The 129,547-nt window shown below is 46.4% G+C and overlaps 4 protein-coding genes across 6 annotated transcripts; 3 read left to right on the top strand and 1 right to left on the bottom strand.

The window, feature by feature from the left end:
• Positions 1 to 10,053: 10,053 nt before the first annotated feature.
• Positions 10,054 to 36,462, bottom strand: LOC132567222 (zinc finger protein 721-like; the record flags this gene model as incomplete). The annotated part of the gene is given in 6 exon segments (XM_060232910.1): positions 10,054 to 10,232; positions 10,315 to 10,445; positions 10,447 to 11,728; positions 11,731 to 12,570; positions 12,703 to 12,897; positions 34,254 to 36,462. Coding segments are annotated over 6 exon segments (4,836 nt in total), but the record flags the coding sequence as incomplete, so codon positions are not given.
• Positions 36,463 to 77,199: 40,737 nt separating this feature from the next.
• On the top strand, positions 77,200 to 90,497 carry LOC132567221 (gastrula zinc finger protein XlCGF57.1-like). The gene is made up of 9 exons (XM_060232909.1): positions 77,200 to 77,340; positions 80,157 to 80,271; positions 81,713 to 81,783; positions 82,363 to 82,489; positions 83,037 to 83,159; positions 84,910 to 85,035; positions 88,771 to 89,142; positions 89,311 to 89,784; positions 90,037 to 90,497. Exons 1-9 carry the CDS (start codon positions 77,200 to 77,202, stop codon positions 90,495 to 90,497), a joined length of 2,010 nt encoding a protein of 669 aa, XP_060088892.1.
• Positions 90,498 to 98,896: 8,399 nt separating this feature from the next.
• LOC132565999 (zinc finger protein 436-like) lies at positions 98,897 to 110,149 on the top strand. Of its 3 annotated transcripts, none has more exons than XM_060230627.1 (7): positions 98,897 to 98,963; positions 101,966 to 102,450; positions 104,432 to 104,546; positions 105,798 to 105,868; positions 106,087 to 106,213; positions 108,182 to 108,301; positions 108,795 to 110,149. In XM_060230627.1, exons 2-7 carry the CDS (start codon positions 101,974 to 101,976, stop codon positions 110,015 to 110,017), a joined length of 2,133 nt encoding a protein of 710 aa, XP_060086610.1. In that variant the 5' UTR covers positions 98,897 to 98,963; positions 101,966 to 101,973; the 3' UTR covers positions 110,018 to 110,149. The 3 variants fall into 3 exon arrangements, with proteins under 3 accessions (XP_060086610.1, XP_060086612.1, XP_060086613.1); XM_060230629.1 differs by having other exon boundaries at positions 98,903 to 98,963; positions 101,992 to 102,450; XM_060230630.1 differs by having other exon boundaries at positions 98,955 to 99,055.
• Positions 110,150 to 116,018: 5,869 nt separating this feature from the next.
• Positions 116,019 to 129,149, top strand: LOC132565995 (zinc finger protein 420-like). The gene is made up of 7 exons (XM_060230623.1): positions 116,019 to 116,056; positions 117,466 to 117,950; positions 120,041 to 120,155; positions 124,812 to 124,882; positions 125,496 to 125,622; positions 126,223 to 126,339; positions 126,830 to 129,149. The coding sequence occupies exons 2-7, from the start codon at positions 117,528 to 117,530 to the stop codon at positions 128,932 to 128,934; spliced, it is 2,958 nt and encodes a 985-aa protein (XP_060086606.1). The 5' UTR covers positions 116,019 to 116,056; positions 117,466 to 117,527; the 3' UTR covers positions 128,935 to 129,149.
• The last annotated feature ends 398 nt before the right edge of the window (positions 129,150 to 129,547 follow it).

Below are 129,547 nucleotides of genomic sequence, written 5' to 3'. Positions count from 1 at the left end.
GGACAGTGACAGCTCTCTTTCAAAAGTACTGAGAGTAAACCTTTTCTTGCACACAGACAGCTCCCTAATCTCAAACAACTCCTCACATACAATACAACATCTCACTTGAGCATGCACATCGGTACCAGAGCTTGCAGTAAATCCAAATGCCAACTTTGCTGCCACATACACCCAGACAACACAATCACAGGGCCTAATAGCATCAGCTACACCATCTCAGGCTCATTCACTTGTTCAACTTCCAATATTATTAACGGGTTTGCGAAGGATCGGGTAATCCCCCCGGATCCCGGCAGACAGTTCTTTAGGACTGATGCTAAAAAACTGGGAAGAGGGTAATTTGGCTAAAGATCTAAATAAGGAGAAGATGGTAAACTTCTCTGCTTTCGTGTGGCCAAAGTATAAGTTGCGGGGACTTATCTGGCCTCCATTTGGAAGTTTTGATGAAACAGTGAGACAGCTGTTAAACATTTATATTAATGAAAGGAGGCCTTGAAATGAGGAATCCAGTTATGTGGGGGCATAGATGCCTCAACCAGGATCACTGGTCTGCATGATGAAATTTAAAAGGGAAAAACAAAAAAGAAATGGTTGCTTTTTGTGTGGCCACACCAAAGCGAACTCTCTTGGCTGAAGTCTGGATACCAGTCTCCAGGTGTAGCCAGGAGACATCCTGCAATTTCTCTAGATTGCAGCTGCATTCTTAAAGTATTCCAGGAACTTCAACCTGGACATGGTTATTGGGTGATCTTTGTCAGATAATCCTCTTGTAGTAAAGAAAGTATTTATAGTAATGAGTGTTGGGAAACAGAGAGGGGAGAGAACTGGTCAACCCCCCCACTGTGTTGGAATATTTTTTCCTTTTCCTTTCTTTTCCCTTCTTTTGTTCTTGTTAGTATTTGGTATTTGTAAAGAAGTGACATATCTTTACACTTAGTGAAAAGTGTAAGTTCTGCATTGCATAAGTAAACTAATTTGGAAATGTTGTTGGAACATTATAAAGAAATACATTATAAAGAGAGTGTTGTCTATATAGTCAGAGATTAAAAGTGTTTGGAAGGTAGTAAAGTGTTAAAATAAAGTTTGCTTTTATGGTTGGAGTTTAGCGGGATAACTGTGGCATAGAAGGTTAAAATAGCTGAAAGTGTTGGGAAGGATTTCTTTCTTTTAAAGTGGTGATAAGAGTTAAGAGTTTATTTTGGTGTACATATTTTGAGTAGCTAAAACAGATTCAGTTGCTTTCCTTCTAAATTGTTTGGCAAAACCTTTTATAGACCAAACTTTGAGCCTTTCTCCTGCCAGGAGACTGGCATCCTCCAAGTCCTAGCCCCTCCTTTTGGAATGTTAGGAAACAATACAATATGTAGCTAAGATGGAGAAAGCAGGTTCTTTCTCCAAGGATTTTTTTTTTCTTGCTGGACAGAGGTCTGCCTTAAAACAAAGCAGAGTTAAGTATTCAGAATGAATGTAATGCTATTCAGAATGAATGTAAGATGAGAGGTTTTTTAAAAAGTTTTTATAAAGTAAAAGGACAGTCGTAGATAAATTAATTTTAAGCATTTACGGCTTTTAAACCTGGTTTTTATCAATGTAAATAAACAAGGAAGTTGTTGAAGCACAATTAGTGGGAGAAGAAAGTGCAATGTTTATGTCATTGGTTATAAAGAACATAATGCTTTAACCCTAAAAGGGTGAGGGCCAATGTTCCCTTTAAGATGAGTTGGCATGGGCAGGCTCATGGATTTCTAGCCTTCAGCTCACACTTTTTGTAAAAGTAGTCCCAGAGCACAACTGCCAGTAGTTCACACTTTTCATACAAGACACGGCAGCTTAAAGGGAACATTGGTAGGGTTAAAATTATGCACTATTAAAAAAATGCACTATTATATCAGAAGTTGTGGAATAAAAAGTGAGATATCTGAATTGGACCCCCAGAGCAAATAATATTCTCTTAAGCAGACTCAAAGTTTTAATGATGTGAATTTAGAGATTTTTAATCCAAAGGTGGGCAGGACAGATCTCTCCAGTCTTCTAGATGCAATGGGGTGAGAATGGCAACCTTGTGTGCTGCCTAGAGAAATAACTTTGTTGAGAAATACTTTTAATAGTAGTTTATTTTATTTATTTATTTATTACTTTACATTTATATCCCGCCCTCTCCGCAAGCGGACTCAGGGCGGCTTACAGTATCATAAAAACAATCAATTCCATAAAACATATAAAACCATAATACATTTATCAGGTTAAAAACTATTACGCTATCTCAATCCAGTCTGGCGGTATTGGGTTCTGACTATGACCGCCAGCTTCTGTAGGATGTCCGGTGGCAGCCCATTTTCAGTCAACCAGAAAAGCCTGTCTAAACAGTTCGGTCTTACAGGCCCTGCGGAACGCTGACAAATCCCGCAGGGCCCTTATAGCTTCTGGGAGGGTGTTCCAGAGTTCTGGTGCTGCCACCGAGAAGGCCCTAGATATTGTTGCGGATAGCCTGGCTTCTTTTGGGCCAGGGGCAGACAACAGATTTTTTGTCCCTGATCGCAGTGCTCTCTGGGGGATATATGGAGAAAGGCGGTCCCGTAGATAGGCAGGTCCCTGACCATAAAGGGCTTTAAAGGTTAATACCAACACCTTGAAGCGAACTCGGAACACAACAGGCAACCAGTGCAGCTCTCTCAGCACTGGCCGAATGTGCTCCCGTCGTGGTAGCCCCATTAACAGCCGTGCCGCAGCGTTCTGCACTAGTTGTAGTCTCCGGGTTAGCGTCAGGGGTAGCCCCATGTAGAGAGCATTACAGTGATCTATTCTTGAGGTGACCGTAGCATGGATTACCGTCGCTAGGTCGCTGCGGTCCAGGTAAGGGGCCAGCTGCCGTGCTTGCCGAAGATGGAAAAAGGCAGATCTAACAGTGGCTACCACCTGAGCCTCCATTGTAAGGGAGGACTCGAGGAGCACGCCTAAGCTCTTGACCTTGGGGACCAGTATTAGTGGCATTATTGTTTATTAGTGGTATTATTGTTTATAAACAATAAAACAGAATAATGCTAGTTATGACAAATTCCAGATTGCTACAATGTAAAACTATATTGTTAAAACTATAGGCTAAACATTGAGTTTAACTTTATATTTGGAATCTGGAGACTTGGAAAGGAGGAACATGATAATGTAAAATTTACAAAACCTCCAGATCAAAAAACTAACCAAATCTAAAAGATGTTCCTCTACTCCAGGGAAGTGCTGGTTCTTTCCAAGCGGTAGAGGAGAAAAGGTGCAACGATATAAAGGGAACAAGGGGGAACAAAAGGCAAGAATAATTAATTTGGGATGGTCTGGCCAAACCTGTACTTTATGTTTTCAAATGTAAACTCTATTAAAGAGAAAGGGTAGTTTATTTAGGTTAATAAAACTGTTAAACATTTTGAAGGGAAGAAGAAAAAGAAAATGCTAACCAGTAAAGGTGGGTGGGTGGGTGGGGAATTCAGTTCCTGAATTTAGCAGGAGGTCACAGGAGAGCAGCTCCTGAACTTTTCTGATGGCACCACCTCTTCCTCCCCATCTACCTACCTTGTCTATTGAAAAATAGGTGCAACTGCATAACAATCCCTGGATGAAATCCACCAACTTTTTTTTTTTTACAATACCCCTGATAAAATTAATATCAGAAGAATTAAGGACTGGTGAAGCAAAGGGAACAGAACACTTAATTATGTGTGTGCAGGTATCAGATTTAATTTTTGGATAAGGTTATAAAGAATAAGCTAACTAATGTGGCAGTTAAAAAAAAAGCTAAAGAAGAAACAATAACAGGGTTTTGGAAAAAGTGGCATTATAAAGTTTAGTTGAACTTAAGGTATAATTTGTGTAGGAGTCCGTAAAAGGAAAAACAGTGGCTCTCCAAGCCATTAATTAAATAAGTGTTAAAGTGGTTGTATGAAGGGAAGTATCAGGGAGCTCAAGCCAAGATGGATATGTTCTTATAGGAAATGTGTGTGTTTAGGAAATTTTGAAATAAAACCTATATTGTGTGTGTGTGGTGTATAAAAGTGGATTGTGCTGAAATACCTTGAGGAGGAAGGCTATCAGTTACTCTACCTTGATATACCTACTTCTATTTATCAAAATGCTGCTAGAAAGTTTGCCTCAGTCAGGAATAACTGGCTGAGTTACTATGTGTTATTTGGATCAGCTACTGTCCGTGCTGTTTTCTTTCTTCAACAGAAAAGCCTTGCTGATGCGAATGCTGTCCCTACACCAACATGGACTGGGTGACTGGGTTTTAGTCAAGACTGGAAAGGAAAGGCCGTTGTCTCAGCAGTGGTTAGAACCTTGCCAGGTGACACTAACAACGTAAACAGCAGTTGGCACAGCAGAGAGTGGCTGGATGTATTACACGTGGTGAAAGAGGCTCCAGCAGCAGTGAATTACATGGCTGATAAATAAAATTGTTGAACGGTAGCATAAAATCACAAATAACTTTTTATTTAAGTTTTCTAAGTGTTAAATGGACTCTAAAAAGATTGCTTTATATAATTCATATCATTTGATACATTATTAGAACTTTGGAGTAGGTTGCAAAAGAGAGATTGTGTAAACACATATAAGGTTAAGATTTACCAGAATGACAGGGGGCTCGACCCTATCATGTCGAAGATTGTATCTCGTTTTACAAAAACCTCTGTTAATAATACTGATCTCTAAGGTCCAATGTCCTGGAATTGGAGGAAACACCTGGATCCGCCACGCTCATTATATGTTTCAGCAACATGGGAAAAGCTCTAGATTAATTTATGAGCATCCCACATCAGTAGCAACGCTGAGTCTGCTACCTGGATTAATAAGTGAGCCCCCATTAGTAGTAGGGTCCTTACAAGCATTATCTCAACGGTCAGAATGTGAAATATTGTTTGTCTCCCCCTCAAATATAGGAAAAACCGGATTAAGGTGGTTTAGATATAGCAAGTTGACCCCAGGCTTATGTTTCTGTTGCATTCATAGTGGGGCATGGAACTCTATAGTGCCAGGCTTCAACCAGGCACGAGAAAGAATGAGCAAGCTGAGTAACTACAATGCTTACAATGTGTAAGAACCGCCATCCATAAGACTACCTAAACTGGCAGAACCAGCGCCATAACAGCTCTATCGCTGCCAGATATACTCATATATATTTAGTCTAATGAAAATCATGTATTTTAACTTAACTGACTGGTTTTTATGTTTAATTTTAATTGTTAAATTTAAAGTTTTATTATTTATGTTAATGCGTAAGTTGTTGTTAGCTGCCCTGAGCCGCCTAGGCGGGGAGGGCGGGATAGAAATAAAAGTTATTATTATTATATTATAATGCTTGCACACACTACTTCTGGTTGTCAAAACCAGGAAATCATACATGGGGGAACAAAACTCTCCTGTGGGGTAAGACAACTTTGGGAGATATTTTTCCTGACATACAAATGTTCCAGGCTGATGATTTAGGTAAGGGTAGTATATGTTCAGGGATGAAAATAAAAGATCCCAACCTGTGGTTATTCTTCGATAAGTGGGCCACTAGTTATCATCCTGGATACAAGAGAGGGGCATGTGTTGGGATAGGATTCTTAACATTCCCGGTGCAGGTTTTGCCCAAGCATTCCCGGGTAAAAAGGGAAGATAACCTTGGTCCCCGAGGGGGACAGTTAGGAATAAATTGTAAAGATGAAGTAATTGTGGGCCATCAGCTCTCAGATGATGCAGGCAGCCGCATAGGGGGAGGATTAATAACAGGTCTTTTAACATTAGGAGCCTACCCAGGAATAGTGGCACAAGAAAATCGTAGAAGCGTAATAGGCCTGACCTGTAGACTAGAGAAAACGGTGAATGCAACAGGGAAGGTCATCAGAGAATTGCAAACTGAGATAGAAGAATTGTCAAATCCAGCTACAACATCGGATGGCCCTAGACTATTTGTTAGCACAGCAAGGAAGATTTTGTAAGGTGATAGGAGCACAATGTCATGTGCAGTTTCATGATTTAAACAAAAGCATAGAAATGCACTTACAAGAAATGCAAACTATTTCAAAGGAAAACTATGAAGGAATACAAAGTCCCTGGAACTTGCTTACCTCCTGGTTACCAGGCTGGGGATGGCTCAAGAGCATATTACAAATCGGTATAATCATAGTAGTAATCAGCATCACCTGTTGTTGTTGTCTCCACTGCTTGCCTGTGTGCAGCAGTGCTTGCAAGTCAGCAATAAAGGAGCATACCAAGAGGGGACAAGCTCAGCTGATGGTTGCAAAGTTTGAAGATGTTTCAGCTCAGGTAAAAATAAAAGAGTAGGGATTGAGAGGAGTGAAATAATGAAATGAGCTGAAACAGAAGGAACCAAATGTAATGTCTTAGTGATTGTGAAGATGCAAGAAGCGGAACCAGGTACAAACAGTTAGTAACCATAGCACAGGTGTATTAGCCATTGTTAAAACGCAGAAGCAGAAAAGAAATGACACGGTTGAACAGACCATGGCAATAGTAAAGATTGATAACAATAGAGACTAATAAGTAGCAAGTACGCAGGCGTAATCAAGTAATAAATATTAACTGACCCACCCCACCTCGGGGAAAGGTAAATTTAAATGCACATGCAATGTATATAACGGGAGGGCTACATGTCAAGGAGGGGGTGAAGTAGGCGTGCCGGGTAGCCTGTACCCTCTAAGTACCTCAGCCTATGGGGAAAGGAGGAGGGACTCATCGGCCGGGAGTAGAGGATAAAAGCGCATGTATGGAACTGATCGGGGAGCTCGTTGAAAAGCGACTCCCCTCTTTCTTGATATCAATAAAGTTGTATACTTTAAAGGAGACTCCCGACTGACAGCTCTTTTTCTTTGCATCTCCTGGAGGGGCCAGGAGAGGCAGACAAATTGTCTCTAACACTTACCATAGTTTGTTTTTTCCAGAGTGCCATAGAGTCAAGAGAATCTAATTGTCTCTTAAATTCTTTAATTAATTTTTGCCTATCTGGGCAAATTTTTTTTACTTGGTGTCTCTGTGACATTTCCAGTTCTTGTATTTTTCCTGTCTTATTAAAAAACCATTCTTTTTTAATTTCCTTTTCCTTCATTAGCATTGTCCCCTGATGACTGCCTTAGCTGCATCCCAAAGAATATCTGTGGCCACTGTCCCTCTATCTTCCTTAAAATATAATTTTCCATAATTTTTTTTTCTTTAGTCATAATGATATTGTTATATCTCCACATTCTTTTAACCTGTTCACCTTTTATTTCTATTTCTATACTCAATGGGGCATGATCAGAGATCCATATTGGGTGCGTTGTTACTCTTGTCAATTCCTAATTATTTGATCTTTGAAAGATTATATGATCTAAGCATGAAGCTATTTATGCCTGCTGGAAAAGTGAGTTGGTTGGAGGTTCAAACTTAAAGCTTCATATACTTCTATCAGATTCCACTTTTCCACCTAATTTAGCGACATCCATGTTAAAATCTCCTGCTATTATCACTGCTCCTTCAAAGAACCTCTGTAACTTTTGTAATACTTTTACTAGAAATTTTTTCCATCCTTTGTTTGGGGCATAAATATTTATCAGTGTTATCAATCTATTTTGAAAGGAGCATTTAGCTCCTTCCCCATCACTTAATACATCTATCAATTTAATGTCATTCCTTTTGTGTGCCAGAATTGCCACGCCCCTTGCTTTTGCAGTACTTCTTGCTTCAGCTAACACCTTCCACTGTGGGTCATTAAATAATGGTTTAGTATCCTTTTTGACTTTGTGTGTTTCCTGTAAGCACGTAATATCTATATTTTGTTGCTTTATAAATCTATAAATATTTTGTTGCTTTATAAATCTAAACCTTTTGAGATTAGAACTTAGACCATTAACGTTCAGTGAAAGCATCTTCAACATTCTAATCATTTTTTTACACTAAAATTCCCCCGTCCCTCTGGCCGAACATTTACTTAATTATCCTTCCCTTCCTGCTTCCCAACACTAGAAGCCTTAACGACTAACAAAATTTCTGGCAGGCTGTGAGATTTTATGAGTCACTGCTCACCTCCTCGGATGCCAGTCATTAGTAGGAGGAAAATTTTTTAAAAGGGGGGAACTCAAGACAGAAGAAAAAGTTTCCTATTATGGAAAACCCATTCATCAAATGACATAAAAGACCCTGGAAGCTTCTACATGCCAAGCAATTTCTGTAGGCCAGTGTTTCCCATTTGCAGGGTCATGACCCAGTACCGGGCCACGGAAGCCTCACTACTGGGTCACAAAAAAAGCCAAAGCTAGCCCCGCCCCCAGCAAAGCCTGACCTGTACTCTGTTTCCTTTCTTCCCCTGTCTCTCTGTTGTGCAGAGAAAAGCTAGCCTTGGAGACTGACACAGGCTGCAAAGCCTGATCTCCATTTGGCTTCCTTCCTTCCCCCGTCTCTCTGTTCTGCAGAGAGGAGCTAGCCTTGAAGACTGACACAGGCTGCAAAGTCTGAGCTCCATTTGGCTTCCTTCCTTCCCCCGTCTCTCTGTTATGCAGAGAGGAGCTTGTCTTGAAGACTAACACAGACTGCAAAGCCTGACGTCTATTTGGCTTCCTTCCTTCCCCCTTCCTTCCTTTTTTTTTGCTCCCCCTTCTTTCTTTCTTTCCCTGTAAGTGGTGCTCTGTCTGTATTCTTGGAGCTGTGGGGGGTGCAGGAAACACAGACATGGGAAACACAGCCAGTAAAAAGCTGCAAACCCCTCATAAATATTTTGGGATAACTGCAGTCAAAAATGTATTGTGTATACCTATTGGCCATTACAAAACAGAACACAAACGCCAAAGTTCACAGAAAACATCTTAAAAGTTCCCCAGAAGGGCCGCCCTCAAGAAGTTGTTGTTGATGGATGATATTGGATTTATACCCCACCCTTCACTCTGAATCTCAGAGCAGCTTACAATCTCCTTTTACTTCCCCTCCCAACAACAGACACACTGTGAAGTAGGTGGGGCTGAGAGAGCTCTGACAGCAGCTGCCTTTTCAAGGAGAGCTCCTAAGAGAGCTATGGCTGACCCAAGGCCATTCTAGTAGCTGCAAGTGGAGGAGTGGGGAATCAAACCGGTTCTCCCAGATAAGAGTCTGAGCACTTAACCACTACACCAAACTGTCAATCAGTTACATTTGAAATCACTCTTGCTCTTATCAGCTGCAAAGGCAAGCAAAGAGTCTCTATAAGATACATGAGCATCATTGTCAGATATCAGAGACAGAAAGTTTCAAACTCTCAGACCCAGGTAACCAGGAGGGTAAAAGGCTAATCCCTCTAAAGGAAGGCCTCCAGCAGTATTAAAGAGCCTGCCAGCCAATCAAGGCCGAATGATTAAGTATCAATTGCAGGTGTAGGATGCTTAGGGAGAACACACCAAAGCCAAAGATGGAATACTTCACAGAGGGTTAGAACACCACTCCTTTGGTACCTGGAGCCAAAGCAACTTACAATTTGTGTTGCAGGTCAAACATCTGAGAGGGAACGAACTCCAATACAACTGATACTTCTGTTCACCCCAGCCCCCATAATTAGATGGAAAAAATACAGTTTAAAATAATACAGTAATTTACAATAATCTCATAGCAATATTCATCGACTTATTAAAATTAATTTCAAAGGAACAGATAGCTATGTATAAGGAGTATAAGTCTGATGTACCTGATACACATAATAATCTCTTAAACAACCTATGAACATTCCTTAGTTCAGCTTCGTTTTCTCAGATTAATAAACAATCTAGGGTTGCCAACTGGCTGGAAGAAAAGAGTCTGGTGTCCTTTTGACACCATATGGGGTAGTGAGATGTATCAGAAGGCTTCGAACACGGCTAAAGCTTCTTCCATATTGAGACCATTTTTAATATTTCATCCTGGTTACAATAACATTTCTGCGTAGATTCAAGCTTTCTACAATACTTTATATAGTGCCAGTTCTTTATAAGGAATGTGGCTCTTCTTTAGTTATAAAATAAGATAAAAGCTGCTTTAACAGGCTAAACAATTACAAGATTTCTCCCCTCTGTGGGTTCTCTGATGACTTTGAAGATTGCCACTGTCAGTGAATCTCTATCCACACTCTGAGCATTCAAAAGGTCTCTCCCCTGTGTGGGTTCTCTGATGACTTTGAAGATGGCAACTCTGACTGAATCTCTTTCCACACTCTGAGCATTCAAAAGGTCTCTCCCCTGTGTGGGTTCTCTGATGACTTTGAAGATTCTGTCTTTCACTGAACATCTTTCCACTCTGAGCATTCAAAAGGTCTCTCCCCGGTGCGGGTTCTCTGATGGCATTGAAGAGTGCCACTGTGACTGAATCTCTTTCCACACTCTGAGCATTCAAAAGGTTTCTCCCCTGTGTGGGTTCTCTGATGCCTGTGAAGATGGCTACTTTCAGTGAATCTCTTTCCACACTCTGAGCATTCAACATGTCTCTCCCATATGGTTTCTCTGATGTCTTTGAAGATGGCCACTCTGACTGAATCTCTTCCCACACTCTGAGCATTCAAAAGGTCTCTCCCCAGTGTGCATTCTCTGATGCCATTGAATATGGTCACGCTGACTGAATCTCTTTCCACACTCTGAGCATTCAAAAGGTCTCTCCCCTGTGTGGGTTCTCTGATGAGTTTGAAGATTGCCACTCCGACTGAATCTCTGTCCACACTCTGAGCATTCAAAAGGTCTCTCCCCTGTGTGGGTTCTCTGATGACTTCGAAGACTGCCACTCCGACTGAATCTCTGTCCACACTCTGAGCATTCAAAAGGTCTCTCCCCTGTGTGGGTTCTCTGATGACTTTGAAGACTGCCACTCCGACTGAATCTCTGTCCACACTCTGAGCATTCAAAAGGTCTCTCCCCTGTGTGGGTTCTCTGATGACTTTGAAGACTGCCACTGTGAGTGAATCTCTTTCCACACTCTGAGCATTCAAAAGGTCTCTCCCCTGTGTGGGTTCTCTGATGACTTTGAAGATGGCCACTCTGACTGAATCTCTTTCCACACTCTGAGCATTCAAAAGGTCTCTCCCCTGTGTGGGTTCTCTGATGACTTTGAAAATGGCTGCTCTGACTGAATCTCTTTCCACACTCTGAGCATTCAAAAGGTCTGTCCCCTGTGTGGGTTCTCTGATGACTTTGAAGACTGCTACTGTCAGTGAATCTCTTTCCACACTCTGAGCATTCAAAAGGTCTCTCCCCTGTGTGGGTTCTCTGATGACTTTGAAGATGGCCACTCTGACTGAATCTCTTTCCACACTCTGAGCATTCAAAAGGTTTCTCCCCTATGTGGGTTCTCTGATGCATGTGAAGATGGCTACTGACAGTGAATCTCTTTCCACACTCTGAGCATTCAAATGGTTTCTCCCCTGTGTGGGTTCTCTGATGACTTTGAAGACTGCTACTGTCAGTGAATCTCTTTCCACACTCTGAGCATTCAAAAGGTCTCTCCCCTGTGTGGGTTCTCTGATGCCTGTGAAGACTGCTACTGACAGTGAATCTCTTTCCACACTCTGAGCATTCAAAAGGTCTCTCTCCTGTGTGGGTTGTCTGATGACTTTGAAGATGGCCACTCTGACTGAATCTCTTTCCACACTCTGAGCATTCAAAAGGTCTCTCCCCTGTGTGGGTTCTCTGATGACTTTGAAAATGGCTGCTCTGACTGAATCTCTTTCCACACTCTGAGCATTCAAAAGGTCTCTCCCCTGTGTGGGTTCTCTGATGAATTGAAAATGGATGCTCTGACTGAATCTCTTTCCACACTCTGAGCATTCAAAAGGTCTGTCCCCTGTGTGGGTTCTCTGATGACTTTGAAGACTGCTACTGTCAGTGAATCTCTTTCCACACTCTGAGCATTCAAAAGGTTTCTCCCCTATGTGGGTTCTCTGATGCATGTGAAGATGGCTACTGACAGTGAATCTCTTTCCACACTCTGAGCATTCAAATGGTTTCTCCCCTGTGTGGGTTCTCTGATGACTTTGAAGACTGCTACTGTCAGTGAATCTCTTTCCACACTCTGAGCATTCAAAAGGTCTCTCCCCTGTGTGGGTTCTCTGATGCCTGTGAAGACTGCTACTGACAGTGAATCTCTTTCCACACACTGAGCATTCAAAAGGTCTCTCTCCTGTGTGGGTTGTCTGATGACTTTGAAGATGGCCACTGTGACTGAATCTCTTTCCACACTCTGAGCATTCAAAAGGTCTCTCTCCTGTGTGGGTTGTCTGATGACTTTGAAGATGGCCACTCTGATTGAATCTCTTTCCACACTCTGAGCATACAAAAGGTTTCTCTCCTGTGTGGGTTCTCTGATGACTTTGAAGACTGCTACTGTCAGTGAATCTCTTTCCACACTCTGAGCATTCAAAAGGTCTCTCCCCTGTGTGGGTTCTCTGATGCATCTGAAGTTTCCGTCTCTCACTGAACCTCTTTCCACATTCTGAGCATTCAAAAGGTCTCTCCCCTGTGTAGGTTCTCTGATGACTTTGAAGATGGCCACTCTGACTGAATCTCTTTTCACTCTCTAAACAGTCCAAAGGTCTGTCTCCTTTGTGGATTCTCTGATGCTTGTGAAGATTCCCTGTCTCACTGAATCTCCTTCCACTCTCTGTGCATTCAAATGATTTCTGCCCTCTTTGTTGTCTTTGGTGCAGAGGGAGCTGTGATCTGATTTTGAAGTGCTTTACACACTGAACGGATGTACTTGCCCTCATTATCCTCTGCTTTGGAAAACGTGCATTATGTCGTCTTCTATCTCTCTTCTCAGCTGTATGGCTGCCTTTCTTTCTCTTAGGTCTTCCTGGATTCCTGATGTTTTTTTTCAAGTCCACATTTTTAACTCGATCTGGCAACTGCTGATCCAGTTCCTCACCCTCCTCATTGCTCTGATTGTCCTGGGCTGGAATAAGAAGAGAGATCCCATTAACACCTGGAGGGCAGGTAAGTTCTAAAGGCATCGATGTGATTGCAGGAGGAAAGGACTGAGGGCGCTTCGGCCTCCTTTGGCTTGCCTGATCTTAACCTCTCTTCCACCCTCCCCGAGATATCTAGTCTTTCAGGATACCTCATCCCTACGAGAGACACACCTGAGCTCTTGCTCAGAGGAAGCTCCTGACCCTACAAGTCCCAGTCCCCAGAAGGCCTTCTGTCCCTGCAGTGGGCTGTCTGATTCTACCAACCAAATGTTGCTCTGAACTCAATCCAAAATCCCCCATGGCTATTCCTTGCCTCTTCCAGAGCCAGTTTGGTGTAGTGGTGAAGTGTGCTGACTCTCATCTGGGAGAACGGGGTTTGATTCCCCACTCTTCCACTTGTAGCTGCTGGAATGGTATTGGATTAGCCATAGCTCTCGCAGAGCTGTCCTTGAAAAGGCAGCTTCTGAGGAGAGCTCTCTCAGCCCCACCCACTTCACAGGGTGTCTGTTGTTGTGCGGGGGGGAAGGTAAAGGAGATTGTGACCGCTCTGAGACTCTTTAGATTCAGAGTATAGGGCAAGATATAAATCCAATATCTTCTTCTTCTTGACATCCCCAGAAGGACTCCTCCCCCCGCAGCGGGCTGTATTATTGTCCCAACCTGCACTGGAGACGCTGCACAACTTGTCTGTAGTGTTCTGAGCCCGGTTCAAAGTGCTGGCTTTGACCTTTAAAGCCCTATATGGCTTGGGACGAGTTATTGTTATAATGTGAATCTGTCATCAAATTGTGACCGTTGTTAGCCGCCCTGAGCCCATTTGGGGAGGGCGGGATACAAGTGCAAGAAATAAAAATAAAATAAATAACTAAATCTTGCTCCGAAGTCAATCCAAACTCCCCGATGGCTATGCCTTGCCTCTTTATTGGGCTAACTGAATGATACTTACTGTCAGACAGCTCATTTGGGGAGGAAATTTGCTCTTGAGATCCTCTTGAGAAACTCCCCAGCTTTTCTTTGGATGCAAGGCGATTGTCTTTCTCCACCAAAGTCTCTCTTATACTTCTGGCTCCATTTGCAGAGAGAGAGAAAGAAAAAGTAATCATTCTTCTATCAGGAAGGAAATAAATTCAAGAGTAAAAATTCTTGTGGAATCATGGTCAGGATCTTAGCCCGCAATCCCAACCAGTGTAAGAGGGACAGATCTGTGAGACAAAGCACCCTAGTTCGCCTCAAAGGTTAATGTGAGCATTAAATGGTCCGTCTGACTTGCAGGTGTTGCTAATTTGACACCCCCCCCCTCCAGCTTATCTTTCTCGAGGCTGGCTTTGGTGAATCCTGAGAACCTGTATCCAGTTGTGTAACCAGGAGTTAGGGGGGACTGGGTGGGTGCTGACAGCTTCTGGAAGATTCCATCAGGGAGGACCCTCGATTGGGTCATTCGGACCACCTGACGCTTCAGAGGTAGAAGTATAATACCAGGGGGACCCAGGCTTGGGTTCTTGACAGCATCTTTTCCAGGTCACAGTCAAAGGGGATGTTTGTAATCCCATCCAGGGGAGAGGGGGTGTTGTAAACGTAAGCAGTAGAGAAATGAGGATCTGGCCCCTTCCAGATTCTTTCTCAGGTTCTCTTTCATCTCCACCTTTGCCTCCGGCCGGGACACCTTCTCAGTAACACCAACAAAACGGGATCACACAACAAGAGAAACAGACCCTCTGATGTCCTGGCTAACAATGTTTAGTAAAACTTTTTTAGAAAACCATATTTTTTTTTGTACATTACAAAAGCACAATTAAGGTCCATTCTCACATTACAATATCACAAGAAAGGTCCAGTGTGCACCCAGAAACTTACCATTCAGTCCTTTTGGAGCTTGTTTTCTGCCATCAAAAGGAATGGCTTGCTCCTAATAAAAATATTATAGAGAGCAATTTGCCAGCAAACTCCAGAAGGCTTTTGCATCGGGTTGAAGAAGTGGTTCAGGACTGGTTTAAGCTCCTAATAAATATATATATACACTAAAGTGGGACTGAGTGGTAAGTTTTTAACAACAATTAACAATATCTTAAAATTTAAAAATTATCTATTTCCATTCAGCTTTGTGGCATGTCCTGTTGTTATTGCCCTGGTTTATCCTATGATGAGAGAACTTGCAAAAAACAGATGTTGCAGAAGAGCATTTCCATTCAATTGTTACAAGAGGCTGACAACCCTGAAAGAAATAAGGACTACTCTTGAGGAAGAACTTCATTGACAAAATGAGCCTATATCTCATCTAAATCTGAGAGGCTCACTGGACCTCTCTCCAGGCCCGTAGCCAGAAAAGTTCTGGGGGAGGGGCGTCAGAGGAATAAAAAATTGGTGGAGGGGCTGCAAAGCAGCAGTGGGGAATTCTGGCGAAGACCGCAAGAGTGCTTATGAGAGTGGGGGCCACCAGAAAAGCGGCGGGGAGTTTGGGAGGGGGCCGCAAGAGCAGCGGTGGGGAGATCGGGCGGGGGCAGCCAGAACAGCATTGTGGAGATCAGGCGAGGGCTGCAAGAGCAGCAGCGCAGAGATCGGGGGCCGCAAGAGCGGCGGGGAAAGGAGGGACAATACTTGTTGAAGGGGGTTGGGTAGAGGGGCCATTCCCCCCCGGGGCCTCCCTTAGCTACAGGCCTGCCTCTCTTGTAATATTTTAATTTGAGAATGGACCTTTCTTGTGCTGTTGTAATGTACAAAAAGATTATATGGTTTCTCCAAAAAGGTTTTACCAAACATTGTTATCTGGGACACCTTCTCAAGCTTCGGTGACGGCCACAACACTGGTCTCAGTCGCCCCTCACCAAAGCTGGAAAGACCTCAAAATGATGGATTGCTGTTCAACAGTTTGATTCCAGCATCCTCCCAGAGGTACCAACTCATACCTTTGGCCCTTTTGAAAGCTCCTTACCCAGAGAGATGACACTCCCGTAGTTCTCCCGCATGACTTCCCTGTAGAGAGTCCTCTGGCCTGGATCCAGCAGGGCCCACTCTCCTGGGGTGAAGCAGACAAAAACCTCCTCAAAGGAAATGGGGCACTGAAAGAAAAAGGAGATTCCCTCATCAGCGATCACAAAATCCTAGAGCTGGAAGGGACCTCCAGGGTCCTCTAGTCCAACCCCCTGCACAATGCAGGAAACTCACAAATAGGTCCCCCTAAATTCACAGGGTCTTCAAAAAGGTGGCAGAGCAGTTTTTAAACTAAATCTTGGGGGAAAGCTGACAGGAGATGAAATGTCTCTGGTTCGGGAGGACTCGACTCAAAGAGATGAAAGGTTAGCTGCTATTTTTCTACCGGGTAACGGACCAGAGTTGTCCACTGTGAAGGTGACAAACAATATGGACTGTCTGCCAGAGTCTCGAGGCGGCAGGAGGAAGGTGGCGGGCCTAGCTCGCCTGGGAAATTATAGATGTTTGTATGCAAATGCTAGAAGTGTTCGAAGTAAAATTGGTGAATTGGAATGTTTAGTGTTGGGAGAAAACATAGACATTGTGGGAATTTCAGAAACTTGGTGGAATGAGGAGAATCAGTGGGACACGGTGATTCCTGGATATAAGCTATATCGGAAGGATAGGGAGGGAAGGGTTGGAGGTGGGGTGGCTCTGTATGTCAGAGAGGATATACGGTCCAGTAAGACTGAGATCAGAGAATTAGATTCACTTTTAGAAATGCTTTGGGTTGAAATAGAGGGCCCAAAAGGAAATTTAACTATGGGAGTTTGTTATCGCCCACCAAATCAAAAGAGAGAGGACGATTATAATATGATGGAAGGCTTAAAGATAGCAGCTAAACGTAAAAACTGTGTCGTAATAGGTGATTTTAACTACCCGCAGATCAATTGGGTCAATATGTGTTCTGGTCAAGAGAAAGAGATTGAGTTTCTTGATGCTCTCAATGACTGTGCTATGGAGCAGATGGTCTCAGAACCTACCAGGGGTGGGGCGATCCTGGATTTGGTCCTAAGTAATGCCCAAGACTTGGTGAGAGATGTAAAAGTGATTGCGCCGCTTGGGAGCAGTGACCATAACGTTATTGATTTCACCGTTTGTATAAATAGGGAGTTGTCCAAAAAGACCGCCACAACCATGTTTAACTTTAAAAGGGGTAAATACACTGAGATGAGGAGGCATGTGAGGAGGAAACTGAAAGGAAAGGTACATAGGGTCAAAACCCTTGGGGAAGCTTGGATGCTATTTAAAACTATAATCCTAGAAGCTCAGATAAAATACATACCACAAGTTAGGAAAGGCACAAACAGGCATAAGAAAAGGCCTGCGTGGTTAACAAACAAAGTAATGGAAACTGTAAAAGGTAAGAAGGACTCCTTTAAGCAGTGGAAAACCAGTCCAAGTGAGATTAGTAAAAGGGAACACAGGCTGTGGCAAATCAAATGCAAGACTGTGATCAGGCAGGCAAAAAGGGACTATGAGGAGCATATTGCAAAAAACATAAAGACCAAGAATAAAAACTTCTTCAAATATATTAGAAGTAGGAAACCAGCCAGGGAGGAAGTGGGGCCCTTGGTTGACCATGGGGTAAAAGGATTACTGAAGGAGGATAGGGAAATGGCTGAGAAGCTAAATGAATTTTTTGCCTCCGTCTTCACTGTGGAAGATGAGAACTTTTTGCCCGCCCCAGAACCACTAATTTTGGAAGGGGTGTTGAAAGACCTGAGTCAGATTGAGGTGACAAAAGAGGAGGTCCTACAACTGATAGACAAATTAAAAACTAATAAGTCACCGGGTCCGGATGGCATACATCCGAGAGTTCTGAAAGAACTCAAAGTTGAACTTGTGGATCTTCTAACAAAAATCTGTAATCTTTCATTGAAATCTGCCTCCGTTCCTGAGGACTGGAAGGTAGCAAATGTCACCCCCATCTTTAAAAAAGGTTCCAGGGGAGATCCGGGAAATTACAGGCCAGTCAGCCTGACTTCAATACCGGGAAAGTTGGTAGAAACCATTATCAAGGACAGAATGAGTAGGCACATTGATGAACACGGGTTATTGAGGAAGACTCAGCATGGGTTCTGCAAGGGAAGATCTTGCCTCACTAACCTGTTACATTTCTTTGAGGGGGTGAACAAACATGTGGACAAAGGAGACCCGATAGATGTTGTTTACCTTGACTTCCAGAAAGCTTTTGATAAAGTTCCTCATCAAAGGCTCCTTAGAAAGCTTGAGAGTCATGGAGTAAAAGGACAGGTCCTCTTGTGGATCAAAAACTGGCTGAGTAATAGGAAGCAGAGAGTGAGTATAAATGGGCAGTCTTCGCAGTGGAGGACGGTAAGCAGTGGGGTGCCGCAGGGCTCGGTACTGGGTCCCATGCTCTTTTACTTGTTCATAAATGATTTAGATTTGGGAGTGAGCAGTGAAGTGGCCAAGTTTGCGGATGACACTAAATTGTTCAGGGTGGTGAGAACCAGAGAGGATTGTGAGGAACTCCAAAGGGATCTGTTGAGGCTGGGTGAGTGGGCGTCAACGTGGCAGATGCGGTTCAATGTGGCCAAGTGCAAAGTAATGCACATTGGGGCCAAGAATCCCAGCTACAAATACAAGTTGATGGGGCGTGAACTGGCAGAGACTGACCAAGAGAGAGATCTTGGGGTCGTGGTAGATAACTCACTGAAAATGTCAAGACAGTGTGCGTTTGCAATAAAAAAGGCCAACGCCATGCTGGGAATTATTAGGAAGGGAATTGAAAACAAATCAGCCAGTATCATAATGCCCCTGTATAAATCGATGGTGCGGTCTCATTTGGAGTACTGTGGGCAGTTCTGGTCGCCGCACCTCAAAAAGGATATTATAGCATTGGAGAAAGTCCAGAGAAGGGCAACTAGAATGATTAAAGGGCTGGAGCACTTTCCCTATGAAGAAAGGTTGAAACGCTTGGGACTCTTTAGCTTGGAGAAACGTCGACTGTGGGGTGACATGATAGAGGTTTACAAGATAATGCATGGGATGGAGAAAGTAGAGAAAGAAGTACTTTTCTCCCTTTCTCACAATACAAGAACTCGTGGGCATTCGATGAAATTGCTGAGCAGACAGGTTAAAACGGATAAAAGGAAGTACTTCTTCACCCAAAAGGTGATTAACATGTGGAATTCACTGCCACAGGAGGTGGTGGCGGCCACAAGTACAGCCACCTTGAAGAAGGGTTTAGATCAAAATATGGAGCACAGGTCCATCAGTGGCTATTAGCTACAGTGTATGTGTGTATATAAAATTTTTTGCCACTGTGTGACACAGAGTGTTGGACTTGATGGACCGTTGGCCTGATCCAACATGGCTTCTCTTATGTTCTTATGCTGTCACATGGCCATCTAGCCATCTGCCTTATTTTCTTTCTTTTTAATGGTTTTAACTGTTTAATTTTAACTGTTTTATTGTGTGATTTAATTATTTTATTATGTCGTAATCCACCCTGAATCCGACTTGGGAAAGAGCACACTAGAAATCCCCAAAATAACAAAATAAAATAAATAAACCTCCAAGGAAGGAGAGCTCACCACCTTCTGAGGAAGCCTGTTTCATGCCGGACAGAGATTGCACACTGGAAGGGAGGAGTCTGGGGCAGAACAGGACATACGGCTTGGCGTGGATAAAGGGAGCTGCATTTAGATCCTCTCTCATCCGGATCCTTGTAGGAACTGGGAGCAAAAGCCCCCCCTCCCCGAGAAAGAAGGGGGACCCAGGCTGTCTCCCGCTCATCTCCCCTACCTGGACTAGAGGTAAAGCAGCCATTTCCACACCTCCAGCAAGACAGCGGCTAAACAGCATCTCTCCACTGCCTGTTCATAACAGAAAGGAAGAAGGGAGGGTGTTTGACTTCTTATTCCATTTGCTTTGTCGCTCCTTGCTTCACACATCCCCTTCCCGGGAGTCTGAGACAAGCCCTGTGTACACTCAACACATTCTTTCACACTTTTTACTAAATCCTGGGAGAAGCAGAAGAGAAGTACCCATGAGCCTCGGGGTGAAAATCTCTGCCAACATATTTCAGACTTCAAACGTGCCCTGTGAACTCTGGAGTTCCTAAAGTTACAGCATTCTGCTGGATCAGAGCACAAACTCAGGAATCCCATTCTTCTGCCGGCTGGGCCCTTGAGTCTGGGCTGGGGGTGGATATAGACAGGGATGGAAATGATGTTGCATGAAATGTCACCATCACATTCAGCCCAAATCCCATATGTCACTGGAGCATTTTTGGAGAATCCAGGGCAGGGCTGTCAAACACTCGGCCACGTGCCAGAAGCGGCCCGCCCAGGGCTTTGATCAGGCCCACGGAGCTCTTTTCTGCCCCCTCTTGTCCTTACCCTTTGAACCTCAAAGACTACCTCCCTTTCAGTTCTCAGACTCTTTGAAGCTCTGAGGCAGAGTCTCCTTCAGTTGGGAGCTTCAAAAGCTCTTTGAAGCTCCCCTTGAAGCTCCCACGCTGATTCTCAGTTCCCGGCTCTTCCTGCCTTTCTTTGCTGGCTGCTGCAAAGAAAACGTGGGGTGGATATTAAGGTCTGTTCCATGTTTTCCTTGCAGCTTTGTCTTTGCTCTGCAACAGTTTCAAATGGAGTGGAGAAGGTTACATTTTCAGAGTTCCTATAAGCAGCTCAAACTCCCGCTTCCTGGAGTTGTGTCCTTGCAAACAAAAGGTTGATGCCTTCAGCCAGCTTATCTGTTGAATGGCCCCAATCTAGTGAGTACTCTAATATGGGAACCCACAGCCAAAGGGGGATATTATACTGGAAAGCCATTGCACACCTGAGTAGACTTCGGGGTGGGGGAGAAGCTTACAATGCCATTTCATTGTTTCCACAGAGTCAGACCCTTTGTGCTTTTTCTTGATGTTTTATTTTAAAAATTGCACTGCCAAATTCCACTGATCTTCCACCTTTCCAACTTAAAAGAAAAATTGGAAAAGTTTTAAGCATGTTCGTATTTTAAGTTTAAAACTATCTTTTAACTGTGTTTGTCTGTGTCCGTTATAAAGTTTATATCTCCACCAATGTTCTCCCTAAGCTGAGTTAGTGTGAGCTATCTCACAGCTTTTTAGCCTCCAGCTCACACATTTTTGCTTAGCTCAGGAAAAATGGCCCCAGAGCAAGCTAATTTATGCAGTACTTCATAGGTTTATTGCCAATAGCTCACAAAGTAGAATTTTTGCTCACAAGACCCCACACCATCAAGGGAACATTGATCTCCACTACCTGGAAATATATGTTATGACAGACACGGCCTGGCCTCACAAAGTCCCACTTGTGTCAGCTCCAGCCCTCCTAACGAAGGAGTTTGACACCCCTGATCTAGGGTACTCTCCGTGCCAAGCTTCACACCAAGGCCTCCCCAAATCTCCTGGGGTTCTGGCCACACCCTGTCATCCCAATTGCACAATTACCCCATCACCTGTGGAGACAGCAAAGCCAACCTGATATGGTGGAAGTTTGTCTGTCCCACAGTGGCCCCTCAGATGCCCCTATAAGCACAGGCACAGAAGCCACATTTCCCCCTTGATTATTGGCCTCTAGGAACTGGTTTCCAGTGCTGTGACCTTAATGCTCTCCCCATCACATTCACGGGGTGCCCCAATCGCCTCCAGGCACAAAGAGTCCTTACCAGAGGAGAGGGAATCTTGGGCACCCTCCTGGGCCTGCGCCCTCTGCCCTTGCTCCAAGGAAGCTCCGTCTGCCCCAGAGAATGCAGCTTCTGCCTTCACCGATGGGCCCCACATCTGAAACGGCAGGGAGGGAAAGGGGTCAGAGATGGGATGGAAAAGAGACCAGGCACTGGATCCTGCCCCACTCCCAGACTCTGCACCCTTCCATCAGCAGACCTGGTCAGTTATCTGGAGGGAGCAGAAATTCTCTAGAAGAAGCTGCTGAAGGAGGCTGAGAAATCTCCCATTTGGAGGATGAACACTTGGACAAATATCTCTCAGGGTAACCTTAGATAAGGTCAGATATGGAATTGAATGTAGCTGGAGGAAACCCCCTCACCTGCTGCTCTGGCTGCCTCTTCTCCTCCGCCTGACTCAGGAGGAAACCTTCGGCCAAGGCCACCGCCTGGGAACTGCTCTCCGGCCCACATCCTCTGACCCAGCACTGCATTTCCTGGGGCAGGAGGGCCAAGAACCGCTCCAGAACCACCACGTCCAGAACCTGCTTCTTGGTGCGCCTCTCCGGCTCCAGCCAGTGGTTGCAAAGGCGATGGAGCTGGCTGCAAACCTCTCGGGGTCCATCAGCCTCAAGGTAGCAGAACTGTGTGAAGGTTTGGAAATGTGTGTCTGAGGTCACGGTGTCCTTAGGCAGAACCTCCGGCACAGGGCTTTCCCAGAATTCAACATTGCTCCCAGCTAGGGTGGGACAGAAGCCTTTGCTTGCCATCTTCGAAGCTCCAGGTCCTTCTGGGTCCTGCTCTTCCATCCCCTTCCCCTTCTTTTGGGCCACCTCCAACTGTGTCAATGTCCCTTTAGTGACTTGACTATGAAGAGAGGCTTCGTTCTGGGGAGGGGGAAGGAGAGACAGAGAGAATTACATGTCACAAGGAAAGCAAATGAGAATTGCCCCGGTGGATCAGAAGAAAAGTGCTTCTTGTGGTTTGTAGATCAGGTTTTGTTTCATTTTGCTATGTAATTAGATCCAAGTAGTCAGCCATGTTGGACTGAAGTAGTAGAATAAAACAGGAGTCAAGGGGCACCTTTAAGACCAACTTAGTTGTATTCAGAATGTAAGCTTTCATGTGCTCTCTAAGCACACTTCATCAGACGAGGAATCCGGTACAGTGAGCAAAGCCACACATAGCTGGTAGTCAGTGGCTCAGAATGCAAACTGGTACAAATTTAAGATCCAATCACAGCACAGTAAAATCATCTGGTAGGGAGTGGTTTAGAATGCAAATTTAAGATTCAATGGCAGAATAGTGAGATTAACAGATGGAGCAAACCTTTGATCTGAGTAGCATGAGCATGGAAAAGCGATAAAACAGTAATATGTCAAAATGTGAGAATCTCTGTAAATGACTATATTGTATTAATCTGAGATATAAATACCTCACATTTTGACATATTACTGTTTTATTGCTTTTGCATGTTCATGCTACTCAGATCAAAGGTTTTCTCCATTTGTTAATTTTACTATCAATCAAAAGCCTTTATTGGCATATATCAGATTATAAACAAACAGATAAACAGCTACAGAAATAATATAACAGTTTTATGCAGCTATACATTGGATTAATTTTACTATTCTGTCACTGAATCTTAAATTTGCATTCTAAACCACTCCCTACCAGACAATTTTACTATACTGAGATTGGATCTTAAATTTGTACCAGTTTGCATTCTGAGCCACTGACTACCAGTTATCTGTGCCTTTGTTCCCTGTATCGGATTCCTCGTCTGATGAAGTGTGCTTAGAGACCACATGAAAGCTTAATGTTCTGAATAAAACTAAGTTGGTCTTAAAGGTACCACTTGACTCCTATTTTGTTTTGCTATGTAATGTAATGTAGCAGACTATTTTAGATATGCCTCCTTGGTTCTTTGGGAAAGTTCACTGTCTCTGCTTGGCTCTTGAAGGATGTTACAAGCTTAGCCTCTCATTACACTGGTCCAGTCTGTCTGATGGGGCTGATTCTTAAGGCAATCTGGGGCCCCAAAAGGGCCCGGGGGACTGGTGACCCCTTCATCCTTTTTTCTATCCTTTCAATAGATGTGAAGTACTAGGAAGAGCACCTCTTCCAAGCACCAAGGAGGGGCCCCTCTTTGATCTGTGGGGCTCACTTGGTCAGATCCTGCTCAGGTCTCCAGCAAAGAGGAGATCTTTGCAGAAGACTGAAAACCAGCTCCTCAGGGCTCTGCTGTCAACTAGAAGGAAACTCTCAGTGCACTTACAGGGCTAAAGACCATGACAGCAGTTAATGACTCTCAGCATTCCACAATGAAAAAGGGTAGATTTGCACATTAGTCTCCAATTTCCATATATTTATTTGCTTCCCCATGTTTTCCTCCAGAATAAGATCCAAACAAATGCAGTCTCTACAATGGCCCGGGTGAGAAAGGCTCTGAACTCCACTCCCTTTACCCGTGCCAAGCCAGACATCCTGTAACATATGGGGACCATATAAACTCAGCTTGTTATCCCTGTTGGGTCCTCACATCTCTTACACATTTTCACTGAGTTGTGTGCTAATCCGCTGCTCACCCTCTTCCTATAGATATGGACTGCTAGCCTCCATTTCAGTGAATCTGAAGAAGTGTGCTCAGTTCGAACGTGACCCTCGATAACCAGCATCTCCCAACACCAAAATACACAAAATTGTGTTCGATGCCTACAAGGAGCCCCTAAAACCAGTCCTTCTTCTTGTTTAAAGTGCCTGTATTCAAATAGAAAGCTTCACTACTTTCCACCAATTCCCCTCTCAGGGCTTGGCAGAACTCCCACCAACAGGTGCTGTTTCTCAGTACCCACAACTACTGCCACGAAAAAAGGGGGAGGGGGCAGAGCCCTAAAACTGCTTGCAAGTACAAACAATGAGGTAAGGAGGATAATAATAATAATAATAAAATTTTATTTATACCCCGCCCTCCCCGCCAAGGCAGGCTCAGGGCGGCTTACATACATGGCAAAGCCATTGAACAATAAAACAGTTATACAATTCAATAAAATTACAGTTTACTATTAAATTTTTACATAATCTAAAACAATCTAAAAATAGTCTAAAATATCTCTATTCGGTGTTATCTCAGTTATTAATATTTGTGATGGCGCGATGTTTATTTCAAGCTCCGTCTTGAAAGGCTAGCCGGAAGAGGGCGGTTTTGCACGCCCTACGGAATTGACTAAGGTCCCGTAGGGCCCGCACCTCTTCCGGAAGCTGGTTCCACCATTAGGGTGCTTTAATAGAGAAGGCCTGTTCTCTAGTTATTTTTAGTTTGGCCTCCTTTGGCGCAGGTACTTCTAGAAGATTTTGTGAGCTAGATCGTAGTGCTCTCTGGGGAACATATGGGGAGAGGCAGTCCCTAAGGTAGACAGGTCCTCGGCCATATAGGGCTTTAAAGGTAATAACCAGCACCTTGTAACGAACTCGGTAAACAATTGGCAGCCAATGCAGCTCCCGCAGCCTAGCCTGCACATGTTCCCACCGGGGTAGGCCCAATAGCAGTCTGGCTGCCGCGTTCTGCAGCACACATGTGAAAATAGTAATTGTAATATCACCCAAGCCCCTGAAAGCAAAGAATCCTAGAGTTGGAAGGGACCTCCAGGGTCATGTAGTCCAACCCCCTGCACAATGCAGGGAACTTGCAAACACTTCCCCCAAAATTCACAGGACCCTCAATGCTGTCAGAGGGCCCTGCAGCGTTTGTTGAAACACATCCCAGGAAGGAGAGCCCAGTTAAAGCATAGAACTCTAGAGTTGGAAACGACCTCCAGGGTTATCCAGCCCAACCCCTGCCCAATGCAGGGAACTCACAAGACCGTCCCCCTCAATCCACAGGACCTTCATTGCTATCAGATGGCCATGCAGCCTCTGTTGAAAAATCTCCCAAGAAGTAGAACCCAGTTAAAGCATAGGATACTAGAGCTGGAAGGGACCTCCAGGGTCATCTAGCCCAACCCCCTGCACAATGCAGGGAACTCACAAGCCTCTCCCCCTCAATCCACAGGACCCTCATTGCTGTCAGGGGGCCATCCAGGCTCTGTTGAAACCCCTCCCAGGAAGGAGAGCCCAGTTAAAGCATAGGATACTAGAGCTGGAAGGGACCTCCAGGGTCATCTAGTCCAATCCCTTGCACAATGCAGGATACTCACAAGCCCCTCCCCCTCCATCCACAGGACCCTCATTGCTGTCAGGGGGCCATCCAGCCTCTGTTGAAAAACCTCCCAGGAAGGAGAGCCCAGTTAAAGCCTAGAATCATAGAACTGGAAGGGACCTCCAGGGTCATCTAGTCCATCCCCTGCACAATGCAGGGAACTCACAAGCCTCTCCCCCTCAATCCACAGGACCCTCATTGCTGTCAGGGGGCCATCCAGGCTCTGTTGAAACCCCTCCCAGGAAGGAGAGCCCAGTTAAAGCATTGAATCCTAGAGTTGGAAGGGACCTCCTGGGTCATCTAGCCAACCCCCATACAATGCAGGGAACTCACAAGCCCCTCCCCTCAATCCTGCTGTCAGGGGGCCCCGCAGCCTCTCTTGAAACCCCTCCCAGGAAGAAGAGTCCAGTTAAAGCATAGGATACTAGAGCTGGAAGGGACCTCCAGGGTCATCTAGTCCAACCCCTGCACATTGCAGGGAAATCACATGCCCCTCCCCCTCAATCCACAGGACCCTCATTGCTGTCAGGGGGCGCCGCAGTCTCTCTTGAAACCCCTCCCAGGAAAGAGAGGCGGGTCCTTCCCTGCAGGCTTCCGGAGCCCTCTCTGCTTGCCAAGCCCTCCCGCCTCCTTTCGCTGGGCTCCGTGCATTGAGCGAGCGGGGCTGCCTTCGGGGAGCCAGAGCCTGCGTGCAACAGCAGCAGGAGGGGGCTGCAAGACTCACCAGTCCGCCGGCTCCGTTCCCCCAGGTGCAGCCGCCACAGCACGCCGCCCTCGCCGGGAAACCCTCCCCGGCCCCTGGGTTCCGCGCCCCAACAGTTCCGGCCTCCTCCAAGAGTCCTGGCCCAGCGGCACTGGCCTCCCTCCCTCCCACCGTCTCGGGGACTCCCTTCCTTCCTCCCTGCTTCCTGCCTTTCCTCCCTTCCTTCCGGGGGCTTTGTTCCTGCCTCCTTCCTTTCCTCCTGCCTGCCAGTCCGCCGGCTCCGTTCCCCCAGGGCCTCCGGGTGCATCAGCTAAAGCACGCCGGCCTCGCCGGGAAACCCTCCCCGGCCCCTGGGTTCCGTGCCCCAACAGTTCCGGCCTCCTCCAAGAGTTCTGCCCAGCGGCACCGCCCTCCCTCCCTCCCCTCCCTCCTTCCTTCCCTCTTTCCTTCTTCCCCCCTCTCTCCGTCCTTTCTTCCCTCCTGCCTGCTAGTCCGCCGGTTCCGTTCCCCCAGGGCCTCCGGGTGCATCAGCTACAGCACGCCGGCCTCGCCGGGAAACCGCTCCCTGGCCCCTGGGTTCCGCTCCAAGAGTTCCGGCCTCCCCGCCCCCTGGCTGGCACAGCGGCACCGGCCTCCCTCCCGGGGACTCCTTCCTTCCTCCCTCCCTCTTTCCCTCCCTGCTTCCTTCCTTCCAGGTGGGCGGGTGGGGGGGTCCTTTCCATGCTCCGTCTTTTAGCCCCTGCCGGGAAACGCAACGGGACCTTCTCCTTCTCCTGCTCCCGTTCCCTTGCAGAGCTCCCGCGCTTGGCTGCCTTGCAGCAGGGCTGGCAGAAACTCAGCGGGTGAAGTTCGGCGCCTGGCATTAGGGGTGCCAAGCCCCATGCAAGAAATCTGGGGACTTTGTGGGTGGAGCCAGGAGCAAGGTTGTGACAAGCACCATTGAACTGCGAAGGGAGCACATTGAAAGGGACCACTGCACACCTTTTAAATGCGTCCCCTCCATTGGAACAATGAACGATACGGGCACTTTCTTTGGGGGCTCAGAGATTGGACCCCCTGGTCCAATCTTTTTGAAACTTGGAAGGTGTTTTGAAGAGAGGCACTGGATACTGTGCTGCAAATGTGGTACCTCTACCTCAAAATCAGTCCCTCCCCGAGCCCCTTCCTTCCTTCCTTGTGGCTCTCAAACATCTCACATTCATGACTTGCCGCTCTCAAACATCTGACATTTATTCTTTGTGTTTCTTAAATTAAGCAAGTTTGGCCACCCCTGCTGTATAGCATCTCAATCCAAATGCCAAGAAGAATTGCAGATTTATACCCCACCCTTCTCTCTGAAGCAGAGACTCAGAGCAGCTTACAATCTCCTTTCTGGATGACGCTTCCGTCCTAGACCCTTGCCAGTCCGGCTTTCGCCCAGGCCATGGGACAGAGACAGTGCTGGTCGCCTTAGTGGATGACCTCCAGCGGTATCTGGATCGAGGCGGTGTGGCGGTGCTGATGCTGTTAGATCTGTCGGCCGCGTTCGACACGGTCGACCACCGGCTACTGACCCTCTGCCTTGCCGATGTCGGGGGGGTTGGCCTTACAGTGGCTTTCCTCATTCCTCGAGGGACAAAGGGTGGCAATCGGGGGAGAGCTCTCCCAGAGACGCACACTACACTGTGGGGTGCCTCAGGGAGCAGTTCTATCGCCGATGCTATTTAATATCTATATGTGCCCCCTTGCCCAGATTGCCAGGAGGTATGGGCTTGGGTGTCACCAATATGCAGATGACACTCAGCTTTATCTGCTAATGGACGGCTGGCCTGGATGCGTCCCAGAGAATTTGGACCTGGTACTGCAGGCTGTGGCAACTTGGTTAAGACTGAGTGGGTTGAAACTGAATCCAGCGAAGACAGAGGTCCTTTGCTTGGGTCGGGGCGCTCTGGGAGGAGAAATATCTCTCCCGGTTTTTGACGGGTCAAGAGCCTGGGAGTCCTACTGAAGCCTTCATTATCAATGGAGGCCCAGATAGCAGCCACTGCCAAGTCAGCCTTTTTTCACCTGAGGCGGGCGAGGCAGCTGGCTCCCTTCCTAGAGCGTCGGGACCTGGCAAGAGTGATCCACGCAACGGTCACCTTGAGATTAGATTACTGTAATGCCCCCTACATGGGGCTGCCTCTGAACCGGGAAGCTGCAGCTAGTGCAGAACGCGGCTGCTAGATTACTGCTGGGGCTCCCAAAGTGGGAGCACATACAGCCGGGGCTGCGTGAACTGCACTGGCTACCAGTTACTTACCGGATTCGTTACAAAGTGCTGGTCATTACCTTTAAAGCCCTATATGACCGAGGACCTGCCTACCTTAGGGACCGTCTCCCCCCACATGACTCAGAGAGCACTGAGGTCAGCAGGGAAGAACCTGCTGACTATCCCCAGGCCAAAAGAGGTAAAACTTCAAGTACCCGTACCCGGGCTTTTTCTGTCATGGCCCCACAGTTATGGAACCAACTTCCAGAAGAAATGCGGGCCCTGTGGGACTTTGAGCAATTCCACAGGGCCTGCAAGACCATCTTGTTTCGAATGGCCTTCACTGACTAGAACTGCTAAGTAAGTTCGCAATCTAGGTAATAGCACAAAATATTAATTTTATTGTTTTAGAATTTTAATAGATTTTAATTAATTGTGGTTTAAAATGTTGTTTTGTATTATGTATATTGAATTTTGTTGTTAGCCACCCTGAGCCTGCTTTGGTGGGGAGGGCGGGATATAAATAAAATGTGATTGATTGATTTATCTTCAACCCCCACAACAGACACCCTGTGAGGTGGGTGGGGCTGAGAGAGCTCTTCCAGCAGCGTCCCTTTCAAGGACAACTCCTGTGAAAGCTCTGGCTGACCCAAGGCCATTCCAGCAAGTGAAAGTGGAGGAGTGGGGAATCAAACCTGGATCTCCCAAATTAGAGTCCGCATACTTAACCACTACACCAAATTGGCTCTCATCTTGCTGGCTCATCCTGTTGTACTGTCAACTAAATATTGCAACTGGTTTTTATTGTGATGTTATTGTGATTTTATTATTACTTATGTTGATGTACTCCGCCCTGAGCCCCCACGGGGGAATGGGCGCAATAATAATAATAATAATTCAAAGTGCTTACAATAACAGTTGAAACCGTTTTCATTTTAAAATATTTTTAAAACCCCCTCATCCTCCCTCCCTTTAAAGAGACGCCTGCCAATTCTAACCGATCTCCAAAATACAGAGTTCAGTTTCCCCTAAAGAAAATGGCTGCCTTGGAAGGGGACTCTGTGTAGGGTTATCAAGTCCAACTCTAGAAATATCTGGGGACTTTGGGGGTGGAGCCAGGAGCTTGGATATCTGTTTCTCAAATGCTTCCTCAGGCGCAAGTGAGTTGTAGGGACTCAGACACCGAATCACATCACTCTACAATTCAAACAATGTCAGTCATCAATGGTTGGTGCTCCTTGCCACTCAGCAAGGCAAGGAATTGTAGAGTGATGTGATTTGAAGCATTTGAGAAACAGATATCCAAGCGGTGTGCTGGACCTGGGGACTGCCTGTGGATTTTTTGAAAGAGATGTAGAATCCACCCTGATTTCAAGACGAACTGTGTATGCGCCTTTAATGAGCTGTTTTGGAATGCTGGAAGCTGAAGGCTCCATGTACCGTGCTCCATTGAATGTTTCAGTGAGTCATCATATGTGAAACAAATTTCATGATATCAAGTGTTTACAAATAGATACAGCATTTTGTAATATTTGCAGTGTTTTGTGGTTGTTTTGCCGACAGGTTTTTGGTTTAGTCCCACCTGGAGCCAGCAAGCCTCCATCTCCCATCCCCCACTGATGGCCATGGGCGACCTGTCCCCCCTAGCCTGGGATGGTTACAATTCATCTAATTAAGCTTCACCTTTCCTTAAAGTTAAGTGCCGGCCCAACAGGTGAAGAGTTTGGGAGTGATTCTGGATGCCTCTCTTTCTATGGAGGCCCAGGTCACGATGGCTGCTGGGTCTGTCTTTTACCATCTAGGGCAGATCAGGCAAGTAGCACCATCTCTGTCCCCCCAAGACCTGGCTGCAGTGACCCCTGCAATGGTCACCTCCAGGCTGGACTGCTGTAACTTGCTCTACGCTGGCTTGCCCTTGACGCTGATCCGGAAACGGCAGCGGGTGCAGAATGCGGCAGCTCACCTGCTGACTGCATGTGGCCGGCACTCCACGGCCTGCACTGGCTGCCTATAGAGTACCGGGTCTGTTTCAAGCTGCTACTTTTGACTCTTAAAGCCTTGCGTAGCCTGGGACCAACATACCTGTGGAACCGTCTATTCCCATTTATGCCCTGGAGGTCGCTTTGTTCAGCTTCCCAAGATCTTTTGACCATCCCTGGCTTAAGAGATGCCCATCTTGCCTCTACCTAGTGGAATCAGCTCCCTATGCAGATCCGGGCCCTACCTGGCTTATTAGCCTTTCGTAGGGCCTGTAAAACAGAGCTGTTCCACAAGGCTTTGGGATGAGGCGGTGGGTATCTATCTATTAGATTGGTTGGCCTCCCCTACTGTATCGTTTTGCTGTACTATCTTGCTATATCATCCTGCTATATGAAGATATCGGATTTATATCCCACCCTATACTCTGAATCTCAGAGCGGCATACAATCTCCTTGACCTTTCTCCCCCACAAGAGACACCCTGTGAGGCTAAGAGAGCTCTTACAACAGATGCCTTTTCAAGGGCAATTCTTACGAAAGCTATGGCAGACCCAAGGCCATTCCAGCAAGTGAAAGCGGAGGAGTGGGGAATCAAACCCAGATCTCCCAAATTAGAGTCCGCACACTTAACCACTACACCAAATTGGCTCTCATCTTGCTGGACCATCCTGTTGTACTATCAACTAAATATTGTAACTGGTTTTTATTGTGATGTTATTGTGATTTTATTATTACTTATGTTGATGTACTCCGCCCTGAGTCCCCATGGGGGAATGGGAGCAATAATGATGATGATAGTTCAACATGCTTACAATGACAGTTGAAACCGTTTTCATTTAAAAATACTTTTAAAAAACCCTCGTCCTCCCTCCCTTAAAAGAGACGCCTGCCAATTCTAACTCCCTGAAAAGCCCTGGCAAACAGACGGGCAGGGCAGCCCCTCCTGAAACAGAGGAATGACAGCCAGGGTCTCCCAGCCTACGGTTGCCAGCTCTGGGGTGAGGAGACGTAGATCGTGGATGCAGCCTGGCCCTCCGTCACTTCTCCGTGCAGCTAGTGGGGCCTGGAGGTCTCCCACAGTTACAACCGATCTCCAAAATACAGAGTTCGGTTCCCCCTAAAGAAAATGGCTGCCTTGGAAGGTGGACTCTGTGTAGGGTTGCCAAGTCCGACTCTAGAAATATCTGGGGACTTTGGGGATGGAGCCAGGAGCAAGGGTGTGGCAAGCACGATTGAACTCCAAAGGGAGTTCTGGCCATCACATTTAAAGGGATTGCACACCTTTTAAATGCCTTCCTTCCACTAGAAATAATGAAGCATAGGGGCTAAGCATTCCACAATTAAGAAGGGTACATTTCATCATCATTATCATCAATTTTATTTATATCCCGCCCTCCCCTCCAAAGCAGGCTCAGGGCGGCTATCAACACGAGTCAATACATACATTGTACAGTATTTAACAATACTAATTTAAGAGTTTAATTAAAATTCTATTAAAATTCTAAAATAATAAAATTAATTAATATGTTAGTGCTATTATACAGATGGTGAGTTTGCTTAGCAGTCTCTCTCTTTAGTCGGTGAAGGCCATGCGGAAAAGGCCCTGCAGAACTGTTCAAAGTTCTGCTTTCTTCTGGAAGCTGGTTCCATAGCTGTGGAGCCATAACAGAGAAGGTCCGAGTACGGGTACTCTGTAGTTTTACCTCTTTTGGCCCGGGAAATCTCCAATCAATCTCCAATTCCCATATATTTATTTGCTCCCCTATGTTTCTCCCCAAAATTACCGTAAATCCAAACAAATGGGGACCATGTAAAGGAAGCTTGTTATCTCTGTTGGGTCCTGGCATCTCTTAAACATATTCATTATGTTGTATGCTAATCTACTGCTCTCCCTCTACCTAGAGGTATGGACTGGTAGCTTCCATTTCAGCATATCTGAAGAAGTGTGCATGCTTACACCTCGGATGAAACTTTGCTGGTCTTAAAGGTGCCACTGGACTCAAACGCTATTCAAAATTTCCTGGAAAACTCTATTGAAGAATTAAAAGCTTTTTGAGCATGAAATTGATTGGAACAAGCTCTGCGAAGTGTGGGATTTAATACAAATAACAAGGAATTTATTTATTTATTTAGTTTTCTATCTTGCGCTCTCCCCAAGTGGACTCAGGGCGGCTAGCAGTCAATTGGAAAACAATTTAAGGTTACAATCTAAAAACAGTAAGATAACAATTGAAATATATTTCATGGTGCTACTCAAAATCTCAGTATAGGCGGGATCATAACTTTCTTTCTTCACACAGCGATCCTAATTCCTCATGAGTGACGTCGCTCAGCGGCGTAGGGTGGCAGTCCCCTCCCAGTTAGGTATTAAAGGCCTGTCTAAAGAATTCAGGATCCAGAGGGAGCAAGTGGATTCCTGCACTTTTGTTATCCTGCTAATTCCACAGAGGGGAGTTCAGCTTCATCATAACCCTCTATAACCAGCATCTCCTCCCTCCAAACTACACAAAATTATGCTCGATGCATAAAAGGAACCCCTGAAACCAGTGCTTGCTGTTGGTTCCAGCGCCTGCATTCAAACAGAAAACTTTGCTGCTTTCCACCAATTTCCCTCTCAGGGCTTGGCAAAAGGCCCACCAAGAGGTGCTGGTTCTCAGTACCCACCAATTCTGCCACACACACACAAAGGAAGAAGGGGGGGGGGGGAGGGAAGAGCCATAAAACTGTTGGAAAGTGCAAACAATGAGGCAATGGGATGACCCCCCCCCCACACACACACACATGAAAACAGCCGTTTCAATATCCCCCAAGCCTCCCAAAGCAGAGAAGGTGGTCAAACCTCCAGGAATTTCCCAAAGAGGAGGTGGCAGCCCTCTCTAGCAGGGCAAATCACGCTGGTACCAAGGAAGGGCGAGCGAGCAGCTTCACTGCCCTTTGTTTTGGGGGAAGGGGGGCATTAGAGAAGCACTGTTTTCCATGCAATCCTGAAACCCCTTCCACAGAGCCACCCACTGGCTGAAGTCCAGTCTGCCTGGTCCTTATGGGAAGGGCAGGGCGCCTTCTTGCCTTCGCCTGCAGCACGGGAGGGGTTAAAGGGACAGAGGTGTTCCTAGAGAGGCCAAGCAAGGTGGGGGGCATAGAGGGAAAGGCTCTTTTCCTTTGGGGGGGAGAGAAGGGTTTGCTTCTGCAGGGGGAAAGAGGCCAGCAAGGGAGTCCGAGATGCAACAGGGGGAGGAAGCCTTGCAGAAGATTTAATCAGAATGAAGTGAGGAGGAGGGCCCAGAGAACTTTCTAAATGGGAGGGGAGGAAGGCTGCCCTCGTCAGTTTTGGGGAATGGGGGGGGGATTGCATTGCTTAGCGCTGGCATTTTCTCCCTCGGGTTTTAGTTCATTCGCTCCGGGGTGGCTCAGGAAAGCGAGGCCTGAGTTTTGCAAACGGGGCTGCCCAGAACCACCTTCTCCATCCCCACCCTGGCGGCCATAGGGAGGTCCACGTGCGCCTCCTTTGGGCCAGCCTCTGCCCCCCTCCAGGGGACCCCCCCCCCACAGCCCCTCCGCTTGGACAGCTCGGGAGGACCCAGCAGAGAACCCAGAGGAGGGGTTTTCACATTCTGAGCATTCAAATGGTCACTCCCCGGTGTGGGTTCTCTGATGACTTTGAAGAGTGTCACTGTCAGTGAATCTCTTTCCACACTCTGAGCATTCAAAAGGATTCTCCCCTGTGTGGGTTCTCTGATGTTTGTGAAGACTGCCACTGTAAGTAAATCTCTTTCCACACTCTGAGCATTCAAAAGGTCTCTCCCCTGTGTGGGTTCTCTGATGACTTTGAAGATGGCCACTCCGACTGAATCTCTTTCCACACTCTGAGCATTCATAAGGTTTCTCCCCGGTGTGGGTTCTCTGATGACTTTGAAGATGGCCACTCCAACTGAATCTCTTTCCACACTCTGAGCATTCAAAAGGTCTCTCCCCTGTGTGGGTTCTCTGATGCCCTTGAAGAGGGCCACTCTGACTGAATCTCTTTCCACACTCTGAGCATTCAAATGGTCTCTCCCCGGTGTGGGTTCTCTGATGACTTTGAAGAGTACCACTCTGACTGAATCTCTTTCCACACTCTGAGCATTCAAAAGGTTTCTCCCCGGTGTGGGTTCTCTGATGATTTTGAAGTTTGCTACTCTGACTGAATCTCTTTCCACACTCTGAGCATTCAAAAGGTTTCTCCCCGGTGTGGGTTCTCTGATGACTTTGAAGACTGCAACTGTGACTGAATCTCTTTCCACACTCTGAGCATTCAAAAGGTCTCTCCCCGGTGTGGGTTCTCTGATGACTTTGAAGAGTGCCACTCCGACTGAATCTCTTTCCACACTCTGAGCATTCAAATGGTCTCTCCCCAGTGTGGGTTCTCTGATGACTTTGAAGAGTACCACTCCGACTGAATCTCTTTCCACACTCTGAGCATTCAAAAGGTTTCTCCCCGGTGTGGGTTCTCTGATGATTTTGAAGTTTGCTACTCTGACTGAATCTCTTTCCACACTCTGAGCATTCAAAAGGTTTCTCCCCGGTGTGGGTTCTCTGATGACTTTGAAGACTGCAACTGTGACTGAATCTCTTTCCACACTCTGAGCATTCAAAAGGTCTCTCCCCGGTGTGGGTTCTCTGATGACTTTGAAGAGTGCCACTCCGACTGAATCTCTTTCCACACTCTGAGCATTCAAATGGTCTCTCCCCGGTGTGGGTTCTCTGATGCATGTGAAGATGGCTACTGACAGTGAATCTCTTTCCACACTCTGAGCATTCAAATGGTTTCTCCCCTGTGTGGGTTCTCTGATGATTTTGAAGTTTGCTACTCTGACTGAATCTCTTTCCACACTCTGAGCATTCAAAAGGTTTCTCCCTGGTGTGGGTTCTCTGATGACTTTGAAGACTGCCACTCTGACTGAATCTCTTTCCACACTCTGAGCATTCAAAAGGTCTCTCCCCTGTGTGGGTTCTCTGATGGCATTGAAGATGGGCACTCTGACTGAATCTCTTTCCACACTCTGAGCATTCAAATGGTCTCTCCCCGGTGTGGGTTCTCTGATGCATGTGAAGATGGCTACTGACAGTGAATCTCTTTCCACACTCTGAGCATTCAAAAGGTCTCTCCCCTGTGTGGGTTCTCTGATGGCATTGAAGATGGGCACTCTGACTGAATCTCTTTCCACACTCTGAGCATTCAAAATGTTTCTCCCCGGAGTGGGTTCTCTGATGACTTTGAAGAGTGCCACTTTCAGTGAATCTCTTTTCACACTCTGAGCATTCAAAATGTTTCTCCCCTGTGTGGGTTCTCTGATGACTTTGAAGATGGCCACTCCGACTGAATCTCTTTCCACACTCTGAGCATTCAAATGGTCTCTCCCCGGTGTGGGTTCTCTGATGACTTTGAAGAGTGCCACTCCGACTGAATCTCTTTCCACACTCTGAGCATTCAAAAGGTTTCTCCCCGGTGTGGGTTCTCTGATGATTTTGAAGTTTGCTACTCTGACTGAATCTCTTTCCACACTCTGAGCATTCAAAAGGTTTCTCCCCGGTGTGGGTTCTCTGATGACTTTGAAGACTGCAACTGTGACTGAATCTCTTACCACACTCTGAGCATTCAAAAGGTCTCTCCCCTGTGTGGATTCTCTGATGCCTCTTAAGAGTCCCTCTCTCACTGAATCTCCTTCCACACTCTGTGCATTCAAACGGTTTCTCCCCTCTTTGTTGTCTTTCGTGCATAGGGAGCTGTGATCTGGTTTTGAAGTACTTTACACTCCGAACAGATGTACTTGCCCTCATTATCCTCTGCTTTGGAAAACGTGCATTATGTCTTCTTCCATTTCTCTTCTCAGCTGTATGGCTGCCTTTCTTTCTCTTAGGTCTGCCTGGATTCCTGATGTTTTCTTTCAAGTCCACCTTTTCAACTCGATCTGGCAACTGCTGATCCAGTTCCTCACCCTCCTCATTGCTCTGATCATCTTGGGCTGGAATAAGAAGAGAGATCCCATTAACACCTGGAGGGCAGGTAAGTTCTAAAGGCATCGATGTGACTGCAGGAGGAAAGGACTGAGGGCCCTTCGGCTTCCTTCGGCTTGCCTGATCTTAACCTCTCTCCCACCCTCCCCAGATATCTAGTCTTTCAGGATACCTCATCCCTACGAGAGCCACACCTGAGCTCTTGCTCAGAGGGAGCTCCTGACCCTACAAGTCCCAGTCCCCAGAAGGCCTCCTGTCCCTGCAGTGGGCTGTCTGATTGTACCAACTAAATGTTGCTCCGAAATCAGTCCAAAATCCCCCATGGCTATTCCTTGCCTCTTCCAGAGCCAGTCTGGTGTAGTGCTGAAGTGTGTAGAGTCCTATCTGGGAGAACGGGGTTTGATTCCCCACTCTTCCACTGTAGCTGCTAGAATGGCCTTGGATCAGCCATAGCTCTCGCAGAGCTGTCCTTTAAAAGGCAGCTTCTGAGGACAGCTCTCTCAGCCCCACCCATCTCACAGGGTGTCTGTTGCGGTGCTGGGGGGGGGGGAAGGTAAAGGAGATTGTGACCTCTCTGAAACTCTTGAGATTCAGAGCATAGGGCCAAATATAAATCCAATATCTTTTCTTCTTGACATCCCCAGAAGGACTCCTCCCCCTGCAGCGGGCTGTGTGATTGTACCAACCTGCAGTGGAGACGCTGCACAGGTTGTCGGTAGTTTTCTGAGCCCGGTTAAAAGTGCTGGTTATGACCTTTAAAGCCCTATATGGCTTGGGACTTGTCTACTTTCTGGACCGCCTTTCCCCACACAAGCCCCAGAGAGCACTACGATCAAGCTCGTTAAATCTGTTAAAGATCCCCGGGCTAAAGGATGCCCTTTTGACCACTACAAGGGCAAGAGCCTTTTCCGTGGCTGCGCCTTCCCTCTGGAAGGCCCTTCCTGAGGAGACCAGGGCCCTGCGGGATTTATCATAATTCTGCAGGGCCTGTAAGACATATCTGTTCTGGCAGGTTTTTAATAACTAAACGGAGGCACTTTTAACATCTATGGGGGTGTGTACTATCTACCCCACAAGCGCATCAGAAATTAATTCAAAACAGACAGAGCGTGACATCTGAACTGCATTTAAACTGTTTTAATATTTGAATGTTTTAATAATGTTTTAATGTTATAAGTTGAATCTTTCATCAAATTGTGTCCGTTGTTAGCCGCCCTGAGCCCGTTTGGGGAGGGCAGGATACAAGTGCAAGAAATAAAACTAAATAAATAACTAAATGTTGGTCTGAAGTCAATCCAAACTCCCCCATGGCTATGCCTTGCCTCTTTCTTGGCCTAACTGAATGATACTTACTGTCAGACAGCTCATTTGGGGAGGAAATATGCTCTTGAGATCCTCTCGAGAAACTCCCCAGCTTTTCTTTGGATGCAAGGCGATTGTCTTTCTCCACCAAAGTCTCTCTTATACTTCTGGCTTCATTTGCAGAGACAGAGAAACAAAAAGTAATCCTTCTTCTTTCGGGAAGGAAATAAATTCAAGGGTAAAAATTCTTCTGGAATCATGGCCAGGATTTTAGCCCACAATCCCAGCCAGTGTAAGAGGGACAGATCTGTGAGGCAAAGCAGCCTAGTTCCCCTCAAGGGTTAATGTGAGTATTAAATGGTTTGTTTGACTTGCAGATGTTGATGATTTCACCCCGTCCCCCAATCTTATCTTTTTTAAGGCTGGCTTTGGTGAATCCTGAGAACCTGTATCCAGTTGTGTAACTAGGAGTTAGGGGGGACTGGGTGGGTGCTGACAGCTTCTGGAAGATTCCATCAGGGAGGACCCTCGATTGGGTCATTCGGACCACCTGACACTACAGAGGTAGAAGTATAATACCAGGGGGACCCAGGCTTGGGTTCTTGACAGCATCTTTTCCAGGTCACAGTCAAAGGGGATGTTTGTAATCCCATCCAGGGGGGAGGGGGTGTTGTAAATGTAAGCAGCAGAGAAATGAGGATCTGGCCCCTTCCAGATTCTCTCTCAGGTTCTCTTCCATCTCCACCTTTGCCTCGGGCTGGGACCCCTTCTCAGTAACACCAACAAAACGGGATCACACTTCACATTACATACAACAAGAAAAACAAACACTGTGATGTATTGGCTAACAATGTTTAGTAAAAAATTTTTAGAAAGCAGCCCCGTGGCGCAGAATGGTAAAGCAGCAGTACTGCAGTCTGAACTCTCTACTCACAACCTGAGTTCGATTCCCGCAGAAGCTGGATTCAGGTAGCCGGCCCAAGGTTGCCTCAGCCTTCCATCCTTCCGAGGTCAGTAAAATGAGTACCCAGCTTGCTGGGGGGAAAGTGTAAAAGACTGGGGAAGGCAACAGCAAACCACCCCGTAAAAAGTCTGCCGTGAAAACATTGTGAAAGCAACGTCACCCTAGAGTTGGAAACGACTGGTGCTTGCACAGGGGACTTTTCCTTTCCTTTTAGAAAAACCATAAATTTTTTTGTACATTACAAAAGCACAAGAAAGGTCCATGCTCACATTACAATATTACAAGAAAGGTCCAATGTGCACCCAGAAACTTACCATTCAATCCTTTTGGAGCTTGCTTTCTGCCATCAAAAGGAATGGCTTGCTCCTAATAAAAATATTGTAGAGAGCAAATTTCTGGTGGAGGGGCAGAGGAAAAAAAAATTGGTGGCGGGGCTGCAGAGATGCAGGGAGGAATTCAGGTGGGGGCCGCAAGAGTGGTGATGAGAGTGGGGGCCACCAGAAAAGTGGTGGGGAGTTTGTGCGGAGGAAGCCAGACACGGAGTGCGGAGATCGGGCGAGGGTCGCAAGAACAGCAGTGCAGAGATCAGGGGCTGCAAGAGCGCCGGGGAAAGGAGGGGCCATACATGTTGAGGGGGGGTTGGGTGCAGGGACCGTGTCCCCCTGGGGCCTCCCTTAGGTATGGGCCTGCCTCTCTGGTAATACTGTAATCTGAGAATGGACCTTTCTTGTGCTGTTGTAATGTACAAAAACATTCTATGGTTTCTCCAAAACGGTTTTACCAAACATTGTTATCCGGGACACCTTCTCAGGCTTCGGTGACGGCCACAACACTGGTCTCAGTCGCCCCTCACCAAAGCTGGAAAGGCCTCAACATGATGTATTGTTGTTCAACAGTTTGATTCCTGCATCATCCCAGGGGTAACTACTCACACCTTTGGCCCCTGTGAAAGCTCCTTACCCAGAGAGATGACGCTTCCATAGTTCTCCCGCATGACTTCCCTGTAGAGAGTCCTCTGGCCCGGATCCAGCAGGGCCCACTCTCCTGGGGTGAAGCAGACAGAAACCTCCTCAAAGGAAACGGGGCACTGAAAGAAAAAGCAGATTCCCTCGTCAGGGATCACAAAATCCTAGAGTTGGAAAGGACCTCCAGGGTCATCTAGTCCAACCCCCTGAACAATGCAGGAAACTCACAAACCCCTCCCCCAAATTCACAGGATCTTCATTGCTGTCCGAGGGCCATCTAGCCATCTGCCTTGTCTTTCTTTTTAATGGTTTTAACTGTTTAATTTTAACTGCCTTCTTGTGTGATTTAATTATTTTATTATGCTGTAATCAGCCCTGAATCCCACTTGGAAAAGGGCGGACTAGAAATCCGCAAAATGACTAAATAAAATAAATAAACCTCCAAGGAAGGAGAGCCCACCACCTCCTAAGGAAGCCTGTTCCATGCAGGACAGACATTGCACACTGGAAGGGAGGAGTCTGGGGCGGAACAGGATATACGGCTTGGCATGGGTAAAGGGAGCTACATTTAGATCCTCTCTCATCCGGACCCTTGTAGAAACTGTGGGAGCAAAAGCCCCCCCTCTCTGAGAAAGAAGGGGGACCCTGGCTGTCTCTCGCTCTCCCCTACCTGGACTGGAGGTAAAGCAGCCGTTTCCACACCTCCAGAAAGACAGCGGCTCAACAACGTCTCTCCACTGCCTGTTCATAACAGAAAGGAAGAAGGGAGGGGGTTTGACTTCTTATTCCATTTGCTTTGTCACTCCCTGCTTCACGCACCCCCTTCCCAGGCGTCTGAGACCAGCCCTGTGTACACTGTGACGGAACCGGCCCAATTCTGCCTTCAGACCCGGTCCCGTCAACTCCCTATTGAGTCGCCAACTCCTGGAGGGAGCTATTTCTCCTCCGGCCACTTGGGCTCGCTGCCACCACCTGCTCAGTCTAGGGGTTCAGATTAAGAGGAACAGGACTCCCAATCCCCCTCTCCAGCTATGAGGCCAGGCCTCAATGTCCTCTGCCACCCTGTACTTGGGGTTCACAGAGATCACAGCACTTCTTTGGGGAACCCCTGGAGGATTGGCACCTTATCCAACTGCATGCCTTCCCCCTTCCCCGGGGCCCCCTTCATAAAGCAGCATGGTCTAAGCAGTTGGGGATCTATGTGGTACAGAGTTTGACTGCCAGCATTCAAAACAGTAAAAATATTTAATTAAAAGAGAAAAAGAAAGGAAAAGAAAAACAAAACAAAACCAGTTGCATGTAAAAGTTGAGCACAGCACAGCATGACAAATAAAAGGGTGGATATAAACGCATCCTACTGTCCCTGGTCTAACTTGCCCTGCTTTGTGGATGACTTACTCCGTCTGACTGCCTGGGGTCCTCCTCCTCCTGAGTAGGCCTCTCCCCCAGTCAGGAGCCCACAGACTCACAACCTCTCTCCTTGGAGGGCCAGCCGCAGACTGACCTTTTCCCGCCTCACTCCAATAAAACAAAAGAACTTCCTGCCTCTCTAGGAGGTTTTCCCCCTAGAGTTGATGGTTTCACTCCGGAAGGGAGGGGGGGAGTGAAGGGAAGACTAGGCCGCACGTCCTGCCTAGCAGTTTCATGTTCCCTCCCAACTAAGATGGCGTTTCTCCACACGTCCCCCTCCTTAAATTCTGAGTCGGAGGGGTTGCCTCCTACAGAGGTGACCCCGTAGCAGAATACAAACAAACAAGGAGAAACCAATTAACCAAAACAGAACATATACCAAGATTAGGAATTTTCCCAACAATACACAAAGTCCAACACCCTAGGTGTCCTTATCCTTTCTGGACAAAAAGTCGCATTGCTACATTCAGAAGGAATGTCTAGTCTTTAAAGTGTACTCCTCCATCTCCCAGGCCCACCTCTGGAGTTTGGTGCTCTCCCTCAGTTGCTGCTGTTGCTGGGATGAGTGGTCCATCAAAGGAGGAAATTCCTGGCCCCACATATGAGGTTGGAAACTGCCCAGCCCCCACACAGTTGCTTCTTTATCCATCATGGGTGGAATGTTCCCTCTGTCCACTCTGTCCTCCCAGAAAACCACCTCTGGTGCTCCAACCAATTGTTGTTTCGGCTTCTTTTTGTCTCCTTCCTTCCTACTTATATGCAACACCATGGACCTCGCAGAGAATGGCTGTGGTATATTCACCCGCACCACTTTAACTGTCTTTCCAGTCTTCTCCATAGCCACCACATAAGTAGCATCGTCCAGGTCATCCACAAGCACATGGGGTCCCTCCCATTCCGCTTTCTGTTCACCAGTATGAAATGGCAGGAAAACCATCACCCTATCCCCTGTCTCAGCTTCTGAGAACTCCACTTTCTGGTCCCTTGCCACCTCACACAGTGGTTCCAGCCTAGGGTCACCTTGAACCTCAGACAGGAACATTTCTGGCTCCCCCAGACTTTCCATCATCTGTTCCTTCAAGCCACCCCTAGTCCCACTGTTTCCAGAATCCTCAGCAAGGGTTTGGCTTGGGTTCTCAGTCCCCTCGGTTGGTGTTTCAGCACTACCCAACTGACCCTGCCTGGAAGGTCCCACAGCTTCCCAGGACTCCTGTCTGCCCTGCTTCCAGACAACCCGTTCAGAGAGAGTCTCGGAAGATCCCACTTCCTGATCCACAGCTACTTGGTGAACCGGTTCCAACCTAAGGTCACTCAGGACCTCCTTCTGGAACCACTCCCATTCCCCCAAGCCTTCAGCTACGTGCTCCTCTGAGCCCACATTAGCCTTGCTGCTCTCAGAACCTCCTGTGAAATCTCCACTCTCCACCTCTGTCTCTTCAGCATGCACATCCTTTATGCTAGACAGGTTCCTTTCCTCGCTAGGAACATCTACAGCCTCTTGCTGCACTTGGGGAAAGCTACACCCCTCTTCCCCTTGGGAACACCCTCCTCCAGGGCTTGAGACAGGCTGGTCCTCCCCCTCCTGGGCGACTGACCTCTCTTCGTCCTCAGTAACCTGGGCTATTTCCCCCTCCCTGGTTGGTGGTGCGGTGGCTTCCCTAAAGTTGCCTTCCTCCTCCCACTTTCCTCTGAGGGTTTGGCTGCGGGTTACAGCATTGATAGAGTACTGGCCAACCAACAAATCCCAGCCCAATAACACTGGAACTGTCTGTTCCTTCATTACCCCAACCTCCATAAGACCTGCTGATCCTCGCCATTCCACTGGCATCCGGGCCACAGGAATCTTGGTGGGTGGTCCCAGAACCCCCTTGATTCTGAATGCCATATTGGGGACAATGTCAGCTTCTGACACCAGATCTGCCCTCACAAGGGTGACTGAAGAGCCAGTGTCAGCATATCCCAAAACCAACCGGTCCTTAAGCCTTACTGGTTCAACAAAATCACTCCAGGCCTCTGCAGGCTCCATTCTGGTGAAAAGACATTCATGGCTTACCACGGCCACATACTCCTCCTTCACCTTTGGAGTGACTGGTGCTTGTGTTGTGGGTTTGGGGGGTTCAGCTTGCAACTCTGGACAGACTGACCGTAGGTGTCCAGCCTTCCCACAATTGTAGCACGTTCGAATCTGGGGCCGATCCTGATTAGTCAAATCAGGGGATTTCCTACCCTCTTCCTGGGCAGGTTTCCCTTCCCTTTTGGGTGCCGGGTGTTCCTTCCCACCCATTGGGGACCCCTTTTGTCCCCTTCCCAACTGGGAAGGGATCCAATCCAACCCCTCTCTGTTCTGCACCAGCTCGTCCGCCAGTTCTGAGGCCTCTGTAATGGTTTTAGGTTTCCTATCTTTTACCAGGCATTTCAGCTCTTTGGGAAGTCTTAAGTAGAACTGGTCTAAAATCAACAACTGAAACAAAGCCTTAAAATCCCGGGCCTTTTCTTCCTCTACCCATCTCTTCCCAAGATCACCTAGCTTTACACCAAATTCAGAATAGGATTTACAATCTTGTGGGGCTAAACCCCTGAACTGCTTTCGGAAGTGGTCTGCCCCCAGTCTAAACCTTTTAAAGACAGTGGCTTTATAGGTTGCAAAAGTTATCCCCCCATCTTCCATAGGCATGCTGTGATAGATGGCTGCAAGTTCCCCAGTCAGGATGCTACAGAGGTAAGATATATAGTCTTCCTCTGCAATTCCCCACTGTTTGGCTGCCTTCTCAAAGTTGGAGAGGTATATGGAGGGGTCTTCTCCCTCTTTGTACACTGCAAAGTCTTTGGGGGTGACTTTGATCTTTTTGCTTTGTTCAGCTTTCAGACGTAGCACCTCAAGCTCATGGTGACGTTGCTCTTCCTGCTCCCGTCTGCGGATCTCAGCTTGTCTTTCATCCCTCTCTCTTTCCTCCCTTCTGCGGATCTCAGCTTGTCTTTCATCCCTCTCTCTTTCCTCCTGTCTGCGGATCTCAGCTTGTCTTTCATCCCTCTCTCTTTCACTCTCTCTTTCCTCCCGTCTGCGGTCTCGGTCTGCCTCGATACGCATTCTCTCCAGTTCCAATTGTAGCCGTAAGGTTGCTTCTGACTGGGTGGGGTACCCTTCTGCAGGTGCCCTCGCATGCTGATGATGCTCCAGCAGGAGGTCTTGCATATCTACTACAGTCATGTTGTCACACTCCAGCTTTTGCTTTGCACACTCTTCCTGGAGCTGTGGCTTTGTCATCTTCAGGATGTCCCGTCTCTGGGCACTCTCCATCCTAACTAAACTAAACTTTCCCTACTCCAGTTGACATGAAAATAAAACAAAACCTCTGTTGCTTCTTCTGGGTGCTTGCACGTATCAAATTCAAAATGCCAAATTTAAAAAAAAAAATGCCTGGCCAATCAAGTTCTCTGTTCTTATCCCACCGCTGCCGCCAAATGTGACGGAACCGGCCCGATTCTGCCTTCAGACCCGGTCCCGTCAACTCCCTATTGAGTCGCCAACTCCTGGAGGGAGCTATTTCTCCTCCGGTCACTTGGGCTCGCTGCCACCACCTGCTCAGTCTAGGGGTTCAGATTAAGAGGAACAGGACTCCCAATCCCCCTCTCCAGCTATGAGGCCAGGCCTCAATGTCCTCTGCCACCCTGTACTTGGGGTTCACAGAGATCACAGCACTTCTTTGGGGAACCCCTGGAGGATTGGCACCTTATCCAACTGCATGCCTTCCCCCTTCCCCGGGGCCCCCTTCATAAAGCAGCATGGTCTAAGCAGTTGGGGATCTATGTGGTACAGAGTTTGACTGCCAGCATTCAAAACAGTAAAAATATTTAATTAAAAGAGAAAAAGAAAGGAAAAGAAAAACAAAACAAAACAAAAACAGTTGCATGTAAAAGTTGAGCACAGCACAGCATGACAAATAAAAGGGTGGATATAAACGCATCCTACTGTCCCTGGTCTAACTTGCCCTGCTTTGTGGATGACTTACTCCATCTGACTGCCTGGGGTCCTCCTCCTCCTGAGTAGGCCTCTCCCCCAGTCAAGAGCCCACAGACTCACAACCTCTCTCCTTGGAGGGCCAGCCGCAGACTGACCCTTTCCCGCCTCACTCCAATAAAACAAAAGAACTTCCTGCCTCTCTAGGAGGTTTTCCCCCTAGAGTTGATGGTTTCACTCTGGAAGGGAGGGGGGGGAGTGAAGGGAAGACTAGGCCACACGGCCTGCCTAGCAGTTTCATGTTCCCTCCCAACTAAGATGGCGTTTCTCCACATACACTCAACACATTCTTTCACAATTTTTACTAAATCCTGGGAGAGGCAGAAGAGAAGTACCCATGAGCCTCAGGGTGAAAATCTCTGCCAACATGTTTCAGACTTCAAACGTGCCCTGGGAACTCTGGAGTTCCTAAAGTTACAGCATCCCTGCTGGATCAGAGCACAAACCCAGGAATCCCATTCTTATGCTGGCTGGGCCCTTGAGTCTGGGCTGGGGGTGGATATAGACAGAGGTGGAAATGACATTGCATGAAATGTCACCATCGCATTCAGCCCAAATCCCAGATGTCACTGGAGCATTTCTGGAGAATCCAGGGCAGGGGTGTCAAACACTTGGCCCGCGTGCCAGAAGCGGCCCGTCTAGGGCTTTGATCAGGCCCACAGAGATCTTTTCTGCCCCCTCTTGTCCTTACCCTTTGAACCTTGCAGACTACCTCCCTTTCAGTTCTCAGGCTCTTTGAACCTCTGAGGCAGTCACCGGTTGGGAGCTTCAAAAGCTCTTTGAAGCCCCCCTTGAAGCTCCCAGGCAGAGTCTCAGTTCCTGGCTCTTCCTGCCTTTCTTTGCTGGCTGCTGCAAGGAAAACGTGGGGTGGATTTTAAGGTCTGTTCCATGTTTTCCTTGCAGCTTTGTCTTTGCTCTGCAATGGTTTCAAATGGAGTGAAGAGGGTTACAATTTCAGAGTTCCTATAGGCAGCTCAAACTCCCGCTTCCTGGAGTTGTGTCCTTGCAAACAAAAGGTTGATGCTTTCAGCCAGCTTATCTGTTGAATGGCCCCAATCTAGTGAGTACTCTAATGTGGGGACCCACAGCCAAAGGGGGTATTATACTGGACAGCTATTGCCAACCTGAGTAGACTTCGGCATGGGGGAGAAGCTTACAAGGGCAACTAGAATGATTACAGGTTTGGAACACTTTCCCTATGAAGAAAGGTTAAAACGCGTGGGGCTCTTTAGCTTGGAGAAACGTCGACTGCGGGGTGACATGATAGAGGCATGGGATGGAGAAGGTAGAGAAAGAAGTATTTTTCTCCCTTTCTCACAATACAAGCACTCACGGGCATTCAATGAAATTGCTGAGCAGTCAGGTTAGAATGGATAAAAGGAGGTACTTCTTCACCCAAAGGGTGATTAACATGTAGAATTTACTGCCACAGGAGGTGGTGGCGGCTACAGGCATAGCCAGCTTCAAGAGAGAGTTAGATAAAAATATGGAGCAGAGGTCCATCAGTGGCTATTAGCCACATTGTGTGTGTGTGTGTGGGTATATAAATTATTGGCCACTGGGTGATACAGAGTGTTGGACTTGATGGGTGTCAGACGTGTAACTTAGTTGTAGTATCATGATATATGTAATGTGCTGCTTGACATGACTAACGCCATATTGTACTCTGCTGTGACCCTGCTTTTCTACTAACCGTGAGAACAGTAACCTGTAGTCTTCCCCAGAGCAATTCCAAACCGCAAGGAGAGGAATTTCACACCCAGCCTAGGAACCATCTGTGCCTCTGAAGTTAGCATGCCCAAGGCGACCAGTGGGAGGTATGGGAAGCGCTGACTGTCTCTGAGAGTGTGAAAATGCTGTATTGTTTCCTTCCTTTGAAATGTACAAAAAGGCAAGCCCGGCCTTGGAAGTCATCAAACTCAACTTGCCTCTTTGCTAGACTGATTGTTCTCAAATAAATGGATTAATTTTGAAACACTATGATCCGTCTTTCTTTGAAGTTCCTCGTCTGACAATGGGCCGTTGGCCTGATCCAACATGGCTTCTCTTATGTTCTTATTGTTTCCACAGAGTCAGACCCTTTGTGCTTTTTCTTGATGTTTTATTTTAAAAATTGCATTGCCAAATTAAACTGTTCCCCCATCTTTCCAACTTAATAAAAATTGGAAAAGTTTTAAGCATGTTCGTATTTTAAGTTTAAAAATATCTTTTAACTGTGTTTGTCTGTGTCCGTTATAAAGTTTACATCTCCACCAATGTTCCCCCTAAGCTGAGTTAGTGTGAGCCATCTCACAGCTTTTTAGCCTCCAGCTCACACATTTTTGTCTTAGCTCAGGAAAAATGGCCCCCGAGCAAGCTAATTTATGCAGTACCTCATAACTTTACTGCCAATAGCTCACGAAGTAGATTTTTTGCTCACCAGACCCGACAGCATAGAGGGGGCATTGATCTCCACTACCTGGCAATATATTTTATGACAGACACGGCCTGGCCCCACAAAGTCCCATTTGTGTCAGTCCAGCCTTCTAATGAAGGAGTTTGACACCCCTGATCTAGGGTACTCTCCGTGCCAAGCTTCACACCAAGGCCTCCCCAAATCTCCTGGGCTTCCGGCCACACCCTGTCATCCCAATTGTACAATCCTGTTTCCCACAGTGGCCCCTCAGATGCCCCAATAAGCACAGACACAGAAGCCACATCTCCCCCTTGATTATTGGCCTCTAGGAACTGGCTTCCAGCGCTATGACCTTAATGCTCTCCCCATCACATTCACGGGGTGCCCCAATCGCCTCCAGGCACAAAGAGTCCTTACCAGAGGAGAGGGCATCTTGGGCACCCTCCTGGGCCTGCGCCCTCTGCCCTTGCTCCAAGGAAGCTCCGTCTGCCCCAGAGAATGCAGCTTCTGCCTTCACCGATGGTCCCCACATCTGAAAGGGATAACAGATGGCATGGAAAAGAGACCAGGCACTGGATCCTGCCCCACTCCCAGACTCTGCACCCTTCCATCTGCAGACCTGTTTCCAGTTATCTGGAGGGAGCAGAAATTCTCTAGAAGAAGCTGCAGAAGGAAGCTGAGAAATCTCCCATTTTGAGGATTAACACTTGGACAAATATCCCTCAGGGAAACTTTAGGAGAAGCTCAGATATTGAATGGGACGTAGCTGGAGGAAACCCCCTCACCTGCTGCTCTGCCTGCCTCTTCTCCTCCGCCTGACTCAGGAGGAAACCTTCAGCCAAGGCCACCGCCTGGGAACTGCTCTCCGGCCCACATCCCCTGACCCAGCACTGCATTTCCTGGGGCAGGAGGGCCAAGTACCGCTCCAGAACCACCATGTCCAGGACCTGCTTCTTGGTGCGCCTCTCCGGCTTCAGCCAGTGGTTGCAAAGGCGATGGAGCTGGCTGCAAACCTCTCGGGGCCCATCAGCCTCATGGTAGCAGAACTGCCTGAAGCGTTGGAAATGTGCGTCTGAGGTCAAGGTGTCCTTAGGCAGCTTCTCTGGCACAGGGCTTTCCCAGAATTCAACTTTGCTCCCAGCTAGGGTGGGACGGGGGCCTCTGCTTGCCATCTTCGAAGCTCCAGGTCCTTCTGGGTCCTGCTCTTCTATCTCCTTCCCTTTCTCTTGGGCCACCTCCGACTGTGTCAATGTCCCTTTAGTGACTTGGCTATAAAGAGAGGCTTCTTTCTGGGGAGGGGGAAAGAGAGACAGAGATAGTTATGTGTCACGAGGAAAGCAAATGAGAATTGCCCGGGTAGATCAGAAGAAAAGTGCTTCTTGTGGTTTGTAGATCAGGCTTAGTTTCATTTTGCTATGTAATGTAATGTAATGTATGTAACTTACCAAACTATGTTACATATGCCTCCTTGGTTCTTTGGGAAAGTTCACTGTCTCTGCTTGGCTCCTGAAGGATGTTATGAGCTTAGCCTCTCATTACACTGGTCCAGTCTGTCTGATGGGGCTAATTCTTAAGGCAATCTGGGGCCCCAAAAGGGCCAGGGGGACTGGTGACCCCTTCATCCTTTTTTCTATCCTTTCAATAGATGTGAAGTACTAGGAAGAACACCTCTTCCAAGCACCAAGGAGGGCCCCCCCCCTTTGATCTGTGGGGCTCACTTGGTCAGATCCTGGTCAGGTCTGCAGCAAAGAGGAGATCTTTGGGGAAGGCTGAAAACCAGCTCCTCAGGGCTCTCCTCTCAACTAGAAGGAAACTCTCAGTGCACTTGCAGGGCTGAAGAGCAAGACAACAGTTAATGACCCTCAGCATTCCACAATGAAAAAGGGTACATTTGCACATCAGTCTCCAATCTCCATATATTTATCTGCTTCCCCGTGTTTCCCCCCAGAATTAGATCCAAACAAATGCAGTCTCTATAATGGTCCGGTTGAGAAAGGCTCTGAGCTCCGCTCCCTTTACCCGTGCCAAGCTATACATCCTGTACCGTACCATCCTGTACCATACGGGGACCATATAAACTCAGCTTGTTATCCCTGTTGGGTCCTCGCATCTCTTACACATCTTCACTGTTGTGTGCTAATCTGCTTCTCACCCTCTTCCTATAGATAAGGACTGGTAGCCTCCATTTTTTTTGTATCTGAAGAAGTGTCGATCATGACCTTCTATAACCGGCCACCAACCTATACAAAATTGTGCTCGGTGTGTAAAAGGGGCCCCTAAAACCGGTGCTTCTTGTTTAAGGTGCCTGTATTCAAATGAGCCTGCTTCGGCGGGGAGGTCCGGATACAAATAAAATAAGTTAGTAAATATAAAGCTTCACTGCTTCCCACCAATTTCTCTCTCAGGGCTTAGCAGAACTCCCACCAACAGATGCCGTTTCTCAGTACCCACAAATACTGCCACAAAAAAGGAGGAGGGGGCTGAGCCCTAAAACTGCTTGCAAGTACAAACAATGAGGATGACCCCACACACGCATGAAAATAGTCATTGTAATATCACTCTGAAAGCCCCTAAAAGCAGAGAATCGTAGAGTTGGAAGGAACCTCCAGGGTCATAAAGTACAATCCCGTGCACAATGCAGGGAACTCACAAACACCTCCCCCTCAATCCACAGGATCCTCATTGCTGTCAGAGGCCCATGCAGCCTCTGTTGAAGAACCTCCCAGGAAGGAGAGCACAGTTAAAGCATAGAATCCTAGAGTTGGAAGGGACCTCCAGGGTCATCTAGTCCAACCCCCTGCAGAATGGAGGGAACTCACAAGCCCCTCCACCTCAGTCCACAGGATCCTCATTGCTGTCAGAGGGCCATCCAGCCTCTGTTGAAAACCCTCCAATGAAGCAGAGCACAGTTAAAGCATAGAATCCTAGAGCTGGAAGGGACCTCCAGGGTCATCTAGTCCAACCCCCTGCACAATGCAGGGAACTCACAAACCCTGCCCTCTAAATCCACAGGATCCTCATTGCTGTCAGAGGGCCATCCAGCCTCTGTTTAGAAACCTCCCAGGAAGGAGAGCCCAGTTAAAGCATAGAATCCTAGAGTTGGAAGGGACTTCGAGGGTCATCTATGATACCCAGGAAGACACCCCTGTACTTATTCCCAAGCCATGCACCCCTGGAATGTGATATTGCAATGTAACCCTAGAATATTAATTGGATACAGCAGTGCCCATTTGAATTGGAACGCTCTTTCTTGCACATAAGGGAGACAATTCCAGTTCCTTCTTGACCCAACGCAGGTCTGTAATGTGATTCTGGTTCCCAAGCCAGAACAACATGTGGCCAGCTGAAAGGTTGAGAAGCATCCATCTTTCTGCATCTGGGAAGGGAAAGTTCCAGACTCAGAAAGGCGACAAATTGGCAACCTTTAAAAGTTGCTCTTTTGGCAACCTTTAAAAGTCCTGTTATCAAAGCATAAGGAAATAAGAATGACCCAGGAAACCTCCAATACAAATAAATGGCTTGTCTGTTATTCCTCAGAGCAAGGCAGCAGAAACACGAAGGTTAGAGGCTAAGTACTCCTCTTGTTGTGAATGTGTGGTATCACCTGTAAGCTGATCTCACAATTTTGACTTTTAACAAAGTCTGTATTTTTCTTTAATTAATTGCTAAGGCCATCAAAGTCAACTAGTCCCCTGACCGCTTGATGGATGCCCATCCATGTTTGACACTAAGAGAGAAATCTATCACTTTTGGTGAGCTTCAAAGGAACCAGTTTTGGGGAAAACAAGGCCATAAAGTCATTTGGCCAGTGTAATTAAAATTCCTATGGTGGGGTATGGATCTATGATACGAATGGTCTCTGATTGGATGTTACACATATGACACCCCGATTTTCCATTGGTGTGACACTCTGCCCCCTCATTGGGTAGGTTAATTGAGTGATGTGACCTAATTTACCCTAGAAAACAGACCAACCCACCTGTCAGGTTAGGAAAGAGGAGAAAGAGCAGGGATCCTGAGAGCAGAAGAAGAAAAAAAGAAGGAAAAAGGGAATTCCTTCATCCTCTCCTTCCTCCACCCCCTTCCTACCCTCACCCCCCCTTCCTCTAAAGAGAAATCTCCCTCCAGACGCCTTGCATTTCCTCTGACTGTCTACCCTGCAAGATATAGGTATTGTATCACCTTCCCCCATCCTGCTTATTCAGCTAAACTCTTGTATTCCTCTTGTATGCTTGAAATTGTTTGATTGGGATGTAACTATTTGAAACCCTATGCTATAATAAAAACCATTATTAACCAAAGGATTTTCAGTGGTCTATCTCCATAGACACAGACATAGATCCTATACACCTCAGCTCTCGTAAGCCTACCATTTTGAGCTAAGAAATATTAAGATTCCCCAATAAAAAGTTGTTTGAGGTGTAACATCTAGTCCAACGCCCTGCATAATGCAGGGAACTCACAAGCCCCTCCCCCTCAATCCACAGGACCCTCATTGCTGTCAGGGGGCCATCCAGCCTCTCTTGAAACCCCTCCCAGGAAGGAGAGCCCAGTTAAAGCACAGAATCCTAGAGTTGGAAGGAACCTCCAGGGTCATCTAGTCCAACCCCCTGCACAATGCAGGGAACTCACAAACACCTCCCCCTAAATTCACAGGATCCTCATTTCTGTCAGAGGGCCAACCATCCTCTGTTGAAAAACCTCCCAGGAAGGAGCGCCCAGTTAAAGCATAGAATCCTAGAGTTGGAAGGGACCTCCAGGGTCACCTAGTCCAACCCCCTGCACAATGCAGGGAACTCACAAACCCCGCCCCTTCAATCCATAGGATCCTCATTGCTGTTAGAGGGCCACCCAGCCTCTGTTGAAAAACCTCCCAGGAAGCAGAGCCCAGTTAAAGCATAGAATCCTAGAGTTGGAAGGGACCTCCAGGGTCCTCTAGTTCAACCCCCAGCACAAACCCCTCCCCCTAAATTCACAGGATTTTCATTGCTGTCAGATGGCCATCTAGCCGCCTTATTTTCTTTCATTTTAATGGTTTTAACTGTTTATTGTCTTATTGTGTGATTTAATTATTTTATGATGTTGTAATCCGCCCGGAATCCGACTTGGGAACGGGTGGACTAGAAAACTGCAAAATAACTAAATAAAAGAAATAAACCTCCAATGAAGGAGAGCCCACCACCTCCCAAGGAAGCCTGTTCCATGCCGGACAGACATTGCACACTGGAAGGGAGGAATCTGGAACGGAACAGGATATATGGCTCGGCATGGGGAAAGGGAGCTGCATTTAGATCCTCTCTCATCCGGACCGTTGTAGAAACTGGGAGCAAAAGCCCCCGCTCCCCGAGAAAGGGGGACCCAGGCTGTCTCCCGCTCATCTCCCCTACCTGGACTGGAGGTAAAGCAGCCATTTCCACACCTCCAGAAAGACAGCAGCTCAACAGCATCTCTCCACTGCCTGTTAGTGAGAGAAACGAGGAAGGAAGGGCGTTTGACTTCTTATTCCATTTGCTTTGTTGCTCCCTGCTTCACAGGTGTCCGAGACGTTGCCCTGCGTACACTCAACACATTCTTTCACACTTTTTACTAAATCCTGGGAGAAGCAGAAGAGAAGTACCCATGAGCCTCGGTGTGAAAATCTCTGCCAACATATTTCAGGCTACAAACGTTCCCTGGAAACTCTGGAGCTCCTAAAGTTACAGCATCCCTGCTGGATCAGAGCACAAACCCAGGAATCCCATTCTTCTGCCGGCTGGGCCCTTGAGTCTGGGCTGCCGCTGGATATAGACAGAGGTGAAAATGACATTGCATGAAATGTCACCATCACGTTCAGCCCAAATCCCAGATGTCACTGGAGCATTTCTGGAGAATCCAGGGACGGGGTGTCAAACACTCGGCCCGCGTGCCAGAAGCGGCCTGCCCAAGAAGGGGCCCCCCTTTTGATCTGTGGGGCTCACATGGTCAGATCCTGGTCAGGTCTCCAGCAAAGAGATCTTTGGGGGAGGCTGAAAACCAGCTCCTCAGGGTTCTCCTCTCAACTAGAAGGAAACTCTCAGGGCATTTGCAGGGCTGAAGATCATGACAACAGTTAATGACCCTCAGCATTCCACAATGAAAAAGCATACATTTGCACATCCATCTCCGATTTCCATATATTTATTTGCTTCCCCATATTACCCCCCAGAATTAGATCCAAACAAATGCAGTCTCTACAATGGTTCAGGAGAGAAAGACTCTGAACTCTGCTCCCTTTACCTGTGCCAAGCTATACATCCTTTACCATACGGGGACCATATAAACTAAGCTTGTTATCCCTGTTGGGTCCTCACATCCCTTAAACATCTTCACTATGTTGTGTGCTAATCTGCTGCTCACCCTCTTCATTTTGGTGTATGTGAAGAAGTCTGCTCAGCTCGAATGTGACCCTCTATAACCTGCATCTCCAGCCACCAACTATACAAAATTGTGCTGGATACCTAAAAGGAGCCCCTAAAACCAGTGCTTCTTGTTCTTTAAAGTGCCTGTATTCAAATAGAAAGCTTCGCTACTTTCCACCAATTCCCCTCTCAGGGCTTGGCAGAACTCCCACCAACAGGTGCCGTTTCTCAGTACCCACAAATACTGCCACGAAAAAGGGGGGGCAGGAGCTCTAAAGCTGCTTGCAAGTACAAACAATGAGGTAAGGAGGATGACCTCACACACACATGAAAACAGTCATTGTAATATCACCCAAGCCCCTGAAAGCAGAGAATCATAGAGTTGGAAGGGACCTACAGGGTCATCTAGTCCAACCCCCTGCACAATCCAGGAAACCCCCTAAATTCACAGGATTCTCATTGCTGTCAGATGGCCATCTAGCCTCGGCTTATAAACCTCCGTGGAAGGAGATCCCACCACCTCCCGAGGAAGCCCATTCTATTGAGGAACTGCTCTAACGGTCAGGAAGTTCTTCCTAATGTTGACCTGGAATCTCTTTTGATTTAATTTCAACCCACTGGTTCTGGTCCTACTTTCTAGGGCCACAGAAAACAATTCCACACTATCCTTTAGATGACAGCCCTTCAAGGACTTGAAGATGGCGATCATATCACCTCTCAGCTGCCTCCTCTCCAAGCTAAACATGCCCGGCTCCTTCAACCTTTCCTCCAGACCTCACACCATCTTCGTCATCCTCCTCTGGACCTGTTCCAGCTTGTCCTTATCCTTCTTAAAATGTGGAGCACAAAACTGAAAATGATACTCCAGGGTCATCTAGTCGAACCCCCAGCACATTGCAGGGAACTCACAAAAACCTCCCCCTAAATTCATAGGATCTGCATTGCTGTCAAATAGCTATCCAGCCTCTGTTGAAAAACCTCCCAGGAAGGAGAGCCCAGTTAAAGCATAGAATCCTAGAGTTGGAAGAGACCTCCAGGGTTATCTAGTCCAACCCTATGCAAAATGCAGGGAACTCACAAGCCCCTCCCCCTCAATGCACAGGACCCTCGTTGCCGTCAGGGGGCCTGCAGCCTCTCTTGAAACCCCTCCCAGGAAGAAGAGGCGGGTCCTTCCCTGCAAGCTTCCGGAGCCCGCCCTGCTTGCCAAGCCCTCCCGCCTGCCCGGGGGCTTCGCCTCCTTTCGCTGGGCTCCGTGCATTGAGCGAGCGGGGCTGCCTTCGGGGAGCCAGAGCCGGCATGCAACAGCAGCAGGAGGGGGCTTCAAGACTCACCAGTCCGCCGGCTCCGTTCCCCCAGGGCCTCCGGGTACAGCAGCCACAGCACGCCGGCCTCGCCGGGAAACCGCTCCAAGAGTTCCGGTCTCCTCCAAGAGTTCTGCCTCCCTCCCTCCCGGGGACTCCCTTCCTTCCCTCTCTTCTTCCTTGCAAATGGGCGGGTGGGGTCTCCTTTCCATGCGCTGTCTTTTAGCCCCGTCCCGACCTTCTCCTGCTCACGTTTCCTTGATGACGCCTGATCCACATGGCTTCTGTGCAGCAGCCACAGCACGCCGGCCTCGCCAGGAAAAGTTCCCCGGCCCCTGGGTTCCGCGCCCCAAGAGTTCCGGCCTCCTCCAAGAGTTCTGGCCCGGCGGCACCGGCCTCCCTCCCTGCTTCCTTCTTTCCCTCCCTCCTTCCCTCTTTCTTTCCTTCTTTTTTCCTTCCCTCCTGCCTGCCAGTCCTTTGGCTCCGTTCCCCCAGGGCCTCCGGGTGCAGCAGCCACAGTGCGCCGGCCTTGCCGGGAAACCGCTCCCCGGCCCCTGGGTTCCGCGCCCCAAGAGTTCCGGCCTCCCCGCTCCCTGCCTGGCCCAGCGGCACCGGCCTCCCTCCCTCTGTCCCTCCTCCCTTCCCTCCCTCTTCTCTCCTTCCTTCCTGCCAGTCCCCCGGCTCCGTTCCCCCAGGGCCTCCGGGTGCAGCAGCCACAGTGCGCCGGCCTCGCCGGGAAACCACTCCCCGGTCCCTGGGTTCCGTGCCCCAACAGTTCCGGCCTCCCCGCTCCCTGCCTGGCCCAGCGGCACCGGCCTCCCTCCTTTCCCTCCTTCCTTCCTTCCTTCCTTCCTGCCTGCCAGTCCGGTGGCTCCGTTCTCCCAGGGCCTCCGGGTGCAGCAGCCACAGCACGCCGGCCTCGCCGGGAAACCGCTCCCCGGCCCCTGAGTTCTGCGCCCCAAGAGTTCCGGCCTCCCCACCCCCTGCCTGGCCCAGCGGCACCGGCCTCCCTCCCTCCCGGGGGCTCCCTTCCTTCCCTCCCTTGCAGGTGGGCGGACGGCTCCTTTCCATGCGCCGTCTTTAAACCCCGGCCGACCTTCTCCTGCTCCCGTTTCCTTGCAGAGCTCCGGCGCTTGGCTGCCTTGCAGCAGGGCAGGCAGAAAGTCAGCGGGTGAAGTTCGGCATCTGGCATTAGGGGTGCCAAGTCCCATGCAAGAAATATCTGGGGACTTTGGGGGTGGGGCCAGGAGCAAGGTGGGACAAGCACTATTGAACTGCAAAGTGACCGCACACCTTTTTAAATGCCTCCCCTCCACTAGAAACAATGAAGGATAGGGGCACCTTCTTTGGGGTCTCATAGATTTGGACCCCCCCCCCTTCCCGGTTCCAATCGTTTTGAAACTTGGAGGGTGTTTTGGAGAGAGACACCAGATACTATGCTGCAAATTTGGTGCCTCAAAAAACAGCACCCCCCGAGCCCCAGATACGCACAGATTCACTCCCCCGGAGGTGGTGGCGGCTACAAGCATAGCCAGCTTTAAGAGGGGATTGGATAAAAACATTGAGCAGAGGTCCATCAGTGGCTGTTAGCCATAGTATGTGTATATGTGTGTGTGTGTATACACATATATATTGGCCACTGCACTGTGTGACAGAGTGTTGGACTGAATGGGCCATTGGCATGATTCAACATGGCTTCTCTTATGTTCTTAGGCTCAATTCTCCATTATACCCTATGGAAATCGGTCTCCATGAAGATTAATAGAGTGCTCGAAGCCATTTTCCTCGCCCCCTGCTTTCTGATGACCCTGAAGCGGGGAAGGGCCTCCAAACCGGGGGATCCCCTGCCCCCCACCTGGGGATTGCAGCAAACCAAAGAAATAGCGTGATACAATAACGAAGAAACCATCCGATTCACTTATACAAATTTATCAAAAATGATCATAGCTATAGTGATATCAATTTTTGATAAATTTGTATAAGTGAATTCGATGGTTTCTTCATTATTGTATCACGGGATTTGTTTGGTTTGCTGTCTCCCCCTGATTCTCCCTGGTTGTATTACCCACCTGGGGATTGGGAGCCCCACCTGGCATGTTGAAATACCTGCCTGTCCGGAGAGTGGTCAAGAGAAGCCCCACGGGGGGCGGAGCCAGGGGTGTAGTCAGGATTTTACAAGGGGGGGGTTTTAAAAAGTCAGGGGGCCCCCTTTACCATCCACTATGGCAGTTTCTCCTTCTCAGAAGGTTTCTGGGGTTGGAGCAAAAGCTGGAGGTTCTGAAAGCGGCCAAATCGGGGCAGCCAATCCTAAAACTTTGGAGTCACGAAGGGACCGCAGTGTGCAAGCAGCCAGCAGCCGGATCCCTTCCTCCCCTTCCCGGTCTGTTCCATGCAGCTGCCTCCACCACCTGCTCCTCCTCCTTCCCTAGCACAGCCATGGACAGAGGGGGGGCTGTGCCCCAGAGGGCCTCCCAGGAGTCAGGGGGCAGTGCCCCCATGGGCCCCCCTGTGGGTACAGGCTGCGGGGGGAGGGCGGAGGGTAAAGGAAGGGCCGGCCTGACTGGTGCTAAGGATAAGCAAATGCAGTGCATTGAGCACCCAGCACATTTTGCGGGGAGCTTACGGAAAGGGTGGGCTGGTGGAGTTGCAAACCTCTAGGTGGGGCTTGGAGATCTCTTGGAATTACAGCTCACCCTCTCCAGGCTACAGAGCCAATGGATGCTTTTTTGGGGAGGGGGGCGCTGTGTGGATGGACTCCATGGCATTGCACCCCAGCTAGGGTTGCCAACCTCCAGTTAGGGCCTGGGGAGGGATCTCCTGGCATTATTGCTGATCGATAGTTGACTAGAGAGATCAGATTCCCTGCTTCAGTGGTCGAGCCCTATAGCCCTGTGCCCTGATGAGCTCTCCTCCCCAAACCCCGCCCTCCTTAGGCTCCACCCCCAAAATCTCCACCTCTTTGCCAATCTGTTGGTTGTAACTGCCATGTTTTCTTATATCTAGTTTTATAACAGTATTTTATGCCTTTTATGTAGGATTGTATGGACAGTCAGTTTTAATTTTGTATGATTTTACTGCTTTAAATGCTGGCTTAGGCAGTGAATAAATAATTTCTTTATTAAGGGAAGAAACAAAGAGGTCCAGACAGGGTTTTCAGTTCATCCTTGGTTTTAACACTAATTTTACATCTTCAGTGTCAGTGTCTTAAAGTCTGTATTCGTATTTTATGTATATTTTAGGTGGTATCATATTTTAGTGTATAATAATTATTGTATATTTATATTACCTTTTATTGGTTATGAATTGGACTTTTATGAATTGTTTGCTGGTCTATGACCGTTATAAATAAATAAAATTACTCCACTCCAGCTCTTTCCCAACCCACACCTGGCACCCTGCACCCCACTGAGTTCTCTCTCCTCCACTGGCGCCATCCCCAAATCTCCAGGAATTTCCCCACCTGGAGCTGGCAAGCCTCCATCTCCCATCCCCCACTGATTTATTGATTGCTTTATTATTTATTAAGAGCCCCGTGGTGCAGAGTGTTAAAGCTGCAGTACTGCAGTCCTAAGCTCTGCTCACGACCTGAGTTCGATCCCCAGCGAAAGCTGGGTTTTCAGGTAGCAGGCTCAAGGTTGACTCAGCCTTCCACCCTTCTGAGGTCAGTCAAATGAGGACCCAGCTTGCTGGGGGGAAAGCGTAGATGACTGGGGAAGGCAATGGCAAACCACCCCGTAAAAGTCTGCCATGAAAACGTGAAAGCAACATCACCCTGTTAACCGGTTTTTGGGGCAATGCCCCCTTCTTCCAGATACCAATTACCAGGCAGGAGACATTCTTGTTCAGATAAAACAGCTTTTATTTTCACTTCTGCAGAAAGTGGAGAGAACGGGCAAAAGGAACACCATTCTCTACCTGATTTAGCCAAGCCCCCAGCCTCTTAAAGCTTTACTGACGTAATCTCTACCTCACTCTGTGGCAAACTGCCATCGGTCGCAGAGTTTACAGTCTACCTCGACCGACCGTGTGAGGCTGGGGGGGGGGGGGATTTAGACATACAAGAAAGATCAAGTTTCTCAGAAATAGAAAGTTATCATATTGCTTAGCAACATCTTTCCCTTATCTACTCAGCAAAACAATAGAATTTATGTTCATGGCCCCAGCTTGTGTTTCGCCCTTGTACCATGAATTGTAACAGTCTAAAACTTTCCCAACCAACATTTATTGCTGACTAGAAAGACAAATGCTGTGAATAAAATTAAAAAGTAAGGAACAAAGGAAGGGGGGTCTAACTCTAAGTCTGAGATATAAGGTTAACAAGAGAATGCAATAAAAAAATGGCCTAACCATATCAAAAAGCTAGCACGCAGAAGTTTTACTGCTAAAAGTTGGGGGAAAGTGGGGGGTCCCCTTTTCCCTATAATGAATGAATGAACACTATCCATATTTTCTTTCAACAACCCCAGAGTCAAAAACGACTGGTGCTTGCACAGGGGACTTTTCCCTTTCCTTTCTTATTACTTAATACTCGCCCTCTCTGCAAGCAGACTCAGGGCGGCTAACAATTTTTATTTTTATTTCTTTATCTAAGATTTATATCCCGCCCTTCCCACTAGGTGGCTCAGGGCGGCTTACAACATGTAAAACTAACATAAAATCTAAAATTGAGCATTAAAATCAACATTTCATAAGTTATAGTTAAAAATCTAAACATTTGTTATATACATAGACATTAAATCACAAAGCGGACCTACAGCTACACTCATCGGTTGCATATTCAATATTCGATGTTCCGTGTTCGATGTTCAGTACTCAGTGCTCTGTGCCGATTAGTTGTGGGCCAGCCGGAAGAGGGATGTCTTACAGGCCCTGTGGAATTGGGTAAGATCCCGCAGGGCCCTTACCTCTTCCGGCAGCTGGTTCCACCAAGATGGAGCCATTACGGAGAAGGCCCGGTCTCTTGTAACTTTCAAACGGGCTTCCTTTGGCCCGGGGACGACCAGGAGGTTTTGGGTCCCCGATCTTAGTGCTCGCTGGGGAACGTGTGGGAAGAGACGGTCTCTCAGATAGGCAGGTCCTAGGCCATATAGGGCTTTAAAGGTAATAACCAGCACCTTGTACCGAACTCGGTAAGATATTGGCAGCCAGTGCAGAGCCCGAAGTCCCGGCTGAATGATCCTAGTTTCAATCATTTGAAACTAGGGTTGCCAAGTCCAATTCAAGAAATATCTGGGGACTTTGGGGGTGGAGCCAGGAGATATTGGGGTGGAGCCAGGAACAAAGGTGTGACAAGTATAATTGAACTCCAAGGGAGTTCTGGCCATTATATTTAAAGGGGCAGCACACCTTTTCAAATGCCTTTCTTCCATATGAAATAATGAAGGATAGGGGCACCATATTTGGGGGCTCACAGAATTGGACCCCCTGGTCCAATTGTTTTGAAACTTCGGGGGGGGGTATTTTGGGGAGAGGCACTAGATGCTATACTAAAAATTTGGTGCCTCTATCTCAAAAAATAGCCCCCCCAGAGCCCCCAATACCCGCGGATCAATTCCCCACTATTCCCTATGGGAATAGGGAATATTCCCATAGGGAATAATAGAGTGCCCAGTTTCTAAAGGGGGGGAAGGACCTCCAAACCAGGGAATCCCCTGCCCCCCCCTCTCTCACACACAAATACTTACTGGGTCTTGTTTCTGTAGAACTTTACTTGTGCTCTGAAAACGAAAGCAAAAGAAAGGGAGGGGCCGTTCTCTTAGGAAACTGTTTCTGACCCTTTCCCATGAAGCCCTTTCTGTTTCCTGCTTCCTGCTCAGCCTTAAGGGCACATTTTAAAAACGGATCTGTTTGCAGGTTTCTAAACCTGCCGGAGCTCTAAAACTACTGGATGACTGTGGGGGCGGGGCTTCCCCTGCCGGCCAGCTGGCTGGGGGCGGGGAGAAGCCTGTCAAAACGGGGGATCCCCCGCTGGGACCTGGGGATTGGGAAGCCTAGTTGAAACATCTACAATTACAATTTTAAAACGATAAAAACAATTTAAAAACATTTTATGGTGCTGCTTAACTTCAGTATAGGCGGGATCTTCCTTTCTTCTGACAGTGATCCTATAACAATCGTAATTCCTCAGCAGTGCAGGGGGGCAGCCCTCTCCCGGTTAGGTGTCGAAGTCCAGTCAAAACAATTCAGTTTTGCAGGCCCAGTGTCATGGGTGCTGGGGACCCTGCAGAGGAAGTTGAGTCTGACGAGGAAACTGTGCCCCTGCCACCTGCACCAGTGCCCCTGCCTCCTGCTGGAGAAGATCCCAGCCCCCCTGCCTCGCCCTCTCGGGTGGCTCGTGTGCGTGACCGCCTCCGGCAGGACCTCAGGGATCGGAGGAGGGCGGCACGCTCACAAGCAAGACGCTCCCTGAGCCCTGAGTTCTGAGAGGATTCTGGCCCTCCTAAGAGCAAGGATGCTTGAGTTATGACAGGATCCTGGCTGCCTCCCTGAGCCAGCAATTAGCCCAAACGGGCAACAGCCAGCAGAGGGCTATATAGCTGTGGGCTTTGGGAGGAGGCTTTGTGGAAGCAACTAGTCATCTCCCTGACATCCTAGCATCCACTCCGGCTTGACTTTGGTTCCTGACTCCCTGACTTTGGCTTTTGACTTCTGGACTCCCTGACCTCGGCTTCTGGACCTCGGACCTGCGATACTTGTACACTGATTTGGATTTGGCGCCTCAGACCCTTCTGCTTACTGGCTACAGACCTCGGACTGCCTCTGGACTTTGCCTGACCCGGCCCCAGCCGTGACACCCTGTGGAATTGGGAAAGATCCCGCAGGGCCACATCTTTGACACCCCTGCCTTTGGCACCCCTAGAACACAGTCTGGCCTCCCTTGATCCGGGGATAGACGGTAGGTTTTGTGTCCCTGAACGCAGTGCTCTCTGGGGAACAGGCGGAGAAAAGCGGTCCCGTAAATAGGCAGGGCCCCGACCATATAAGGCTTTATTTTATTTTTTTTCTAATATAATTTTTTTATTGTCTACTAATTAAAATGTACAATTTTCCATTGTCTCATTGTTCCATTATAAATTTTTCTGTCCCGTCCCTCCCCGCTCGATCTAAACTTCTTCTTTCAGCCAGGGGCATAGGGCTTGAAGCTTCCACTGAACGTCTTCCTTCCATTCCTCTTTTATTCAGCTCAGGTAAAGCGACCATTTTTCTTTGATCCTAGATGTTCTATCTTCCCATGGCAGATCCTGGTTTGCTATATTCATTATATCTGACTGAACAAATTCAAACCAATAATTATGCCAGGTTCTTTCTATACGTTTATTTTTATCTTTCCACCCTACTGCTATTACTGCTTTACCAGCTAGTATCATCGCTTTTAATAGATCTTGGTTCTTTTCCCCTGTTATTGCATTGCCTAGAGTGCTCATCAACATCAGTTCAAAATCTATATTTAGCTTTACTTGAAAGAGCTTGTTTATTATTCCCACTATATTTTCCCATACTATTTTAACCTCATGACATTCCCACCACATGTGGGTGTACCATCCTTTCACTTTTCTACAATGCCAACAGTTTGGGCTATATCCTAGAAACATGTTGGCTAAGGTGGCTGGGGTTCTGTGCCATTTGGTATAAAATTTTAGCTCCATTTCCCTAAACTTATGTATTTTTATTCTCTTAATTCCTTCCATTAATTTTTTAGCTTTTTGTTCTGTTGAGTTTCTCTACTCCATTTTCTTTGAAGGTGGGCTATTATTCCTTTTTCATCTGAGGTCATTTTCTTATAAATTACACCTACCAACCCTCTTTTGTTTTTTTCCATTAATTTATAAATCTCTTCTATTGGTTCTTCTATATTTATGTCACTATTTTCAATTATCTTTTTAATTTTTGTGTATAAGTCTGCAGCTTTTAACCAGTATTTTGCACCTACTGCCTCCTCAAGAGCTTGAAATGGTTTTAAGATATTTGCAGATAACAAGTCCTGTACTCTACTATATCCTTTTTTTTAAGTAGTTCCCCCCATCTATAGTCTACGCCTTCCTCTTCCAAAGTTTCTAAAGGCGACCATCTAGTTATTCGTTTTAACCATTTTGGCTTCCACTTTCTCCAGATCATTAATGTACTTTACCTTGGTCCTGTATCCAATTTAAGATCTTTAGTCCATTTATTTGTAAAAATACCAAATTTTCCTACCCCTTTGTTAGCTTCATTTTCAAACTTAACCCATTTCTGATTCCCTTCTCTTTCTATTTCTAATAATGCTTTAAGTTGAAAAGCTTCGTAATAGTTTATTATGTCCGGTACTCCCCATCCTAGTTCAGAGTTATGATTATATACTAACTTTTTTGCAATTCTAAATTTCTTAGTACCAAAAATCCATTCTCGTATTTTTGTGTTCCAGTTACTCATTTTTTGTTTGTCCATTTCTAATGGTATTGTTTGGAATAAATATAATAATTTTGGTATCCAAAACACTGTAACACTTTTTACTTTAGCAGTTATACTCATAGTTTTCCTCCTCCATCCCTTCATATCTCTTATTATCTTTTCCCATACATTTTTATAGTTTTTTCCCACTATCTTATTAATATTTTTATAAATTTCTATTCCCAAATATTTAAATTTCTTGACTCCCATTGCTATTTTAGTTAACTTATTAATTTCCTTCCTTTCCTTCAAATTCACATTATAATACATTATTTCTGATTTCCCCATATTAATTCCTGATCCTGATATCGCTTCAAAGTCATCGAATATAATTTTTATTTCCTTAATTCCCTCTTTGGGATTTGCCATAATCATAATTATATCATCTGCAAATAAGTTAATTTTCATCTCCACCCTGTCCATCCTGCATCCTGCTATCCTGCCTGAATTCCTAATTCTTTCAGCTAATTGTTCCATCGCCATTATAAATAAGGCTGGTGAAAGTGGACAGCCTTGCCTTACTCCCCTTAAAATTGGAAATTGTTCCGTATGTTTGTTCTTCACTCTTACAACTGCTGTGCCTTCTCTGTAGATTTCCTGAATTGTATTTATAAATGGCTGGCCTATTCCATATTTCGACATTATGGACCACAAAAATTCACGGGATAGTGCGTCAAATGCTTTATATACATCTAATTTAAGTAATCCTAGTTTCTTAGCTTGGCTATGGCAGATTACATTTAATATATTTCTTATAAAATGTGCTATACTTCTACCTTTCACAAACCCATACTGATCTTCTTTTATTATATGAGGTATTACGTTTCGCAATCTGTTTGCCATTATTTTAGCACAAATTTTATAATCTTGATTTAATAAACTTATTGGTCTGTATGAGCCCACTTCTTGAGGATCTTTCTGAGGTTTCACTATTAAAGTTATTTCCGCTTTCCTCCAGGTATTTGGAGCCCTTCCTCCCTTTAGGATAGCATTAAACACTGTTTGCGATTCCGGGGTCAATATTCCTTTCATTTCCTTGTGGAATTCTTCTGTAAAACCATCTAATCCCAGAGATTTGCCAGTTTTTAAACCCTTTATTACCTCAACTATTTCTTGGGTAGTGATTTCTTTCTCTAAACTTTCTTTATCCTGATCTTTTAAACTTATTCCTATTTGCTCCACAAATTCAACTATGTCTTTTTTTGCATATAAAGTTTTATAAAAATCCAGGAAGGCTTCTCTAATTGCCTTCGGGTTCTGCATTGTATTTGCATGTGTTCTTATACTTTTCACTTTTTGCTTATGCCTTCTACTCTTCAAATAGTTTGCCAGTCTCCTATTTGAGTTTATTGTGATCCTCTGAAATTCATTCCTTACTTAAACCTGGACATGGTTATTGGGTGATCTTTGTCAGATAATCCTCTTGTAGTAAAGAAAGTATTTATAGTAATGAGTGTTGGGAAACAGAGAGGGGAGAGAACTGGTCAAACCCCCCCCCCCACTCTGTTGGAGTATTTTTTTCCTTTTCCTTTCTTTTCCCTTCTTTTGTTCTTGTTAGTATTTGGTATTTGTAAAGAAGTGACATATCTTTACACTTAGTGAAAAGTGTAAGTTCTGCATTGCATAAGTAAACTAATTTGGAAATGTTGTTGGAACATTATAAAGAAATACATTATAAAGAGAGTGTTGTCTATATAGTCAGAGATTAAAAGTGTTTGGAAGGTAGTAAAGTGTTAAAATAAAGTTTGCTTTTATGGTTGGAGTTTAGCGGGATAACTGTGGCATAGAAGGTTAAAATAGCTGAAAGTGTTGGGAAGGATTTCTTTCTTTTAAAGTGGTGATAAGAGTTAAGAGTTTATTTTGGTGTACATATTTTGAGTAGCTAAAACAGATTCAGTTGCTTTCCTTCTAAATTGTTTGGCAAAACCTTTTATAGACCAAACTTTGAGCCTTTCTCCTGCCAGGAGACTGGCATCCTCCAAGTCCTAGCCCCTCCTTTTGGAATGTTAGGAAACAATACAATATGTAGCTAAGATGGAGAAAGCAGGTTCTTTCTCCAAGGATTTTTTTTTTCTTGCTGGACAGAGGTTTGCCTTAAAACAAAGCAGAGTTAAGTATTCAGAATGAATGTAATGCTATTCAGAATGAATGTAAGATGAGAGGTTTTTTAAAAAGTTTTTATAAAGTAAAAGGACAGTCGTAGATAAATCAATTTTAAGCATTTACGGCTTTTAAACCTGGTTTTTATCAATGTTCTGTAAATAAACAAGGAAGTTGTTGAAGCACAATTAGTGGGAGAAGAAAGTGCAATGTTTATGTCATTGGTTATAAAGAACATAATGCTTTAACCCTAAAAGGGTGAGGGCCAATGTTCCCTTTAAGATGATTGGCATGGGCAGGCTCATGGATTTCTAGCCTTCAGCTCACACTTTTTGTAAAAGTAGTCCCAGAGCACAACTGCCAGTAGTTCACACTTTTCATACAAGACACGGCAGCTTAAAGGGAACATTGGTAGGGTTAAAATTATGCACTATTAAAAAAATGCACTATTATATCAGAAGGTGTGGAATAAAAGTGAGATATCTGAATTGGACCCCCAGAGGAAATAACATTCTCTTAAGCAGACTCAAAGTTTTAATGATGTGAATTTAGAGATTTCTAATCCAAAGGTGGGCAGGACAGATCTCTCCAGTCTTCCAGATGCAGTGGGGTGAGAATGGCAACCTTGTGTGCTGCCTAGAGAAATAACTTTGTTGAGAAATACTTTTAATAGTAGTTTATAAACAATAAAACAGAATAATGCTAGTTATGACAAATTCCAGATTGCTACAATGTGAAACTATATTGTTAAAACCATAGGCTAAACATTGAGTTTAACTTTATATTTGGAATCTGGAGACTTTTAAAGGACAAGGAAAGGAGGAATATGATAATGTAAAATTTACAAAACCTCCAGATCAAAAAACTAACCAAATCTAAAAGATGTTCCTCTACTCCAGGGAAGTGCTGGTTCTTTCCAAGCGGTAGCGGAGAAAAGGTGCAACGATATAAAGGGAACAAGGGGGAACAAAAGGCAAAAATAATTAATTTGGGATGGTCTGGCCAAACCTGTACTTTATGTTTTCAAATGTAAACTCTATTAAAGAGAAAGGGTAGTTTATTTAGGTTAATAAAACTCTTAAACATTTTGAAGGGAAGAAGAAAAAGAAAATGCTAACCAGTAAAGGCGGGTGGGTGGGTGGGTGGGGAATTCAGTTCCTGAATTTAGCAGGAGGTCACAGGAGAGCAGCTCCTGAACTTTTCTGATGGCACCACCTCTTCCTCCCCATCTACCTACCTTGTCTATTGAAAAATAGGTGCAACTGCATAACAATCCCTGGATGAAATCCACCAACTATTTTTTTTTTTACAATACCCCTGATAAAATTAATATCAGAAGAATTAAGGATTGGTGAAGCAAAGGGAACAGAACAGTTAATTATGTGTGTGCAGGTATCAGATTTAATTTTTGGATAAGGTTATAAAGAATAAGCTAACTAATGTGGCAGTTAAAAAAAAAAGCTAAAGAAGAAACAATAACAGGGTTTCGGGTAGGGTTCCCAAATCCCCCGCTAGGCCTGGAGACTTCCGATTTGGAGCCTCCTCCCCCCGCTGGCCATAAAAGGGAAAGCGGGGGGGAGGGGAGGGGGGAGAACGGCAGCCCTTCCCACCCAGCCCCGATCGCAGCAGCCAGAGCTCTTCCGTTTTCTCAGGCTGCTTCCCACCCCCAGTCAGCTGGCCGGTGAAGGGAGGGGAGCCCAGCCACGCCCCCAAAGGACCATGTGCCTTTGCACCTCCGGAGGTGAGTGAGTTCTGTCCCCTGCATCAGATTTCCCAGAAACGGGGGGGGGGGGGTGGAGAGGGAAATGTCTTCTCATAGGGTATAATGGGGAATTGATCTGGAGGTTTCGGTGACTCTGGGGGAGCTGTTTTTTGAGGTAGAGGCACCAAATTTTCAATATAGTATCTAGAGCCTCTTCCCAAAGTATACCCCAAATTTCAAAACGATTGGACCAGGGGGTCCAATTCTATGAGCCCCAAAAGAAGGTGCCCTTATCCTTCATTATTTCCTATGGAAGGAAGACATTTAAAAAGGTGTGCTGTCCCTTTAAATGTGATGGCCAGTACTCTCTTGGAGTTCAGTTATGCTTGTCATACTCTTGTTCCTGGCTCCGCCCCAATGTCTCCTGGCTCCACCCCCAAAGTCTCCTGGCTCCACCCCCAAAGTCCCCAGATATTTCTTGAATTGGACTTGGCAACCCTAGTTTCGGGAAAAGTGGCATTATAAAGTTTAGTTGAACTTAAGGTATAATTTGTGTAGGAGTCCGTAAAAGGAAAAACAGTGGCTCTCCAAGCCATTAATTAAATAAGTGTTAAAGTGGTTGTATGTAGGGAAGTATCAGAGAGCTCAAGCCAAGGTGGATATGTTCTTATAGGAAATGTGTGTGTTTAGGAAATTTTGAAATAAAACCTATATTGTGTGTGTGTGGTGTATAAAAGTGGATTGTACTGAAATACCTTGAGGAGGAAGGCTATCAGTTACTCTACCTTGATATACCTACTTCTATTTATCAAAATGCTGCTAGAAAGTTTGCCTCAGTCAGGAATAACTGGCTGAGTTACTATGTGTTATTTGGATCAGCTACTGTCCGTGCTGTTTTCTTTCTTCAACAGAAAAGCCTTGCTGATGCGAATGCTGTCCCTACACCAACATGGACTGGGTGACTGGGTTTTAGTCAAGACTGGAAAGGAAAGGGTGACTGGGTTTTAGTCAAGACTGGAAAGGAAAGGCCGTTGTCTCAGCAGTGGTTAGAACCTTGCCAGGTGACACTAACAACGTAAACAGCAGTTGGCACAGCAGAGAGTGGCTGGATGTATTACACGTGGTGAAAGAGGCTCCAGCAGCAGTGAATTACATGGCTGATAAATAAAATTGTTGAACGATAGCATAAAATCACAAACAAATAACTTTTTATTTAAGTTTTCTAAGTGTTAAATGGACTCTAAAAAGATTGCTTTATATAATTCATATCGTTTGATACATTATTAGAACTTTGGAGTAGGTTGCAAAAGGGAGATTGTGTAACACATATAAAGTTAAGATTTACCAGAATGACAGGGGGCTGGACCCTATCATGTCGAAGATTGTATCTGGTTTTACAAAAACTTCTGTTAATAATACTGATCTCTAAGGTGTCCTGGAACTGGAGGAAACACCTGGATCCGCCATGCTCATTATATGTTTCAGCAACATGGGAAAAGCTCTAGATTAATTTATGAGCATCCCACATCAGTAGCAACGCTGAGTCTGCTACCTGGATTAATAAGTGAGCCCCCATTAGTAGTAGGGTCCTTACAAACATTATCTCAATGGTCAGAACGTGAAATATTGTTTGTCTCCCCCTCAAATATAGGAAAAACCGGATTAAGGTGGTTTAGATATAGCAAGTTGACCCCAGGCTTATGTTTCTGTTGCATTCATAGTGGGGCATGGAACTCTATAGTGCCAGGCTTCAACCAGGCACGAGAAAGAATGAGCAAGCTGAGTAACTACAGTGCTTGCACAGACTACTTCTGGTTGTCAAAACCAGGAAATCATACATGGGGGAACAAAACTCTCCTGTGGGGCAAGACAACTTTGGGAGATATTTTTCCTGACATACCAATGTTCCAGGCTGATTATTCAGGTAAAGGTAGTATATGTTCAGGGATGAAAATAAAAGATCCCAACCTGTGGTTTTTCTTTGATCATCCTGGGTACAGGAGAGGGGCATGTGTTGGGATAGGATTCTTAACATTCCCAGTGCAGGTTTTGCCCAAGCATTCCCGGATAAAAAGGGAAGATCACCTCGGTCCCCGAGGGGGACAGTTAGAAAGTAATTGTGGGCCATCAGCTCTCAGATGATGCAGGCAGCCGCATAGGGGGAGGATCAATAACAGGTCTTTTAACATTAGGAGCCTACCCAGGAATAGTGGCACAAGAAAATCGTAGAAGCGTAACAGGCTTGACCTGTAGACTAGAGAAAACGGTGAATGCAACAGGGAAGGTCATCAGAGAATTGCAAACTGAGATAGAAGAATTGTCAAATCCAGCTACAACATCGGATGGCCCTAGACTATTTGTTAACACAGCAAGGAGGATTTTGTAAGGTGATAGGAACACAATGTCATGTGCAGTTTCATGATTTAAACAAAAGCATAGAAAGGCACCTACAAGAAATACAAACAACTTTAAAGGAAAATTATGAAGGAATACAAAGTCCCTCGAACTGGCTTACCTCCTGGTTACCAGGCTGGAGATGGCTCAAGAGCATATTGCAAATCGGTATAATCATAGTAGTAATCAGCATCATCTGTTGTTGTCGTCTACACTGCTTACCTGTGTGCAGCAGTGCTTGCAAGTCAGCAATAAAGAAGCATACCAAGAAGGGACAAGCTCAGCTAATGGTTGCAAAGTTTGAGAATGTTTCAGCTCAGGTAAAAATAAAAGAGTAGGGATTGAGAGGAGTGAAATAATGAAATGAGCTGAAACAAAAGGAACCAAATGTAATGTCTTAGTGATTGTGAAGATGCAAGAAGCGGAACCAGGTACAAACAGTTAGTAACCATAGCACAGGTGTATTAGCCATTGTTAAAACGCAGAAGCAGAAACGAAATGACACGGTTGAACAGACCATGGCAATAGTAAAGATTGATAACAATAGAGACTAATAAGTAGCAAGTACGCAGGCGTAATCAAGTAATAAATATTAACTGACACACCCCACCTCGAGGAAGGGTAAATTTAAATGCACGTGCAATGTATGTAACGGGAGGGGTACATGTCAAGGAGGGGGTGAAGTAGGCGTGCCGGGTAGCCTGTACCCTCTAAGTACCTCAGCCTATGGGGAAAGGAGGAGGGACTCATCGGCCGGGAGTAGAGGATAAAAGGGCATGTATGGAACTGATCGGGGAGCTCGTTGAAAAGCGACTCCCCTCTTTCTTGATATCAATAAAGTTGTATACTTTAAAGGAGACTCCCGACTGACAGCTCTTTTTCTTTGCATCTCCTGGAGGGGCCAGGGGAGGCGGACAGATTGTCTCTAACAATATGCCATTAAATGCCAATAATACCCTTCAGTTCTCTACATAGAGCAAACAGGGCAAACCCTATGCCAAAAGATAAATGGAATCACAAAACTGAGAAACCCATAGGAGAACATTTTAACCTTCCAGAACATTCAACGGGTGACCTCAAAGTTGCTGTTTTACAGCAAAGGAACTTCAAGAACAGAATGGAGAGAGAAATTGCTGAATTACAAATTGTTATGAAACTTGGAACAAACACCTCCCCAGGACTGAACAGGGTTATTGGTTTTTTATCTCATTACATATACTAACCCATCTTCCACTATAATGTATTCTTTTTTCTAATGGCAAACTAGAATTATGTTTATATGTGTTTTACATGTTTAAATCAAACCTCTGAGAAACCTATGCCCTCATTTTAAGCCAGAGCCAACATTATAACAGACTCATTTATTGTACTTCACACTCAGGATACTTAATGGGTTTAGTACATGGACATCAATTTGCTATTTCAACTTAATACCCTTCATTGTTGTTTCAACCCAGTTAACATAAACTACGAAACACCAGACCCCAATTTGTGACTCTTTTAATGTGCTAAAAAATTCCCATGGCTCTGCATACTAACTCACTGCCCACTTTCTCTATATTTAGGACTGCTTGCCATTCCATACTATTGTCTGAAATGTGCTTTTAGCCCATGAAAGCTTACCATCTTAATAAAACTTGGTCTTAAAGGAGCAACTTGACTCTTGCTTTGTCCTTTTCCTATGTAGAGGTTGCATGGAGGGGGAAGATGATGGAAACTTGAAATCTGAGGGGCAGGTAAAGGGAAGGAGATAGAGTTGCCAACTCCAGGTTAGGAAATTCTTGGAAATTTAAGGAGTGGGGCCTGAAAAGGATGGTGTTTGAGGCGGGACAGGCCCTCAGACAGGTACAATGCCATTTCCTCCTGGGGAACCACTTAAGATCACTCAGATTGACAATTGCTCTCTAGATGGCAGATATCAGCTCGCCTTGAGAGGCTGGGGGATCAGTGCCTTCACTTGGGTGGCTGGGAAGACAGCAAGGGTAGCAGGCACTTGCCCAGATTCTCTTTCTAGAGCGCGTTGTATTTTCCTCACAACGGGCCTTACTCCTAGTATAGTATAATATAAATAGATATACAGATATCTATAACCAATAAAACATATTGGTTTTTGTGTCTCTTTAACAGAATGCCTTCCATGGTTTTAATTATATACACCTGGAACCCCAAATGTATCATTGTGATCTGTAACGCATTTAAGCTAAAGCTTGGAACCTATTGGGAAGTGCAAGAGTTTGAATGTGAAGGTATGTGGGAGGGTTTCTCCAAGTATCAATGAAAAATTATTTGAGAGCAGTTGTTTATTGATATTTCATTATTCAGCTTGGATGAAGCTTTCCACAAAAAACAGTGTCTGAATGTTCCAGAAGTGCTCGTTTAGCTGCATGTCTTGAACATTTATATACTGCACATTTGAAAGTTGAATTTGGGCTGGAGTCCATCCGAAAGTTTCTTCTACTGTGGGAGCCATGGATGTTTACCTGAAGAAACAGAAGAATAACTGCTATAATATTTTGAACTTTACCCATTGGACTTATGGGATTTACATCCGCTCTTCATTGCGTGTTCTGGGTTTTTTTTTCATATTTTGTAATCTTTTGATCCTTTGAAAAAAATATTTATTCTTGTTCTAAGTAATTCTAGTGTTTTTCTGTCTCTTTAAGAGAGCATCGTAGCCACCTTTACCAGGGCCTGCCCCAGACTGTCTGGTGTCCCCCCTTACACTGATAACATCACCAAGTCACATGAGGGGTACCCCCAGAAGGCTGGCGCCCTAGGCAATTGCCTAGTTTGCTTAGTGGCAGGGCCAGCCCTGACCTTTACACAGAGGCAGTGACTTTTTTCCTTCCCACCTGGAGGGTGGCATCCCTGCTTGGTCTCCTTCCCTTTCCTCTTCCCCGGATTGGCCCTTTCCTGCCTGCCTTGGAGGTCCGGAGTTTTCTCTCCAAGGGGCCATAGCTCCTCTCTCACAAGCAGCGCAGTCTAAGCATCTCTCCCCACTGAGTTTCCCAGGACCTTCTTCTTACGCGGCGGAGAAGCAGCCGCATTGAGCCGCAATAGAGGCGTCGCTGAATGCAGGTTGAAGGGAGTCCAGTCCCGCGAGGGGTGGGTGTGGAGGGATCTTTTCTTCGGGGCTTTCTCTGCAGCCCTGAAAGGGTTAAAGAATCGAGTTGTTGGCTAGAGAGGTCGAAGGGAGGGAGGGCGGAGATAGAAAGAAAAGGGGCGGGGCTTCAGAGACCCAAAGCAGGAAGAGCCTGGGAAGGTCCCCGCTCCCCAGTAAGTCCTTTCGGCTTTCGAAATTCTGCTGTCGCTTCTTTGTTTAAATCCTTGTCAGACGTGATGTTTTTCTATGTGGGCGTTTCCCTTTGTGAGCCGGGGGTGGGGTGGGGTGTCCCCGCCGGGCTTGCAAGGCGATCTGCCAGGCAGCTGGTAGAGGATTGGGGGGGGGGGGGCAGCCTCCTCCCCCCTGCATCCTGCCTTGCTGGAGGGTGGAAAGATTTTATCTGGGTAGATTGCTCATTTTGCATATTTTGAAAGGGGTTTTTTTGTACCTTTTGCACTGTTTTATCCGGTGCATTTTATCTGTTCCGAGACACCCATACCCGGGAGAGAGAGCAGGAGAACGGTTGGATTGAATGAACATATGAAGCTGCCTTATACTGAATCACAAAGGCACAAAGATCAACGTTTACAAAGCGGTTGTGATGACAACCCTCATCTACGGGCTCCGAATCGTGGGTTTTATACCGTCATCACCTGCGACTCCTTGAGCGCTTTCATCAGCGCTGCCTTAGCACCATCCTCAACATCCACTGGAGTGACTTTGTGACCAACACTGAAGTCCTCAAGCGGGCGGAGGTTACCAGCATCGAGGCACTGCTGCTGAAGACGCAGCTGCGCTGGGCAGGGCATATTTCTAGGATGGAAAACCACCGCCTTCCCAAGATTGCCCTGTATGGCGAACTCTCCACCGGCCATCGAAATAGAGGGGCACCAAAGAAGAGGTACAAGGACTCCTTGAAGAAATCCCTTGGCACCTGTCGCATCAACCATCACCAGTGGTCTGACCTAGCCTCATCGCAAAGCATGGAGGCACACCATTCACCAGGCTGTCTCTTCCTTTGAGGACGCACGCATAGCTGGTCTTGAGGACAAAAGGAGATTGAGGAAGAATCGCACTGCTACAGCACCAACCCTAAACCAGACTTTTCCCTGCAGCCACTGTGGCCGGACCTGCCTGTCCCGCATTGGTCTTGTCAGCCACCAGCGAGCCTGCAGCAGACGTGGATTATTGCACCCTTCTTAAATCTTCGTTCGCGAAGCCAAGCCGAGAGAGATACTGAATCAGACCCTCAGTCCATCAAAGTCAGTATTGTCTACTCAGACTGGCAGCAGCTCTCCAGGGTCTCAAGCTAAGATTTTTCACGCCTGTTTGCCTAGACCCTTTTTTAGTGGAGATGCCAGGGATTGAACCTGGGACCTTCTGCTTACCAAACAGATGCTCTACCACTGAGCCACCGTCCTTCCCCGAAGGAGCCACCATGGGAGGACTCATTCGTGCTGATCGGCTGCTCCAAACACCAGTGTTTGGGCCGCTGCTCCCTCCACCTGCAGTTCCGGAGGGGAAGCGTATTTTATTTTTTTTTAATTAATTCTGCAACAAAGTTTAAGCCCAGTGGCACCTTGAAGAAAAACAAAGTTTTGTTCAAGGTATACACTTTTGTGTGCAAGCACTCTTCTGCAAACTCGTCTACGTTTTTGCATTTTGTCAGAAAGGAACGCTCATTCTGTAACTACCAGTTTTTTTCTTAAGGTTGATGCTCTACTATTTTAGGTGGCTGAATGTGGTGCCTTCCATTAAGACAGATTCGGGTGGGTAGCTTATCTGTTATAAATAATTCTCCTGGTGTGGCAGTTCTGACCATCCTGATTCGCTGAAGCTCAATGGGACTGTACGGCGCACACCTTTGGGCTGTCAAACTCAACTTCCTCTCCTCTCCTCCACCAAAGTGCCTGTTGCTAGCTAGCAAAGCTGATTCTGTCACTAAAATGCAACCAGCCTTAGTTCTGACAGTTACTGTGGGAACACACTATGGGCCCATCACACATCAATCACCCATTTCTGGCCTCGCATTGGCTGACTCCCTTGCCCCGCCTGCTACAGGCCTAGAAATGTTGAACACACTGCCAAAAGTAGTCTTACCTCAGAGACAGCCACATCTCCAGTTCTCTGTCAGCCAGCCTTAGAAAGGGCTGCAGAGCTCCTGCAGCCTCATGAAAGGCCTTATCAACAGCCCACATAGACAGCCTCCCAGCACACACAGCTTCTGAAGGCCACTGCAATAGTCCGGGAGCCTGGCACCTCCTCAGAAGGCATGACTGTCCCACCTTTAATGTCTTTCACTCCCTCTCTCACTGCGCCCCTCAGCCTCGCCTCATGATGGTTGCCTGAGAAGGAGATAGGGAAGCCTCACAGGGTTGTTGTTCAGATCAAAGGGGGGAGAGGAATGAAGAGAATAATGTCAGCTGATTTGGTTCCCCCGCCCCAAAAATGTGAAAACTGGCCTTTTCTTATCTACAGGCTGCAGGGTTGCCAACTCCAGGTTAGGAAATTCCAGATGGCAGAGATCATCTTCCATTCAAAGTGTGTGTGGGGGAATTAATGCCTTCACTTGGGTGGGTGGGAAGACAGCGAGGGTGTCACTCACCCAAAGGCCTTTAGTGGTACCTTTCCATGTCGGTGAGAAATTCCTAAAGTTTCACGACAGGCCTCTGAGGAAGAGGTCTTTCCTCTTGGGAACCATTGTTGCCAATCTCCAGATGAGGGCTGGAGATCACTCAGAATTACAACTGCTATCCTGATGGCAGAGATAAGTTACCCTTGTGTGAATGTCTTCACTTGGGTGGGTGGGAAGACAGCAAGGTTGGAGGGGCACTCACCCAGAGGCCTTTAGTGATACCTTTCCAAAGTGGGAAATTCCTGTAGATTCTATGGTGGAGTTTGAGAAGGGCATATGAGTTAGGGCTTCAGAGCAGGGTCTGCCAGACTCAGGTTCTTGCTGTGGAAGCTGACTGGGTGATTTCGGATCAGTCACAGACTTCCAGCCTAAACTGCTTCACAGGGTTGTTGTTCAGATCAAAGAGGGAAGAGGAGAATGATGTAAGCTGCTTTGGTTTTCCCCACACTGTGGAGAAAGACTGTCCTTTTCCTTTGTAGAGGCTGCTGGGAGGGGGAAGACGATGGAAACTTGAAGTCAGAGGGGCAGATAAAGGAATGGAGATAGGGTTGCCAACTCCAGGTTACGACACTGGCCCCTGGACTGTTTTGGACTTAAAGGTGCCCCTGGACTCAAACTTTGTTCTGCTGCTTCAGACCAACACAGCTACCCACCTAAATCTACATTAATTATAATCTGCCATTTAATGAGACTTAATGCAATCAATAGGATGGTACATTAAATAAACGATGAAATAGCATTTGGGTTCCAGAACCAACCAGGAACCTGGAAAACAGTATTGAAAGAAAGCGTAACTCTTAACATGACCCAATAAATGATGCAAAATCACGCAACGGGATACCACTTACAGCAAACTAGACCAAGTAATATAGACTCCAATAATTCATCCAAACGACTTTGTGAAGCGTTTTGTACAGTGCTTCCCTATTGCTTGAATAGAAAAGCCTTTTCAATAATTAAGTCTTTCTTAGTTTGCAGAAAGCCAAGAGTGTGGGAGCCTTCATGACCGTCTCAGGCATACCAGTTTGGCACAGTGGTTAAGGAATGGTGGACTCTTAATGGTTAAGCCCTTACCCGTTCCTTTGTCCTTAGCTCCAGTTTACCTTGATATGTACCCACTAGACAGACTGATCCCCAGAAATAGATAACTAAGCTCATAACATCAACAAGAGATCTTTTAAAAAGTTAATCCTGGTGTTTTTGTTGCCTGCGGGACCAAATAGGCATATCTTTAAAAGCTTGACATGTAATATACCACAGTGATATGAATTCTCATGAACCAACTACAGGGATGCTCCTTCTGATCCACTGGGGTAATCCTTAGGTGATTCTTCACCAGGGTAAGTGATGTAACTCTGTTTTCTTTTCTTCTTGCCTTTCTGATATCTTTCCCTAACTCTCTTCACAGCCAAGTGAGTAAGAGGGTCTTTCCAAAGTTAGAGACAACCCAAGAGAAAGGGAAAGGAAATGGAAGAAAAGGACCCCGAAGGCCTTGGAACTGGGAAGATATCAAAGGAAGGTCGCAATCGCATACAAGCAGGGAGTGGTGCTGAATTCTGGGCAACAGATGTACCAGAGAACTTGATTCAGGACCCTGTGACCGCAGATGTACGCAGCCGATGCTTCCGGCAGTTCTGTTACCAGGAGGCTGATGGGCCCCGAGAGGTTTGCAGCCGGCTCCACGGACTTTGTAAGGACTGGCTGGAGCCAGAGAGGCGCACCAAGAAGGAGGTGGTGGACCTGGTGATCCTGGAGCAGTTCCTGGCCATCCTGCCGCAGGAAGTGCAGGGCTGGGTGAGAGGATGCGGGCCAGAGACCAGTTCCCAGGCAGTGGCCCTGGCCGAAGGTTTCCTCCTGAGTGAGGCAGAGGAGAAGAGGCAGGCACAGCAGGTGAGGGGCTTTCAGTCACTCCACTCAAGCAATGAGTTTATCCTAAGCTTCCTGTCAGCTATTTCTCTGTGTGTGTGTGAAGTGCCATCAAGTCACTTCCATCTTATGGCAATCAAAGGAATGTCCTCGTTAACATCTTGCTCAGGTGTTGTCGACTGTGGTTTCTTTGATTGAGTCAATCTATCACATGTTTGGCCTTCCTCTTTTCCTGCTGCCTTGAACTTCCCTTAGAATTTATGTCTTTCCCAGTGACTCCTGTCTTCTCGTAATGTCACCAAAACACGATAGCCTCATTTGAGTCATTTTGGCTTCCAGGGAGAGTTGAGTCTTGATTTGATCCAGAACCCACTTCTTTATATTCTGCATAAAGATAAAATACATCCTAGTCTGGCACCTTTGCCAATTGGAAACCATTTTGTTGCTCCATATCCTGTCTAAAAAGTAGCTGCTTGCCCAGAGTGCATCAAAACGATTGGATGTTGTGGCATTCTCTCTCTCTGTGGAGAGCCAGTTTGGTGTAGTGGTTAAGTGTGCGGACTCTTATCTGGAAGAACTGGGTTTGATTCCCCACTCCTCCACTTGCAGCTGCTGGAATGGCCTTGGGTCAGCCATAGCTCTGGCAGAGGTTGTCCTTGAAAGGGCAGCTGCTGTGAGAGCCCTCTCAGCCCCACCCACCTCACAGGGTGTCTGTTGTGGGGGAGGAAGGTAAAGAAGTTTGTGAGCTGTTCTGAGACTCTGTCCTTGAAAGGGCAGCTGCTGTGAGAGCCCTCTCAGCCCCACCCACCTCACAGGGTGTCTGTTGTCGGGGAGGAAGGTAAAGGAGATTGTGAGCCGCTCTGAGACTCTTCGGAGTGGAGGGCAGGATATAAATCCAATATCTTCATCTACCTCACAGGGTGTCTGTTGTGGGGAAGGAAGGGAAAGGAGGTTGTGAGCCGCTCTGAGACTCTTCGGAGTGTAGGGCGGGATATAAATCCAATATCTTCTTCTTCATCTTCTTCTTCTTCTTTTTTTAAACCAATCATTCTGAAGTGGGAATTATACTTTCCCTGGTTCCCAATAACCCAAACAGCCACAGACAAACAATGCAGATAAACTTTATTCTACTTGACTTCAGACAGAAGGCTTAAGGACATTCAAAAGGCAAAACATAAAATATCAGTAGTTTAGTTCTGGATATAATAGAAGATTATGCATTTTAATAATAAAATGAACTCTATACACGTTCTCACAGCTACGCTTACCCTTGTCTTATAATCGAATACCTGTTGAAAAGTGTTAATTAAATGAAAGCCCGAATCCAGTTTATTACAGAGCCATGTCCTGGAACCTAAGGTTGAGCATTAAGCTATTGTTTGAGGCCTGGAACAGGAGATGGTTTAAAATCAGCAAAGGCTGTCTATCCTCTTAGGTTGTTCAGCAGAAAAACTCTCTGCAGAGCAACCCAAGAGTCTAAGTTCCAATTAGCTTGTCATGATCTGACACAGAGGCAGTGTAGCCAAACTCCAGTGCAGATCAGCTGCTTGTGTGCAAAAATCCACAGCTTTTAAAGGCTCCAACCAATCCAGTATCAGATCTACTGGGTCACAGCTGTGCCTTACTGTAAACAATTTTGCACCCAAATAAACAATCAGAGCCCAGATTGCCCTCTCCCTTTCACTTACTTTGTAGCAGGCTTCCTCCATCTTGTTTCCTGCCATACCAAATAAGGATATTCCTGTCCTCAGCAGATTCTCAACTTTACCCTAGTTTTTTTTCTATTCTGCTGGCCTGTTAGCAATAGGAATGCATGATAGTGCCCAATAGCTTAGAACTCTGGTGGCCAAGTTCATAATTGCAGCAAAGGATCATAGAGAAAGAGCCAGCTCCAAGAAAAATATAGAGGCTTAAGGTGTTTGCGGAGCTTAGTGCCCATTTCATAAGAGACCCAACCCAAACTTCTGCGACACATTGGTTTTCTTGATCGCCATTTCAAAAATATTTAATGTCAGCCATGTTTATTCTGAAATAATCTTCTGTGCTCCTTTAACCAATGCATATTTGCAGTATGATCTCAAGTGGTTCTTCTTTTTGTGAACCCACAAGGAACCTCTGGCATTTCCCTTTCAATATATGACAACAATCCTTCTTGTAAAATGCCGAGCATCACTTTTCTTGCTTGAGGAATTAATGTAATGGTCCGATAGTTGCTACAGTCTTTGATGTCTCTCTTTTCGAATTGGAATGTAAAGTGAGCATTTCCAGTCTGTGGGCTGTTTAGTTTTCCATCTTCATTAGCAAATTCTTGCTAAGATTTCGACAGCTTCCTTTTCTGTGGCTTGAAATAGCTCTACTGATATTCCATCTCCTCCTGGTGATTTGCTTCTCCCAATTGTTCTCAGTGCAGGTTTACTTTCTAAAACCCAACCCTGGTTCTTGCCCCTGGGGTTAAAACAGCTTTAATGGTGAAATCAGGGATGAGGACTCTGGGAGTGGATCTAGATCCATTTCTTCAGCCTGTTCCATTCCTTCTCTTTCCCTTGCTGTTTTTTCAGATGTGGGGAGGATTCGTGAAGGTGGAAGCAGAGTTCTCTGAGGCAGAAGCAGCTCCGTCAGAGGAAGGTCAAAGGGCGCAGGCCCAGGAGCGTGCCCAAGATGCCCCGTCATGTGGTAAGGGGGCCTCCTGCCCTGAGGGGATCCGGGAATATAGTGAAGTTGCTGGGCGGAGGGTTCAGGAGAGGAGAAAAGGGAAATACGTCTGCAGACTATGTAGAATGGAGTTTTAGGAAATAGTGCCTTAGGATATTCTGATGGTCACTCCATTTAAGGGGGAATATACAGATTCATGGGGAGCAGTTCCGTTCTTATTTACCTCAATAGAAATACGCATATCTCACCTTCCTTCCATTAGAAAGACTCAAGGTGGCTCAAAAAAGAACAGGAAGACGAAACTGGTTCCAGCTGTTAGCCACAGTGAATGAATGGAACCTCCATGTTCTCTGGATTAGGATGGCCCAGGCTAGTCCAATGTCATCAGCTCCCAGAAGCTAAGAATGGTCAGCCCTGCTTAATTTTTGGATTAGGAGACCACCAAAGATATTCAGGGTTGCTATGCAGAGGCAGACTATGGCATACCACCTCTGAAGGTCTCTTCCCTTGAATAACTGGAGTGAGAACTGGATGCGAGGGCGATCTGGCTGCGACATCTGTCACCCCGTTGATTGCCAAGGTTGATTCGGCTGATCTGGCTGGCTAGGCCGGTGTCCCCTACCTCCCTCACCGCTCCATGTGCGTCCCTCCCGAAGCTTGCACGCTTGGCGGAAGAGGACGACCTTCCCAGATAGAAAGAGTGTACCGTTCTTCGGTCAGGGAGTGAGAACTTACAGTGATAAGTTGGCTATGATTTGGCAGTGCTTTACTCTCTCACACACACACCCTATTCTGGGGCAGGATATTTCAGAAAACAGCAGATGCTGTGGGAGCACATTCGATACATTGGTAGTACCCTAGAGCAGGGGAGGCCAACGGTAGCTCTCCAGATGTTTTTTTGCCTACAACTCCCATCAGCCTCAGCCATTGGCCATGCTGGCTGGGGCGGATGGGAGTTGTAGGCAAAAAACATCTGGAGAGCTACCGTTGGCCACCCCTGCCCTAGAGCATCAGCTGATATGCCAAAATCACATGGGTTTGGGGCTAGATTTGATGGCAATCTGTCATGCCACATGATTTCCAGTTGCCTGTTTTTCTCTTGCCAGTCCAGACTCCCGAATGGGTAAGAAGGCCCAGCAGGCGGGAGAATGTCATGCCCGGGCTTTTGATCTGATCTAGCAGGGATGCTGCAGCCATTTGAGCTCCATAGTTTCCAGGGCACATTCAAAGTCTCACAGAAATGAGTAGGCGGAGTTTATTACCTCCCAAGGCCCATGGGTCACTGGTGCATCTCTTCTACCTCCCCCACAGTTTACTAGACGTTAATACAGATTTTCTCAAGTGTAAAGAAGACACGGTTTCAGAACCCTGGGGATGGGGATGTGTGAGCAAGATTCAGACAAGCAAAGAAAATAGGAATTGGAGGCTAACATTCTTCCTCTCCATTTTGTTTCCCTTGTAGGCGGTGAAGAGACTTTATCAAGCCCTTTTCTTTGCAGAGAAGTGGGGACGGCTGCTCGACCTCTGGTCCAGGTGGGAGAAGGCGAATGGGGGATAGTCAGGGCCTTCCCTCCTTGCTCAGGGACGCTTTTGCTCCTGGTATCTGAAGAGGCCCGTCACAAAGGAGGCCCGTCTAAAATCCACCAGGGATCGGGCCTTCTCAATAACGGCACCTTATTGGTGGAACCAGCTGCCGGAAGAGGTGCGGGCCCTGCGGGATCTAGGGCAATTCCGCAGGGCCTGTAAGACAGCCCTCTTCCGGCAGGCCTATGACATTAACTGACAATGAAAAATATCTTGGATGGAACAAAATGTATCTATAGGCCGCCGGTTTTATTCTATCTTGTTTTTATTAATTTATGGTTTAATTGTATTTTTAAATGTTTTAAACTGAAGTGTCTGAATTATTATGTTGTAAGCCGCCCTGAGACACTTAGGTGAGAAGGGTATAAATCTTAATATAAATAAATAAATAAATAAATAAATAAGAGAGGCTTTGAAGGACACTGTTGCACAAATACTGAGCTGTGCATCCTGCACCCTCACAAACTATTGAGAGTGCAGTCTCTGCCTGGCATAATCTCTGATGAGGGGATCTGCTTCTTCTTTCAGTCTCCATTTTCTTTTGAGGAGGTGGCTGTGTATTTCACCGAGGCGGAGTGGCCCCTCCTGGATCCAGGCCAAAAGGCCCTCTACAGGGAAGTCATGCTGGAGAACTGTGAGACCGTGGCTTTTCTGGGTAAGGATGTTTCATAGGTGCCAAAGGTGGAAATTGCTGCCATTTGCACGAATCCATATATTGAACACCAGTCTATGTTTGTGAGGCCTGCCCAGCTACGTGGCCACAAGTGAGTGCCTCGAGAAGTTGAGGTGACCATGAAAGTGATGTTCTTCATGGCCAGGTAGCGCGGCACAAGCCACCCCAGTGATCCAGGGACAACTGAGGCCAGTTTTGTGGCCATCGCCCAAGCTAGAGAGGATGTCTTGAGATGAGGCTTAGGCGGGGCTAGGAGGACCTCAGGAAGATTCTGGAAGGAGCCAGATCCCAATTTCTCAGTTGTCAGCCTTTACTGCATTCCCTTCCTCAGATGGGATTTTGGCTATCCACTCCGACTGTAATCTGGACAAAATCCATTCTCCCATAGCGTGGTTAGGGTTTGGGGCTGTGATCTTCACCATGGCTGGATAGAGTGGATAGCCTTCCGGAATAAATTTACCTCTTCCTTGGATTTCTTTCCTACCCCGTATAAGAACGATCGCTTTCTCTCTCCCTCTCTCCACCAAAGAAACTAGGAACGTAAGAGACACTACGGTGGAGACAGACAAAGACCTTGCATCGGACGAAGGGCTGCAGAGTTTCTCTGGCAGACCTCAAGAAACTGTTTCATTCCCGAATGAACTGACTGCAAGTGGGTATCCATTTCAGTTATGTCAAGGATCTTTCATAGGTCCCAAAGGTGCAGATTGCTGCCATTTGGATGATGTATGAATCCAAATAGTGAACACCAGTGTATATTTCTGAAACCTGCCAGTGAGTGCCTGAGAAGTTGGGGTGGCTGTGAAAGTGATGTTCCTCATGGCCAGATAAAGCAACAGAAGCCACCCCAATAATCCAGGGGCAGCTGAGGCCAGTGTCGTAGCCATCACCCAAGCTAGAGAGGATGTCTTGAGATGACGCCAAGGTAGAGCTAGGAGGACCTCAGGAAGATTCTGGAAGGAGCCAGATCCCAATTTCTCAGTTGTCAGCTGTCACAGAAAAATTCTAAGTTGGCCTCTTTATGAAAACAACGCTTAAAATTTGCAACCTATTCATACATTGCAGAAGCACTTGAAATCACTTGCTGCCTATTAGAAGTCAGCTGCCAGAAGAGAATCTGGGTCACAAGAGAGAATCTCAGATGGGAGGATGGGAAAGAAGTTTTGGTTTAACTGAAGATGGGAAAGTCTTGATAGCAAGAATTTCTCATTGGACTTTATCTCAGCCTAGTTTGAGATCAAATACTTTGGCCACCAAATGAGAAGGGAGCACTCACTGGAGAAGATCTTGATGCTGGGAAAGACAGAAGGCAAAAGAAGAAGGGGACAGCAAAAGATGAGATGGCTGGACAGCGTTACTGATGCCACAAACACGAATTTGGGCAGACTTCGGAGGATGGTGCAAGACAGGAGGGCCTGGCATGACTTTGTCCATGGGGTCACAAAGAGTCAGACTTGACTGTGCGACTGAACAACAACAAAGTTGGAAATCTAAAAGAGATGGACATTAGCCAATATGGGGGTCCATCTGCACTAGCAGGTGGTGAGAAAAATGTCACTAGCAGGCAAGATATTTATCAGAGATAAGCATCTGGATAGAGAGGCGTCTCATGAGAAGAGGAAAGAGTTCTCATGGCAGAAGTTATAAAAGCTTTGAAATTTTCCCATCTCCCTGCTGTGTCCTTAGAGATCCAACAAGGCTCCTCTGGGGAGGTCAGGCATTTTGGTTAAAGATCTTTAACAAAGATTGGGTTGATAGAACTTAGAGAACAGCAATATTGAAAGCTTAAGGGAAAAAAACCCTTAGCCTCTGATATGCTTAAGCAAAATCTTAGAATCTTAAAATTGTATAAGACTTTCTAACTCAGAAAAATAGAGTGTGTGAGCCTGGTTATTAAAACTGGAAATTGTTCTAAGTATAAGAATTCTAACTATAAGAGCATAGTGTGTAAATTAGAACGGATAAAAATAGTACTTCTTCACCCAAAGGTTAACATGTGGAATTCACTGCCGCAGGAGGTGGTGGCAGCTATAAGCATAGACAGCTTCAAGAGGAGAATGGATAAGCATATGGAGCAGAGGTCCATCAGTGGCTGTTAGCCACAACTTATTGTTGGAACTCTCTGTCGGGGGCAATGATGCTCTGTATTCTTGTACTTGGGGAGGGGCACAGTGGGGGGGCTTCTAGCCCCACTGGTGGACCTCTTGATGGCACTTGGTTTTTTTGGTCACTGTGTGACACAGAGTGTTGGACTGGATGGGCCACTGGCCTGATCCAACAGGGCTTCTCTTATGTTCTTATGTGACTCAGTGTTGGACTGGATGGGCCATTGGCCTGATCCAACATGGCTTCTATGTTCTTAAGCTTGTTTAACTGGAAAACTCCCTCTCTTTCTTCCAAAGAAGCTGGGAATGTAAGTGACACTAAGGCGGGGATGGACGAAGTCTTTGCGTCGGAAAAATGGCTGCAGAGTTTCTCTGGAAGATCTCAAGAGACTTCTTCTTCCTTCCCAAATGAACTGACTGCAGGTGGGTATCCCATTACAGTTATGTCAAGGGAATAAGCAAGGAATCCCCATGGGACCTTCCCTTTTCACTTCTAAGCAACACTTGGTTTGGTAGAATTCCCAGGTCTGCTGAGTGAGGGAAGAGAGAGAGGGGAGGGGCCTTCAGGAGCCTGGAATCTGGAGGCTCAGAAACTCCTTCTGGGGGCTGAGCTCACCTGTGGCTTTTGAGTGGCCACACTAGCCTTAAATACTGGACATTCCAGGGAATGGGGGGTTAGATAAGACCAGCCCTGCTAGACGAGGCCAAAAGCACATCAACCCTTTCCTTCATTCTTCACATGGATGCCTTCAGGCCTCACTGGAGATGGGTTTGATTGCTTTCTTCGAACAGTGCCGGATTAAACCCTGTGGAGGCCACTAGGCAGTCAAAATCTCAGGGGTCCTGTCACAAATTATCTCGAGAGTTGGAGTTCCTGCTTTGCCACCCGCGGTCCCCACTGCAGCCTGCAGGCACCTTCTCAAAAGCTCCTTCGACAAAGCTTTGGGCGAGGGGCAGAGAGAGGCCAACATGGTGACAACACCAGCAGCAGCCGCACCAGGCAAGTCGGGCAAAGAGCAGCTCAGTTGCTGGCTGCGTGTGCAGGCTCTGAGGGCTGCAAGCAGGGGGGAAACCGGGGGGGGGGGCAGGGAGCCAGCCCGGGGCCCCTAAAGGCATGGGGGCCCACAGGCCAGTGCCTACCTGGCCTAATTGTTAATCCGGCCCTGCTTGGGAGGTGTTCTACCTTGTATGTTGGAACAGTTCCAAAGAAATACTACAACCCAAGGGAAACACTGCAACGAAAGAGTGCCATGAAAGGGAAACTGACTTAAGCCCACAGCACCCTAACTTCTGAATAGGAGGATCAGTCCTTGGTCTCCCCAAGAGGGTGGAATCATATGCTATAGAAGAGATTTCCATTGACTCTGTAAGCCCAGTGAACAGAGAGACAGTTGAAGCACAGTTTGTTGAACCACAACAGGATAGTGAAAGTGCTGCAGCAACCTCCCGTTTCCCCCCAGAGAGGTAAGCAGACAGTCCCTTTCCAAAGGCTAAGTCCTTCCAATGCATGGTTATAGGATGGGGGAGACTTGTCTTAGCAGTAGTATCTGCGAAAAGGATCTTGGGGTCTTAGTGGACCATACGCTGAACATGAGTCAACAGTGTGATGTGGTGGCTAAAAGGGAAAAATACAATTTTGGGCTGTATCAGCAGAAGTATAGTATCCAGATCACATGAAGTAATGGTATCACTTTACTCTGCTCTGGTAAGTCCTCACCTGGAGCTTCGTGTTCAGTTTTGGGCACCACATTTTAAGAAGGATGTTGACAAGCTGGAACGGGTCCAGAGGAGGGCGACAAAGATGGTGAGGGATCTGGAGACCAAGTCCTATGAGGAAAGGTTGAAGGAGCTGGGAATGTTTAGCCTGGAGAGAAGGCGGCTGAGAGGTGATATGATCACCATCTTCAAGTACTTGAAGGGCTGTCATATAGAGGATGGTGTGGAATTATTTTCTGTGGCCCCGGAAGGTAGGACCAGAACCAATGGGTTGAAATTAAATCAAAAGAATTTCCGACTCAATATCAGGAAGAACTTCCTGACCGTTAGAGTGATTCCTCATTGGAACAGGCTTCCTCGGGAGGTGATGGGCTCTCCTTCCTTGGAGGCTTTTAAACAGAGGCTAGATGGCCATCTGACAGCAATGAAGATCCTGTGAATTTAGGGGGGAGGTGTTTGTGAGTTTCCTGCATTGTGCAGGGGGTTGGACTAGATGATCCTAGAGGTCCCTTCCAACTCTATGATTCTGTGATTCCCACCCTCTTGAGGAAGGAAAGCACAGACCTAGAAAGAGAAAAGCGAGGTACACCTGTCTAATTGGCATGCTCTGATGCCGGGGTTTCCCCAAGGCCCACAAAGGCAGGAGGGAAGCCACGCAGGTAAGAGGAGAGGAAAGCGCATTCCTTCCCAAAGAGGGATCCTCCCTGAAGCCCCAGTCCATGAGGAAATGTCAGTCAAGAAAAGAAGGAACAAAGACCTCTGTGTGAACCACAGAATGCACTGCAAGAAAAAGGGAAACGTGTGTTCAAAGACCTTTAGAAGAAGAAGAAGAATTGCAGATTTATACCCCGCCCTTCTCCCTGAATCAAAGACTCAGAGCGGCTTACAATCTCCTATGTCTTCTCCCCCCACAACAGACACCCTGTGAGGTGGGTGGGGCTGAGAGGGCTCTCACAGCAGCTGCCCTTTCAAGGACAACCTCTGCCAGAGCTAGGGCTAACCTAAGGCCATTCCAGCAGGTGCAAGTAGAGGAGTGGGGAATCAAACCCGGTTCTCCCAGATACGAGTCCGCACGCTTAACCACTACACCAAACTGGCTCTCACAGTTTAGTCAGAGAATGAATGTCATTTCGCAGACACTAATTCCCTGAGGCTAGAAACAGCATAACTGGTTAGAGTGCAGAAATAGCTTCATTTGGAAAAGAGCCCTTAGCTCACATGGAAGAAATTAGGCAGGTGGAAGGAGCCATATAAGTAGAGTCCAAACCCAGGGTCTCTGATGCAGGAGGTGTAATGTACTTTGAAGCCACTGGACTATTTGGAGTGTGGGTGGGACTTCAGGTGCAGAGCAGACCTCCTTGTGTGGATTCTAACAGGATCTCTCCCCCTCTCTCCCTCTCCCTCCCTCTCTCTCTCCCCCTTCTCTCGCCCCCTCTCTCACTCTCTATCTCTCACTCTCTCTCCCCCTCTCTCTCTCCCCCTCTCCCTCTACCCTCCCTCTCTCTCCCCCTCTCTCTCTCCCCCTCCCTCTCCCACTCCCTCTCTATCCCCCTTCTCTCGCCCCCTCTCTCTCCCTCCCTCCCTCTCTCCCCCCCCTCTCTCTCCCTCCCTCTCTCTCTCTCTCGCTCCCTCTCTCTCTCCCTCTTTCTTCCTCTCTCTCTCCTCCCTCTCTCTCTCCCCCCTCTCCCCCTCTCTCTCTCCCCCTCTCTCCCTCTCTCTCCCTCTTTCTCCCTCTCTCTCCCTCTCTCTCACTACCTCTCTCTCTCCCCCTCTTTCTCTCCCTCTTTCTCTCTCCCTCTCTCTCTCCCTCTCTCCCTCTTTCTCCTCTCTTCCTCTCCCTCTCTCTCTCCCCCTCTCTCTCTCCTTCCCTCTCTCTCCCTCTCTCCCTCCTTCCCTCTCTCTCCCTCTTTCTCTCTCTCTCTCTTTCTCCCCCCTCTCTCTCCCCCTCTTTCTCCCTCTCTTCCTCTCCCTCTCTCTCTCCCCCTCTCTCCCTCTTTCTCTCCTTCCCTCTCACTCCCTCTCTCTCTCCCTCTCTCTCCCTCTTTATCCTTCTCGCTGTCCCCGTCTCTCTCCCCCTCTCCCTCTCTCTCTTTCACCCTCTCCCTCTTTCTCCCTCTCTCTCTCCCCCCCCTCTCTCCCTCTCTTCCTCTCCCTCCCTCTCTCCCCCTCTCCCTCTTTCTCTCCTTCCCTCTCTCGCTCCCTCTCTCTCCCCCTCTCTCTCCCTCTCCCCCTCTTTCTCCCTCTCTCCCTCTTTCTCTTCTTCCCTTTCTCGCTCCCTCTCTCTCTCTCCCCCTTCTCTCCTTCCCTCTCTCCCTCTTTCTCCCTCTCTCTCTCCCCTCCCTCTCTCTCCCTCTCTCCCTCTTTCTCTCCTTCCCTCTCTTGCTCTCTCCCTCTCCTTCTCTCTCTCCCTCTCTCTCCTTTCTTTCTCTCTCTCTCCCCCAGCAGAGGATTATCAGAGGAATGAGGAGGGTGAGGAACAGCAGCATCTATCGCCAGATGAAGTCAAGGATGAAGATGTGAGCAGAAGTATCAGAATTCAAGGCAGGCCTCAGAGGCAGAAAGTCAGCCACAGGGTGAAGAAGAGGAACACATCTGTTCCTTGCCAAGGGGGGGATTTCCAAGGAGTAATTCACAAGCTGGAGGAAACCTACAAGTGCTGGGAGTGTGGAATGAACTTCTCAGATCAAAACCAATATAATGTCCATTTGGGAATGCACATTGGAAAGAAGAACCATCAGTGCCTGCAGTTTGGAAAGGCCATGATTGGCAGCGCAGATTTCCTTAGACATCTAAGAACACATAAAGGAGACCAACCTTGTAGCTGCTTAGAGCATGGAGGGAGATTCTCAGAGAAATCAGACCTTTCTGAACACCAAAGAATTCATTCAGGAGAGAAGCCTTTTATCTGTTTCGAGAGTGGAATGATGCTTTTGGCTGGAAAAAAGGGTAACATGCACTTTCCAAAGCACAGTATAATGAAGGCATGTAAATGCGTTCAGTGCGGAAAATACTTCAGATACAAATCACAGCTTCTTGTGCATCAAAAGATCCACACAGGGGAGAAACCTTTTGCATGCTCAGAGTTTGCAAAGAAATTCAGTCACAGTAGCACTCTCCGAAAACATCAAAAAACCCACACAATAGAGAAGCCCTTTGAATGCTCAGTGTGTGGGAAGAGATTCAACTGGAGTGGTGATCTCCAGAGTCATCTACGCACCCACACAGGGGAGAAGCCTTTCGAATGCTCAGAGTGTGGGAAGAGATTCAGTCGGAGAAGCACACTTCAGTATCATATAAGAACCCACACAGGGGAGAAGCCTTTTGAATGCTCAGAGTGTGGGAAGAGATTTAATCAGAATAGCAATCTTCAAAAACATCAAAGAACCCACACAGGAGAGAGACCTTTTGAATGCTCAGAGTGTGGGAAGAGATTCAGTCAGAGTACCAGTCTTCAGCATCATTTAAGAAGCCACACAGGGGAGAAGCCTTTTGAATGCCCAGAGTGTGAGAAGACATTCAGCCGCAGTGGCCATCTTCAAAGACATCTAAGAACCCACACAGAGGAGAAGTTTTTTGAATGCTCACATTGTGGGAAGAGATTCAATGAGAGTAGCTATCTTCAAAGACATCTAAAAACCCACACAGGGGAGAAGCCTTTTGAATGCTCACAGTGTGGGAAGAGATTCATCCAAAGTGGCCATCTTCAACGTCATTTAAGAACCCACACAGGGGAGAAGCCTCTTGAATGCTCAGAGTGTGGGAAAAGATTCAGTGACACAAACACTCTTCAAACACATCTAAGAACCCATACAGGGGAGAAGCCGTTCGAATGCTTAGAGTGTGGGAAGCGATTCAATTGGAGTGGGCATCTTCAAAAACATCTACGAATCCATACAGGGGAGAAGGCTTTTGAATGTTCAGAGTGTGGGAAGAGATTCAGCAACAGCAGTGGTCTTCAACAGCATATTACAACCCACACAGGGGAGAAGCCTTTTGAATGCTCAGTGTGTGGGAAGAGATTCGCTCAAAATGCCCATCTTCAACAGCATTTAAGAACCCACACAGGGGAGAGGCCTTTTGAATGCTCAGTGTGTGGGAAGAGATTCACTCAAAGTGCCCATCTTCAATATCACAAAGCAATCCACAGAGATCAAAAATCTTTTGAATAAAAAGAGATTCAGCCAGCGTGGTTATCTTCAACAACATCTGAGAACCCATACAAAGAAAGATCATGTAACTTCTTAGCTTAGGATATCGAACTCTTTTGTTACAAGGATCTGAATTAATGTCACTTTGTTGGGCTGGGTGATGTGTGCCATTTAGGGTCATGTGTGCTCAAATATGAAAGAACAAGGACATTGTCCTAGCAACCACATGCAGATTAGTCTGTGCTATTGTGTTCTCCATACAACATGTGGCTGCAAAAGTTGGACCTCAAAGAAGCAAGACAGGATGAAAACCCTTCCATTTGAGCTCTGGTATTGGAGAGGGATACTGCACAATCCTTGGACACCAACGATGACAAATGAACAAGTACTGAAGTTCTTAAAACTATATATGCCACTGGTAGAAAAAAGCGCAGAACTGCAATTGAGTTATTTTGGCCATGTCATGCGGACAAACTCACTAGAAAAAGCAATTATGCTTGGATTGGTTAGTGGCACAAGGAAACCAGGCCACCAAAGAACACAGTACCTAGACACCATAAAAATTGACAGCAGCCTGACCTTGGACCAACTCAAACAGTACAAAACGGAAAACATGGAGAGAGCTGGCCCACAGAATCACCAAGAGGGGGACATGACTGAATGGTTAACAACAACAACAGCAACAGCAACAACATGTGCTATCCAATGTAATGTCAGGTACCAGAGATATAAATTTTAGAAAGGACATAGACAAATCGTATTAACAATGGTTTTGGGTTTTTCTTACTAATGATGATATCTCCTCTGTCAAGACTTGTCTGAATAGCAGGAATGAATACTTGCTTGTGACAAACTGTCTGATGTTTGTATTTATAGAAGGTTACCTCATCCCTGTGCATGTTCGCTTCATAAGTCCTAAACCTGAATCCTACCTGACCATTTCCTTTAAAGTAAAATAAAACAGTTTGTTGGTTTGATTTACCATCCCCCTCTTGTGTGCCATTATCAAACTAAGACAAAAGAAAGATTTTAGTGGGTCCCTTGCTTGCCTTGGCTGGGTCAGCATATATCAATGTATATTTAAAACAGCTGGGCAGGACAGTCAGAAAAACAAAGAAAGAAAAGGAGATTTTTAGCCAAGAAGATGATGAAGGGAATCCTGGGGGGTGGGTGAAATCATCATAGCATTTCAAAGACTTTGTCCCATGGGGCACCTGTTTTAAATAAAGGTAAAGGTAGTCCCCTGTGCAAGCACCAGTCGTTTCTGACTCTGGGGTGACGTTGCTTTCACAACGTTTTTACGGCAGATTTTTTACGGGGCAGTTTGCCATTTCCTTCCCCAGTTATCTATACTTTCCCCCCAGCAAGCTGGGTACTCATTTTACTGACCTTGGAAAGATGGAAGGCTGAGTCAACCTGGAGCTGGCTACCTGAACCAGCTTCCGCTGGGATCGAACTCAGGTCGTGAGCAGAGGGCTCCGATTGCAGTACTACAGCTTTACCACTCTGCACCACGGAGCTCTTCTGTTTTAAGTGGGAACATAAAAAGATGTGCATGGAGTTTATCTCTACTGCATCTTACTCCCCATTGTGGACTCAGAGGGGTTTATGACATTTTTACACTTTTCTATTCCATCCATAGCAGAGCCTTGTGAGGCAGGTCAGCCTGAGTGAATGCAATCGACCAGAGATCACAGTCCAGTTTCCAGGCAGAATGGCATTTGAACCTGGGCCTCCCAGATCCCAGCCCAAGGATGTCCATCATACAGCCTGCAGAATGGAACTCCAAGCTTCTGGCTATTTCTTGCTTTCTTCTCTGGCGCTGCTGCTACCACCATGTCACAGGTTGCTTTTGCCCAGGTCTCCGTTGCTGCTTTCTGGTTCCTGCTTTGTGTGGGAGAGAACTGAGCCAAGCCTCCCTTGCGTCCATGGGGAGGGGGAGAGAAAGCAAAAGCGAAAGGGAGTGGTCGTGCAGGAGAAAGAGTAAAGCCTGACTCCTTTAAGACCAGCAGTGTTGTATTTCAGAGATAAGCTTTCATTCTTCCTCTTGCTGAGAGGGAAGGAAGGCAGGGTGAGGGTGGGGGATGGATGGAGTCTTCTGCCAGGCACAGTACACTATGATTGCCCTTCGTTTTCTTTGAGACTTGGTATCTCTCTCTCTGACTTTCTTACACGAACTTGCACACATGTATATTTGTTAAAAGGAAGGGGCATATTGGGATAAGGGAAAGGTGAATTAAAACGAAATTATTATTTTTTTCACAAACAATTTTTATTTATATTCAACACATTTATACAAGAAGTATCAAAGATATACTTAGGGAACAATGAGATACAGTCACAATAACCAATACATGAATACTCACTGCACTCACCCACACACACACAAAAAATAAATATAATCAATAAATAATTATTAGGGAAGAGACAGTCAAGAGAGGATAATTTTCTTATGGATCACCCGGTGGTTGAGTGAGGAAGAATGAGTGATGTCAACATCTATCTTATCCAAAATGGGGTACCACTTTGCATAAAAGTTCTGAGCTGCCTTTACCGGATCTAAAATGTCGATATCAGCAGTGATTTTTTCCATCGTGATGAAATCCCAAATTTTAAGGATCCAACTGTCTATAGACAAATTAAGTGAGGATTTCCAGTTCTGAGCAATTATAGTTTTGGCAGCTGTTATGAGCGAAATAATAAGAGATAACTTGGAAACCGATGCCTTAACAGATTGCCAAACGAAATTATTTTGGCTTATTCAAGGGGTGTCAAGCATATGGCCTGCGGACCGGCGGTTACATTCAGGTGATCAAAAGGTTACTACTGTTGCGGGATTTATTTTGTACCCCCAGCAACACAAACCCAAAACCGGAACAACCTGCAGTTATCAGAAGGCTAATACACAATAACAGATAGGCTTTATTAGACTCCAAGTTTCTCCTTTAGACAGAAGACTAATAATATATGGATAGAAAAGCAAAACAGTAAACAGTTACACAGTTAGAATTCAGTCAAGCATAAAGCATAGTTCTACAATAAAGCAGAGAGCATACTGAAAAATTTAAGTCCCAGTAGGGACTTTGCCCTAATAGTTACTAGACTCCATTTAAAATCTAAGTCCCAAGTCCCATTTGTTTGGCCTGATCACCCTAGGGACAGTCTCCTGTCTCTATTCAGATCAGGCTTGAAATTAACAAAGGCTTGATAATTTTTGGGCTGAGCAGCATAGAGGTCCCGTTGGCCACCCCCAATGCCACCCTGCAGTCGACGTTTCTCCAAGCTAAAGAGCCCCAAGCGTTTTAACCTTGTCCCAACCCTTTAATCATTCTAGTTGCCCTTTTCTGCACTTTTTCCAATGCTATAATATCCTTTCTGAGGTGCAGTGACTAGAACTGTACACAGTATTCCAAATGAGACCGCACCATCGATTTATACAGGGGCATTATGATACTGGCTGATTTGTTTTCAATTCCCTTCCTAATAATTCCCAGCATGGCATTGGCCTTTTTTATTGCAATCGCACTGTCTTGACATTTTCAGTGAGTTATCTACCACGACCCCAAGATCTCTCTCTTGGTCAGTCTCTGCCAGTTCACACCCCATCAACTTGTATTTGTAGCTGGGTTTTTTGGCCCCAATGTGCATTACTTTGAACTTGGCTACATTGAACCCCATCTGCCACGTTGACGCCCACTCACCCAGCCTCAACAGATCCCTTTGGAGTGCCTCACAATCCTCTCTGGTTCTCACCACCCTGAACAATTTAGTGTCATCTGCAAACTTGGCCACTTCACTGCTCACTCCCAACTCCAAATAATTTATGAACAAGTTAAAGAGCATGGGACCCAGTACCGAGCCCTGCGGCACCCCACTGCTTACTGTCCTCCACTGCGAAGGCTGCCCACTTATACTCACTCTCTGCTTCCTATTAATTAGCCAGTTTTTGATCCACAAGAGGACCTGTCCTTTTACTCCATGACTCTCGAGCTTACCAAGGAGCCTTTGATGAGGAACTTTATCAAAAGCTTTCTGGAAGTCAAGGTAAACAATATCTATTGGGTCTCCTTTGCCCACATGTTTGTTCACCCCTCAAAGAAATAATAATAATAATAATAATAATAATAATAATAATAATAATAATAATAATAATAATAATAAACTTTTATTTATATCCCGCCCTCCCCGCCGAGGCAGGCTGTAACAGGTTAGTGAGGCAAGATCTTCCCCTACAGAACCCATGCTGAGTCTTCCTCAATAACCCGTGTTCATCAATGTGCCTACTCATTCTGTCCTTGATAATGGTTTCTACCAGCTTTCCCGGTATTGAAGTCAGACTGACTGGCCTGTAATTTCCCGGATCTCCTCTGGAGCCCTTTTTAAAGATGGGGTGACATTTGCTACCTTCCAGTCCTCAGGAACGGAGGCAGATTTCAATGAGAGATTACACATTTTTGTCAGAAGATCCACAAGTTCAACTTTGAGTTCTTTTAGAACTCTTGGATGTATGCCATCCGGACCTGGTGACTTATTAGTTTTTAATTTGTCTATTGGTTGTAGGACCTCCTCTCTTGTCACCTCAATCTGACTCAGGTCTTTCAACACCCCTTCCAAAATAAGTGGTTCTGGAGCAGGCAAACACTTCTCATCTTCCACAGTGAAGACTGAGGCAAAAAATGCATTCAACTTCACTCAGCCTGGAGGAAGTCGACAGAATCCTCTCTGCTGCTCGCCCGACAACATGTGATCTGGACCCTTGCCCCTCTTGGCTGATTAAATCTTGCCAGAGGGAGCTTAGATGTCCTTTACGGGACATCATAAACAGATCCCTCTTAGAGGGGCTTTTTCCAACACCTCTGAAAGAGGCCTTGGTCCGCCCTCTCTTGAAAAAAGCTACAGCAGACCCGGCCAAATTGGCGAACTATTGTCCGGTGTCCAATTTACCGTTTCTAGGTAAAATTATTGAGAGGGCTGTGGCGTTGCAGCTACAGAGGTTTCTGGATGACGCTTCTGTCCTAGATCCATGCCAGTCTGGCTTCCGGCCGGGCCATGGGACGGAGACGGTGTTGGTCGCCTTGGTGGATGACCTCCAGCGGCAACTGGATCGAGGCGGCGTTGCGGTGCTGATGCTGTTAGATCTGTCGGCTGCATTTGATACAGTCGACCATCGGCTACTGACACGCCGCCTCACTGACATTGGGGTTGAGGGGTCGGCCTTGCAATGGCTTTCCTCCTTTCTCCTGGGTCGGGGACAGAGGGTGGCTATTGGGAGTGAGTGGTCCCGGAGGCGCACACTGGACTGTGGGGTGCCTCAGGGAGCAGTTCTCTCCCCGATGTTGTTCAACAGCTATATGCGCCCCCTTGCCCAGATTGCTCGGCGGTTTGGGCTGGGTTGCCATCAATATGCAGATGACACCCAGCTCTATCTACTAATGGACGGCCGGCCTGACTCCGCCCCAGGGAATCTCGACCGGGCTTTACAGGCTGTTGCAACATGGCTTAGGCTGAGTGGGCTGAAGTTGAATCCAGCGAAGACAGAGGTCCTTTGTGTGGGTCGCGGCGCTCTGGGAAGGGAAATAGCTCTCCTGGCCTTCGATGGCGCGCCATTGAAAGCAGCGCGCCAGGTAAAGAGCCTGGGTGTTTTACTGGAGCCTTTATTATCGATGGAGGCCCAGATAGCAGCCACTGCCAAGTCAGAATTCTTCCATCTGAAGCGGGCAAGGCAGTTGGCCCCTTTCCTTGAGCGCCGGGACCTCGCAACAGTGATCCATGCAACGGTCACCTCAAGATTGGACTACTGTAATGCCCTCTACTTGGGGCTACCTCTGTGCCGGACTCGGAGACTGCAGCTAGTGCAGAACGCGGCGGCCAGGCTGTTGTTGGGACTCCCGAAATGGGAACATATACGGCCGGGGCTACGTGAACTGCACTGGCTGCCAATTATATACCGGGTCCAGTACAAAGTGTTGGTCATTACCTTTAAAGCCTTATATGGCCGAGGACCCGCCTACCCGAGGGATCGTCTTTCCCCATATGAACCCCAGAGAGCACTGAGGTCAGCCGGGAAAAATCTAATGACTATCCCTGGGCCGAAAGAGATTAAATATCAGAATACCAGAGCACGGGCCTTTTCAATCGTGGCCCCTGCCCTATGGAACCAAGTCCCCAAGGAGGTGCGGGCCCTGCGGAACCTCGATCAGTTCCGCGGGGCCTGCAAGACCACCCTTTTTAAACTTGCACATTCGGACTGCTAAAGAAGACCGTTAATTAAGGATCCGCCAATGCGGTTTAAAGACCTATACCGCTGTGTATATACTGGCAGAACTAGCGTCAAACACCATCAGCACTGTCAGACGAAGTTATTTAACTGTATATATTGGATTTAATGTTTTTAAGTTTAATGTTTTATATTGTTAAATTTAAAGGTTTTATCTATTATTGTATGTTTTATGAAATGTTGTTAGCCGCCCTGAGCCTGCCGAGGTGGGGAGGGCGGGATATAAATAAAATTTATTTATATTTATTTATTTATAACTTCTCAGCCATTTCCCTATCCTCCTTCTGTAATCCTTTTACCCCTTGGTCATCCAAGGGCCCCACTGCCTCCCTGGCTGGTTTCCTGCTTCTAATATATTTGAAGAAATGTTTATTGTTGGTCTTTATGTTTTTTACTATATGCTCCTCATAGTCCTTTTTTGCCTGCCTGATCACAGTGGAGATCCCTTTCCTATGTAGAGGCTGGAAGGAGGGGGAAGGTGATGGAAAGCTGCAGTCAGAGGGGTAGATAAAGGGAAGGAGATAGGGTTACCAACTCCAGGTTAAGGAATTCCTGGATATTTAAGGGGTGGGGCCTGAAGAGGGTTGGGTAAGGTTTGAGAAGGGGTGGGGCCTTAAACAGGTACAATGCCATAGAATCCAAACCAACAATTCCTCCTAGAGAACCATTGTTGCCAATCTTCAGGGGAGGGCTGGAGATCACTCAGAATTACAACTGCTATCCACATGGCAGAGATAAGGTACCCTTGAGGGGGGGGAGTGAATGCCCACATGGATGGGTTGGAAGACAGCAAGGGTGGGAGGGCACTCACCCATAGGCCTTTCTTGTTACCTTTCCAGGTTGGTGGGAAATTCCTGGAGATTCTGTGATGGAGTTTGAAGAAGGCATAGCAGTTAGGGCTTTAGCGTGGGGTCTGCCAGAGACAGGTTCTTGCTGTAGAAGCTGACTGGGTGATTTTGGACTTTTCACAGACTTCCAGCCTAACCTGCCTCACAGGGTTGTTGTTCAGATCAAAGGGAGCGGAGGAAAATGATGTCAGTTGCTTTGGTTCCCCCCCTCCCCCCACTGTGGAGAAAGACTGCCCTTTTCCTATGTAGAGATTGGAGGGAGGGGGAAGATGATGGAAAGTTGAAGTCAGAGGGACAAGTAAAGGGAAGGAAATAGGATTGCCAACGCCAGGTTAGGAAATTCCTAGCTTTTTTAGGGGTGGGGCCTGAAGAGGACAGGGTTTGAGGAGGGATAGGACCCCAGACAGGTACAATGCCACTTCCTCCTGGGGAACCACTGGAGATCACTCAGAGTTACAATTGCTCTCTAGATGGCAGATATCAGCTCCCTTGGGGGGGGGGTGGGGTCAATGCCTTCACTTGAGTGGGTTGGGAAGACAGCAAGGGTGGTGGGCACTTGCTCAGAGCCTCTTTCTAGAGCCCGTTGTATTTTTCTTCACAAGGGGCCTTACTCCTAGTATAATAAATAGATATACTGATAGGTACTAGGCTTCCCAATCCCCAGGTCCCAGCAGAGGATCCCCCAGTTTTACAGGCTTCCCCCTTCCCCAGCCAGCTGGCCGGCGGGGAAAGCTCCACCCCCACAGCCATTATGCACTTCCATGAACGATTCCCATAGGGAATGATGGGGAATTGATCTATGGGTATCGGGGGCTCTGGGGGGGCTGTTTTTTTGAGCTAGAGGCGCCAAATTTTCAGTATAGTATCCAGTGCTTCTCCCCAAAATACCTTCTAAGTTTCAAAAGGATTGGACCAGGGGGTCCAATTCTATGAGCCCCAAAAAAAGGTGCCTCTATCCTTCATTATTTTCTACGGAAGAAAGGCATTTTAAAAGGTGTGCCGTCCCTTTAAATGTGATGGCCAGAACTCCCTTGGAGTTCAATGATGCTTGTCACACCCTTGCTCCTGGGTCCGCCCCCCCAATGTCTCCTGGCTCCGCCCCCAAAGTCCCCAGATATTTCTTGAATTGGACTTGGCAACCCTAATAGGTACACATATTGATTTTTGTGTCTCTTTAACGGAACGCCTTCCACGGATGGTTTTAATTATATACACCTGGAATCCCTTTGGTGGGGGGGCCTCTGCAGCCGCGAAAGCGTTAAAACAGCTGCGCTCTTTACTAGAGAGGCTGCGCAGGGGGGGCGAGAAGGGGTGGGGCTTCATACCAGCCAGAGCAGCAGAGCACGGGCAGGTCCTTCCGCAGTAAGTAAAACCTTTGCAGGAAGGGCTGCTCTTCTCCGGGGAGGGGGTGGTCCGCTGGGCTTGCAAGGCGGCTCTTTCCCTGCAGCGAGGAGGTGAGGAGGGGGTGCCCCCAAGCCAGCCCCATCCCAGCATCTTGTTGAATGGAGTCCATCCGGGATGGGAGACTGTTTGGTGTTTTAAGGGAGTTTGGGTACTATTTCGACGGGTGCATTTTCTCTGCTCAAAGTCCCATTCCGGGGAGAGGGATATCAGTTTGCCTGAATAAAGAGCCACCAGGGTGTTCCTGGGGTGATCACCATGGGAGGGGTTTTTCGTGCTGAAGGGCTGACTTTGATGGACCAAGGGTCTGATTCAGTAGAAGGCAGCTTCATATGTTCATCCAGGCTTCTGCATTTTGCAAGAAGGGCAGTATCAGTCTGTGCCTGTGCTAGTTTCTTCCTAAGGTCGATGGACTTCTATTCCACCCAGCTTAATGTGGTGCCTTTCATGAAGATACGTGCAGGTGGGTAGTGGTGTTTGCACATGAACGCTTATCCCTGGAATAAAACTTTTCCAGTCCTAAAGGTGCCCCTGGACTCAAACTTTCTTCTGCTGCCCACTTGAATCTACGTTAATTATAGCCTGCCATTTAATGAGATTCAATATTTATTTTATTTTATTCGATTTATACCCCGTCCTCCCCACCGAGGTGGGCTCAGGGCAACTTACAACATAAAATCTAAAACAATAAAATTAATAAATATTAATCCGAATTATTCAAATAAATGCTGGAAGTGCAAAAAAAAAAAAAAGGGAACACTGTATTCACATATGGTGGCAATGTGAACACGCCCAAAAATATTGGGCCCAAATTAACATCTGGACCCCAAAAATCCTAAAAATTAATCTCCATCACTCACCAGAGTTGTATCTTTTAAATATTTGTAGAGAAAATATCTCCAAAAAAGCAAAAAAATTATTACTTCATATAGTTACGATTGCAAGAATATTATATGCAAAATATTGGAAGATATCTATGATACCTAATAGAGAAGAATTTTTATCAAAATTATTGGAAGCCGCAGAATTAGATATATTAACAACAAGATTACAGGATGGAAACTTACAAAAATGTAAAGAGATATGGGAGCCTATTTATGTTTGGGTGAAAAGTAAGGGAATAGACTTGGAAAAATAATATTGTATATGGATAAGCCCTCGACACTTCTGGTATGGATGGGTGAGTGGTTGGAAAGGTGGTGGTGGTAGAGGTTGGATTGTTTTAGGAGATATGTTATATGTTTTTTCTTTGTTTGTCTTTTGTTGTGTATTAATCAATAAAATATTTAAATTAAAAAAATTAATAAATATTACAAAGCATATACAATAATTTACAATAATTAAAACAGTGAAACAAGAAACAAACAGTCTGACAGTTGGGTGCTATTCTCACAGCCTTCCTTCGCAGTTTTTTATACCATGCTTTGGCTGACCCAAGGCCATTCCAGCAGCTGCAAGCGGAGGAGTGCGGAATCAAACCCGGTTCTCCCAGATAAGAACCCAAGGCCATTCCAGCAGCTGCAAGGGGAGGAGTGGGGAATCAAACCTGGTTCTCCCAGATAAGAGAGCTCTGGCTGACCCAAGGCCATTCCAGCAGCTGCAGGCAGAGGAGTGGGGAATCAAACCTGGTTCTCCCAGATCAGAGTCTGCACATTTAACCACCACATCAGAAATAAAGTGCACAATTGTATCATCCTGAAACTGTCGCTTCCCCTGGTTCCTAGGTTTAAAAAGCCGTGTTTCAGTTGTAGACCTTTGTCTTGATCAATTCACTTCATATTATCTGGATTATAATCAACAGGATTCAATACACTATGAAATAGAATTTGGGTAGTAGAACGAATGAAAAATCTGAAACGCAGTACTGAAGGAAAGCATAATTGTTAAGATGGCGCAATAAATGACGTAAAATTATATAGCAGGATACAGCTTACAGAAAACTGTACACAGGAATATAGACTGCAGTACCCAATAATGCAGCCAATTAAATTTGTAAAGCCATTTGTTCAGTGCAACCTTATTACTATGGTTGAAAAGCCCTATTGAATAATTAATATTTTGGGGAAAGCCAAGGGAGTGGGCGCCTTTGGTGTAGTTGTTAAATGTGCGGATTCTTATCTGGGAGAACTGGGTTTGATTCCCCACTCCTCCACTCGCACCTGCTGGAATGGCCTTGGGTCAGCCATAGCTCTGGCAGAGGTTGTCCTTGAAAGGGCAGCTGCTGTGAGAGCCCGCTCAGCTCCACCCACCTCACAGGGTGTCTGTTGTGAGGGAGGAAGGGAAAGGAGATTGTGAGCCGCTTTGAGACTCTTCGGAGGGGAGGACGGGATATAAATCCAATATCTTCATCTACCTCACAGGGTGTCTGTTGTGGGGGAGGAAGGGAAAGGAGATTATAGGCCGCTCTCTGTCCTTGAAAGGGCAGCTGCTGTGAAAGTCCTCTCAGCCCCACCCACCTCACAGGGTGTCTGTTATGGGAGAGGAAGGTAAAGGAGATTGTGAGCCACTCTGAGATTCGGAGTGGAGGGCGGGATATAAATCCAGTATCATCATCATCTTCCTTACCTCCTCAGGTGGCTTGGTCTGGTAGTTAAGGAGTGGTGAACTCTAATGGTTCAGCCCTTAGTAGCTGCTTGTTCCTCGTTCCAGTTTGCCTTGAGATGGGCCCACTAGACAGACTGATCCCTAGGAATTGGAAGTCACGCTCATAAGATCCACAGCAGATTTTTAAAATAGTAAGTACTGGTGTTTTTGTTGTCTGGAGCACTAAACAGGGACTATATTTAAATGCTTGATATGTGATATGGCACAGTTATGTTAATCCTGATACGAAAACTAGAACAAGGACGCTCCTTCTGATCCACTGGGGTTATCCTTAGGTGATTCCTCACCAGGGTCAGTGATTTAACTCCGTTTTCTTTCCTTCCTGCCTTTCTGATATCTTTCCCTCACCCTCTTCACAGCCAAGTGAATGAGAGTGTCTTTCCAGAGTCAGAGACAGCAGCCCAAGAGAAAAGGGAAGGAGATGGAAGAGAAGGACCCTGAAGGCCTTGGAACTGGGAAGACATCCAGGAAAGGTTCCCATCCTCTCCAAGCAGGGAGTGGTGCTGAATTTTGGGGAAGAGCTGTGCCAGAGAACTTGGTTCAAGACCCTGTGACCCCAGATGTACGCAGCCGACGCTTCCGGCTGTTTGGTTACCAGGAGGCTGATGGGCCCCGAGAGGTTTGCAGCCGGCTCCACGGACTTTGTAAGGACTGGCTGGAGCCAGAGAGGCGCACCAAGAAGGAGATGATGGACCTGGTGATCCTGGAGCAGTTCCTGGCCATCCTGCCGCAGGAAGTGCAGGGCTGGGTGAGAGGATGCGGGCCAGAGAGCAGTTCCCAGGCAGTGGCCCTGGCCGAAGGTTTCCTCCTGAGTCAGGCAGAGGAGAAGAGGCAGGCACTGCAGGTGAGGGGCTTTCAGACACTCCACTCAAGCAATGAGCTTCTCCTAAGGCTTCCTGCCAGATATTTCTATCTGTGTGTTAACTGCCATCAAGTGTTTCCAATATATGGCAATGCTAGGAAGGTTCTTTCGTTAACAGCCTTGTTCAGGTTTTGCAGACTGAGGGCCGTGGCTTCCTTGATTGAGTCAATCCATCCTGTGTTTGGTCTTCCTCTTTTTCCTGAGGCCTTCCACCTTTCTTAGCGTTATTATCTTTCCCAGTGGCTTCTGTCTTATCATAATATCACCAAAATCCGATAGCCTCAGTTGAATCATTTTAGCTTCCAGGGAGAGTTGAGTCTTGATTTGATCTAAAACCCACTTATTTATCTTTTTTGGCAGATCTCGGTATCTGTAGAAACTCTAAACTTTCCTTCATCGGCACAGAAAATCAACTTTCTTCCTGTTAGTTTTCTTCCTTGTCCAACTTTTCTCTCACATGCATATTGTAATGGGGAATATTGTGGCTGGAATTAAGTTGATCTTGGTCACGAAGGACACATCTTTACACTTAAGAATCTTTTCTAGCTCCTTCATGGCTGCCTTTCCCAGTCTCAATCTCCTGATTTCTTCTTTGCAGTCTCCCTTTTGGTTGATGATGGACACAAGGGACAGAAAACCTTGAACGATTTCAGGTTCTTCATCAACCTTAAATTTCCGTAATTCCACACCAGTCATTATTTTTGTCTTCCTGATATTCAGCTGTCATTTTCCTTTAGCATGTTCTGCTTTAACCTTCATAAGTAATTATTTCTAGTCTTCAGTACGTTCTGCCTCTAATGTGTCATCTGCATCTCTCAGACTGTTAATGTTCCTTCCGCCAATTTTCACCCCACCATTTAAATCTAATCTGTCTTTCCTATAATACATTCTGCATATAAATTGAAAAAACAGGGAAATAAAATACATCCTAGTCTGGCAACTTTGCCAATTGGAAACCATTCTGTTTCTCCACATTCTGTCCTAACAGTGGCCTCTTGCCCAAAGTACAGGTTGTGCATCAAAAGAAACGTTGCAGCAAACCCATTTCTTTTCAAACCAATCTTTTTTTTTAAGTCCTTCCAGTCAAAAGTGTTGATGTAAGCTATGAATCACAAGCTGGTTTTCTTCTGAAATCCTCTTCTGTTCTCCATTAACAACGTAAATCTTCAGTATGATCTCAATTGCTACTTTCTTTTGTGAATACAGCTGGAACGGAATATCTGGCATTTCTCTTTCAATATGCAACAATACTCCTTGTTATGAAATGTCGAGCATCACTTGACTTGCATTAATGCAATTGTCCATTGGTTCCTACAGTCTTTGATGTCTCTATTTTTCAGAATTGGAATGTAAAATGAGTGTTTCCTGTCTGTGGACCTTTGTTTTGTTTCTATCTTTGCTAGTATATGCTTGTTAAGACTTTGATGGACTCCTTTTCCGTGGCTTGAAATAGCTCTACTGATATATCCCATCTCCTCCTGGGGGTTTCTTTCTCCCAATTCTTCTCCGTGCAGCTTTACTTTCTAAAACTCTACCTTCTGGTTTGAAAGGTTCTTCTTGAAAGGATTTTGTCTTTTATCTCTTATTTATCTTATCTGTGTATGGAGATCATGGACAGCTGTATCTCGCCATTGCACATATCACACTTTATGATGTTTTTACTGTTTTTAATTGTTTTGTGGTGAAATGTGCTGGTTTGTCTCTTCTAAGCCTGCCTTGGTGGGGAGGGTGGGGTAAAAATTGAACTAATAAATTAAATAAATGTTTCAGTGTATTGCTCCTATCAATTCTTAGATATTTTTACCTCTAGATGATTCAGTAGGCTGTGAAGAAAACCCAACACTTGTGGTTAAAGGAGCTCTGGTGGTGGAGTCAGGGATGAGTAGCCTGGAAGTGGGTCAGGATCCATCACATCAGCCTGTTCCGTTCCTTCTCTTGCCCCTCTCCCTTGCTGTTGTTTCAGACACAGAGAGGATTTCGGAAGGTGGAAGCAAAGTTCCGTGAGGCAAAAGGAGTTCTGTCTGAGGAAGGTCAGAGGGCGCAGGCCCAGGAGTGTACCCAAGATGCCCTGCCAAGTGGTAAGGGGGTCTCCTGTCCAGAGGGGATTGGGGCATGTTATGAAGTTGTAGGGCAGAAGGTTCGGGACAGGAGAAGAGGGAAATACTTCTGCAGCCTACGTAGAATGTAGTTCTGGGAAATGATGCCATAGGATGTTGTGATGGCCACTCCACTTTAAGAGGAAACATACCAATTGATGGAGAGCAGTTCCATTCGTATTTACATTGATGGAAATATGCATATCTCTCCTTCCTTAGAAAGACTCAAGGTGGCTCAACAAAGAAAAGGAAGACAAATCTGGGTGTAGCTATTAGCCTGACCAGCATGGCCCAGACTCCCCAAGGTAATCAGATCTCAGAAGCTAAGAATGGTCAGCCCTGGTTAGTGTTAGGATTGGGAGACCACCAAAGAAATTCAGGGCTGCTGTGCAGAAACAGGCAATGACACAACACCTCTGAATGTCACTTACCTTGAGGAACTGGAGTCACCATAAGTAGCTGTGACTTGACAGCGTTTTAGACACACACACACAAACACATACACCATGTTTTTGGGCAGCAAATCTTGGGAAACCCACTGTCAGAGGCCAGTAATTGGGGCTCTGTGTCCCAGTTTAAAGACTTTTCAGGGGCATCTGGGGGGTAACAGAAAGAGGATATTGGATTAGGGATGCCAGGCCATGGTCTGGTCCTCTTGTGAGTTTTGCGGGTGGAGCATGGGCTGGACATAGAGTCATTTTCATGTCTCCTCCAGCCAAATACCTGAATGTGAAGTCAGACTATCAGTATACGCTCAGGAAACACTCTGGCAGCACCCTAAAGTTTTAGCTGATGTTCTAAAAATCACATAGATTTAGGACTGGATGTGATGGTTATGTTTTTCTAGTCACCTGCTTTTCTTTTGCCACTCCGGACTCCAGGATGGGTAAGAAGGCCCAGGAGGTGGGAGCAAGTCATGCCTGGGCTTTTGGTCTGATCTAGCAGGGATACTGAAGCCATTGGAGCTCCAGGGCTCACAGGGCACATTTCACGCCTCACAAAAGTCTGAAATGTGTTGGCAGCATTTATAACACCCCCAGGGTCATGGGTACTTGAGGTTTGTCTTCCACCTCTTCCACATTTTAATAAATGTTCTTACAAAATGTTCTTGAGTGTAAAGAAGACAAGGTTTCACAACTCTGGGAATTGGGATGCATAAGCAAGATTGAGACAAGCAAAGAAAATAGGGATTTGAGGCTGAAATTCTTCCTTCCCATTTTGTCTCCCTTGCAGGCAGTGAAGAGACGTTATTGAGCCCTTTTCTTTGCAGAGAAGTGGAAACACCTCCTTGGCCTCTGGTCCAGGTGTGTGTGTGTGGGGGAAGAATGAAGAATAGTCAGGGCTCTCAGTTCTTTCTCAGGGAAGCTTTTGCTCCTGCTGTCTGAGGAAGAGACGCTCTGGATGGCACTGCCTTTACACATACTGAGCTCTACATCCTGCACCCTCACAAACTATCCTTGCCAAAAGTGTCAAGTCTCTGTTTGGCATGATGTGTGATGAGGGAATCTGCTTCTTCTTTCAGTCTCCATTTAACTTTGAGGAGGTGGCCATGTATTTCACCGTGGCGGAGTGGGGCCTTCTGGATCCAGGCCAAAAAGCCCTCTACAGGGAAGTCATGCTGGAGAACTATGGGAGTGTGGCTTTTCTGGGTAAGGCTCTTTTGTGGGTGCTAAAGGCGCGAATCACTGCCTCTAAGATGATGCATGAATCAACAGCAGTATCTGTATCTGTTTGTGTGGCCAGTGCAGGTAATGGGCGACCACCGGTTGCCTGAAGAAGTTGAGGTGGCCATGAAATTGATGTTCATCCTGGCTAGGTAGAGCGATACAAGCCACGCCACTGATCCAGGGGCAGCTGAGCCAGTGTTGTGGCCAACACCCAAGCCAGAAAAGGTGTTGTGGCTCGAGGCCAAGGCAGGGTTGAGAGGCTCTCAGAAGGACTCTGGAAGGAGCCAGATCCTGATTTCTCAGTTGTCAGCCTTTACAACATCCCCTTCTTCTACCTTGTAGGGGTGTTCTGCAGCACGTAGTCCCACCAATTAACACTAGTTAAGATAAAACCAGTTAAGATAAAAGGAAGTACTTCTTCATCCTTCATCCAAAGGGTGATTAACACATGGAATTCACTGCCACAGGAGGTGGTGGCTTCTACAAGCATAGACAGCTTCAAGAGGCGATTGGATAAGCATATGGAGCAGAAGTCCATCAGTGGTTATTAGCCACAGCGTATTGTTGGAACTCTCTGTCTTGGGCAAGTGATGCTCTGTATTCTTGGTGCTTGAGGGGGGGGGGGCAACTGTGGGAGGGCTTCTCGTTCCTGGCCCCACTGGTGGACCTCCTGATGGCACCTGGGTTTTTTGGCCACTATGTGACACAGTGTTGGACTAGTTGGGCCATTGGCCTGATCCAACACGGCTTCTCTTATGGGCGGTGGCAGCCTTATGAGCCCTGCTCAGCCTTCCCAGGACCAGGGCTTTTTTTTGTCGCAGGAGCTTCTTTGCATATTAGGCCACACCCCGCTGATGTAGCTAATCCTCAAAGTGCTTACAGGGCTCTTAGTACAGTGCTTACTGTAAGCTCTTGGAGGATTGGCTGCATCAGGGGCGTGTGGCCTCATACGCAAAGGAGCTCCTGCTACCAAAAAAGCCTGCCTGGGACCGAAAGACACACCTTCTGTGGATCTAATCAGGCTCTGACCAAGGGAACCCAGGTGCAGTCCCAGAGCATCTGGTGGCCTAAGCTGCTCTCTCTCCCCCATGGTGTCAACGGCAAGCACAACAGAGGCAGGGGGCGCAGATCAGGTACACTGAGAGTTGGGCTCCATGAGCCTCTGAGTGCACCCACTGCCAGGCCGACCCCGCTCAGCTTTTTCGAGACCTGAGAAGGCTAAGCGGGGTCAGTGGGGCACCTGTGAACACATGCACCGCCCTGCCACGCCAGGCTCTGAGCGCCTCTGAGCACAAGCACCGTCCTGCTATGCCTGCTCAGTGTTCTTGGGTCAGAGCTTCAGGTGGAGGGGGCCAGGGGCCTAGGCCCAGGGTTCACTTGGTGAGATCTCGGTTAGATCCACAGAACCTTTGCCGGCCACCGTCCAATGTTAACTGGTAGGACTACTTGCTGCATAACGCCCCTACAAGGCAGAAAGGGAAGGGGATGTTGTAAAGGCTGACAACTGAGAAATCAGGATATTGGTTAGATCTTCTTGGCGGGGAGGGTGGGGTATAAATAGAATTTAAAAAACCAAAATGCGTATTTAGGGGAGGCTGGAAGCCAGCTCCTCCTGGCTCTCTTCACAACTGGAAGGAAACTGAATATCATGAGAATTTTTTGTATTTAAACATCAAGAACTGAAAGTGAAATAGCTTCACGGCCAGTCAATTGGAAGCAGTGGGGGGGGGGGAATCATTCTTTGCCACCTTCCCCCTTAAAATACGTTTGGGAAAAGGAGGGGTAGGCAGAATAGAAAAAACAGCTCTCTTGGAGGGCCTATAAAGTGTGACCATCAGCTCAGTTTGGTAGGAAAGAAGATCTTATAAAAGAAATGGAGACCCAAGAGAGAGGATTGCTTGACTGGTGGCTTGGCTTCTTGCATGGGTGCTGATTGAAACTTTATTCCAGCAGCAGATGTAGAGAAGACAGCTGGGGAATTCCAGGAGTTCTCTTTGGAAAAAGTCAAGATTGAAGATGCTGAAGAAAACCTTGGAGATGGACCACAGAGGCAGGAGGAAAGCCACGCAGGTAAGAGGAAGGATAAGCCCATTCCTTGCCAAAGAGGGGTCCTCCCTGAAACCTCAGTCCGTGAAGAAAGGTCAGTCAACAAAAGAAGGAACAAAGGCCTCTGTGTGAACCAGAGAATCCACTGCGGGGGGGGGGGGAATGGAAATTAAAGTGTGGCATTTGCAAAGAGCTTTAGTCAGAGAATGAACGTCATTTGGCAGATGCTAATTCCCTTAGGAGAGAAATTGTATAATTTCTTGGAGAACCAAAACAGTTTCCATCATAACATAGTCCTTACTTCACTTCAATGAAGTCACACAGGTGGGGAGCTATAAAGATTGTAAGAGTCTCAACCAAGACTCTCTAATGCAGGAAGCTTACTGTACTTTCAAAGTATTTATTATTGTATGCTTCACTTTAAAACAGGAGGGAGGCATTAGAATATTTGAAACATCAGGAGCACATCAGACCTCCATGTGTGGATTCTAACAGGAGATCTCTCTCTTTATTCCAGCAGGAGATGATCGGAGGAATGAGGAGGATGAGGAACTGCATCATGTATCACCAGATGATGGCAAGAATGAAGATGTGAGAAGAAAAGTCAGGATTCAAGGCAGGCCTCAGAGGCAGAAAGTCAGGCACAGGGTAAAGAAGAGGGATAAATGCATTCCTTCTCAGGGGGTGGATTTCCAAGAAGTAATTCACAGGTTGGAGGAAACTTACAAGTGCTTGGAGTGTGGAATGAACTTCTCAGTTCAAACCCAACATAATATACATTTTTCAAAGCATGGTATATTGAAGGCATGTAAATGCTTTCAGTGTGGAAAGTATTTCAGATACAAATCACAAGTCCTTGTGCACCAAAGGATCCACACAGCGGCGAAACATTTTGAATGCTCAGAGTGTGGGAAGAAATTCAGTCATAGTTCCCTTCTTAAAAAGCATCAAAGAACCCACACAGGGGAGAAGCCTTTTGAATGCTCAGAGTGCGGGAAGGGATTTAGTTGTAGTAGCAGTCTTAAAAGTCATTTAAGAACCCACACAGGGGAAAAGCCTTTTGAATGCTCAGATTGTGGGAAGAGATTCAGTCGTAGTAACACTCTTCAACAGCATGTAAGAATCCACACAGGCCAGAAGCCTTTTCAGTGCTCAGAGTGTGGGAAGAAATTTAGGCTAAGCAGTGGTCTTCAACAGCATCAAAGAATCCACACAGGGGAGAAGCCTTTTGAATGCTCAGAGTGTGGGAAGAGATTCAGATGGAGTGGTGATCTTCAAAGTCATCTAAGAACCCACACAGGGGAGAAGCCTTTTGAATGCTCAGAGTGTGGGAAAAGATTCAGGGTGAGTAGCAGTCTTCAAAATCATTTAAGAACCCACACAGGGGAGAAGCCTTTTGAATGCTCAAAGTGTGGGAAGAGATTCAGTCAGAGTAGCACTTTTCAACAGCATCTAAGAACCCACACAGGGGAGAAGCCTTTTGAGTGCTCAGAGTGTGGGAAGGGTTTCATTCGCAGTGGCCAGCTTAAACGGCATCAAAGAACCCACACAGGGGAGAAGCCTTTTCAGTGCTCTGAGTGTGCAAAGAGATTCAGTCAAAGCCATGATCTTAAAAAACATCAAAGAACACACACAAGGGAGAAGCCTTTTGAATGCTCAGAGTGTGGGAAGAGGTTCACTCAGAATGGCCATCTTCAACAGCATCAAGCAATCCACAGAGGGCAAAAATCTTTTGAATAAAAAGAGATTCAACCAGCATGGTTATTTTCAGCAACATCTAAGAACCCATTCAAGGAAAAGTCATGTAACTTCTTATCCTATGGATATCAAACACTTTTGTTATGAGGATCTGAATTAATGTCACTCTGCTTGGCTGGGCCACGTGTGAAATCTTTGGTGGGGGGGCACAGTAGGAGGGCTTCTAGCCCCACTGATGGACCTCTTGATGGCACTTGGGTTTTTTGGCCACTGTGTGACACAGAGTGTTGGACTGGATGGGCCATTGGCCTAATCCAAAATGGCTTCTCTTATGTTCTTATGTGACTCAGAGTGTTGGACTGGATGGGCTATTGGCCTGATCCAACATGATTTCTCTTATGTTCTTATGTGGCTCAATACTCCTGTTTAATTTTAGCCTCCAACTACACCCCTGTTCCTCCATGCCACCCCCCAAACACAAACACCATCTTCCCTCACCTCAACAGCTATATTTCTCCTCCCCTCTAATGAGTTTTCAGCTGAATGGTTTCCAGTTGGATGTATTTTGTCTCCCTATCTCTTCAATCTGAGGTTTCCAGATATTAGAGAGGGACGGGGGAGGGCTTCTGGCCAGCGCGCAGTGCCTGTAGCGTTCTCTGAGTGCTACAGCATGCAGCACTGAATATAAATAGAAGGGGGAGCGGCTGTCAGGCCGCCCCTGGCGATCCAGTATTGAGGCTTCCATGGCCCGGTACTGGGTTGTGACCCTGCAAATGGGAAATGCTGTTCTAGAGGGTTTCAGGGAGTGTGCTCCCTCATGGGATTTGGAATATCACCTGATACCAGATGGCAAGAGATGATGAGCCTGCCTCGGCGGGGAGGGTGGGATATAAATAAAAGTTTATTATTATTATTATTATGAAGCCATACACCAGAGGGAAGCCATGCTGACTGCGATTTCACAGGACAGATGCCCTGACTATGCCATGTCTCACTGCAATGAAGAGCTACGTTGAAAATGCTTAAGTTTTCCTACTTGCATTTAATTTTTTTTTTTGAAAAATGTTCTAATCTTCCTCCAAAGAGTTCAGGATTCTTGCAACAACCCTGTGAGGTGTACCAGACTGCTAAAGTGTTCCTGATGGAAGATCACCCACTGGCTTTGTTTGAGTGAGGTTTCGGACCCAGGTTTCTAGCCCTTGGCTGCCGCAGAACTTTTTACAGGCTCAGGATCTTACAATGGTGAAAGGAACAAGTGGGAGCCCAGTAGCACCTTTAAGACCAACACAGTTTTATTCAGAATGTAAGCTTTCGTATGCATGCACACTTCTTCAGACAATGGAATGGGGTATAGTGAGCAGAGCTACATATAGCTGGTGGACAGTGGTTAAGAACGCAAAGTAGTACAAACCATAGACCATTAACTATAATACATCCTTATTAGAACCACCATAAATATTCTAAGAAATGTATTTGGTCATAACCTCCAAACCTTATAAAAATTCATAAAATCTAAAATAAGTCTAAAATGTCAAATATTAAATGTCTATAAAATCATATAAATCATAAAATTCAGGCAGGTCATACAGAATTGTGTCTCATTGTGGACTTTTACCAACTGGTAGCAGAACTGGGCTACTTGTCTGGAGATTCTCATCCGTTAAAAGTTTCTCCAGGCAGGCCTTACCTGCATCCGCGATTGTTCCGTCTAAAAGTGGGGAAATAAACTTATCGCTATATACTTGAATGAATGGACATCGAAAGAACACATGGATCATTGATTCATTCCACTTCTCCCATGGAGCAAGGGCAGCATCTGTCTTCATATGGGATGTTCCCATATTTCCCATCTAGTACCTTTGGAGCAGGGCCATAGCCAGAAAGGTTTAGGTGGAGGGACCCTGGGGCCCAAAATGATGTCACTAACGTAAAAAAAAATAAAAAGGAGTGGTAGCGGCACTTGGAAATTTTAAGATGTTGTCATCTAACACCAGGTATTGATGTATCAATTAGAGAAGTTAGCTTTCTTGTATTCATGCTACAAGATTATAGGCATTGCGTTGCCAGGAGCTATCCTGATTCTTTAACTATGGCCCTTTTCACACTTAGCAGTGGAAGCCGGAAGGGAGTCGGTATTGTGCCGCCTTGCAGTAATCCGAGACAGGGATGGGAGTTTTCAGACAAATGTTTTTATTCCCGGTAGGGTTCCGTGATTGAAGGAAGACATTTCACACTGTTCCACTTTTATCTCGCTTCCACCAGCGCCAGCCGTTTTCGCCTGCCGGTGCGCAATCTCCGGCTTTTTTGGGGGGGGGGGACATCGGGCATAGCGCTATAGCGTCGTATCACATAGCACCACCATAGAGATGGCTAGGCTCCATTGAGATAAGTTACCAAGTTTCAGTGGCGGTGATCTCTGGCATCTTAATGGAACCCAGGCATCCCTATGGTGCTGCTGTTGTGATATGTTGCTATAGCGATCTTAGCGGACGTTAAAAAAAAAGCCAGAGATCGCGCGCCGACGGGCGAAAAAGGGCGCGAAAACTGCTCCCGGGTTAGATACTGGACATTTCACACAGCACCCCATAGTGATTTCAACTCGGAAGGAGGGGTTGAAAAGTGGAAGAAGCTGCTCTTTGTTAGTAAGGACTCAGGCATGCCTCACTACCGGGACAGCTGCGGGACTGTGTGAAAAGGTGAGAGTATTCCGGTAGCAGCCAGTTACTGAATCGGGTCTATCTGAAATGCCAACAGAAACCCGTTACTGTTTAGTAACTGACCAGCTGCCATACCGGAATACTTAGGCTGTGTGCAAAAGATCTATTTAATAAACCTCCATCTGTTTCACCCGAGGTCTGAATCCCCAACATATTGTAGAAGCTCACTGGGTGGTTATAGTCACATAGAACAAAGCACCTTTAAGACCAACTAAGTTTTATTCAGAATGTAAGCCTTCGTATGCTCTTAAGCAGGCTTCATCAGTCACCTAGTTTCAGTCTAACCTATTTTTATACAGTTGTGAGAAGAAAAAGGAGCAGAGAAAAATGATACAAGCTCCTTTGGCCCCCACTGGAGAAAAGGCCAGGGTATAAATGAGGTACATAAATTTGGTGTAGCCAGTTTGGTGTAGTGGTTAAGTGTGCGGACTCGGGAGAACCGGGTTTGATTCCCCACTCCTCCACTTTCACCTGCTAGCATGGCCTTGGGTCAGCCATAGCTCTGACAGAGGTTGTCCTTGAAAGGGCAGCTGCTGTGAGAGCCCTCTCCAGCCCCACCCACCTCACAGGGTGTCTGTTGTGGGGGAGGAAGGTAAAGGAGATTGTGAGCCGCTCTGAGACTCTTCGGAGTGGAGGGTGGGATATAAATCCAATATCGTCTTCATCTTCTAAATAATCTATATAGATGATGATGAGAGTACATAAAAGGCTGAGGAGAGAATAAGGCAGGGAAAGTGCAGAGGATATGGGGATTGCCAAGAGGTGGGAAAGTGGGATTGGGTAGAGGGAGATGTAAGGTGCCCCCTCCAAGTCTTTGAGGGTTCTCTACCAGGCAGGGCCTGGCCCAGAGGCCAGCTATACACAACTGGGCCACATCTTTCCTAGGCGGAGGGTGTTTGGGGGAGGGAGAGGGAAAGTGAAGACAAAGGGCCAGATAAAGGTAGGTTGGCTGTTGGGTGGGAAGGAGAGAAGGAAGCAGGAAAAGAGGAGGGATTAAGGGGTCTTTCAAGAAATGGAAATAGTGGGAGAGGAAGAAATGAGAGGCTTACCACTAATGCCTGCCAATTCCCACTTGGAAAGAAATACAGAAGTCCTGAGATTCCCACACCTATCAAACCCATCTCTTTGAAGAAGCCTTCCCCCCCCCAATATTGAATCTTTACAACTATCTTGCAAGAGCCTGAAAATGCGAGAGGTTCAAGGGCATCCAAAGACTTTCCAGGTCTAGAAAAGATTTGAACTCAGATCCAGATTTTTGCGTTGGGTTACCACAAATTCACCCCAGACTGTGTCTGTAGCTACAGATTTTGCCACAGAAAGCATGGATCCACAATTTCATGGCAGTACCACATCACAAAACCATAGTTCTGAAGCATGGATTTTCACGGATCCGCAGGATGTTTGTATTACATTCCCACACAACTCACCATCAGTTCACATATGTCAATATCCAGAGATGGCACCAAAAAATCCACAGCTCTTCTCATTTGTGTTGCTGCTCCAGCACCAAAATGTAGTCTCAAATTCATTACCTCGTTGCTTATACTGTCTATAGCCCCAGAATCCATTTCCTAAAAATCCATACCCCAAAAATCATGGATCTGCCACTGAATGTTGCTACTGCAGTGCAAAACAGTATTTCCAAACAATGCGTCCTCATGCATCCTCAGGATCTTTGCATTTGCACCCCCCCCCCCATATGCACTCTAGTCACAGTTCAATAATCATTGACAGTGCCACAAAAATCATGGAGCCACTGCTTTATGGCACTGCTATGGCACAAAAATGTGGTTTTGAAGCACAAATTCTCATGGATCCTCACAATTTTTGCATTTGGTCACCCATAGTCACTGTCCAGTCACAGATTGTGGCCATAGCTACAGATTGCACTGCAATCATTCATGAGGATCCCTTTAAAATCATCTCAATCCAACTTTCACCAGCCTCCCTTTTCCTAACTTCCTGCACTGCCTCTTGCTTGCATATTTCTGGCCAGCTGCCTTGAGTGACAGCTAAGGGAGAACTGGCAACTCAACCCCTGGGTGGGAAATACCTGAAAATTTTGGGGGTAAAGAGTACAGACGGAGGGGTTTGGGAAGGAGTGGGACCTCCCACGTTGTCCAATGGAGTCCATCCTGCCAAGTAGCCATTTTCTGTTGGCTGAGGTTCAGCTGAAATTCTGGGAGATCTACAGGCCCCACAGGGAGATTGGCAACCCTACCTGAAGCCAGCCTTAAGCACCACACCCCTTTCCCCTTTCCTTCTCAGCTTTGTGGCTCCCTTGCACTACCCCCCCCCCCCGCCCAGGTCTTCAGCTTCAGGTGGCAAAATGGAAATCCCCCCCCCCCCCCTTAGATGCCTGTGGGAAGGAAATCTCTCTCTCTCTCTCATGGTTGCCAGATTCAGGCTGGGAAATGCCTGGAGATTTGGGGATGGAGCCTGGCGTGGACAGGAAACTCAGCGGGCAATGCCTTGGAGTCCACCCCTCAAAGCCTCCATGTTCTCCAGGGGAACTGATCTGTGTAGTCTGGAGAGGAGCTGTAATGCTGGAGGATCCACCGACCCCACCTGGAGGCTAAGCAACCCATGAGTACCACAGAACGAAGTAAACACACCAAAATCACTGTGGAACAGTCACGAGATACGTTCACCATACAAAGTTTATACAAGGTTGAAAATATTTTTAAATCCATCAGATGTAACACCCAAGTAGAAAAGTACAAGACATAGCAGACTCTTGAGCAATTCATTCATACCCACAAGTATCACAGTCCAGACTTCTTCCTCTTCCTGGATTATTCAGTGCTGATGGGGGGGGGGGGGGATTAAAGTGCCAGTGCTTAAAATTGACTCTGTCGTGCAAAGTTCCTTTAGAGTTCATAAACGCATTTCGCCCTTCTTCAGAGACCTGATTTCACACTTTCCCTCTTCTAAAGCACAGACTTGCATCAAGCGGGAGGCTGGCACCCCTCCCTTCCCTCTGCCCCGGTTTCCCTGCTGCCAGCCGCTCTTCCCCTCCCTCCTCCCCCTCTCTCTGGGGCTGCAAGGGGGGAGCTGGGAGCCACTTTCTCAGCCTCCCTCTGCTGAGAGACCCCCGAGCAGCCCCATCGAGCGGCATTCGAGGCGTCGCTGACCCAGCCGGGCTGAAGGCAGCCCAGTCCCGCTTGTTTCCTGGCCTCTGCAGCCGTGAAGGGGTTAAAGGAGGCGAGCTGTGGGCTGCAGAGGGGGAGTGGAGGGGGCGGGAGAGAGAGGCCGGGAAGGTCCCTCCCCAGGAAAGGGGGAGGGACTTTGCACCCCGCCCCGTGTTTGCAGGCCGGGGTAGGCGCGTTTGAATCCTTCCCAGACGGGATGTTCTTCTATGCAGGTGGGAGTTGCCCTTTGTGAGCTCCGGGGGGGTGGGGGTGGGGGTGGGGGTGGTCCCAGGGCTTGCAAGGCGGTCTGCATGGGGGGGGGGGGGGCAGGCCAGCATCCCGCCCTGCTGGAGGGTGGAGAGAACTTAGCAGGGAAGGATTGCTCGTTGTTGCATATTTTTAGATTCTTGTATCTTTTGCACTGTTTTATGGTGGGTATTTTATCTGTTCCGAGGCACCCATTGCGGGGAGAGGGAGCAGGAAATCGACTGGGTTGAAGAAAGAGCCACCATGGGGGGGACTCATTCCTGCTGGCTGGCTGCCTGCCCCAAATGCCACACTTTAGTGCTCCCCCAACCTGTATAGGTGCGGAAAAGTTTTATGTCGTTTAGGAGGGTTTTTACATGATGTGTTATAGTTTTTATATTGGTCTATGACCGTAATAAAAAGTTCATTCTTTCATTCTAGTGCTCCCCCTCCCCCAGCATTTCCGGGGAGGGGGTGAGATACAACAAAGTTTAAGCTCGGTGGCACCTTTAGGACACACAAAGTTTTGTTCAAGGTATAAGCTTCTGTGTGCAAGCACACTTCTTCAGACTAGTCCACGTTTTTGCACTTTGTAAGATAGGAAATAGCAGTCTGTAACTGCGAGTTTCTTCTTAAAGATGCTGCAAGATTCACTTAAATCTACATTAATTATAGTGCACCATTTAATGGGATTTAATGCAATCGATAGGATGGTACATTCAGTAAACGATGAAATAGAATGTGGGTTCCAGAAGCAACCAGGAATCTGAAAAACAGTGTTGAAGGAAAGCAGTACTCTTAACATGACTCAATAAATGATGCAAAATTACACAGCAAGATACAACCTACAGCAAATGAGACCCAGTAATGTAGACTCCAATAATTCATCCAAGTGACTTTCTGAAGCATTTTGTACAGTGCTTCCCTATTGCTAGAGTTGAAAAGCCTCTTCAACAATTAAGTCTTGCTTAGTTTGCAGAAAGCCGAGAGTGTGGGAGTCTTCATGACCGTCTCAGGTCCGCCAGCTTGGTGTAGTGGTTAAGGAGAAGTGAACTCTAATGGTTAAGCCCTTACTGCTCACTTTGTCGTGAGCTCCAGTTTACCTCAGATGTACCCACTAGACAGGCTGATCCCCAGAAATAGATACCTAAGCTCATAAGATCGACAACAGATCTTTTAAAAAGTAAGTACTGGTGGTTTTCTTGGCTGAAGGACCAAAGAGGTATATCTTTAAAAGCTTGATATGTAATATACCACAGTGACATAGATCATCAACAACAAAATACAAGGACTTTCCTTCTGATCCACTGGGGTAATCCTTCACCAGGGACAGTGATGTAACTCTGTTTTCTTTTCTTCCTGCCTTTTTGATATCTTTCCCTCTGCCTTTTCACAGCCAAGTGAATGAGAGTGTCTTTCTAGAGTCAGAGGCAGCAAACCAATAGAAAAGGGAAGGAGATGGAAGAGAAGGACCCCGAAGGCCCTGGAACTGGCAAGACATCCAGGAAAGGTCCCCATCCTCTCCAAACAGGGAGTGGTGCTGAATTCTGGGAAAGAGCCATGCCAGAGGTCTTGGTTCAGGACCCTGTGACCCCAGATGTACGCAGCCGATGCTTCCGGCAGTTCTGTTACCAGGAGGCTGATGGACCCCGAGAGGTTTGCAGCCGGCTCCACGGACTTTGTAAGGACTGGCTGGAGCCAGAGAGGCGCACCAAGAAGGAGATGGTGGACCTGGTGATCCTGGAGCAGTTCCTGGCCATCCTGCCGCAGGAAGTGCAGGGCTGGGTGAGAGGATGCGGGCCAGAGACCAGTTCCCAGGCAGTGGCCCTGGCCGAAGGTTTCCTCCTGAGTCAGGCAGAGGAGAAGAGGCAGGCACAGCAGGTGAGGGGCTTTCAGTCACTCCACTCAAGCAATGAGCTTCTCCTGCCAGCTATTACTGTGTGGGTCAAGCCACTTCCATTGTGACAATCCTGGGAACGTCCTCTCTTTAACAGCCTTGCTCAGGTCTTGCAGACTGAGGGCCTTTGTGGCTTCCTTGACTGAGTCAGTCCATCCTGTGTTTGGCCTTCCTCTTTTCCTACTGCCTTGAACTTCCTTTGAATTTTTGCCTCTCTCAGTGACTCCTGTCTTTTCATAATGTCACCAAATACCTCATTTGAGTCATTTTAGCTTCTAGGGGGAGCTGAGTCTTGATTTGATCTAGAACCCATTTATTTGTCTTTTTGGTGGTCCATGATATCTGTAGAAACTCTCTCCTCCAACACCACAAAGAATCAACTTTCTTCCTGTCAGCTTTCTTCCTTGTCCAACTCTCACACCCACACAAAGTACTGGGGAATACTGTGGCACAAATTAACTTGCTCCAGTGACACATCCTTACACTGAAGAGAATCTTTTCTAGCTCCTCCACGGCTGCCTTTCCCAGTCTCAGTCGCCTGGTTTCTTCTTTGCAGTCCCCCTTTTGGTGGATGGAACCAAGGAACAAAAAATCTTGAACAATTTCAATTTCTTCATCATCAACCTTAAATTTCTGTAATCCTCCACTAGTCATTATTTTTGCCTTTTGTTCCGCTGTAAGCTTACTTTAGCATTTTCTGCTTTACCCTTCCTAAGTAAATATTCCAAGTCTTCACTACTTTCTGCCAATAATGTGGTCATCAAGAGTGCCTCTTGCCATGAATCGGTGGGGGAAACGGTTATGCTTGTATGTCACCTGCAATAACCTTTGAGTCCTGCTTGACTGCTATTGCTGTTCTCTCACCTACTGACCTGTTTTGTCTGCAGTATATCTGTATACATTTCCTCCCTGAGAACTAGTCACAGAGGGCCTCCAAGGTCAGCTGCGTTATCTGGCTCACAGAGACTCTCGTGGTTTCGTTTCTGCTTGATTGGGGGGGCTTGGATTGCTTATGAGGGGATTCAATTGTAGATTTTGGCGCTTTAGCTTTGAAACCATGTAACGGATGGACCCAATGTATGGGCAGGGACCATGGGCTTTAGTTTCAACAAGACCTGCTTGCCTGTAGCGTCTTTGCTTATTCAATAAACGCCTTTCTGAGTTGATTCGTGAAGAACGTGCAGGACCTGACAGTGGTGCCATCTTCATATCTCAGATTGTTGATGTTCCTTCTGCCCTTTTTCACTCCACCTTCATCTACACCTAATGCAGCTTTCCTTATGATGTGTTCTGCATGAAGATTGAAGAGACAGGGAGATAAAATACACCCCAGTCTGCCAACTGGAATCCCCTCTGTTTTTCCATATTCTGTCCTACCAGTGGCCTCCTGCCCAGAGTTCAAGTTTTGCCTCAGAACTATTGGATGTTGTGGCACACCCATTTCTTTCAAAACCAACCATAGCTCTTCTTGATCCCCACAGTCAAAAACATTGATTGAAGCTATGAATCACGATCTGCTTTTATTCTGAAATTCTCTCCTGTGCTCCATTAACCCACATAATTTTGCAGTATGATCTCAAGAGCCTCTTCCTTTTGTGAATTTACCAGGAATAGAACATCTGGCATTTCTCTTTCAATAGATGACAGCAGTCCTTGTTGTAAAATGTTGAGCACCAGCTTAGATTTGCATGAGGAATTCCTGTAATGGTCTAAGAGTGGCTACAGTCTTTGGCGTCTCCATTTCTTGAATTGGAATGTCAAGTAAATGTTTCCATTCTGTGGGCCATTATGTTGTTTTGCATCTTTGTAAGCATTTTCTTGCTAAGATTTTGACAGACTCCTTTTCTGTGGCTTCTAATAGCTCTACTGATATTCCACCTCCTGCTGGTGATTTGTTTCTCCCAGTTGTTCTCAGTGCAGGTTTAGTTTCTGAAACCAACCCTAGTTGTTGCCCTTCCGGTTAAAGCAGCCCTGGTGGTGGAGTCAGGGATGAGGAGTCTGGGAGAGGGTCCGGATCCATCTCTTCAGCCTGTTCTGTTCCTTCTCTTGTCCCTCTCTCTTGCTGTTGTTCCAGATGTGGGGAGGACCCGTGAAGGTGGAAGGAAGCTTCTCTGAGGCGGAAGGAGCTCCGTCGGAGGAAGGTCAGAGGGCGCAGACCCAGGAGCGTGCCCAAGATGCCCCATCAAGTGGTAAGGAGGCCTCCTGCCCAGAGGGGATTGGGGCATGTAATAAAGTTGCTCGGCGGAGGGTTCAGGAGAGAAGGGAAATACTTCTGAAGACTGTGTAGAATGGATAGGATGTCATGACGGCTGCTCCACTTTAAGGGGGAGCATACAGATTCGGTGCTTATTTTCATCAATAGAAATATGCATATCTCACCTTCCTTCCATTAGAAAGACTCAAGGTGGCTGAAAAACAGAAAAGGAAAACAAATCTGGGTTCAGCTAAAAGCCAAGGTGAATAAATGGAACTTCCATGTTCCTCTGACCAGCATGGCCCAGACTCCCCAAGGTCGTCAGATCTCAGAAGCTAAGAATGGTCAGCCCTGGTTAGTGTTAGGATTGGGAGACCACCAAAGAAATTCAGGGCTGCTGTGCAAAGGCAGGCAATGGCACACCACCTCTGAATGTCTCTTGCCTTGAGGAACTGGAGTCACCATAAGTCAACTGTGCCTTGACAGTGCTTTAGACACACAGACACACACACACCCTTGTTCTGGGGCAGCAAATGTAGAAAAACCCATTGCCAGAGGCCAGTAATTGGGGCTCTGTGTCCAGTTTATAGGCTTTTCAGGGGCATCTGGGTGGCAACACTCAGAGAACACTGGATTAGGGATGCCGGGACATGGGCTGGTCCCCCTGCGAGGTTTGCGGGTGGAGCATGGGCTGGACATGATGTCATTTTCACGTGTACGATGAACACGGATCCAAATCCGACTCTATGGCGTGATTCCACTAAGTAGCTCAGAATAAGGAATAGACGATTTATGTGTTAAAACAATTTTTATTGGTAACATATGGTAATAAATCTATATCTATATCTTACAACTTTAAAAAATTTATCTACCCCATATATTACTTTCCACCCACCCCTCCCCCTGTTACTTGACCCCCGCCTGTGTTATTTACTTAAAAAAACAAATATTAAAGGTACCCTTAACTATTAAAACAAAAATTTATATTCTTCTTTTTAAAACTTAATCATTATCAAAAATTGTCCAGTGTCCTTTTATTTTCCACTCTTTTTCTACATATCTTCTAAACTTTTTCCACTCCGTCTTAAAAGCTTCTAAATCATAGTCTCTTAATATTCTTGTTAATTTGTCCATTTCACTCCATGTCATAACTTTTATAATCCAATCCCATTTCTCTGGTATTTTTTCTTGCTTCCACAACTGCGCATACAATGTCCTAGCAGCTGAAAGCAAGTACCAGATTAAAGTTCTGTCTTCTTTTGGAAATGTTTCCATTTGTAGTCCCAATAAGAAAGTCTCTGAAACTTTCTTAAATTCATATCCCAAGATCCTAGAAATTTCTTGTTGAATCATCTGCCAATACTTTTTTGCTCTTTCACAAGTCCACCACTTATGGTAGAAAGAACCTTCATGTTTTTTACATTTCCAACATCTGTCTGGCATCATATTATTCATCTTTGCCAATTTCTTAGGAATCATATACCATCTATACATCATCTTCAAACAATGTTCTTTAATACTTTGACATGTTGAGAGTTTCATAGTGTTCTTCCACAAATATTCCCAAGATTCCATCTTTATTTCTTTATTTACATTAATTGCCCATTTGATCATTTGAGATTTCACTACTTCATCTTCTGTAGACCATTATAGAAGTAATTTATATACTTTTGAAATTAATTTATCATTGTCTCCAAGCAGAACTTTTTCCATTTCTGTTTGTTCTTTCCTTATTCCTTCAGTTTTAATATCATTCTCCACCAAGCTCTTTATTTGTTGCACTTGAAACCAATCATATTTATGATTCAACTCTTCAGCAGTTTTCAGTTCTATTTTTCCACTTTGTATTTTTAATAATTGATTATATGGCAGCCACTTTTCTTCACCTATCTCAGCTGTTATTTTTATTACTTCAGCTGGCACTATCCATAATGGTCTTCTCTCATCTCCATATTCTTGTATTTCATCCATGTATTTAATAAATTACTTCTTATATAATGGTGAGAGAAAAAACCGTCCATCTTCTTTTTTCCATAATACAAATATGCGTGCCAGCCAAATTTATTTCCGTGACCTTCCAGCACTAAAAGTTTTTTGTTTAACAGCGTTATCCATTCTTTCATCCACACTAAACAAACTGCTTCATGATATAATTTTAAATCTGGTAATTGAAATCCGCCTCTCTCTTTTGCATCTGTCAAAATTTTCATTTTAATCCTTGGATTCTTCCCAGCCCACACAAATTCTGAAATTTTCCTTTGCCATTTATCAAATTGTTTGCCATCCTTCACAACAGGCACAGTTTGAAACAAATACATTATTCTCGGTAAAATATTCATTTTAATTGCAGCTATTCTACCCAGCAGCAATGACAAATTAAGTTTGTTCCATTTTAGCATATCTTCATCCATTTTACGCCATAACTTCTCTTAATTATTTTTAAACAGATCAATATTTTTCATTGTTATCTCCACCCCTAGGTACTTTACCTTAGAAGTAACTTCACAGCCCGTTAGTCTCTGTAATTCTTGTTGCTTGTTCATCTGCATATTTTTACATAGAATTTTTGATTTTTCTCTATTTATACAAAGTCCCGCCAACTCCCCATATTCTTGTATTTTAGCTAACAGCAAAGGTGTAACTTGTATGGGGTTTTCATTTATACACATTATATCATCAGCAAAAGCTCTGTATTTGTAAGTAAATCCTTTTATTCTTAAACCCTCTATATCTTTTTCTTCTTGGATCTGCATCAGTAAATTTCAAGAGTCATTATAAACAACAGTGGTGAAAGCCTTGTCTAGTACCTTTGCTAATTTTCATACCTTCTGTAAGATCTGCATTTATACACAACCTTGCACTTTGTTCAGAATATATTGCTTTTATCATTCTTATAAAACTTTCTCCCAGCTCCATTTTTTCCATTACTGCAAACATAAAGTCCCAACTTAAATTGTCAAATGCTTTCTCTGCATCTGCAAAGAATAATGCTACTTCTTTTTCTGGATGTCTTTCATAATATTCTACAATATTTACAACAGTTCTAATAATGTCTCTTATTTGCCTTTTGGGAAGAAACCCTGCTTGATCTTCCTTTATAAAGTTTATCAAATGTTGTTTAAGCCGTTCTGCCAAGATTCTTGTAAATATTTTATAGTCATTATTTAATAGCGAAATTGATGTATAATTTTTTACATTCGTGACATCTCTATTTTCCTTGGGTATCAACGAAATGACAGCTTCTTTCCATGTTTTTGGTACATTCCCTTTTATTCTTAACATATTCATCAACTTCTGCAATTTTTGTATTAATTCATCTTTAAAGGTTTTAAAATATTTAGCTGTATATCCATCCGGCCCAGGAGCTTTTCCATTTTTCATTGTGTTAATTGCACACGCCCACCCTTGTTCTGGGGCAGCAAATCTAGAAAAACCCATTGCCGGGCCATGGCCTGGTCCCCCTGTGAGGTTTGCAGGTGGAGCATGGGCTGGACATGATGTCATTTTCACGTGTACCATGAACACAGATCCAAATCCGACTCTATAGTGTCATTCCACGAAGTAGCTAAGAATAAGGAATAGACGATTAATCAATAATTGACATAAATAATTTCCTTGATGTCCAGGAGTAAAAAGGAAAGAAACAAGAAATAGAATGAACATCAGCAGTGATGTGAATGGGAACATCACTGATAGAAAGCCTAACCACTGTGAAAGATTTCTATTAAGAAACTGAAACAGAGAAATTAAAGCACCTGGGTTTTTGTTGGACATATGAAGCTGCCTTATACTGAATCAGACCCTCTGTCCATCAAAGTCAGTATTGTCTTCTCAGACTGGCAGCGACTCTCCAGGGTCTCAAGTTGAGGTTTTTTATACCTATTTGCCTGGATCCTTTTTAGTTGGAGATGCCAGGGATTGAACCTGGGACCTTCTGCTTACCAAGCAGATGCTCTGCCACTGAGCCACCGTCCCTCCCCAAGGAGGGAGGTTTGGAGACCTTGGGCTAAGAAAATATCTTATGTGAGACTTTTATTTCCTTTATATATCGCCTAGTGTCGGTTTAAATTTGTGTTCATTGTATATATTGTAATACCGGCAATCCATATTGTTTGTCATTTTCATGCCTCATCCAGCAAAATACCTGAATGTTAAGTCAGACTGTCAGCAGATGCTCTAGAAAACACTGGCAGTGCCCTAGAGTTTTAGCTGATGTGCTGAAACCACATGGGTTTAGGACTGGATGTGTCATGTCACATAGTTTCTGGTCACCTGCTTTCTTCCTGCCAGTCTGGACTCCAGGAAGAAGGCCCAGGAGGCGGGAGGATGTCATGCCTGGGCTTTTGGTCGAATCTAGCAGGGATACTGAAGCCATTGGAGCTCCAGGGCTCACAGGGCAGATTTCAAGCCTCACAAAAGTCTAAAATCATTTACTACCAGTGGTCATAACCGCCTGAGGTTCATAGCTACCTGAGACTTGTCTTTCACCTCTCCCACAATTGACTGAATTTGATTACAGAGTTTTCTAGAGTGTAAAGAAGACAAGGTTTCACAACCCTGGGAATTGGGATGCATAAGGAAGATTCAGACAAGCAAACAGAATAGGAATTTTAGGCTGAAATTCTTCCTTCCCCTTTTGTCTCCCTTGCAGGCAGCGAAGAGACGTTATCGAGCCCTTTCCTTTGCAGAGAAGTGGAAACGCCTCCTCAGCCTCTGCTCCAGGTAGGGGGAGGGGGAGGACGGGGGATATTCAGGGCCCTCAGTTCTTTCTCAGGGAAGCTTTTGTTCCTGCTGCCTGAGGAAGAGAGGCTCTGAAGAGCCCAGCCTTTACGCACGCTGAGCTCTGCATCCTGCACCCTCACAAACTCCCCTGTCGAGAGTGTCAATTCCCTGCTCTACCAGGGCCAGGGCTTTTTCGGTCCTGGCCCCGACGTGGTGGAATCAGCTCCCTATGGAGATCTGGGCCCTACCTGGCTTGCTGGCCTTTCGTAGGGAGCTGTTCTGCCAGGTCTTTGGAGGAGGCAGGGGGCATCTATTTATCGATCAGTTGGCCTCCCTTCTACTGCACTACTGTACTGTGATGCTGTATTGTGGTACGATTTTGTGCTCTACCACCTCGCTGTCATGTCACCTGGCTGAATTTCCTTGCTGCACTTTGATGAATGTTGTAATTGGTTTTATTATGATTTTATGATTTAATTGTGATTTTGTTTCTATTTGCAGTACTCCGCTCTGAGCCCCCAATGGGGGAATGCTGGAATATAAACAAAGAATAATAATAATAATATTAATAATAATAATGATCCGTGATGAGAGAATCTGCTTCTTCTTTCAGTCTCCATTTTCCTTTGAGGAGGTGGCCGTGAATTTCTCCGTGGCGGAGTGGGGCCTGCTGGATCTGGACCAAAAAGCCCTCTACAGAGAAGTCATGCGGGAGAACTATGGGAGTGTGGCTTTTCTGGGTAAGGATCTTTCATGGGAACTAAAGGTGCAAACTGCTGTCATTGGCTTGATGCATGAACCAACAGCAGTATATGTTTGTGAGGCCAGTGCCACCACTGGTTTCCTGAAGAAGTTGAGGTGGTCATAAAAGTGATGTTCAGCAGGGCCAAGTAGAGCGATGCAATCCACCCCCATGATCCAGGGGCAGCTGAGGCCAATTTTGTGGCCATCATCAATGCCAGAGAGGGTGTCATGGCATGAGGCCGATGCGGGGCTGAGAGGCAGTGCCCCACTGACCCCGCTAAGCCTTCCCGTGTCCCAAATGTGTCTTACCAGGATCTCACCAAGTGAACCCTCCGGAATTACTGGTATGTCCAGAGAGAAGATTTTAATAAACAACTCCGATGCCAATAACGCCCCTTTCTATCGTCCCTCCGATCTAAATGGCCTTATTCGACCTTTAATGTCCTAACTTAAACTCCCCAGGCAGCTATGTCCTGCAAAGCATCCTGGGGCTTTTAGTCAGTGAGTGTTTCATGAAGAGCCAACCTCATTGAGTGTTTCATAAAGAAGGTTGGCTTCTTGTATGGGTGCTGATTGAAACTCTTTCCTGATTTCAGCAGATGTAGAGGAGACTGCTGGGGAATTCCAGGAGTTCTCTTTGGAAATAGTCAAGACTGAAGATGCTGAAGAAAACTATGGAGATGGATCACTGAGGCAGGAGGAAAGCCACGCAGGTAAGAGGCGGGATAAGCCCATTCCTTGCCAAAGAGGGGTCCTCCCTGGACCCCAGTCCATGAAGAAAGGTCAGTCAGCAAAAGAAGGAACAGAGGCCTCTGTGTGAACCAGAGAATTCACTGGAAATGAATGTGTGGCATTTGCATATAGCTTCAGTCAGAGAATGAATGTCATTGGGCAGATGTGAATTGCCATAAGAGAGCAATTGTATAATAACTTGAAGTACAGAAATAGCTTCCCTCATAAAACAGCCCTTCCTTGTAATCAAAGAAGTCACACAGATGGGGGCCCCTAAAAATGGCTAAGAGTCCCAACCAAGCATCTCTGATGCAGGAAGCCTAATGTACTTTTAAAGCATATACTTCAGTTGTACACTTCACTGTAAAACAGGAGGACGACACTGAAATATTTGGAGCATGGGTGAAACTTCTGGAGCACATCAGACCTCTTTGTGTGGATTCTAACAGGAGATCTCTCTCTTTATTCCAGCAGGAGGTGATCAGAGGAATGAGGAGGATGAGGAACTGCATCATGTATCACCAGAGGATGTCAAGAATGAAGATGTGAGAAGAAACATCAGGATACAAAGCAAGTCTCAGAGGCAGAAAGTCAGCTTCTGGGTGAAGAAGAGGAATAAATCCATTCCTTGCCAAGGGGGGGATTTGCAAGAAGTAATTCACAGGTTGGAGGAAACTTACAAGTGCTTGGAGTGTGGAATGAACTTCTCAGATCAAACCCAATATAATATACATTTTTCAAAGCACAGTATAATGAAGGCATGTAAATGCTTTCGGTGTGGAAAGTACTTCAGATACAAGTCACAACTCCTTGTGCACCAAAGAATCCACAGAGCGGAGAAACATTTTAAACACTCAATGTCTGGAAAGAAATTCAGCCAAAAGCACATTCTTCAACAGCATCAGAGAACACACATTGGGGAGAAGCCTTTTGAAGGCTCGGACTGTGGGAAGAGGTTCAGTCGGAGTGGCCATCTTCAAAGTCATTTAAGAACCCACACAGGGGAGAAGCCTTTTGAATGCTCAGAGTGTGGGAAGAGATTTAGTCACAGTGGCAGCCTTCAAAAGCATCTAGGAACCCACACAAGAGAGAACCTTTTTGAATGTTCAGAGTGCGGGAGGAGATTGAGTCAGAGTAGCAATCTTCAATATCATCTAAGAACCCACACAGGGGAGAAGCCTTTTGAATGCTCAGACTGTGAGAAGAGGTTCAGTCAGAGTGGCGATCTTCAAAGTCATCTAAGAACCCACACGGGGGAGAAGCCTTTTGAATGCTCAGAATGTGGTAAGAGATTCAGTCGTAATAGCGATCTTCACAAGCATCAAAGAACCCACACAGGGGAGAAGCCTTTTGAATGCTCAGACTGTGGGAAGAGGTTCAGTCAGAGTGGCAGCCTTCAACATCATCTAAGAACCCACACGGGGGAGAAACCTTTTGAATGCTCAGAGTGTGGGAAGAGATTCAGTCACAGTGGCAGCCTTCAAAAGCATCTAGGAACCCACACAAGAGAGAACCTTTTTGAATGCTCAGAGTGCGGGAAGAGATTCAGTCAGAGTAGCAATCTTCAATATCATCTAAGAACCCACACAGGGGAGAAGCCTTTTGAATGCTCAGACTGTGGGAAGAGGTTCAGTCAGAGTGGCCATCTTCAAAGTCATCTCAGAACCCACACGGGGGAGAAGCCTTTTGAATGCTCAGAATGTGGTAAGAGATTCAGTCATAATAGCGATCTTCACAAGCATCAAAGAACCCACACAGGGGAGAAGCCTTTTGAATGCTCAGACTGTGGGAAGAGGTTCAGTCAGAGTGGCAGCCTTCAACATCATCTAAGAACCCACACGGGGGAGAAGCCTTTTGAATGCTCAGACTGTGGGAAGAAATTCAGTGAAAGAAGCACTCTTCGAAAGCATCAGAGAACCCACATAGAGGAGAAACTGTTTGAATGCTCGAAGTGTGGGAAGAGGTTCAGTCACAGTGGCCATCTTCAACGTCATCTAAGAACCCACACAGGGGAGAAGCCATTTGAATGCTCAGAGTGTGGAAAGAGGTTCAGTTATACTAGCAAGCTTCAATGTCATCTAAGAACCCACACGGGGGAGAAGCCTTTTGAATGCTCAGACTGTGGGAAGAGATTCAGCCGCAGTGACCATCATCAAAGTCATTGTAGAACCCACACAGGGGAGAAGCCTTTTGAATGCTCACAGTGTGGGAAGAGATTCAGTCAGAGTAGCAATCTTCAAAGTCATCTAAGAACCCACACGGGGGAGAAGCCTTTTGAATGCTCAGAGTGTGGGAAGAGATTCAGTCAGAATAGCAATCTTCAAAGTCATCTAAGAACCCACACGGGGGAGAAGCCATTTGAATGCTCAGAGTGTGGGAAGAGGTTCAGTTATACTAGCAAACTTCAATGTCATCTAAGAACCCACACGGGGGAGAAGCCTTTTGAATGCTCAAAATGTGAGAAGAGGTTTAGAGACAGGAGAAATCTTCTACAGCATGAAAGAACTCACACGGAGAGTAGCCTTTTGAACGCTCATAGTGTGAGAGGAGATTCAACCAAAGTGGTGCTCTTCTAAGTCATCTAAGAAGCCACACAGGAGAGAAGCCTTTTGAATGCTCAGTTTGTGGGAGGAGATTCAGCCAAATCGTGCTCTTCAAAGTCATCTAAAAAGCCACACAGGGGAGAAGCCTTTTGAATGCTTAGAGTTTGGGAAGAGATTTAGTAACAGGAACAATCTTCAAAAACATCAAAGAATCTACACAGGGAATAAAGTTTTGGAGTAAAAAGAGATTCAGTCAGTGTGGTTATCTTCAACATCATCTAAGAACCCACAAAGGGGAAAAACCATGTCACTTCTTAGCCTAAGGGTGTTGAACTGATTTTTTTACAATGATCTGACAGAAATGTCACTTTGTTGGGCCATGTGTGCCTTACAGTGTAATGCCAGGTACCAGAGATATTAACTTCAGAAAGAACATAAAGGCAGTCCCCTGTACAAGCAGCAGTCGTTTCCGACTCTGAGGTGATGTTGCATCATGATGGTTTTATAGATTTTACGGGGTGGTTTTCCATTGCCTTCCCCATCTTCTACACTTTCCCCCCAGCACGCTGGGTACTCATTTTACCAACCTTAGAAGGATGGAAGGCTGAGTCAACCTTGAGCGGGCTACCTAAACCCAGCTTCCACT

This window comes from Heteronotia binoei, chromosome 2 (assembly GCF_032191835.1).
Source record: "Heteronotia binoei isolate CCM8104 ecotype False Entrance Well chromosome 2, APGP_CSIRO_Hbin_v1, whole genome shotgun sequence".
NCBI classification, from domain to species: Eukaryota; Metazoa; Chordata; class Lepidosauria; order Squamata; family Gekkonidae; genus Heteronotia; species Heteronotia binoei.
The sequence above is the reverse complement of the archived record's forward strand: the minus strand, read 5'-3'. Positions and strand labels throughout refer to the sequence as shown.

What these genes read in the sequence shown, in the direction of transcription:
- LOC132567221 (XM_060232909.1), top strand. Translation starts at nt 77,200, where the DNA reads ATGGAAGAAAAGGACCCCGAAGGCCTTGGAACTGGGAAGATATCAAAG. An exon ending in CTGCTCGACCTCTGGTCCAG is followed by an intron (nt 81,784 to 82,362) that starts GTGGGAGAAGGC and finishes TTCTTCTTTCAG; the next exon opens with TCTCCATTTTCTTTTGAGGA. An exon ending in CCCGAATGAACTGACTGCAA is followed by an intron (nt 83,160 to 84,909) that starts GTGGGTATCCAT and finishes TTTCTTCCAAAG; the next exon opens with AAGCTGGGAATGTAAGTGAC.
- LOC132565995 (XM_060230623.1), top strand. Translation starts at nt 117,528, where the DNA reads ATGGAAGAGAAGGACCCCGAAGGCCCTGGAACTGGCAAGACATCCAGG. An exon ending in AGAAGAGGCAGGCACAGCAG is followed by an intron (nt 117,951 to 120,040) that starts GTGAGGGGCTTT and finishes CTGTTGTTCCAG; the next exon opens with ATGTGGGGAGGACCCGTGAA. An exon ending in GCAGGAGGAAAGCCACGCAG is followed by an intron (nt 126,340 to 126,829) that starts GTAAGAGGCGGG and finishes TCTTTATTCCAG; the next exon opens with CAGGAGGTGATCAGAGGAAT.
- LOC132565999 (XM_060230627.1), top strand. Translation starts at nt 101,974, where the DNA reads ATGAGAGTGTCTTTCCAGAGTCAGAGACAGCAGCCCAAGAGAAAAGGG. An exon ending in AGAAGAGGCAGGCACTGCAG is followed by an intron (nt 102,451 to 104,431) that starts GTGAGGGGCTTT and finishes CTGTTGTTTCAG; the next exon opens with ACACAGAGAGGATTTCGGAA. An exon ending in GCAGGAGGAAAGCCACGCAG is followed by an intron (nt 108,302 to 108,794) that starts GTAAGAGGAAGG and finishes TCTTTATTCCAG; the next exon opens with CAGGAGATGATCGGAGGAAT.